Source organism: Danio rerio, chromosome 5 (assembly GCF_049306965.1).
Source record: "Danio rerio strain Tuebingen ecotype United States chromosome 5, GRCz12tu, whole genome shotgun sequence".
Classification (NCBI taxonomy): domain Eukaryota; kingdom Metazoa; phylum Chordata; class Actinopteri; order Cypriniformes; family Danionidae; genus Danio; species Danio rerio.
Window position 1 is genome coordinate 71,951,756 of NC_133180.1, and position 144,179 is coordinate 72,095,934.

The 144,179-nt window shown below is 36.1% G+C and overlaps 4 protein-coding genes across 13 annotated transcripts in view; 3 read left to right on the plus strand and 1 right to left on the minus strand.

Annotated features, from left to right (window-relative positions):
• Positions 1 to 5,393: 5,393 nt before the first annotated feature.
• jak2b (Janus kinase 2b) lies at positions 5,394 to 83,424 on the plus strand. 3 transcript variants are annotated; one of them, XR_012405736.1, is made up of 24 exons: positions 5,394 to 6,072; positions 24,222 to 24,465; positions 31,220 to 31,343; positions 31,995 to 32,112; positions 43,387 to 43,532; positions 43,760 to 44,054; positions 46,491 to 46,613; positions 48,901 to 49,058; positions 49,995 to 50,106; positions 52,400 to 52,586; positions 52,726 to 52,850; positions 56,084 to 56,218; positions 57,294 to 57,381; positions 58,050 to 58,183; positions 58,267 to 58,405; positions 64,005 to 64,156; positions 65,352 to 65,502; positions 65,589 to 65,725; positions 68,224 to 68,413; positions 72,038 to 72,162; positions 74,943 to 75,115; positions 76,903 to 77,882; positions 78,495 to 79,215; positions 82,836 to 83,424. XR_012405736.1 is itself a non-coding variant. In NM_131087.1 (24 exon segments), coding segments are annotated over 23 exon segments (3,381 nt in total). In that variant the 5' UTR covers positions 5,432 to 6,072; positions 24,222 to 24,263; the 3' UTR covers positions 82,971 to 83,414.
• A 13,398-nt stretch (positions 83,425 to 96,822) lies between these two features.
• Positions 96,823 to 112,951, plus strand: zgc:114041. The gene is given in 5 exon segments (NM_001029972.2): positions 96,823 to 96,925; positions 105,670 to 105,878; positions 106,660 to 106,803; positions 107,253 to 108,023; positions 112,645 to 112,951. Coding segments are annotated over 4 exon segments (1,302 nt in total). The 5' UTR covers positions 96,823 to 96,925; positions 105,670 to 105,676; the 3' UTR covers positions 112,830 to 112,951.
• A 9,282-nt stretch (positions 112,952 to 122,233) lies between these two features.
• Positions 122,234 to 131,411, minus strand: mboat4 (membrane bound O-acyltransferase domain containing 4). 7 transcript variants are annotated; one of them, XM_073951107.1, is made up of 5 exons: positions 130,768 to 131,200; positions 129,713 to 129,760; positions 126,027 to 126,053; positions 125,720 to 125,944; positions 122,234 to 123,750 (listed from the first exon to the last, which is right to left on the minus strand). In XM_073951107.1, exons 4-5 carry the CDS (start codon positions 125,926 to 125,928, stop codon positions 122,853 to 122,855), a joined length of 1,107 nt encoding a protein of 368 aa, XP_073807208.1. In that variant the 5' UTR covers positions 125,929 to 125,944; positions 126,027 to 126,053; positions 129,713 to 129,760; positions 130,768 to 131,200; the 3' UTR covers positions 122,234 to 122,852.
• Positions 131,041 to 144,179, plus strand: part of gldc (glycine dehydrogenase (decarboxylating)) — a 32,442-nt gene continuing 19,303 nt past the window's right edge. For both annotated transcript variants that reach the window (NM_199554.1, XM_073949809.1), the window contains 10 exon segments: positions 131,041 to 131,398; positions 131,596 to 131,674; positions 135,947 to 136,082; positions 138,042 to 138,206; positions 138,349 to 138,426; positions 139,914 to 140,061; positions 140,580 to 140,776; positions 142,389 to 142,485; positions 142,564 to 142,669; positions 142,750 to 142,889. In NM_199554.1, the coding sequence (NP_955848.1) occupies positions 131,123 to 131,398; positions 131,596 to 131,674; positions 135,947 to 136,082; positions 138,042 to 138,206; positions 138,349 to 138,426; positions 139,914 to 140,061; positions 140,580 to 140,776; positions 142,389 to 142,485; positions 142,564 to 142,669; positions 142,750 to 142,889 (1,422 nt within the window). In that variant the 5' untranslated portion in view covers positions 131,041 to 131,122.

A 144,179-nucleotide genomic window follows, 5' to 3' on the forward strand; every position in this document is an offset into this window, starting at 1 on the left:
TGAACAAAAAAATGAATGAAACAATGAACGAAAGAAAGAACAAATAAACGAAAGAAAGAACTAAGAAAGCAAAAGAGGGAAGGAATGAACGAAAGAATGATCGAAAGAAAAAACTAAAAAAGGAAAGAATAAAAGAAAAAGACTAACAAATTACCTAAAAGGAACAAAAGAAGAAATGAATGAAGAACAAACAAACAAATGAAATGAAGAACAAATAAAAGAAGGAGTTTCCCAGTGATGGGTTGCAGCTGGAAGGGAATCCGCTGGATAAGTTGGCGGTTCATTCCGCTGTGGAGACCCCTTATGAATAAAGGGACTAAGCCAAAGAAAATTAATGAATGAAAGAAAGAATGAATGAAAGAAAGAAAGAACAAAAGAAAGAATAAATTAATTTTAATGGTTTCCTCCAATATATTCCAATATTAATGTTACTTATTAAATATTAAAGTTACTTTCTCTGCAATATCAGCATACCAAATTATATAGACAGACAGACAAACAGACAGACAGACAGACAGACAGACAGACAGACAGACATACAGACAGACAGACAGACAGACAGACAGACAGACAGATAGATAGATAGATAGATAGATAGATAGATAGATAGATAGATAGATAGATAGATAGATAGATAGATAGATTTCACAAGTTCAGACTATGCAAATTCAAGTGAAATCATAATATTAGCACCCAATGACCATCAAAGTACAGCAGTGTTCACTTCAATTACTGTAAACAGTACTAATGTTGTTTTGAAGACAAACTTGCATGTGATTTCAGACCGAATATTCAAAGTACCAAGGTAAACAATAGGGAGTATGTCACAAGTTGATAAGTGAGGTAAAGTTGTTTTTTATTCACACATTCAGACGTTGCAAAATCAAAATAGTGAAATCATATTAGCAGCAATGACTATCAAAGTAGAACATTGTTCATATGCAATTAAATAGTGCTAATGTTACCATACACAATATAGGGAGCATGTCTCAAGCATGCTGGAATGTTTAGCTAACCAACTACCTCAGTCTAAAATCTCACCTCCTCCTCCTCCGAGTGAATGTTTTCCTGTTCCCGCCGTGTTTGTGACGGATTTCCCCAGGAAAAGGCAACACTGATCATGATGTCAGACGCTGCACTACAGTAACCCTGAAGACAGCAATATAATAGAGTCCTGTCTGAGGAATAAATCAAGAAGAAAGTTTCTCCTCAGGACCTCATATGTTAACTGTTTCTTTTTTTCCTGGCATTTCTACACACAACTCCACAGCACTTGGATATCAGGCTGTCTGTTGATTTGGTTTTAATATGAGTCATTATTTACGAATGTAGACGTACAAATTTACGTAGTTTATATACATTAAATCTATATATTATATCTATTTCCAAAGACTTGATGCGTTTTTGGGGCGTTACAGAGGAAACTGTCTCCCTCTAGTGACTGAAAGTGAACTCATCGTGCTGCGTTAAGTCATTCAAGTACACCCACAAGTACGGTGGCTTTCTCAATGGTTAGCATTGTCGCCTCAGAGCAAGAACGTCGCTGGTTCGAGTCCCAGCTGAGCTGGGTCAGTTGACATTTCTGTGTGGACTTTGTGTTCGCGTGGGTTTCCTCCTCGGGGTGCTTTGGTTTTCCCCACAGTCCAAAGACATGTGATATGGGTGAGTTGAATGAACTAGATTGGCAGTAGTATGTGTGTGAATGAGTGCGTGTGGATGTTTCCCAGTACTGGGTTGCAAGTGGAAGGGCATCCGCTGCTGCTTAAAACATATGCTGGATAAAATGGCGGCGCATTCTGCTGTGGCGACCCTTGATAAATAAGGGACTAAACCGAAGGAGAATGAATGAATGATTTTGAAGATCATTTGTTTTGTTTGTCACACTTTACTATAAGTTAAAGTCAGTTAAAACACACATGAAAACAATATTACAGTAATGAATGTAAATAGTACTCTAATATACTGCTGAATTCTAGTAAAGCACTGTGTGTATTTACAACACCACTCAAAAAATTACATTGCTGTTTGTTCAAACTGCTTATTTAAAATGAGCTCAAACACAATTCTCAAGGTTTTTGGGGCCAGCTTAATTGTTTTATGTTCAATCCACTTAAATTTGGTTAAAACTAATAAGTTAACTTAATTTCGTCATGTTGTTACAACACAAATCGATTGTGTGGAACCCAGCATTTTTACAGCTATACATTTATATATACACAGTTCTGCTTTTTCAAACTACTTATTTAAAATGAGCTGAAACAACACAATTCTTGGGATGTTTTTTTGAACCGCCAACTTAATTGATTTGATTAATTAATTTGTCAACTTAATTGTTTTATATTTAACCCACTTAAATTTGTCGAACCAATTACCTAAATAATATTGATTTGTGTTGAGACAACATGAATGAATTGTGTGGAAGTCTGCATTTTTACGGTGTTTGTTAATTAATGCTACTTAAGTAAGTTCATTCATTCATTAATTTTCCTTTGGCTTTGTCCCTTATTAATCAGGGGCCGCCACAGCGAAATTAACCACCAGTTAAGTAAGTATTCATTCATTCATTCATTCATTTTCTTGTCGGCTTAGTCCCTTTATTAATCAGGGGTCGCCACAGTGAAATTAACCACCAGTTAAGTAAGTATTCATTCATTCATTTTCTTGTCGGCTTAGTCCCTTTATTTATCCTGGGTCGCCACAGCGGAATGAACCGCCAACTCATCCAGCAAGTTTTTTACGCAGCGGATGCCCTTCCAGCCGCAACCCATCTCTGGGAAACAGTTAAGTAGCTAGTATTATTACAAAAAACTGTGATGTACTGTGGTTGTATATTTACCATAATTGTAGAGAACTACAGTATTGGGTCATTTGTTTATGTGTTGGAACTGAACCAGATTTTGATAAAACCCAAATAATTAAATCAGTCATTCTTTTTTTTCCGCTTAATCCCTTTATTAATCTGGGGTCGCCACAGTGGAATGAACCGCCAACTTATTCAGCACGTATTTACGCAGCGGATGCCCTTCCAGCTGCAACCCATCTCTGGGAAACATCCACACACACACACTACGGACAATTTAGCCTACCCAATTCACCTGTACCTCATGTCTTTGGACTGTGGGGGAAACCGGAGCACCCGGAGAAAACCCACACGAACGCAGGGAGAACACGCAAACTCCACACAGAAACGGCAACTGAGGCGAGGTTCGAACCAGCGACCCAGCAACCTTCTTGCTGTGAGGCGACAGCACTACCTACTGCGCCACTGTGTCGCTTTTTCCGGTCATATATTAGCAAATATTATACAGTGCTTGCATGTCCCCATATAATTAATTAAAATATAAGTAAACTACCATTTATTACATAGTTGATTTAAAAAAAGCACCTAAATATTTTTGTATTATGTGATTTTTTTAGTTAAATAAAAGACTATTTTCCATTTAAATCATTGAAGATTTCTTAAAAATAGTATAAAAATTTGTCTCGTCTCGTTCTCATGAACCCAATCTTGTGTCTCACCTCGTCTCGTGGAGTAGGCATCTCGTCGCACACCTACTGTTGATGTATTCAACAGATTGTTTGGTGTTTAGGTATGGACTCTGACATTTTGACGAATTGAAAAAAGGAAAAATAAAGGACCTAGAAGCGCAGCATGAGTTTGAATATGCAGTGAAGCGTGTGTATAGCAAACACGCTTTGCTTTCACCTAAAACCAAACCGAGAGGTCAAACAGAGAGCGTCGATTTGAAGGTCAAGTCCACCATCCTTACTTTCACTTCCTTGCTATTATTTAACTAAGTCACTCAGCCACAAAAACATTTCCAAATGGCCAAATACAAAATGCACGAACAATCTAAAAAGGATCAGTGCTGCGAGGGTCTGGAGTTAATCATTGATTGCATTCTGATGAAGGTTATATAGCACAGGGTCACTACTGTTACTCTCACTTAAGAATAAAGGCTCTTTATTGGCATCTTTGAAGAATCCTTCAGTGAAAAAATGTTCTGGAGATCAGTTAAATGTTCTTCACACTAAATGACAAGTCCTTTCACCCTTGTTAAAATTCCTAATTAAAACACACATTCTAATCTGCATTTCTATTCAAATATATATTATAATGTAATATCTATTATTTATTTATATTTAAAATTAATTAAAACACACTTTTTTGTATTGTGTTTAAGTTTTAAGTAAAGTTACAATTACAATCTCAATGCAAAACAACATGATGCATACTTTCACATCACTTTCCTTTAAAAGCAAATATGTAACATTTAGTATATTTAGTTACTTTAAAAATGACTCAATATTGTAATCTATGACTCTTAATAACTTTACCCAACAGTGTATTTGAATCATATGTTTGTAAATATTTTTTTGCACCAATTTGTTGTATATTTTCTAATACACGCAGTGCTCAGCATAATTGAGTGCTCCCCATTTTTAAAAATGAATATTTGTATCCATTTCTCAGTGAATATAGGCAATGTATTTTGGTGCATTTAAACAAAACAGATTTATTAAACAGATATATTTATTAAAATAATATTTTTAAATCACCAAAAATATTTAGAAATGGAAAGATAATACAATTAAATTCAAGAAAAATATTGCAAAAATAAATTACAACCTACAAAATATCAACTAAAATTTTCTTTTTTTTTTTTTTTTTGAACGCAAGCAAAATATTGAGCTTATTGAATCTATGCCACAAAGTATTAAGGCAGTTCAGAGGGCAAAAGAAGGTCCAACCCAGTACTAGTAACGTGTACCTAATAAAGCGGCCAGTGAGTGTATTTAGTATAGGAAATTTACAGAAAATCCTCATAGAACATGATGTTTACTTAATATTCCAATTTTTTTTTTTCGCATAAAAGAGATCATTTTAACCAATACAATGTACTTTTGGCTATATACTGTACCTGTCAGACATAACATAAGACATAAGTTTTGAGGTCCAGGGTCACATAGACATTCTGATTGCGGTAAAGTTGGTTTTATATTGGCACATTCCGACTTTATTAATAATTAATAATAATATAATCTCAGTAAAGTATTAATTGCAAATTCTGAATAGGCGAATCATATCAGCAGCCAACAAGCATCGAAGTACAACATTGTTCACAGTCAATTAAATAGTGCTAATGTTGTTTTAAAGTCATATTTACATGTGATTTCAGGCAGAATAGTCAAAGTACCATGGTAAACAATGTGCGAATATAAAACTTTACCTCAATGACATTATGTATGTGTATGGCTAAAACCCAAGGCAAAGGCCTTTATTGGAAACTTAATTATTAAGACTGAACAAACGGAATGTTCAGTTAAATCTGACAGCGATTCTGATTAGTTTTTAAGTGAGGGTTATAAGCTAATTAGCTCAACCTATGCTCGCTGTCTCTGTAGGCAGCACTCCAGGAATTGAGACACCTCCACCGTGGCGTGTCAACTGCAGTAACCACAGGGCGCTACCTCCGTCTGAGACCACAGGAAGACACAGGCTATCTGCGTGGAAGTAAAAGCTGCTCTTCAATAGTCTCTTTTCGGACGGGCAGACAAAACAACCGTCGTTTAAAGACAAACACAGATGTGGTTTGTTAAAGCATGACCTGCTCCTGGCTGTCGCGTCGGGTGAGTTAGCATGCGCGCTAGCTGTCACTCCAGTGCTGATCCCGTCCATAACATATCCAACTGGTGGCTTGATTTAAGGAAGTATATCGTCGACTGTGTGGTCGTTTCGAGTTAACACAGCACGCCTGGTTGCGAAGCTCTTTTGGTCATGTTTTGTAAATAAAGAGCAAGTAACTAGCAGCAGCGCTTGCTAACGCGCAGTTAGCCTTCGGTCTAAACTTGACCCCAAACATCTTAGCAAGTCAAATGTTACGACAATTAACGAGATGGACAAACGATCGACCCTCACGTAAGTGAAACAGAGCCTCAAAACATTCGGAGTTAAAGCCTCAGATATGGATTGAATGACTGTTTGGCTCGGATATTTGAAGTTTCAAGTGCGTCGATGATCGAGCGAGTTGGCTAGCAGCGCTCGCTAGCTCAGCAACCCCAAACAAGCAAGTAAGTGTTTGTCTTTCTAGCAGTTAATTTTCATATGCAAATGTCATTTATTTTTTATATTTGGAATACTATGTCATACCTGTTGCACGGTGTCATGTCATGCGCTAATGTTGTAGATTTGATTCAGTCCGTGCTGTCATGTATAATTCATAATTTTTATGTAACTGTACAGCTAGTTTGGCACACGAACAATCTGTCTATTCTGATCGCAGAAAAATTAACCGAGTATTACACTATTCTGTAACCTGAAGGAAATGCCAGCCGTACTCATTTCACCTCTGTCGTAATTCACATTACTGAGGTAAAGTTGGTTTTATATTTACACGTTCAGACTTTCTCCTTATTAATATATTTTCACAGACATATTGCAAATTCTAAATATTAAATTATGTTACTTGTATATTACTTTGTTTACAGTCAATTAAATTGTGCTAATGTTGTTTTAAAGCGATATTTACATGTGATTTCTCACCTAATATTCATTGTACCATGGTAAACCATATATTGAGCGAGTCACAAGTTGTCACTGAACAAATGTGTGAATATAAAGCCAGCTTTACCTCACTCACGTTACTGATGAAAAGTTGGTTTTATATTCAGACTTTCAACTTAGCAATATTTTTGTGAAATTATAGTATTAATTTTAAATAATGAAATTATGTTAGCAGTCAATGACTATCAAAGTACATTGTTTACTGTCGATTAAATAGTGCTAATGTGGTTTTAAAGTCATACTTGCTTGTGATTTCAGTCTGAATATTCCAAGTACCATGGTAAACCATATAGGGAGCAAGTCACAATTAGGCATGGGCTGGTATAAAATTCTGACAGTATGATAACCTTGGATAAAAATATCACGGTTTGACGGTATTGTAATCACTTCTCTAAGATATATTATTTTTAAATGTCTGGGGAAAAAACTAAACTTTTTTTTTCTCCTTTGAACACAATAGATTTTAATTTAAGAAAACTTTAAAACGGCATCTTTGGATATAATTTCTACTGGAGATACGATACTGTTGTCCTAAAAAACGAAAATAAAAAAGTAAATAAAATATCCTGCATATACTGTAGGAACGGTATAGCAGAAAATGCTGGCGGTTTTAAAAACTTGACTCTTCCAAACCGCGAGTTATCGCCTCATGCCTAGTCACAAGTTGTCACTGAACAAATGTGTGAATATTCACCTTATTCTTCGCCGACGAGCGGGCGCTGCCATTTGAATCTTTTTGGCTCGAGACTTCCGGGCTCATTCACTTCCATTCATTTTTTGACGTTAAAAACTGCTCGTTGCAATTTGATATTTTCTTATTACATTATTCTACTTGGTCTGTATAGGCATGCATACATTTGTTTGTAGAGCAAGTAGTTTGACCGTTTTCTGCCGTTTATTATTCCTAGTCATTTCTCCCATAGGCGACTGAATCGGAAGTTCTAAGACAATCGCGAAAAGAGGCGCACTTCCGCATTTTAGAATAACGTCAATAAAACCAGCTTTACCTCACTCACGTTACTGAAGTAAAGTTGGTTATATATTCACACATTCAGACTTTCTCCTTAATAATATAATTTCACAAACATATTGCAAATTCTAAATATTAAATTATATTAGCAGTCAATGACTATCAAAGTACATTGTTTACTGTCGATTAAATAGTGGTAATGTTGTTTTCAAGTCATACTTTCATGTGATATCTCACTGAATATTTAAAGTACCATGGTAAACCATAGGAAGCAAGCCACATTTTGTCACTGAACGATTGTGTGACTATAAAGCCAGCTTTACCTCACTCACATTACTGAGGTAAAGTTGGTTTTATATTCACACTTTTAGACTTTCTCCTTAATAATAAAGTTTTACAAAAATTTTATTTGGAAATTCTCAATAGTCAAACCATATTAGTCAATTGAGTAGTTTTTTCCCTGGAATTGTAATTTACTAAGTAGTTTTAAACACTTTTACTTTACCTTGAGTAAATTATTAGTGCAGTATCTGTACTTTTACTCCCCTACTTTCCTTCAACCTGCAGCCACTTCTTTATATTTATTTTTTTCAGTCTATGGGGATTAGAAAAATTGTGCAATTCCTGTCCAATCAAAACCACACATAGAAAGTAAACTAACTACCTTAAAACATGCAGCAAACTGTTGGGAAGCATTAAAAGTATCCATGGAAATACTTTACACGCATTGACCCAGGGACTATTAAGACCAGGGGTGTCCAAACTAGGTTCTGGAGGGCCAGTGTCCTGTAGAGTTTAGCTCTAACTTGCCTCAACACAGCTGCCAGGAAGTTTCTTGCATATCTAGTAAGAGCTTAATTAGCTAGCTCAGGTGTGTCTAATTGGGGTTGGAACTAAACTATGCAGTACACCAGCCCTCCAGGAGCGAGTTTGGGCAGCCCTGATTTAGACTGGATGTCACTAATGAGATGGTGACGAATGTTTACTGTATGATGACAGCAATGGCCTTAAACAATAACTAAATGCACTTCAGAATGTTACGTTTACACACACATGCACAAATTACATGTAAACGCATCTATCTTTCCCTGTGTACTACTCACTACTCTTGATTACTTTTAAAAGGGTTGCTTTTTACTCAGTCTTTTAGTAATGTTAACAGATGCTTTAACATTTCTTGCACTATATTTTATGTAGTAATGGTACTTCTACTCGAGTATGCATTTCAGTACTCTTTCCACCACTGCTTACAAGTGATTCCTCACCGAATATTCAACGTCCTATGGTAAATATAAGGAGCAAGTCACAAGTTGTCACTCAATGAATTTGGGAATATAAAACGAACTTTACCTCAATATTCACATTCAGGTTCACATTCACATTTCTTCAACTAATGGCGCGTCTGGAAAATAAGTCAGTTAAACTCAATTTTCCCAGTCTTACTGTAAATGAAATTTGTCACACTTTGTTGTGTTTAGCATCCTATTTTTGGAATGATCTTTTGATCCTTTTTTTAATGAAATGTTGTTTCTTTGACAGGTAGGTACAGTATCATTTTAGGTATACCATCTTGAATATGGGTTATTTATAGAGCTGGGCCGATAAATGATATTGTATCGAATCGCGATAATTTTGTCAATAACAATGATAAGCTCTGGGACGTTTTTTTTTTTTTTACTCTATATTGATCAATGAGCCAATCACACAGCAAAAATGTGCAACAATGGGAATCTAGGTGTGTTCATAATAGAGATGTACTGAATTTTTGGCTACCGAAAATTTATCGGCCTAAAATCAAAATATGTTATGCTATTTAATTGGCCCGTTTATTTTTGTGGCTTCAGTCATTGTTGGGGCACTTTTTTAAATCTGGAAAGCATTAACAAATTATATCGAAATATACATCGTAATCGTTAAATATGGAAAATAATTATCAAGATTGCATTTTTGCCACATTGCCCAGCCCTAGTTATTTAATTCTATTGTAAATTCTTAATTTGTAAATTTTAACGTTGGCCAATTCAAAACTCGTCAGCTGTTTTGTGGACCTGAGCTAACATAAATGTTTTAAATAACTTTAATAAAAACTGTAATGTAAATATGTCTCATAACTAGGGCCAGACAGAATCTGCAGACATTTTTGGCTATTTCTGCGGAAAATTTTTGTAAAAAATCTGTGAATTTATGCGGAACCATTTTAGAAGTATCATAACTAAAAACTTAATATATAAATACAATTAAAAATAATAAATTTGTAACTTTTATTTAATGTTTACAATGCAAATCCAATTAGATCCAAAGCAAGTCTCTCATATAATATATCAACTGAAAGACAGAAAATATTACTTTACAAACTCTATTGTAATTAAATCATATGAACATATTACTTTTACTATTATTATTATATCACAATAATATTAGTAAAATTAATTTAAAACTGAATAAATATAAATTTACACACATTAATCCAAGTAAATACATAAACTCAATAATAGTCTGGAATTCTGTGTGGGCGGATTCTGTGTGGGCCCACTCATAACTAATTTGTGTGTTAACTTATGGTAAAGAATATCTCGATATATTTCTGTACTTCTTTTTAATGATTTAATTCAAATCTGTTGTTTAAAACTGATGTTGTCTCCTTAAACAATTTTATCCAGTCATATTTTATTTGAGGCCTAAATAAGTATTCTTTGTTTAGTGTATTATGTTTATAAGGCAAGACACCTCAGTTAAATAGGGTGAAAACAATAGGGTAAACTCTGTTTTACCATACTTTCCCCATTTGATAATCACAGTACATCGTCAAATGTTTTGTATACCCTAGTTTTTTAAATGCATAAATTATCCATCATTAAAATACACACTCATTAGCATAAATTATCTTAAATATCATAACTTTATTTGACATCTCAAGAGTTATTATTTCCAAAAGAAATAATAAAGTAAATCATGTTTTAGAAATGAATTATTAAAAAGAATATTTTATATAAACAATGCCTCTGGTAAAATCTTAGTATAGATAATTTAGTTTTGTAAAAATTGATACAGTTTACATGCGTTAACCTTGTAAATCACTCACATACTGTATGCAATCAAATGTTACACAGAGGCGATTAAATAATGTCTAGTTTTAGCAAACTGTTAGATTTTGCTTGCTAGTGATTGAGTTTGAGGCTTAAAATAAGTTATATATAAGATATATTTTCACTCATCTGTTTTTAAACAGGCTGACTCGGCATTTGAGAGGTTTTTTTATCCGTGTCATGACAGTACAGTATTTAGGAATGTCGAAAGTGCCGACTTCAGTACCAATGGAGACTAAAAATCCAAATAAAAAATAGAAAATAAAAAAATCTCTCAGTTAATTACAATATAAAACCGTATGAACCGTTTTACATTTTTAGATACAGCAACAGAAGTCATCTTTGCTTCTTTACTCAATTTCTTTTCTCTACATCTTTATTTACCATTAGAGTTGATGGTGAGATTTGTGAATGTGAAAAAGCTTTTTAGTCTGACCGACTTGTTTTGAGGCTCTAAAGCTACTGTTGACCGTGTCGGTCAATGCTAAAAATCCCTCATGTGGTGATAATGGTCAAAAATTGCATGTCTTTCAATAAGTTTTAGGCTATCAGGTACAAGCAGAACTGTTGCATAAAAAGTCAAAGTTTCTTTTAAAGTTTGCATTCATCTGAAAGAAAACCTTATCTCAAAATTGGCCAGTGCATTAAAAAAAGAAATGGTGTAACTGTAATGTCTTGCTTAATATTTTGCCATTTTTAAAAATACAGTAAGTCTGAATCTAAAATGTAGTAAAATGCAACAAAACAAAGACCATACTAATGTGGCAGTTTGTTTTACTGAAAGTTTGTATATGTGTTTTGCAAAAAAGATAATGTTTTACTTAAGATTTCTAGAATAATGCAAAATGGGTTTTTCATGTAGCAAAAAAAGATAGGGATACCAGCTTTGCCTTATTTTAAGCCAGGAAAGCCTTTATACATCTATTTAGTGCTCAGCATAAATAAGTGCACCCCCTTCGGAATATGAATATTTTTATTAATTTCTTTGTGAATCTAGCCAATACTATTAGCTGAATTGAAACAAAATGCCTTTATTACACATGCATTCATTCATTTTTATTGAATTTTTATTGAAAATTAAATTTTCAATTTCCATTGAATTTTCATTCCAATATGGCCGGCGGCCGCAGCGTGACTCTAGCTCAGTGTTCACCAAACTTGTTCCTGGAGGGCTGGTGTCCTGCATATTTTAGATCCAACCCTAATCAAACACACCTTAACTAGCTTGTCAAGGTCTTACTAGGTATACTTGAAACATCCAGACAGATGTGTTAAAGCAAGTTGGAGCTAAACCCTGCAGGGACACCGGCCCTCCAGGACAGAGATTGGTGACCCCTGCTCTAGCAGCATCTTTCCCAAATCGCAATAGAGTGTTGCCTCTTGGTGGGTCTATGCTCTTTTCTTTGTTTCTAGTCTAAATTTCAAAAACAAAATACTTTAACCAAGTAAAAATTCTGTTTAGTTTTCACCGTCAGAAGAAAAAGTGAAAATTAAGAGATTTAGCTTGTTTTGTGAAATAATCTTTTCGCAATGAAATGTAAATATTTGGACTAGAAACAAGACATAAATTCTAAGTATGAAATGTTTTTTTTCCCTAAATTATATAAAGTCCATTAAAATACAGTGGTTAAATACAAATCTGTAGCTCTTGGTTAAATATAATTCAGACTGGACATTGCATATCTTTGCAATGTGACTTTAGCGGATGCGCAGATTGCATTATCGATGTTGAAACGATATATTGTGCAGTTCTAATATACTGTTAATGATTTTTTTCAATATCAAGGTGAATTTGCTTTTTTAACAGCTGATTTTGCAGAATGTTGTGGTAATGATATTTTCTTATGACTTATTTTGGAAATTCTGTTCAAAAAGGTGGTAAATAATACATCAAAGCCTTTAAATTAATTTAGACAAATGCTGACAAATTATTGAAGTATTTCTAAACATAATAGTTTTAATAACTCCTCTCTAATAACTGATTTCTTTTATCTTTGCTAACATTTTACTACATATTTTTCAAAATGCAAGCATTCAGATTCAAAGTGCGATTTTAATTAGAGTAATTAGGCAAGTCATTGTATAACAGTAGTTTCTTCTGCAGACAATCAAAAACATGTTGCTTAAAGGGGCTAATAATATTGACCTTAAATTAGGTTTCAAAATATTTAAGCCTGCTTTTATTCTAGCTAAAATAAAACAAATACCACTTTCTCCGGAAGAAAAAAATATTATAGGATATGCTGTGAAAAAATCCTGAATCTGTCAAACATCATTTGGGATATATTTATTTATTTTAAAAAAAAAAAAATTCTCAGGAGCGCTAATAAATTCATCTTGAACTGATAATCATTTTGAATAATCGTAATTACAATTATGACCAAAATAATCGTGATTATGATTTTTCCCCTAATCAAGCAGCTCTATGAATCCCCCATATGTATGTTTATGTGGAAAAACAAAACATATGCATGCAGTTCCAAAGTAACTCTGTTAAACCTCCGTCAGCTCAAATCAGCCTTTTCATCTTAACCATAAAAGTTAAAAACGGTCATGGTCGGAATAAAGCACGTGTTGTGTGGTTAGCTAGCAGAAAAGGTAATGTTTCATTTAAAAAAAAAAAAAAAAGCAAATCTCCACAGGAAGTCAAGCACACTCACTTCTGTTTTCTGCTGCATTTAATCACCATGGTCTTTGCTTCTTCGCAGTTTCTGTTCTCTACATCTTTTTGTGCACTTCTAGAGTCAAAGTTCTTGAGTTTTGTAAAAGTGCAAGTGTTTTTCAGGCTTTCGGTCGATTTGAAGTTCTAACACGGTGCCAGAAAACTGAAAAAAGCTTCCTCTGAAACAGCACGTCCGAATCCAAATATCGCTTCACATCCTGTCTACAGAGATGCCTTCATTTGATCAGTTTCTAATAGCAGTGATGATGGATAGTTCACTGCCCATGATATTTCAAAATCTTGTGTGTTAGATCAGTTCAGTAAGTTTGTCATATCTAGAGAGAAGTTAGTAATGTATTGTACTCTACGCAATCAGTTTTGTAAGGTGTCTGCGTGCGCAAATGCCTGCAAAGTCGTTGCCTGATGGAGCAACAAGTCTGCTGATTGCGCTTTCAGACATGGCCATTGACTTGTGCTGTTTGTACATGAGATGTCTGTATATTGATCAAGTTCAGAAGATAGAGAAAAGACCACAGAGCGCATCATTTGAAGCCAAGCTCTTGTGATATTTGTTTGTAACATTTACAACACAAACGATCAAAACTACTTGTTTAAAATGAGCTGAATTATGTGAAGTAAATTGATTTGTGTTGGGACGACTAGAAGGAATTGTGCAGAACCCAGCATTTCTTTTTTACAGTGTACACTACCTGACAAAAGTCTTGTCGATCCCAGTTGTAAGAGCAACAAAAATTACTTGACTTAGTTGATTATTTGGTTGATTTTAATAATGAATCCTCAGTTGAAGACCTATAGAAACCTGCATAGACCTAACAGGGTTCAACGCAAAGGATTTTTTCTACTGGTCCGATCGGGCAAGTGGTTTAGATTTTTACCTGCCCTGCCAAAATTTTCACTGGCCCCACCTAAAAAAGGGAAGTTAATAGCTTTTTTTAAAACCACATATTTTAAATAATGTGTCAAAAATAAAGTCTGTAAATCTAGAATTTCAATACTTAAAAAACAATTGTAAATATAAGTGTTATGCACACTGTTACGTGTTTATGATGTTAAATAATTAAAGAGATGATGCGTAACAATCAGCGAGTCTATTGATGCTGGGTGAATGAGGAGAAGACGCATATGCTTGATAAGTGAAACAAAAAAGTATTTATTAATGGATAATTTCAAACAATGAATGTAAGATGGAAGATAAATGTAATTTTTAAATAATTGAATTAACTAAAGAAAAATAGGAGTGTTGCCAAAACAAAGAAATAAATATAACAAAACGAACTAACTAAACCCCAACCCACTAAACTGACTGAACAAAGAAAATTGTAGAAACAAAACCGTAATCTTCAGCACGTAGCTTAACTAAACTTCTTAACTTCCAAACACAAGTACACATGTGGCAACGCCTCCAAAAACTAACTAATACAAAATTTTACTAAGCTGCTCGAAATGCTAGAATTCTCGTAAAGTACACACTGTTAGCCATTAGCAAAACAAGATCTCAGGTAATCCAATTCTCATAAAGATCGTTCAAAATCTCACTAAACATTAACAAGAGCAGCACAAGTTTAACTGATAAATCAGGAAAAACAGGGAGAAAACTAGAAAATAGCACTCGCAAACAAATCAAGCGGATCAATCAAACAAACAGTCCGGCCGACACAAGTGAGGAGATTGGCAGGCCAAGCGCTCCTCCTGAACAGCATAAGCGCACCGGTTTTATACTGCGCAGACCCGATCCTTATTGGCGCGCCGATTTAGTGACGAAGGTGAATGACAGCTCACCCGACCAATGGTAGCACACCTGAAACAGGATAGGACCACAACAAGAGAGAGAAAGAGAGAGAGAGAGAGAAGAGCGCACAAGCAGAAAACAACAAAAAATACTACAAAACATACGTGAAACGTAACAACACAAAAAGAGCAGTATGGAAAATGTGGAGGCATTTTATTGCAGTTTGAAATTATTTAACAAAAGGTGGCTGACTTGTCAAACTGACGGCAAACTATGCATAACACCACTTTACTTTTATTTTGGCGTGTTGTTTCCACGTAAATGTCTACTTCCAACACGTTAGAGATAGACATTTTCGTTTAGCCTTTTAATTTGATGTTGCCGCCATGTTGCTGTTTCTACGCTGTACCGGTTGTTACCAGGTTGCAAAGAAAAAATAGCATGGTCAAATCAATCAGATAAGACGAATCGGAAAGCAATATGTTGTTTACTACATTACAGAGAAGGTAGCATTTAAAGATTTAAAAGCACAAACTTAAAATGCACGCAAGACAAATTAAATGTTAGTGACAAGGCAGCACTGTCCCAATCGGGCCAGTAATGATCCAGTCTACTGTCCCAAGTGTCTCTCACGCTGGCCCTGGGCCACCGGACAGTCCTTATTGTTGAGCCCTGCCTAAGATTTTCAGAGAAATCAGTCAAGTTTGATGAAGGAAAAATCATGGTTTGAGGTTACATTCAGGATGGGGGTGTGCAAGAGATGTGCAGAATGGATGGCAACATCAACATCCTGTGGTATCAAGACATGTGTGCTGCCCATTGCATTACAAACCACAGGAGAGGGCAAATTCTTCAGCAGGATAGCTCTCCTTCTCCTACTTCAGCCTCCACATCAGTTCCTGAAAGCAAAGAAGGTCAAGGTGCTCTAGAATTGGCAAGTTCAGTCACCAGATATGAACCTTATTGAGAAGGTCTGGGGTAAGATGGAGGCATTGAAGATGAATCCAAAGAGTCTTGATGAGCTCTGGGAGTCCTGCAAGAACACTTTCTTTGACACTCCAGATGACTTTATTAATAAGTTATTTGAGTCATTGCAGAGATGTATGGTTGCAGTTGTCATGGGAGTCATACACAATATTCATTATTGATTGCCATGACTTTATATTCTACTGTACATTATTTCTGTTAAATGACAAGACTTTTGTCTGGGCAAAGTCAGACTTTACTGTCCTAATTATAAATTATTCAAAATCAAGGCATGATCATATTTTGTTTTGGTCTAATAAGCATCATCTAGAGGCCTTTACCTCTTATATAAGCCACTTCTGATACCAAATAATCTATTAGAAGTCAAATTATTATTTTTTGTTCCTAAAACTTGGTTAGGCGTACTTTGTCAAGTAGTGTGCAAATTAGCGACTGATATTCACTCCATAAAGTCTTCCTGCTTGTTCAAACTATACTTATTTAAAATGAGCTGAAATGTATGACTTTATTAATAATACATTTTTCTAAAATGTAAATTTGTTTTGTCCTTGCTAAAATTGTTTTTCCTATGTAATTGTGTCTGATGATAGGTAAAAATATTTTTCAAAATGTACATTTGTCTCGAGCTTTGTAAAAGTGTTTTACACTTTGTAATGTTGTTTTGGTCACCATAAACTTTGTTGACGCCACGTACTCCACAGCACAAATTTACCGCTGTCATCAAGAACAACAACTTTCCCCCGCGTCACTCCCGGTGCGTGGTACATTCCCTTTCCGTAAGGAATCTGTAATTGTAAATTTGTTTCGGGATTTGTAAAAGTGTTTTGCGTCTCGTTAATTTTTTTCTAAAATGTCAATTTGTTTCGTCCTTGGTACAATAGTTTTTCCTATGTAATTGTGTCTGATGGTAGGTAAAAATGTTTTTCAAAATGTAAATTTGTCTCAAGCTTTGTAAAAGTGTTTTACACTTTGTAATGTTGTTTTGCACTTCCCGGCCACTGTACAAATGACACAATTGTAGAGTTGTTTTTTTTTCAAACCACTTAATTGTTTTATGTTCAATCCACCTAAATTTGTTAAATTAACTTAATTGATTTGATTTGGGTCAACATGAATGACTGGTGTGGATTTTTTACAGTGATTTATTTATTTATTTATTTATTTTTTAGACAGATTAGTAGCTTTAATGTAAAATATGCTGGGTTTCACAGATCCTTCATGTCGTCCCAACACAAATAGATTAACTTGGTTGTTTTTACAAATTGAAGTTGATTGAACTGAAAACAATTAAGCGGTCCCATAATAACTCAAGAATTGTGTTGATCCAGCTCATTTTAAATGAGTAGTTTAAATGGATATTTTAAAGTGTTGTTTGAGAGGATTTCGGTCTGACAGGCTTTGAGTATACGGTAACACTTTACAGTAAGGTTCATTAGTTAATGCATTTACTAACATGAACTCATCATGAACAACACATGTACAGCATTTATTAATCATAATTGAACATTTACTAATGCATTATTAACATTCAAGTCCATGCTTGTTAACATTAGTTAATGCACCATGAGTTAACATGAACTAACAATGAACAACTGTATTTTCATTAACTAACGTTAACTAGCATGAACAAATACAGTAGTAAATGTATTGTTTATTGTTTGTTCATGTTAGTAAATGCATTAATTAACATTAACTAATCAACCATGTTGTAAAGTGTGACCGGGTTTACTGTTGTTTCAGTCACAACAAGTGTTATCGAAGGGTTCGCTATGCCTGGTTTCGCTGACACCATGAAGCCCTTTTATTATTATTTTTTCTACCTTCCATGTACGAATGTGTTGTTGCGGTGCCTTCATCCCACAGAGGATTCCTAAATATAGAAAGGGCACGAGGGGAATCTGAATGCATGCGACTGTGCAAACAGTATGACTCCGTTTATTATAATAAATAAACACAATCAAGGTTCATGTGCAGTGCAATAGCACAATTCTGCAGTCACATTGAGCGCGGTTTAGGTTAAAGTCAACGTCTGTTTGTGTGATGTCAATCAGAATCTTGTAAAATATGATCAATTGGTCAAGGCCTTGTTGTATTGCGAGGTAAAATAAAGAACTCTAGGGCCAGTTTAGTTGAAAGAATGACATTTCGTTTTCTTGGAGAACATTTCATAATCTTCTGTTGGCCTTTGTGTACTTTTTTATGTTGCCATAGCAGACTGCAGCAGTGATGACAGCCCCTGTGTCTTACTATAATGCAGTTCCTCATGTTCTGTTTGATATGGGATTGCAATGTTCACAAAGCCTTTTAGATTTGTTTTTGGTCCTTTTGTTAAAACCATCAACCCCATAAAAACTTGAGGAATTTTGATTTTATAGGGACACTTCACTTTTTCCTTGCCCAGGTCACCCACATGTTGAAGAGGTTTTTCAATCCATTCAGCTAATCTGCAGGTCTAGCGGGAGCAATTTTAGCTTAGCTTGGCATAAATAATTGAATCGGATTAGACCATTAGCATAATTTTCCTATTTAAAGTTAGACTCTTTTTATAGTTACATCATGTATTAAGACTGATGTAAAATGAAAAGTTGCTATTTTTTTCTAGATTGTTATGGCTAGGAACTATTCTTCTTTTCTGCCATAATAATGAAGGAACTTTGCCGCTGTACCATGGCTGCAGTAGGTGCAATGAAATCACGCAGTTCTGTTACCTAGCACAATATATCGCTTTAGCATCGATTTAACTGTGTGCGCATCTGCAATAATCACATGGCAAGATTTTCAATGTTAAGTCTGAATTATAGTAGATCAAAAACCTACAGAACACACATGGTTTGTAGAGTCAATGCTAAACTAGTGTTATCAAAAAGTATCGAATTCGGTAACAGTAGGTACTGACATTTTAAAAACGTCCATTTCTCGCTAACAATTAAGCACATTCTTAAACACCACTGATTGGGTATTGTTCTCACATGCTCAACAGATGTGACTGTGATTGGCCGTTAAGGTAATCAGTCCACCGCTGTTCATAGAGTGTATCTTTCTGTATTCCACATCAACGCTATCTTTCTATATTCCAGTATTGTGGCAATACTATGATAGAGTGAGTTTCTCATTTGCGTGTGTTTTTAGGCCAGTATTTCCAGAGAGTTGAAAATATTTGGGCACAAAAAAGTATGATGTTTGGAGGTGTAATAGAGATTAATTTTATTTAATTACCTTAAAGCTGGATTTATACTTTTACGCGGCGCCACATCGCGCACCTGTGTTGACTGCCGCACGCACCTCACAAAGTGGATAAGGCTTTTATACTAGCCACGTTCGCCGTTGTGATATTCATTAAAACGACAGGGGGGCGGTCAAAAGAAACTGACCATAAAGTCAGACGGATAAACCGAGAAGTAGAACATTTCCGGAACTACATCACATTAATATCGTTCCAGATTTTTTAGCACATTTTTTTTTAAATAAATTATTTTAATGATTATAAGGATTTTTAAAACCATTCCAGACTTTTTGAATCAAACTTTGAAGTTTCACTTGCTTTTATTCATATCTCGGACAGTTTTACCTATTAAAATTTATTAAAATATTAATCACAACAGAACATGGGTTGCTCTACAAATAGATATTTTTTATTATGGCAAGAATAAAAGCAAAAAAAGTACACTTACTAAAAATACAGATGTTTTTTTTTTTTTAGATTTAGCCCGTTCCACAATTGACACATTACTGTCTGGCTAGTTTCTGTTCTATACGTATGCTAAAAAGGCAGCAATGGTCCAACATTCCTGACCATTATCACCATTAAAGCCTTAAAAAACAGGGCATCAGTATATTGTAAGGTTCAAAGATTCCTTTCCAGTCATCAAAGAAATAATGTGTTCCTTCATTATAGTTTTGTAACTATTACATTATTTTAAATTCAAAATCGTAATACAAACATCAGTGAAAAGCCTATGAATGGTGGAAGAACATATTTCTGTAATTGTATACATGGGTCTCCACCTTTGCCACTGTCTCTTTTAGCTTTAACAATCTTATGCCTCAGGTTTTTCCTAACTTTTTATCAAAAACATTCCTCTGCTGTTATAATTTCTAGCCAAGAATCATTAATCATCTGGTTATCTCTATGATCACGGATCATAAAGATGTCTGCACAGTCGTACTGTTTCAGACAAAATCTTTTCAAAGTGTTTCATATTCAACTGGTATCAAACACGGCGCCGGGCGAACTGTTTGCTCGAGTCTCAAAAAAAAATCATGTGTTCCGCCAGCTGTAGTCATGTCGCGTGCACCCAAAGCGAACCTCGCAAACACCATAATGACGTCAAATTCGCTGCGTGTACTCAAGCGAACTAGCGGATGCGTCGGGTATAAACCATGCTTAATAACAAAAAAAGTTTTCCTTAGAATTTTTGTCTCGTTTCTAGTCCAAATATCTACATTTCAAAGCCAAAACAAGATTATTTTCCTTTCGACATTGGCAGATAATTTAGCTTGTTTTAAAGAAAAACTTTTAATTTTGTATTTATTTCCTGTGAAGTTCAAAATAAAACAGCATTTGTACTTGATCTAAGACATTTTTTAGATGCATCAACTAGAAACAGGACAAAGCAAAAGTCAATTTTAGTACCTGAAAAGTGTTAGACAACACAGAAAATTGTCAAATAGATGAAATAAATATATAACTATTGAAAAAAAAAACTTTGTGAAAAAAACTTTCTTGTGAAACTGTATTCGAATCGCAATATTTGTTGCAGAAAAATAAGACATCAGAAAAAAATCTGATTCTTCCAATGTGGTGCAGCCCTACTAGTAACCTAGCAAGGGACACGGTGCCTGCTGCAAACATGGCATGGCAGCAAATTCCCTTGATTATTCTAAACCCCAGAGACTTTCGTTCATCTTCAGTACACAAGTTGAGATATATTTGATGTGCCCACGCTTTATTTCAAACAGGATGTCACACATGGGCATCCGGGCTGTACATTAGCAGAGCAACAGAAAGCTGTTAGATTTCATCTGAAATATCATAATTTGACCTATGAAGATGAACGAAGGAAGTCTGGGTTAATTATCAACTAAATTTCACACAGAAAAAAAAATTGCTATTATCTTAATCTTAATTATCTTAATATTATTACACTCGCCTCAGGCCATTCATGATTTCATCTTGCGCCTCATGAAATGCAATGAACATGTCATGGCTTTTTGCAGTCTCTCAAGACAGTTCTGGAAGGTATAATACTGAAACACTGATGGACTTTGGCTAGAAGATTTCAGAAGAACTAAAACAACATTTGAGATATTTAGCAATGTTGTTGGTCAACTGGTTTGTCCATTATTGCCGTATCATTGTACCTATAATCCAAATCACATGGCTTTTGTTTTGATGTACATACTGGGATTTATTCGGTAAATGTGTTTCCATGGCATACCCAATTGAATATCCGTTGTTGTTTGACATTTACAACCTTAATTGCATTATTATATGTTTGGGAATGTACAGAACAGTAGTTTATTTGATCTCTTATCCTCTCTGTGAGCGATACCTGTAATCAGAGTGAAAGTTCCTAGTCGTTAAATCGAGGCGTTGTATTGGATGTTATTAGATTGGTATTTCTGGAATGATGATGGCTCTCCTGCTAATACTTTTGCTTTTGATATTCTTAACATATCACAAAACCATTTAATGAACTGAAAATGGATTCTTTTTAGGGATGGGATGGTTCACATAGGGCTGGGAAAATATGGGCAAAAAATCATATCTCTGTATTTTTAGGAGGACCAGCGCAGTCATCCCTCCCTAGTCAAAAGTGACATTTTGTGTCTGCCGGTGTGTTTACTTGCGGGAGTTCCATTGGCATTTTTTTCCGCACGTCAATTTTGACCAATCAAAAAGCAGTTTAGGAAATGCGTTCAATAACATCTGGCCAATGAGTGATGTGGGTTTTGTCACATGACTGTATTTTGGTTCTTTTCAACTAATTCAGACCAAAGCAATCAGTGTGGTTTGGAAGGGACCCAAAACCGGCAGAAAATGCTGAAAATTTGTCATCCTTGGTCCGGACCAACTGAACCGAACCACAGATGTGAAAGCACCCTTAGTCTTTTTGTCATTTTGGAAATTGTTTGTTTTTATTGAGATATTGTTTAAAATGTTACTTTTCGAAGGGGGTGTACTCATTTATGCTGAGAGCACTATATTTATTTTTTATACATTTATAGTATAATATTTTAACTCATTTAAATTAATATTTTGATTTATTTAACGTTAGTATCTCGTACACTACATGGTTGAGTGTGTAAGGGCTAAGTTTATAGTATGTCATTTGGGATGCAACTTTTGTCTCTCAGTTTTTGGTAAACCCCCAAAAACTGAAAATATCATCTGTTTGTATTAGTAGATCATCTTGGCCACATCTTCCTTTCTAAATGCATTGAGTTGCCGCTATGTTGTCGGCTTGTTCAATAATTGTCCTAATAAGATTTTCTGTTTACCGTTTGTAGCTGCCCTTTGGTTTCCATGAACGAGACAGAGAGTTTCTGACGGGTGCTTGATTCTTTATTATGCTCAAGACGAGAGCCATTAAACTTTCGTTGCGTAGCACCGTGAAACTACACAAAGAAACAACAAAAATCAATAAAAACAACTCGTATACAGAATAATATGACAAATAAAGATATAATGTACAGAGCGACATATGAAAGTGAAACAATGAAGTATATGAAGACAGTTTGAGCTCACGATTAACATATACATACAAATGAACTCATGTGGCTTAAATATTAACTTCACATACCTCGCTCCGCTTTCCCAAAGGGTTCTATTAAATAAATTGTGCAGGATTAAGCCTCCTTTTTCCATAAAACGCACAGCAACGTGTCTTCTCTTCGCTCACGCTAGCATGATTAACCTATTAGGCCCCGTTTACACTAGTGCGTTTTAGTTTTAAAACGGCGTTTTAGAATGAAAACGATGCGCGTCCACACTCGCGTTTTACCCAGCATTTCTGAACTGCCCTCCGTCCACACCAAAACGCTAAAAACGCACATCACGTGACCACACAAGCACACTTTGGCAAGCGCTGCAGCCCATCTACCCAGATGAGAGCTGTGCTAGTCGGACTTCTCATCAAGCATCTCCCGTTGGATCTAATCTCACTATATTTATTAAACGTGATATTTCATTCATCTTGTTGTCTTTATCTTACGACATATTCCCTGACTTTGGGCATTGGAATCTATTACTTGTTCTCAGGTAACGTGTTTTGGCTGAGCGCAAAGATAAGTTAATGATTAATGTAAGCACGTAGCCTACATTCTGTATATTGACTGATCGCTTGCCTTTATTTCCTATAATGTGTAAACTTATTGTATGTTATACTTTTATAATGGCCATTATCGATTATTAAAACTGATATTTAGCAAAAGAAAGGGTATGTTTCGTATTTTCACTGAAATTGAAAGGAGACAGTTGTTATCGGCTCCGTTTTGTTATAAATATCCACACTGTGAAGATGATGCTCATTATGCAGCACGACGCCTCAACATTTCTGCATTAAAATGAAAATAGGCAGTTCCTTAAATCATGTTGACATTTTATTGTTGAGAAAGTGAAACAACTTAGCCAGGGTGATGTAAATGAAGTTATAAAGTACACTGTTCCCTTTGAAGATTGACGCGTGTCCTCGGTATAGTCTGTTTTCCATATCAAACTGAGAAGAGACTGCAGCCTTGATCAAACTTGCGAAGTCTGAACTTACACGGAGAAGATGCAGGACTGAACTGTGTGTGTTAGGCTACTTAATATTGAGGAGCAGCCCCAATCAGAGAGGCGAATGTCTGCAGCCCCGCCTCCGTTTTCAGATGTCTCCGTTTTCCATCATCCACACTGAGACGGAGCAGCAGCGTTTCAGAATGAAAACGGCCTCTCCTGCGGTTTCGAAACGCTCCGTTTTCGACGCTAGAGGACTCCGGTGTAGTGTGGACGGATGGCGTAACTGTAGCAAAACTTATGCGTTTTCAAACTAAAACGCATTAGTGTAAACGGGGCCTTAGTCACCTAGGCTACCGAAACACGTGACATGCTCTGATGCTCTAAAATTATTTAAAGGGATTTAATGATTTAGTGGTCACTTACACCGTTGGATTAATAATCTGTCATCCATTGATTTACTGGTATTCTCTTCCTCTATCAGGTGAATGTTGCTGCTCTATTTCTCATCTCTTGAGTCTCTGTGATGGACATGGAGACAGCTGTCTGTGAGCCTCATTACCAGAATGGTGACGTCCACCACGAGGATCCTTGTCCAAAGCAGCCCACCGTTCTCAAGATCCACCTGTACCATAGCAGCCGGAGCGACGCCGACTGCAGCCCGATCTGTTACCCGCCTGGAGAGTACATCACAGAGCAGCTCATCATCCACGCTGCCAAGGAGAGCGGTCAGTCACGCATGATAGAAAATGCAGAATTCGTAGACAAGAATTACAGTCAAGCCAAATATTATTCTGGCTACTTCATTTCTGTTTATTCGCTAGAGTGGTTATAAAATATAACAATGGCTGTATCCGAAATTGCTCCCTATACCCTTAAAAAGTGCATATACAGGGGTTGGACAATGAAACTGAAAGGCTATGAAGGTTTAATTAGCAGAGTAATAGCACAGTTTTGCTTAAAATATTGCAATGCACACAACGTTATGGGTGAAATATAGGATGAGCAATACACACAGCAATACTGGTAAAAGAGTGGCTTGATGAACCTAAAAGTGAACATTTCGCATGGCCTGCACAGTCACCTGAACCTAACATTATTGAGCCACTAAGGCCCCGTTTACACTGCCAGTTAAATGTGACCCAATTCTGATTTTTTGCTGATATGTGACACAGATCGGATCTGTTCTATGACCGTGTAAGCAGGAAAAAAACGCATGCATTGGGATATTCAGAGATCGGTTTCAGGCCTCCTTCATATGTGGAAATAAATCAGATATAGATCGGATATGTGATAATGCGACTGTCATGTAAACAGGCAGATCAGATCTATTGAGGCATTCCGTTCTTTACATCATTAAACTTGCAGCAATGTGGTGCTTCTCCACAGTTTAATGACAGTAAGAAGAGCGTGTGTTGAGATGCCGATGCGGTAAACAACATCAGAGGAAACACCGAGGAGGAAAGTGGTCAGTCGCCACAATTTGCTCCCACCAGACCTGAGATCTCTCTCCTACCCACAAATTCCTCTGAATGGTGGAGGACATCATAAAGCATATAAACCATAAGCGCAAGCTGCGATGACGGCCCTTTTCCACCTCCGCCTAAAAATCATTTTAAAGTTGGGCGAACTTCATGTTGTAATGTTTGCTTTTTGTCGCTATTAATACACGCACTGCGGGCTACACATAGAATAACTTTATTCTCTCCAACACCAGTCCGCACACACAGGCAAAGCTTCACACACACACACACACACATCAGGGCCATACCATTACATAAACTGCGTGGGGGTAAATCTGGACTAAACCATTCACTGCTTATACTACACTTTGCATATTTCGCAGAGCTAAAAACAAGACCATTTCTTCCATCGTGGCTAGTGTGGCACAGATGCTAGAACTGGCCTTTATGCATGCGCGACATCGTAAATTGTCTGGAAAGTGTAAACGCATGAATTGGATATGGGTCAAAATTAAAACAATGTGTAAACAGACAGGCAAACAAATCAGATATAGGTAACAAATCGGAATTGGGCATCAAGACCTGACAGTGTAAATGGGGCCTTAGGTGTTTTGGAGGAGCGAGTCAGGAAAGGTTTTTCTCCACCAGCAACATGTAGTGACTGGGCCACTAATTGATGGTGTATTAGCCGTGAAAGGAGGCCCTAAACTATACTGAGGGCCTACTCGCACTATGCCATCCGTACCGTGCCCTGGCCCGTTTCCCAAATCGTTTGAGAAGTGCGAGTGCGCTGAATCGGGCTCAAGCACGGTTCACTTGGCCGACCCTGGCCCGGTTGGATGAGGTGTGCCTGAGCGCGGTTCACTTGGGCTTTGGCACGGTACTCTTGTGTGTGAGTGCAAAACGCGACAAAGCCCGAAACTGAAAGCGAGACGTGACTTTTAAGGGGCTGTTTCATATACATTTATTAATCATTCTTACTGTTCAGTGAACGCAAACTGCCGTCGTTTATTAAAGACGAGAACTCACAGCACGACAGCTGCGCGGCTTCAGCAGACCTCCTCATTCCTGCAGCACGAGAGCTTTATGATTGTTTATGAGCGCCAAAAGTGGCGGATCTGTTCGGCGAAATATCTGACTGCGTGTCACCGCATCCCTAAGGACTGTTTGGCGAAATATTTGACTGCATGAAATAACTAGAGAAATAACTAGAGAAATCTCCACTGTGCTGCTGAGTGAGAGAGCGCTTCTCACTGAACAGCGCAGCAGCGACGACGTAAGCGTGCCGAGGCCCATTTGTGGTGTGAGTGCGGGCCGTCGAGGGAGACAGGAGGGGGGACAAGCGTGCTTTGGCCCGGTTCGAGGCAACTGTACCTAGTGTGAGTACGGCCTAATAAACTATTGTGGTCTAAAACCAGGCGTTTCATTGTGCAATCCATATATATAACATTTTGCATGGCCTGCACAGTCACCAGATCCGAATATTATTGAGCCACTTAGGTGTTTTGGAGGAGTGAGTCAGGAAAGGTTTTCCTCCACCAGTAACATGTAATGACCTGGCCACTATTCTGCAAAAAGAATGGCTTTAAATCCCTCCGGCCACTGTGCAGGACTTGTAACTGACATTCCCAATAATAATTAATGCTGTATTGGCCCTAAAAGGGGGTCCTAAACTATACTAATGAACTATTGTGTGGTGGTCTAAAACCAGGCGTTTCATTGTGCAATCCATATAATTCTTTTATTTTTTTTTTTAAGGGATTAGCCATTTATAGGTGGCTGTTCTTAAGTGCAAATAATCAATCCCACAATGCACCATAAAAATGAGTGTACTCGTAACCCATAAATATGCTGCATTCCAGTCCAATTTTCTATGCTCTTCATAATTCATCCGAGGAATGGATTAACCAGCACAAACAAAACTGCATCTCTTCCAGTGTAGTCTGCGCTCTAATTCACTTGTTTTCATTCACTTTTTCAAGTGGACTAATGTAGGGAACAGTGAATGAGGGGAATAGGAAAAGTGCTTTCGGATCAAGCGATTTCTGTTTAAGCATCACCCAGGTTCTTTTCTATAAATTCCTTCTATGGCATTTATAGCAAAGGAGACGTGACTATCTAAAGGAGACGTGACTGTGAAAAACGTTCCGCGTCGAGACTATTTATCAGTCGCTTGGTGTCTGCTTTGGTTTTTGTGCACCGAGTGCCCTGTCCACTGTGAAATGTCATTTCATTCATATTGTGACGCTCACTGCTGTATATTAAACACAAATTGTGTCGGCACACATTTTTCCATTTAAGTTTGACCGGAAATAGGGCTTGTTACTGAAAACATGTCACTCTCTGCATGGTTAGAGCACAGCACTAAAATATATTTTCCCCCAAATAAGGTTGGTATATTTTTAGGGCTAGATTTTAATTACATAAATAAAAAAAAATCTTACAAAGCCCAAACTTATAAATTAGAATATGTATTTGATGTTTGTTTGTTTGTTTGTTTGAATAGCTTTTTTTTTTCAATATTTTAACTATATTCTTCATATCTTAAGTTTGAAATCTTTTATATTTGGTCTTTTTTTTTCTTTATAGCTGTAACTTATATTTCTATATCTAAAATTGTCTGTTTTTTACGTATTATACTCTATAATTTAGATTCTTATTGATAATATTTATTTTAAGGTAACGTGGTTTAATAAGCATATTGGACTGTGTATGTGACATAAAATTTGAATTTAATATTTATAGGTTAAAGATGAGTTTTATTTTCAAATATCAAGACAATAAAAGTGTAAAACAGCTTTTTTTATCTGCACAAAAACATAATTACTATTATACATTTTTGAGTGTAACATTACTTGTATACCAAATCTTGTCAGGCATATTTAGAATAACAAATCATTTATTTACATATTGAAATATTTTTTTCATCAAGTACCACCTCAGAAAAAAAATTGTCTCTGAAAGTACCACCATAATGACAAGGCAAATTAATTCCTATATTTATGAATATTTATTATTGTTGGCCACTTTAAACATTATAAATAATTTAAACATTAACACTGTACTGTGCTTATAGGTAAATAAAATAAAATAAAAAAAATCATTTAATATGTGCTTTTAAAAGTTAATTAAAAATGGTAGATTACTGTTCTCAAAGTAAAAAGAAAACTGCTGTACTTAAATGTAAAGTATTAACAAATAGTAACCTATTCATCAAAACCTGCAAATGTTGCTTGGACCTCATAAATATAGGCTACATGTCATCATATTTAAACCATTTTTAGATAAATTTTGAAATATGTTGCATGACATTTTGTCATATATCTTTGAAATCTAAACATTAACTTTATATTTTAAAATAAATTATTTGGAATAACTTTAATTAGATCAGCTTACCGCTCGTCCTTTACAGTACGTGTGTCAAAAGTGAGTGATCATATGCATAAACGTGCAGAATTTCCATCATTTGAGATCTCATCTTAAGTGGAGTTTGTGTTAGCCACACACAAACTTACTTTTAATTAGGCTATATTCTAGCTCTAAGCTTCGAGTAGGGGCAAAGTTGCTTGAGTCTATGTTCTGTGTCATGCGACATTTGAATCACATCCTGATCAATTAGCCTAAATCTGAGGTAACAAATTAATCGAAAGCCACGCTGCTTTACAAAACAAATAACGAAAACACGCATTATTTTACATGACAAAGAACAGACATTTAACCGATGATGCAGCATGGGGAGATTCCTGAGTTTGCAGTAACTAAGATGCCAGCACAACAGCACTGGTGTGCAAAAGCGCTTCTGTAGCGTGTATCTGCTCCGCAAGTGCCATGCGCCTCTTTTTCTGGCTCTGCACCAAAGCGGTTTGATTTTTAGCATCTGATGATGTGATGAAGCAAAGTCAACATTCTAAGCACACAGATGTGATTGTATGCTTCAGGGAACAGCCGTTGCTGATCAAACCCGTGTAATCGTTCGCCTTAAAGGGTTAAAAGTGTTTTTTTTTTTTTTCCATTATTCAGTATTTCTCCATGTACCACAGTTTGAGAACCACTGTTATTGACTACTTAATCACAGTGCACACTATATATTTTATCACACGATCCTTCAAACCACTAGGTTTAACCCAAGTTTATAATTAATTAAAATGTCATCAAAATCAGTATGAAAACATTTGAATGAGTATTTGGAATTTTATTCCATATTCTAACAATTATTTAAAACATTAAATCAGACACTCTACTTGGAATAACCATGCTCTATGTATATAAAATCCCTTATTTAGTTTGATGGGGACAGCAAATATGGACATCTTGTTTTTAAACCATATGCAAACATTCCCACGATAATCGTATTTCTTTGTGCCGGAAATATATGCCAAGTGTGAACAGTCAAATCAATATAACTGCCATCTTTAAGCCTGGTTTATACTTCTGCGTCAAGTGACCGGCGTAACCCAGGGCGCATGCAACGCGTGTAGCTTTGCATTTATACTTCTGGGTGCTGTCTCTGTTGGTCTGCATTAACACTTTCAAAACGCTTGTTGGCAGTGAGGTGTTAATGTGTCTCTGTGTCGAGTTTCTTCGCTGGTGTTTTGTTCTTTCTGAACGCTTCCTGCATGTACAAGTGGCTCAAACTTTTCATTTTGAGGCAGGAACCGGCGGACTCCACACTTGTTAACAATCGCTCCATCGGGTTTGCACCACTCGCGTGGCTCACGGTTCCGCCCAGACTCGTCAGCGATACCAAGCCGACCAATCACAAAGTTTGCGCTACGCCATAGCATATGCGTGCGCTTGCGTGCGCAGCTGTTAAAAAGCTTTGAAGGAAGTCTGAAGAAAAAAAAAACTGACATCTTGAAATGCCATCATACATCTGTCACCAATACCTATCTGGAGACGAGCTGATGGCTCCTGGGCTGATGTTTATCTTCATTCAACAGTAAACACAGGTGGACTGACAGGATCTTACATTATATAAGGCATCAATACTGAACTTGATTGATGTGAGAATCTCCAACCTGCCCCCAATAACGAACTGTTTACACAATACTCTCAGCAAGTATGATGACAAAAGAAAATACAACTTTTCCTCATAAGTACAAAACAATGATGACAATAGGTATATAGGGGTGACAATAAATAGCTAGGCGACTTATCAAAATGAAAGAGAAAACTTATTTTCCCTATAACGGTTAACTTGATTTTTTTTTTAGTTCCTGTTAATACTTCCCTTTTAAAAACATATGTGGCAATAAAAATATATATAATCTAGTTCCAAATGAGGAACAATATATATAGAACTGAAAAGTTACATTCTTTGGTTTAAAAAAGAACAACCAACACATTCTCTATAAAGAATTCTATAGGAAACGAGTCTCCTGGTTTTTTGTTGTGAAATTAACAATTTGGTGCCGTGATCCGGATAGAGACTGAAATTACAAATTTCCAACAATTTGGTGCCATGACCCGGATAGAGACTGAAATTACAAATGTCCAACAATTTGGTGCCATGACCCGGATAGAGACTGAAATTACAAATGTCCAACAATTTGGTGCCGTGACCCGGACAGAGACTGAAATTACAAATTTCCAACAATTTGGTGCTGTGACCCGGATAGAGACTGAAATTACACATTTCCAACAATTTGGTGCTGTGACCCGAATGGAGATTAAATTACAAATTTCCAACAATTTGATGCCATGACCCAGGTAGAGACTGAAATCACACATTTCCAACAGTTTGGTGCCATGACCCGGAGAAAGAGTGAAATTACAAATTTCCAACAATTTGGTGCCATGACCCGGATAAACTGAAACCACAAATTTCCAACAATGTGGTGCCATGACCCGGATAGAGACTGAAATCAAATTTCCAACAATTTGGTGCCGTGACCTGTATAGAGACTGAAATCACAATTTTCCAACACATACAAACTACTGCGTGTGGACAGATGTCATATGTATATATGTGTATGTATTTAAAATAGTTGGCATGAATTGTTGCTTTTTGTGTTTGCAGGAGTGTCACCAGTATACTGCAGCCTCTTTGGGCTCTACAAAGAAGATGAAGCCGTCTGGTTATCACCCAATCACGTCCTCCATTTAGATGAAACCGCCAATGAGAGTTTGCTATTTAGAATAAGGTAATGCACTTTCACTTAAAGCAATAGGAATAGTGTACACATTTTGCATTTACTCGCCTTGAAGAGTTTCTTTGTTTTTTTTAAAGGGACAGTTTACCCAACAAATAGTTTTTTCTCACCCTTGTGGTTTTAAAACTATATGAGTTTTTTTATCCTGTTCAACACAAAAGAAGTATTTTGAAGAATGCTGAAAACCCGTAATCATTGACTTGCATAGTTGGAAAAACACATAATATGGAGGTCAATAGTTACAGGTTTCCAGCTTTACTCGAGGTATCTTCTTGTGTTTAACGTAAAAAAAAAAAAAGTCAAATAGGTTTTAAACAGTGAAGGGTAAGTCGGTGATGACAAAAGTAAAATTTTGAATCTCTTTAACACAAAAGAAGATATTTTGAAGAATGTTGGAAACATAACCATCGACTTTCATAGTAGAGCAAGTCAGTAGCTGTGTGTCCATCCATCTGTTTTTATCCCAATATTCATTCATTTTCCTTCGGCTTAGTCCCTTTATTTATCAGGGGTCGCCACAGCGGAATGAACTGCCAACTATTCCAGCGTATTTTTTATAATTTACGTTGGTAATCAATTTGTGTTGGCACAACCTGAAGGCATTATGAAGAACACAGCCACTAATTTTGTATTTCCTGTCAGGTACTATTTTCCTGGCTGGTACAGTTGCGGGACGTCCCGGGCGTACCGCTATGGAGTGACTAAGGGATCCGAGAGCCCGGTCCTAGACGACTATGTAATGTCTTACCTCTTTGCTCAGGTGAGAAATGATTTTTAATCTGTGCTGTCTGTGCTGTCAGTGGATACAGAATCACCATAGCAACTGTGCATTACAGTTACGCCTCACTTGGCCTGAAATGTGAGCATATCTTGCGTAATTGACCACATCCATATATAATTGAATTGCAGTTTGGCCTATATTATCTTCTTCAGAGAACACATAGTGTTGGTTTTTGTGTTTTCCAGTGTGGAAATGGGAATTATAGCACTGGATATCTACATGGATAAAAGCCCCTATTTACTAAATCAGTGATAAATAAAGGAAACTCATGCTAGCCGCTGTCTGACTCTACTGAGTGGGTTTGTTTTTGTGGCGCCGGTTTGTCTTCCAACGACAGCGTGGTATGCGATGACTGTCACAGAGGTGTTGTTTTTTTTTTCTATTTGTAACTTCCATAGTGTATTTTGATTAAAATTGTAGTCCGTTTTGTTTAAATGAAATAAAAATAAAATGCTTAACAGCACTCTGATAAATCACTGGCATGTGTGATTACTAGGGGTGTAACGGATAACGGTTGATCTGTGATTTGTACGGATCAAAACCATCGATTCGGAACACGCGTGACCCATGGATTTAATACATATTTTCACTTATAGATTAATTCTAAATTTGTAACTATCACATTGATAGCATTTAGGTGTTTCAGTAAATATGATGATGATGATAATAGAAGAAGTGCTGGGTTTCATTAAAGGTGTTTTCTGTCGCTACTTATTTAGCCTGTATTAATGCATTCAATGTAAGCTGCACGATCAATAATTAAAAGATCAGGCTCTCAACACCCACGCAACATAAATTATAAATGATGGGGATTTGCATATGTTTATTAATCTACGAATCGCTACATTCAAATATGAAAACGCAAAAATCAAGAATGATATTGAGTCTTTTTAGTTATGAAGTTACAAAGTCATATAACTCCGAAGTACTGGGATAAGTTTACAGTTTAGATAAAACCGCTCATGTTTATGGTGAAGATTAAAATCACAGTCATATGCATTTAACGACGCTCAAACATAAAAGTTGTAGGCAGCAATTACATAATTTAACCAATCGGCGGAGACAAACAGCCATAAAAATGTCACTGAATTATTCTTCAATAATGATCATCTAGCAATAAAACAAGAAGATTTATTAGTGAGTAACTAAATAAATTTAGCGTTATCAGCAGCGGTAGTAACTGAATTTTTTTTACAGTACTGAATGTTTTACGATTTAGTTTTATTGAGCTGATTATTTCTTTATTTTATTTTTAGTAGGTTCTCAGTTGTTTGTTGAAACCAAAAGTTTCTCAGAGTACTGTTTTTGTAATTAATGGAAAGTAAATTACATTTGTCTCCTCCCCTTTTTGGCTGATCCGAAAAATAATCTGATCTGTAACCAAAAAAACATAATGTGATCCGAATTGAGCGATTTGTGATCCATTACACCACTAGCCATTAGTGGTTATAAACTGAGTTAGCAATTGCTAATAAACTGTTCAATTTCAGATTAAAAATATGTATAGTACTTTTTAGAAAAGGACCAGAAGTTCTGTATTTTTGGAGAGGGGTGCATGAATACCTTTTAAAGATACTGCATACTTTCGCCCAAAGCTTAAACATACTTGGTGACACCTGTTCCTTAAGTAGGCCGATTACACTGAACATGCTTTTACTTTCAAAAACGCAAGGTGAAACACACTTTCTTTTTTGTTGACAAGAAAAGAAAGAAGCGCGGTGCGCTTTAAGTCCCTAGGCAATAGAGATGCAGCTAAAATGACACCCGAATTCGCGGCTTCAAAATAATCATACAATTGTCATATAGTTTTAATCTGATATATGTATCTGCACCCGATTGTCACTTTAATAATTTAATTCTTTGTTTTGGGCATGATGATAGGTCACCGTGGATATTAAAAGCAGATTCAATGAGCTATAGTCTGTTCATCTCTGATAGTGAAACAATACGTTATTTGTAAACGTTTTTAAATGAACATTTATTTATAAAAACAAAAGTTTGTTTTTAGACAACATTTTCTTCATTTTCAAATAGATACAGAAAGTAAAAATAAGACATTTAGCTTTTACAGATACAGGAACAAGATAACAAAAAGGTGGCACTTCAGCCTAAATGACAGCTCTGTTATGTTTACTTGGCCTTTTTCTTCGCACTGTGCAAAAACAGAACAGCATCTACTGTGCCTGGATTTGGGTGATTCTGCCTCGTCTCCTAAATGCGGCCAGCTGCACTGAATGAGCATTTGCTCGCACCGCTTGTTGTAGGAATGAACAAGATTCTCCTCGCAAGGTGCTGTAGACGTGGAAATAAGTGATCTCGTTTCTCCCAGAACGATAGCAGATTTTCCTCTGATGACTCCTCTCAAACTGTTGGAACTTTGAACCGTAGGCTACTCTTGCACTTCATCCATTATTTTGGCCATCTCATCTTCCCATTCTGCAAAGCCCACTCTCTGCTTTTTGGCTGGTCCACTGCCATGTCCCGCTACATCCACCCACAACCCACACGCAATTAATCATTTTGTATTTTTTTTATTACCTGGCCCGACCGACCTGCGGATTATCTGCAGCGCCCGCGGATATAACCGCCATCCGCGCAATACTAGGCAACAAATGAATCAGCTGTGTATTGTGCGTGAGTGTTGCTGTTGATTATTGTTATAAGTATAATATTTAATAATCTTGTGATATTAATGATGTTTAAATTTGTTAAGTCAAACAGCGGATGACTTGAAACAGTGGCCGCTAGCAAAGACTATAAAATACACAAGACATGTCACTCGTATAGTTTTGAATGGGGTAAAAGTGTAACGATTAATAGGGTGAATGAAGCCCCGCCTACTAGTATAGGAGCCAATTATCGATTGCTATAAGGCAGGGATCACCAAACTTGTTCCTGGAGATTCGGTGTCCTGCAGATTTGAGCTCCAACTCTAATCAAACACACCTGAACAAGCTAATCAAGGTCTTACTAGGTATACTTGAAACACCTAAGCAGGTGTGTTCAGAGAAGTTGGAGCTAAACCCTGCAGGGCACTGGACCTCCAGGAACGAGTGTGGTGACCCCTGCTATAGAGCAGTGGTTCTCAAAGTGGGGGTCGGGACCCCCCGAGGGGTCGCGGGGCAATGAAGGGGGGGTCACCTGGTGATTTCCAAAAATCGATTTATTTTTATTAAACCATAAGAATTAACATATTTTATCCATAACTATACTGAAAATAAAAAAGTCGTTTATAGTTACTATATACTATATAGTTACTATAGTAGCTTATAGATACTAGTTCTATTGGATTGCGACCCCTGGGGTAATTACATTATATTAAAGGCAGCAATAGCGTCACATGCATTTTGATTTTATAACATCAGGTTATACTTTCTGGCACATTTAAAGCACTGACACAAATTTAATTGGTGTGTCTGCGTCATTGCATGCAAGGTTTCTGTATTTATAACCACCTCAGAGGATATTGGGGGTCGCGAGTCACTGGCGTTGTAATTTTGGGGGTCGCGGGCTGAAAAGTTTGGGAACCCCTGCTATAGAGTGACGTTTCTCCAGGGGGAAGCTCGGTGGATCAGTTGGTACCGGGCCACAGAAAAAGTAATGACTTTTTTGCAGTTATTTTTTTATCGGGAGTCCGAACAATCTTTTATTTGGAAAAATTACCGTATTTTCTCCGTTACATCTTGATGACTTGAGCATTTTCCACACGTAAGGTTGTTATTTCCAATGGAGGCATGTGCCTTGTGCGCGCATATTGGAAGCGACTTCCAGGCGCACCCACTAGGCATGGGTGTTAAGTCAAGGTGTTAAAACTGGAAAAATGTTTTGTTATACCGTTTCTAAGGTATATCTGGAAGTTTTATATTACATGTTTTTTAATGTTTGTGGTGTTTTTGAAGCTAATAAAGATAGTAGAAGTCAATTTTAATTATGTAGCCTGACATGTTTACTGTTTCAAAATATTTTAAGTGTTTCCTAAAATGTCATTTACTGTGTCAAATGGGGGAAAAAGTTGGTGTTTACTAACACATTTAAAAAGAAACTGTTTTACATGAAGTTAATTATGAAATGAATTATGAAATCATAATATGTTTATCCTAGGTTATTAAGCCGTCAGAATCATATACCGGCCCATATGTAGCACCCAACGTCTAAACGTCTTCAGAATGCTGCGAGCGCACCACGAGCCACGTGACAAGAACTGACTGATCAGCTTCATATTTTGTATGGAAAATACACATTTCGGTAGACTAATTACCTCAGACAAACACAGAACACCTAAACACTGCAGTGCTTATTCATTTTCTCCATGAATAAACCTTGTATCAGAGCTGCAGCAATGTTTTGTCAGCTTGTCTCTGAGAAAAGGGATGTACATCACTTAGCAACCCTCCCCCCAGGCCACGGTAAAATTGTCAAACATTGACCAGTCCGCAGTGGTAAAAAGGTTGGGGACCATTGCCTTAAGTCACATGAATAAAGCTGAATCACAGTAGATACAGAGCTGAGAGGAGTGTCACGCTAGGCAGGTTGTTGATCGTCAAAAACTGCATATCTTCCAGTAGACCTCCGATCTTTAAATGGATCCCAGAGTTGGGATGAGTGACAGCTTTTGAAAAACGTTCGTATAGCTTACATGAAGGGATTGAAATTTATTTGAATAAATCGGGAAGATTTCTGAATTTCGGTGATCGATTTTTTTAATGTGTGTTTTGGTTTGGTTTATTTATTCAATTTATATACAGTTTTATTTGGCATTGCTCTGCTTTTACGTTAATGATCTGTGTTTGATATTCGTCTGCTTTATTTGCAAATAACAAAATCAATAAAAAGTTCAATCATAAACAAAATAAATTAAAAGATAAGTATAGAACAGTTCATTTCACTTGCCTGTGCCTGAACACTCTTAGTTACTGCTAATGAGTTTAGTTTTAGTCTTTGCAGCGCAGTGTTTCATTTATACTGATGGATGCGCAGTGTGTTCTGATCGACCTTGAAATGGAAGTGTGTAGGCGCGTGGCTGAGAGAGTTCTGTATTTTCACACAGGCAAATAAAAAAAAGGAAAGTCTTAAAAACCTGCTTTCTAAATGTGACTGGGTTCATTTGGAACTCTTCGACCTTTTAAGAACAAGCAGAATATGTTTCTTTAGTAGCAGGCGGAACAAATGTGCAAGCTGCAATCTTATTGGCAAGCAGATATGTCTTATGCTTGTTTTGATTTCAGCTAAAGTAGGAAAACATGATGAATATTTATTACTATTTATCAGATCCTAGCATGCTTTATATTATTAGCAGTAGTTGGATTGTCATTCTATGCATATGAAGTACTGCAATACTCAAAAATGCAATACTCAGTGAAATAACGCAATACTCACTGCATATGAAACGCATATGAAAATTTAGTTTTGCATTCAGATGTAAAACATTCATAGACACTAACAGGCCACTTTATTAGGTACACCTGCACATTTTTAATCAGCCAATCACATGGCAGCAACTCAATGCATTTAGGCATGTAGACATGGTCAAGACGATCTGCTGCAGTTCAAACTGTGCATCAGAATGGGGAAGAAAGGTAATTTAAGGGCCTACTCACACTATGCTATCCGAACAATGCCTAGGCCTTTTTCACGGATCGTTTTAAAGTGTGAGTGTGCTGAATTGAGCCCGGTTCACTTGGGCTTTGGCACGGTACGCTTGTGTGTGAGTGAAAAATGCGCCTAAACCTGAAACTGAAAGCAAGATGTGACTTTTTTTACGGGACTGTTTCATATAGATTTATTAATCATTCCTACCGTTCAATTAACGCAAACTTCCGTAGTTTATTAAAGTCGCAAACTCCTCACTGCACCAACGCTGCGCCTTCAGCAAACCTTCTAATTCCTGCAGCACGAGGACTGTTTATGAGCGTCAAAAGTGGCGGATCTGTTTGGCGAAATATTTGACTGTGCCACCTAGAGGTGTGAACCTACACTAGTCTCAAGGTTCGGTTCGGTTATGATTATCATGCCATCGATTCGGTTCAATTCGATATTTCGGTGCATCACGGTGCATTGACGGTGCTTTCCATACACAGTTTTATATTTTCTTCACAGCAGCAGTTCTTGTATTAAAATGTATGAATATATTTATATTTATATACTATTTGTAATACAATTTTGTCATTTAATACAAACAGTCAGATATATAAACTGTAACTTTAAACAACACGAGCATTTAGCAAATAATATAAACAAATATAAATATCCAGCTAAATTTCTGATCCTTGTCTAGTTCTCTTACACCCCTTTGATTAGTCACACCTTCAAAAAAACGGTTGCGATTGGCTCTTGCGCGCTGCGCTCTTCACAGATGAGTGACACTGAGCGGCAGGCGGCAGCGGCGATCTCACAGCTGATGTATGATACACAGTGGAGAAAACTCTGCAGACATGCGCTCGTTTCTGGATGCAAAAGTAATGATGTAAAAGAGCCGAGAAGAGAAGAAAAGCCACACCAGCAGGTCAAATGGGCCACTGTGTGTGTGTGTGTGTGAGAAAGAGAGAGAGAGATGGAGTAGGCTACTTTCATTCTCTCGATCTCAGTGAGATAGGGGCTATTGTTGTATATGTCAGTGAAAGACTGATCCAGCAAACACACACAGTGAAATTGTGCACAGTTTATGAGTCATAAGTAGTTAAAGCTCTGTAAATACTCGCGATCGCCTCCCTCGCGACAGAGCGCATATGAGGTAAATGACATAAGTAATAACCGTTTATGATTATTACTGAACCGATACCGAATTGTCCCGAAAAAACGATTATTTTTGACACCCCTAGTGCCACCGCATCCTAAACGACTAAAACAATATAACTAGAGAAATGTCCACTGTGCTCAACAGTGCATCATCGATGATGTAAGCGTGCTCAGGCCGGAATGTAATGTGAGAGCGGGCCGTCTGGGGAGACAAGAGGGGGGACAAGCATGCTTTGGCCCGGTTCAAGGCAACTGTACATAGTGTGAGTACGCTCTAAAGGCTGATTTATACTTTTGCGTCAAACGCCGGCGTATGCTACGGCATTGACGCATAGCCCTTCACCGTGGCCGTCAGCGTCACTGACGTGCACCTCTCAAAAAATTTAACTACACGTCACAACAACGTGTAGCGCAAGCTCTGTGATTGGTCGGCTTGGTAGCGTTGACGAGTCTGGGCGGGACCGAGAGCCGCGCGAATGGCGCGAGCAATTGTTTACAAGTGTGGAGTCCCGTGAAGGAGCTCCGGATGGAAAGTTTTGTTTAGTGTTTACCTCATAGTTAAAGTTGTTGCACGTCCGCCGGTTCCTGCCTCGAAATGAGCGAGTTTGAGCCACTTGTACATCCAGGAAGTGTTCAGGAACAGCAAAACAGCAGCGAAGAAACTCGACACAGAGGAACATAAACACCTCACTGCCAACTAGCGTTTCGGAAGTGTTAATGCAGACCAACAGAGACAGCGCGCAGAAGTGTAAATGCACAGCTACGGGCGTTGCATGCGCCGTGGGTTACGCCGGTCACTTGACGCAGAAGTATAAACCAGGCTTTAGTGACTTTCAATGTGGCGTTGTTGGTGCCACATGGGCTGGTCTGAGTAGTTTAGAAACTGCTGATCTACTGGGATTTTCACGTACAATTATCTCTAGGGTTTACAGAGAATAATCCGACAAAGAGGAAATATCCAGTGAGTGGCAGTTCTTTACCGGGTGCCTCTCCTGTCAGCTAAAAACTTAAAACTGAGGCTACAATTCGCACAGGTTCACTGAAATTGCACAATACAATTTTGTAAAAATGATCAGTCTCATTTTTTGCTGCGACATTCGGATGGTTGGGTCAGAATTTGGCCTCAACAACATGAAAGCATGAATCCATCCTGCCTTGTAATAATGGTTCAGGTTAGTGTTGGTGGTTCAATGGTGTGGAGGATATTTTCTTGGCACACTTTGGGCCCATTAGCAGCAATTGAGCATTGTGTCAATGCCACAGCCTACCTTAGTATTGTTGCTGACCATGTCCAGACTTTTTGTCCTTTTGTCCTGCCCCTCTTATTGAATAATCTAATGTAATGTAAAATGTAAACACAAGTTTAATCAATCAACCCATACTCATAAATTAAAACAAAAAATGATGCATAACCAATAGAAAACTCTTCTAGGACACTCGAGATTTCAAATCTCAAGACGTTTTCCTGGTAAAATAAAGGTCTAAATAATTAGAAAGCTATTAAATCTCTGTTTTGTTCAAGTGTTTTACAGTCATAGCCTGGAGTTACGTTCTTATTATATCAGTCGAAAAATGACAAATATTCTTCAGTGTGTTTGTTCAAGAGTTGAAGGGTTTTTGTATAGTCATAGCCTGAAGTTATATTCTTACCGTATCGCTTGAGAAATGAACACATATTCTTGAATTTAGGTTACTGTCACTGTGGCCTGATTTGTTCGCTGATCCAAAAATATCCTGTTTTAGCTGAAGCGTGGAGTCAGACGACCATCATGTTGAGTTCAGCTGGGGAGAGCCGAGGCTTATGGGGGTTTAAAATTAAGCTGTGATGTGGTTGGAGGTGACCTCTTTCTGACCTCATTGGATTATATGGGTTTATGTCCTGTAAAAGTGCAAGTCTGACAGAGACGGGAGTCGTTTTTAAGTGCGTTGCTGAGGCAGCAGTGCACTGTCATCATGTGTGCACGTGTCTTTTAATCTACAGCTGCTTTGTTTGTGGTTCTTGGTTTCAATATGTATGCTTGTTTTTAGATTTTCTGTGGTTTTTTCCACTCAAAACAGTATTGTTATTGGTAATTTACAACGAAATGTTTTTGGCTGTAAGTCATCAACTGCTAGTGTATTGTATGTTGATACACATCAAACTGAAATATGAAAAATTGTTAACGGAAATAAGTGAAAATAGCCCTCTTAAAATCAAAATGAACCAAGCAACTAGCAAGTACTACTTTTATTGTGATTTTTGTAGTTTTGAAATACATTTTTATAGAAGCGGTAGTGGATATGATGGGAATTATGTTAACCAATTACAACAGTGGACATTTATTTTGTTTCTATCAGAGGCAACGTTCATCCTAAGTGTGCAATTTTTAGAAAAAGTAAAAATTAAATTAAGATGGAAAATTATGATTTTTAAGTGTATTATTCCTGAATATATATATATATATATATATATATATATATATATATATATATATATATATATATATATATATATATATATATATATATATAGTTGGTGTTTCTGTGTGGAGTTTGCATGTTCTCCCTGCCTTCGCGTGGGTTTCCTCCGGGTGCTTCGGTTTCCCCCACAGTCCAAAGACATGCGGTACAGGTTAATTGGGTAGGCTAAATTGTCTGTAGTGTATGAGTGTGTGTGGATGTTTCCTAGAGATGGGTTGCGGCTGGAAGGGCATCCGCTGCGTAAAAACTTGCTGGATAAGTTGGCTGGATAAGTTCATTCCGCTGTGGCGACCCCAGATTAATAAAGGGACTAAGCCGACAAGAAAATGAATAAATATATACATATACACACACACACACACACACACACACACACACACACACACACACACACATATATATATATATATATACACTGCCTTGAAGATGAATCCAAAGACTCTTGATGAACTCTGGAAGTCCTGCAAGAATGCTTTCTTTGCCATTCCAGATGACTTTATCAATAAAGTTATTTGAGTCATTGCAGAGATGTATGGATGCAGTCCTCCAAGCTCATGGGAGTCATACATGCACCATGACTTTATATTCTGTGTTGTACATAATTTCTCTTAAGTGACAAGAATTATGTCTTAGCAAAGTCAGACCTTGCTGTCCTAATTAAATAAATAAAATCAAGGCATGATCATATTTTATTTTGGTAAAATAAGCATAATCTAGAGGCCTTTGCCTTTCATATGAGCCACCTCTGATACCAAATGATCAACTAGAAATCAAGTTATTCTTTCTGGTTCCTTACACACACACACACACACACACACATTTCTATATATATATATATATATATATATATATATATATATATATATATATATATATATATATATATATATATATTAGGGTTGTCTCGATGCCATAAATTCGTTATGATACTATACTACCTGAAGTATTGTGATACCAAGTAGTATTGCGATACTGTAATTCATAACATAAATCTATAAAATGAAGAAAATTATCAGAAATGCTATATTTTATATGGTATAATAGGCCTACTTGAATTGAACATCATTCCTTATTATAATATGGTAACTAAAATGTATTCTTTTGTTTATTTTGTAGATAAGTGACCAACAAAAAATTCATTAAAACAGAGATAGTAGTTATACCAAAAATAAATTGTTATAAAACGAGCATTTTTCCAACAAAAATTGGCTGTATAAAGTGGTCAAAAATTGTTTCAATGTTTCCTGTTGCTCTGTTTTTCCGTTTTTCATCTATTGGTTGTTTTTGTTGTTGTTGTTGTTGTTGTTGTTGTTGTTGTTGGTTTAAGTATTTGCCAGTAATAATCCAAAGTAACTCAATTTCACATTGTGAGTCGTTCTTTTTAAGAGATTGTTGTGGTTTTTGTAGCTACTAAGTCATATTGGCAGAACAGAAATGAACTGATTCAGATGTGCGTTCGGACTAAAGCATTAGAAAACGTGCAATAGGCTACCATAAAAGTTGTGAGTTCTACACAGTTCCGCAAACTTAAAGGGCTCCACAGCCACAGACTATTCAGATAAAAAGTTATATTGTTGCACAGATGTGTGAGCATTTTAGTGACTTTCCACATACAACATTATGTATTGTTGATAGACAGTATTGTAGATACTGACGATGCTACCGTTTACAAAGTACAGTGGCACTGCCAGCATTTTGGAGTCATAGTACCATGATACAACTACCATAGTACCGGTAAACCGTGCAACCCTAATAAATATACTTTTTTTTTTTGTTCAAATCTTTTTATTAACATTTTGGTCAATAAAACATCAATTTCAAAAGTATTTGAAAAACAGAAACAAATGATCTTTGCTCCAACAGAGCCCCCCCACCCCACAGCACCATTTATAAAGAATATGTTATGCCTATTTTTAATCTGTTTTACATTCTGTCGCAATATATAATACATACAATACAAATAGACAAAAGTTCCATTATATGTTCTAATAAATATACTTTATATACTTTTAAACCCTATTAAACATCTGAAATAATGTCTTTGTTTTATGCTTGCAGTGGAGGAGTGACTTTGTCAATGGCTGGGTGAAGTTGTCGGGAAGCCACGAGAATCAGGAGGAGTGCCTTGGAATGGCTGTGTTGGACATGATGAGGACTGCCAAAGAGAAAGATTGCTCGCCGCTGGACATCTATAATGACATTAGGTACTACTACTTGAAATTGCTTTTGATGTGGAGGGTCTTTTTCTGCCTGAGATACTGGTGCCCTAAAAAACTAAATAAAATTGTCGTAAAACGCACATAAACAAATACAATAGGAACGATATAACAGAATTTTAGCAGTTATAAAATCTTGACTTTTCCAAACTAGTTACGAAACTGGTCATCATCACATGCCTTATAGTGACTGTCATCATCTGCTTTATTCATAGTTATAAATCATTCCTCCCGAAAGACATGAGGGAGCGAATCCAGGACTATCATTTTGTCACAAGAAAGCGCATCCGCTATCGCTTCCGAAAAGTGGTGCAGCAGCTGAGCCAGTGCCGGGCCACAGCGCGAGACCTAAAGCTCAAATACCTGATCAGCCTGGAGTCTCTGGACAATGGTTTCTACACCGAACGCTTCCAGGTCAAAGAGCCTTCGACCGAGCAGGTCACTATCGTCGTCTCTGCAGATCGAGGCATTCAGTGGTGCCACGAGCGACATAAAGACACACAGTCTGAGGTAACGCCAGCCTTTCCTTTTAAATACTTCTCCAAAATCACATTTGCGTTCCACAGATACACTAAATAAATATGATTGATGCTGATCAGTGCAAACATATATACAGTTGTTGACAAATTTATTAGCACTCTTGTGTAAATTTGTATTTTTTTATCCCTGATGTACTGTTGGGGATGTTTTCATCCACTCTGGGGTGATTTCGAGGCTTAATTTGGCCATAACTTTTTCTTTGTTTCAGCTAGGAGAATGATTTTTGCTGAAAAATCTTACCTGCCACTTTATTGGGTACACCTGGCCAACTGCTTGTTAACGCAAATTTTTATTCAGCCAATCACATGGCAGCAACTCAATGCATTTAAGCATGTAGGCATGTTTAAGACAATCTGCTGCAGTTCAAACCGAGCTTCAGAATGGGGGAGAAAGCTGATTTAAGTGGCTTTGAACATGGCATGGTTGTTGGTGCCAGACGGGCTGGTCTGAGTATTTCAGAAACTGCTGATCTACTAGGATTTTCACGCACAACCATCTCTAGGGTTTACAGAGAATGGTCTGAAAAAGAGGAAATATACAGTGAGTGCCAGTTCTGTGGGCACAAATGCCTTGTTGATGCCAGAGGTTAGAGGAGAATGGCCAGACTGGTTCCAGCTGATAGAAAGGCAACAGTAACTCAAATAACCACTCATTACAACAGAGGTCTGCAGAAGAGCATCTCTGAACACACAACACATCCAACCTTGAAATAGATGGGCTACAGCAGCAGAAGACCTCACCGGGTGCCACTCCTGTCAGCTAATAACAGGAAACTGAGGCTACAATTTACACAGGCTCACCAAAAATTGAACAATAGAAGATTGGAGAAATGTTGCCTGGTCTGATGAGTCTCAATTTCTGCTGCAACATTACCCTAGTAGCAAAGAATTCTGGCCCAGATTTGGCATAAAGCTGGCACAGCCGGCATTCATCCGGCACTGGCATATAGCATGTGGGCCAAACATGGCCCGGGTTTGGCAGAGGTGGCACCGTCTTTAAGGCGGCACACAAGATTTGGGCCAGATGAAAAACGTAGTATTTGGCCCAGATTTAAAAACTTGATAAGTGGGCCATGTGAGTTTGGCCAGTCTTGACCCACATTTAAAATACACTAAAATCATTTTTGAGTAAAGAAAAAAAATTCTACCAATCAGGTCACTTTGAGAAAAACCGTGCCCATAGTGTGCCTAAAGCGCATCACTCCATGGGTTCATCAATTTCATTGCAATCGTGACACACCAACCTATCTGGCCCAGTTCAGGCCCAGTTATGAGTTTTTAACTTGGCTGAGACTTGGCCCAGATATGGTCTGTGTTTGGCCCTTGTCTGGAAGCCAGATTTGGTCCAGTCATGTACCGTAATTCACTGCGGCATGTGGGCCAAGCAAAACCTGATTGTGTGGGCCAGAGCTGGGCCAGAGAAATTTTGCTATGTGGGTATAGGATAATCGGGTCAGAATTTGTTATCAACAACATGAAAGCATGAATCCATCATGCCTTGTATCAACAATTCAGGCTGGTGGTGGTGGTGTAATGGTTTGGGGGATATTTTCTTTGCACACGTTGGGCCCGTTACCAATTGAGCATCGTGTCAACACCACAGCCTACCTGAGTATTGTTGCTAACAGTGTCCTTCCCTTTATGATCACAGTGTACTCATCTTCTGATGGCTACTTCCAGCAGGATAACGCACCATGTCATAAAGCGTGAATCATCTCAGATTAATTTCTTGACCATGACAATGAGTTCACTGTAGTCAAATGGCCTCCACAGTCACCAGATTTCAATCCAATAGAGCATCTTTGGGATGTGGTAGAACAGGAGATTCGCATCATGTATGTGCAGCTGACAAATCTGCAGCAACTGCGTGATGCTATCATGTCAATATGGGCCAAAATCTCTTAGGAATATTTCCAGTAGCTTGTTGAATCTACGCCACAAAGGATTAAGGCAGTTCTGAAGGCAAAAGGGGGACCAACCCGGTACTAGTAAGGTGTGCCTTATGAAGTGGCTGTATAACATTTATAATATCAAGACAAAAGGACATTAAAACTACTTATTTAATTATTATCTTATTGTAATTTAATTTTTTGTGGTAAAAATTTCTTATGAGCAAAGTTAATCTGAGACCATGCACGTTTCAATTCTTGTTCAGAAAATCGTGTCATAACTATATCAAAGCAGTTGTGATTGAGCCATTAGGCTGTACTATATCCTGAAACCCAAACCTGCCTGTAACTTCAAAACAATTCCTTTGCTGCCTCCTATGCATTGGCAAATCCTGAAGGAAATGCCAGCCATGTCATGTTTACAGATATTACTGTACTGATGCCAAAATTAAATGGGGGAGGGGGGGGGTCTTTTTCTGCTTGTGAAGTCTCTCAACATTATTTTACTTACTTACTAGGACCTGCTGCAGACGTATTGTGATTTCGCGGAAGTTGTCGATATCAGTATCAGGCAAGCCAGCAAAGACGGTACCAACATGAACCGCATTGTCTCCATCAACAGACAGGATGGAACACCTCTAGTAAGTCTGCTGTAAAAGCGAAACCCTGCTGCATTGTTCACTGGGATATCCTTTCATTGTTGCGCCATGTTAAAGGTGCTCGCGGCGCCTTTGAACTTCACAATTTCTTCCTGCTATTATCTGAGAATATTTATAAATCATGTACTGAAATTGGATTTTTTTCCCCCTCATTTTTTGTTCTAAGTAGGAGTTGGTGTTTTATACAGTTAAAGTCAAAATTATTCGCCCTCCTGGGATTTTTCTTTTGCAAATATTTCTAAAATGATGTTTAACAGAGCAAGGAATTTTTCACAGTATTTGCTATAATATTTTTGCTTCTGGAGAAAGTCGGATTTGTTTTATTTCGGCTAGAATAAGTTTTTGATTTTTTTAAAAAAACATTTTAAGGTCAATATTATTAGCCCCCTTAAGCAATATTTGTTGGCCACCACCAGCTTTGGGCAGGGCTTCAGCGTCAATGCTTGACTGAAGGCGTGTCTGAAGTTGGGGCTGAAACAATTGTGAAAGCAGTGTCAGCCAATGAAATTCAGTCAGCAATAGGCCACTGTCTAGCTGGTGTATTTGTATACAGCGATCTGATTGGCTGACGCTTCCGTTGGCGCTTAAAGTTGAGCTAGTCCCAACTTCTGCAGCGAGCTATGCCTCTGAAGGGGCGCCGACAAATCTATAGTTCGGCAATGCCTGAAGTCACCCATTCAAACTGAATGGGAAGCGTTGACGCCGACGCCCCGTGTGAATGGGGCGCAAGACTTTTGCACAGATCTCAAATGTGTGGTGCAAGTGCAGGGTCATTACTTTTTTGGGTGAACTGTACCTTTAATATGCAAACAGAAAACGTTTGACCACAATATTCAGAACATCAAACTTGAATCAAACGTCTTTGTTTAATGTGACCTCTTTAGCACCAATCAAAAGCTTTTTTTTTTTTTTTCTCAGTCTTTTCTGAAATTGTGCTATTAAATATCAAGCATCTCTCAACCTTCTTTCTTTCACAGATTTAGCAAGTTCTATCTTTTTCTTTCCAGGCGAATCTCATACTGCCCATACGTGCTGTATACTGTATAATATTCAGGTCTGGAATTTTGGAGGCCATTTCATGACTTTGTTTCATCAGCTGGTTTTTACTCTCCAAATGTTATTTCATTGCATTAGCAGTGTGTTTGAGATTATTATCATGCTGAAAAATAAAACTTACAAATTAGGTACTTTCTAGTAGGAATTAGAAGACGATATTAAAAAAAATTCTGTACTATTTATCATTCATAATCCCATCAATTCAGGCAATATTGACAATAGCTTTGGCAGAAAGGCAGATCAAAGACGGAAACTCCAGTATTTTTCGTTCATTCTTCTTCCATCTCTCTTTCAGAGAAATAATACATTATTTCCTCCTATTATCTGAAACAGAAACACCAGTATTTTTCATAAATTTTTCCATCTTTCTCAAACTCTTTCATATCAGTTGTAAAAATGATTATTGGTATATTATATAATTTATTTACTTGTTGTGTAAGGTTATTTTTGTAAAACTGCACAGCCAATGCAGTAAAATTTCGTACACTAGTACGTGTGAATGACAGTAAAGTCAAATCATTTGTCTTAAACAATTAGTCTAAAAAAGCCAACTAAAACCTGTATTTTCTGGTTGTATTTTAATAAAGAAAATAAGAAGTTAATATTAGGGCCAGACGGAATCTGCGGACGTTTTTTGCTATTTCTGCGGAGAATTTTGGTAAAAGTCTGCGGATTCCTGCGGAATTATTTTGGGAACATCATAACTAAAACCGTAATATATGAAATAAAAAAATAATATGTTTTTAACTTTTATTTAATGTTTAAAATGCAAATCCAATTAGATTCACTTTATTTGGTAAATAAAGTTTGTCATATAATATATCTAGTAAAAGACAGAAAATAATACTGTACAAACTGCATTGTACATAAATCAGATGAACATTTTCATATTAGTCAATGATATTACTGTAATTAATAAAAAAATGTATAAAAATAGATTTACATACATTTACTCAAGTAAATAAACAGAATTAATGATGGGCTAAAAATCTGTGGAAAATCCGAGGAATTCTGTGCGTGCAGATTCCGGGTGGGCTGTTGTTATTATATATAATGATCTAAAGTTGTCATGAGCCAATTTAATCTGAAACCCTGCATGTGTCTAGTTCGGACAATAGAGAAATTACACATTATTTCTTCCTGCTATTATCTGAAAATATTTACAGATCATGTACTAAAATAAGATTCTTCCCCTCGTTTTGTTTCTAAACAGGAGTTGGTGTTTTCCACCTCAATGCAGGCCTTGTCTTTTGTATCTCTAATTGATGGTTACTACAGACTGACCACAGATGCCCATCACTACCTCTGTAAGGATGTCGCCCCGCCGTATCTGCTGGAAGCCATCGAGAGCTACTGCCACGGCCCGATATCGTGAGCTCCAAACAAAATACTTGCAATAAACCTCTGGCTCTCATATTGCTCCTGTCTCCATCCATCTGTTTTTATACTGTAAATTAGCCAGATTTTAATAAACTAATAAACCTAAAAGTGCATCTAAGGGTGCTTTCACACCTGCCATATTTAGTTCGATTGAATCGCACTAGAGTTTGTTTCCCCTTTTGGTATGGTTCGTTTGGGCAGGTGAGAATGCAGCAATCGTACTCGAGTGCGCACCAAAAGCGGACCAAATAAGCGTACCGAGACCTGCTCGAAGAGGTGGTCTCGGTACACTTTCAAACGAACCCTGGAGCGGTTCGTTCATGGTGAGAATATGATCCGTACTAAAACTACGGCCGCACTTCATTTTCGTAATGTATAGTTTGTCTAAAGCAGGGATACAATCAGCCAGCGCAGTCGTCCCTCCAGACTAAAAGGTTTTGTTTACCTGCGGGAGTTCACTGGCATTTTCCCGCACGTGAATTCTGACCAATCAGTGAGCAGTTTAGGAAATATGTTCGACAACATCTGGCCAATTAGAGATGTGGATTTTGTCAGATGACTGCGTTTTGGTTTGTTTCAACTGGTTCGGACCAAAGCCAGCAGTGTGGTGTGAAAACGACCCAAAGACGGCAGAAGATGCAACAATGTATCATTTATTACCCTTGGTCCGGACCAAATGAAGCGAACTACAGATGTGAAAGCACCCTAACACTAGGAAAGTGCACTAATCAAATTTGGACTTTGGAATTGAGACTTAATTGACTCTGATAACATGCACAAAAAACTTGATCTGGACATCCCTACTTTTAAGTATTTTTTGTAATAAACTCATTTTGGACCCTGATTTATGTTTACTTTTTCAGATTGCAATGAAACGATTAATCAAGTTGCAGTCGTCATCATTCTTTTTATCGTCTGTGTTGACAGAATGGATTTTGCGATCAGTAAACTACGCAAGTCAGGGAACCAGAAAGGCCTCTTTGTGCTCCGATGCAGCCCTAAAGACTACAACAAATACTTTCTGACTCTTGCATTCGGGGTACGTTTTCTGATTATTATTTTTGTATTGAAACTTTCTTCATTGTGGTGTTGACCTTTATACACTGCCGTTCAGAAGAAAAACCAACAAAAATAGGGTGAAAACAGTTAGATGTATGTACAGAAACATATATTTGTGCTGTAAATAATGGGTTTTAGTATTCTAGTACACACATTTTGTATTTATTATTTTTTTTCTACCTGCAAAAATGTTCATATATACAAATACATACATAAATTAGCGTTTTCTTGCTTTAAGAAATAATGTAAAAATTAAGTGAGTTTTTCCTTAAAACAAGCAAAATAATCCGCCAATGTGGTAAGCAAAAATAATAATATGTCAAAACGTAAAACAACATTATTTTGCTTGTTTTAAGGGGAAAATTATTATTTGGTCATATTGTTTCTTAAAACAAGACAATATTTCTTACCTGTTTAAAAAAATGTTTCTTCATTTAAGACCATTTTTAGATATTTGGACTAGAAAGTAGACAAACGGAATCTAAAAGTCTAATTTTTTGCAGTGTAGATTCTCATTTTTAGTCATTTTGTATGTCAAAAGCTCCGTTTACCATACATCTTTAAGTAAATGTGGAACATTTTGCAATAAATATCAAAATAGAATAAATAAATGTGCAATTTACGTACATTCAGTCCAGTTTAATCCACAATATAGAGCATTTTAAGGGGGTGTAAACAAGAACAATGGACCCAATATATTTCCGGTTTTACATTTTTATAGCTTCTGAGAATCTACAAAGAGCCACATATTGATAAGTAATGTTATGATGACTGTTTTAACATTAAATTATGAATTGCCTCTTGTTACAGGGATGAAATAGTTTAATAACAAGCAGGAAATGTTCATGGGCCAATGGCATCACCACATTGAAATAGTCTATATAAGGGTGTACTCACACTAGGCTATTCGAACCGTGCCCGGGCGCATTTGACCCCCATTTCTCAGTTAGTTTGACAAGTCTTAGTGCTCCGGGCGTGGTTCGGTTGTGTGGCCCTGGCCACACAAGGGCGGTCCAGAGTGCGATTTTGTTGGTCTTTGGTGTTTTACGAATGTATTGTAAGTATAAAGCGTGCCTGAGCATAAGACTAAAGACTGGACGTCACTTTTAAGGGACTGTTTCCTATGGATTTATTAATCATTCTTACTTTTTAATGAATGCAAACTGTCATAGTTTATCAAAGATGCAAACCCCTTGCTGCACCTTCAGCAAACCTTCTAATACATGCAGCATGAAGACTTTCATTCAAATTTTCAAGCCTCAAAAGCAGTGGATCTGTTCAGCAAAACATTTAACTGTGTGTCTCTGCACACTAAAGTAGAGGACCTGACCAGATTTCTGCGGCGCGGGAATAAATTTCCGAATAAAGCGCGGGAGCGATCGGTAACTGGTTTAACTTGGGATGGGAGCGGGTTTTCTAGCAATATCGCGCCCGACTCCCGAGCGGCCCGCATATGTATGTGTGTAAATGAAATAGCGCGATGCTGTGTTTAGCTTGTTTGTTGCTGTGTGTATGTGTGCACGCGCGAATGAGGGTGTGTGTGTGTGTGTGTGTGTGTGTGTGTGTGTGTGTGTGTGTGTGTGTGTGTGTGTGTGTGTGTGTGTGTGTGTGTGTGTGTGTGTGTGTGTGTGTGTGTGTGTGTGTGTGTGTGTGTGTGTGTGTGTGTGTGTGTGTGTGTGTGTGTGTTAGTGTGCGCGAATGAAAGAGAGAGAGCTTTGTCTGTGTGTGTGTATACAGACAGCTTGTTATAGGCTGTCTGGACTCTGTATAGCTGGGTGGTTTTCGGTTTTGTTCTCCCCCCGCTCTTTCCAGTGAGATCAGGCACGAAGGGTAGAAAACGGGGCGGGTCAGGCAGCGGGACAACAAATGCTTAATATAAGCAGGAGCGGTCGGGTTCTGGCTAAAACCTGGCGGGTGCGGGCAGGAGCGGGATTCAAAATTTAGTCCCGCGCAGATCTCTATACCAAAGGACTAAAAATAACTCAAAACAAAATAATTAAAGCAGTCTCCACTGTACTGGGCAAGAGCGTTTCTCTTCTGTTAAGCTGAACAGTCGCATCATTGATGACATAAGTGTGCTCAGGCTCTAAAGGTAAAAATGCAGTGTTGGTGAGGGCCGAGGGCAAGATGGGAGGGTGGACAATTGTGCCTAGGCTCGTGCCTAGTGCGAGTACACCCTAAAAATCATAGCTCAAGCTTTTGAACGGTGGTGTATTCTTAGCAAATCATCTCATAAATCATGTCTTGATATGTTTTTTTTTTTAATCCACTAGGGGTATGGAAATGTAGAGTACAAGCACTGTCTCATTACCAGATCTGAAAGCGGCAACTACAATCTTAGTGGAACCAAAAAGAGTTTTAGAAGCTTACAGGATCTGCTGAAGTGTTACCAGAAGGAAACAGTGAAATCTGACGGTATCGTCTTTCAGTTCAGCAAGTGCTGTTCACCAAGGCCCAAAGGTCAGTACAGCACCTGATATTCTCATCATGATTGTATGATTGATATGCAGTTGAAGTCAGAATTATTAGCCCCCCTGTATATTTTTGAATTTTTCATTTTAACGTAACTCTTTTGTGCTTTTGTTTTTGATGTAAACAGAGAAGTCGAGTTTGCTGGTGTGCAGAAGTCATCGGGGTTTGGAGGTTCCTCTGTCCTCCTCACTGCAGAGACACAACATCAGCCAGATGGTCTTTCACAAAATCAAGAAAGAAGACCTCGAGCTTGTAAGCAAATTAATAGATTTATGCAGCTAGAATGCATTCTGTTAAGCATGCTGTGAACTCAAAAGCAAACACCAGGGGCCTCATGTACGAAGACTTGCGTGGAAATCTTACTAAAACATTGCGTACGCACAAAGCTGTAAATGTGCGTACGCAGAAAAAAATTCAGATGTATGAAACACTGCGTACACCGAATCTCACGCATATTCTTTTGTACATCCGAATGAACGTGAAACTGAGCGCAACATGCACGAGCGCAAAACCCCTCCCTGCCTCCTCCCCTGTATGAATATGCTAATGACTATGCTAATGGCAAAACCCAACGAAAAAGCAACGGCAAAAGCAAGCAAAAAGAGAAACTTTGAACAGAATGTGAATTGTAGGTGCTGCTTTCGGAGGTAGACCGGAGAAAAGCGGTGTTATTTGCAAGTTTGTTCTCCGGAATTAACAACAAAAGAAAAAAATAGAGTGGGAGAGTTTAGCTGATACGGTTAACACAGTTGGGTCTGAACATCGCACTGAGTGCATTTAAAAAAGAAATAGTGTGGTTTATATCTGTAAAATGTTGCAGTACCCTTAGCAGTCTCAGTGGCGCACCTCATAAGAGGCATGTGATCATGCACTGACACGTTCGAGCATAAACTCGGCTCGAATCCAGCGTCTGATGAACTCTTTCTTCTTTTTTTCCCCGCTACATATCAGATTTTGCCCACTATTTATCACGAGATAGACAAGTAGGAATCATCAATAAGTTTGTGCATCAATAAGCATCATATTTTATTTGCACATTTATTGAATGGAAATGTTTCTGATTCACGCATGCAAATTCATCTTCAGATAGTGTCTTTATAGCAATGTGCGTGCTGTAGATTGCTCAGATTACATTGGGAAAACAGGCGACCGCTGCAAATTGTGCTTTAATGTTTAGCTGGTCAACTGTATGATATGGAAATCTTACATACCTACTATATGAACCCGTCTCTTACAGCTGCCATTGCAAGGCTCAGACACTTTGTAGAGAGGAATTTAACACAACTGCCTCTAGGAGTCGCCAATGGAAATAAAACAGACACGCACAAAAAATGTGCGTACGCCTGCCAGAAAGCTGCCGTGAACCTGCGCACATTCCCACGTTCAGTTCATTGTTAGTAAATCCAAACGTGAGCGATTCTGAGCGTGAAACCTGGCGTACGCAAAGTTTTTGTGCATACGCAGCGTTGATACATGAGGCCCCAGGAATCTCTCAGGCATTTCTTTCTTTATTGAAAACTCGCCATTGCTGAAGTCTTAAAAAATTCTCGAATGTTTTAGAGAAGTCTCCAAGAAGTCTAAGAGAAGCCTCAAAAGTCTCAGAGAATCCTCAAAAGTCTCAGAGAAGTCTCAAAAGTCTTAGGCCCCGTTTACACTGCCAGTTAAATGTGACCCAATTCCGATTTTTTTGCTGATATGTGACACAGATCGGATCTGTTCTATGACCGTTTAAACATGAAAATAATGCATGCATTCCGATATTCAGAGATCGGTTTCAGGCCTCCTTCATATGTAGAAATAAATCAAATATAGATTGGATATGTGACAATGTGACATGCAATGTGTCATGCAAACAGGCAGATCAGATTTATTGAGGCATTCCGTTCTTTACATCATTAAATTGCGGCAATGTGGTGCTTCTCCGCGGTTTAATGACGGAAAGAAGAGCGTGTGTGGAGATGCCGATGCGGTAAACAACATCAGAGGAAACACAGAGGAGGAAACTGGTCTGTCGGCACAATTGCTCCCACCAGACCTGAGATCTCTCTCGTACCCACAAATTCCTCTTAATGGTGGAGCACATTATAAAGCATATAAACCATAAGCGCAAGCTGCGATGACGGCCCTTTTCCACCTCCGCCTCAAAATCATTTTAAAGTTGGGCGAACTTCGTGTTGTAACGTTTGCTTTTTGTCGCTATTAATACACACACTGCGGGCTACACATAGAATAACTTTATTCTCTTCAACACCATTGCGCACACAGGCAAAGCCTACATCTTCAACTACACACACACACATCAGGGCCTTACCATTACATAAACTGTGTGGGGGTAAATCTGGCCTAAACCATTCACTGCTTTTACTACACTTTGCATATTTCGCAGAGCTAAAAACAAGCCCATTTCTTCCATCGTGGCTAGTGTGGCACAGATGCTAGAACTGGCCTTTATGCATGCGCGACATCGTAAATTGTATGGAACGTGTAAACGCATGAATTGGATATGGGTCAAAATTAAAACAATGTGTAAACAGACAGGCAAACAAATCAGATATAGGCAACAAATCGGAATTGAGCATCAAGACCTGACAGTGTAAAGGGGACCTTAGAGAAGTCTCAAAAGTCTAAGAGAAGTCTCAGAGAAGCCTCAGAAGTCTAAGAGAAGTCTCAGAGAAGCCTCAAAAGTGTCAGAGAAGTCTCAAAGGTCTAAGAGATGTATCAAAACTCTTAGAGAAGTCTCAAAACTCTCAGAAAAGTCTCAGAAAAGTTCTATAGAAGCCTCAAAAGTCTTAGAGAAGTCTCAAAAGTTTCAAATGTCTAAAAGAAGTCCTAAGTCTTAGAGAAGTCTTAGAAAAATATAAAAGAAGTCTCAGAGAAGTCTCAGAGAAAGCTCAAAAGTCTAAGAGAAGTCTGAAAAGTCTCAGCTCACACTGTGTGATTTTTTTTTTTTTTTAATATATATTTTTATAATCCTGAATGATTGTAGCATGTCTGACTGCATGAACATGACTCCCATGTCACACTTTGAGATCTAAGCTGTCATTTAGTCAGACTGATCGATAACGAAGACGCGCCAAACACGAAAGAAAACGCCCCTGGAGTTTGATGTCATCCACCCTTGACACTTTCACTATCGTATATTCTGAAATGATTGCTCACAGCAAACATAAACAAGCCGTGGTGGCAATTGTGCACACAGCGAGTCTCAATAATAACTACATTAACAACTTATTTATAGGCTGTATTACCAAATAGATAATATTTTTAGGGTAATGGTGTCATAAAATATGATGACAGACATTCAATGCTTAATTGTAATATCTCAATTGAAGCTTTGAATGTGAATATGTGACAATTACTATTTTTATATGTACTATTGAATTAGAATTATTAGCCCTCCTGAATTATTATGATCATAATTTTGACTTCAGCTGTATATCTTACCAGCCGTACAGTTTTGAATGGTGTTGTAAATGTGTTTCCAGGGTGAAAGTCAAGGTCAGGGAACTTTTACAAAGATCTTCAAAGGGATTCGGAAAGAGCAGGGAGACTATGGAGAAACCCATAAAACTGAAGTCATTGTCAAAGTCTTGGACAAAGCACACAGAAATTATTCTGAGGTAAGAAATTTATGAAATGTCTTTTTTGGGGGGTGAAAATGTAACGTGGGCTATCTAAATAATTTGTTCTGTGAATTGCTAATTACGACAGAAAAGTAGCTCCTCCTATTAACAGTTTTAGAGTAATTTTTATTACTAATCTAGCCTTGCTGTTTCACCATGTTCCAGAAAGGATCTCATCTACACTACATGACTAGAAATGCATAATAAAAAATAAAATAAAATAAAATGGTAAAAAATGAATGAATAAAATTATAAATAAGAATGAATGAATAAAATGGTAAAAATAAAAATTATTAAATTGTTAAAAATAATATATAAAAATGTGTAACAAAAAAAATTGAAATTAATATGATAAAATAATTTAATAAAATAAAGTAGAATCAAATAAAATAAAAAATTACAAATTAAATGGTAAAAAATAACAAATAAATCAATAAAATAGGAAAAAATTAAATGTAGAAAAATTAAATTATATAAAATAAAGTGGTTTAAAAAATGAATCGAATAGTAGAGAAACTATAAAATGGAAAAAAATAAAATAAAAAAATTATATGTTATAAAATGTACAAAATAAAATAAATAAATAATTCGTGAAATCAAATAATTATGGTAAAAGAATTTGAATTAGTCAATACAATTTGGAGAAAATTAATGTAGAAAATAAAATGCAAGTAAAAATAAATAATAATAGTTAAAAAATTATGATAAAATTAAGTAAATTCAAATAAAAAAGTTAAAAATTGAATGGCGAAAAATAATAAATAAATCAATAAAATGGGGGGAAATAAAACGTTGAAAAATAAAATATAAATAAAAATAAATAAAATTAAAAACAACATTATAATTTATCAATTTTAAAAAGTAAAATCAAATCAAATGGTAAAAACAATTGCGTAAAAAAGTGCTAAAAGTAAAATGTACAAAAAAAAAGTAAATAAAAATAAGCACAATTATAAAATTAAAACTTATAATATGAAACGTATTGTAGTAGAATTCATTTTAAAATGCAAAGAAAGTCTGATGTACTGTGTATAAGTGTTTTTACTTTAGTTCTTTTTTGTCCCTCTCTAAGTCTTTCTTCGAGGCGGCCAGCATGATGAGTCAGCTCACTCACAAGCATCTGGTGTTGACCTACGGCATCTGTGTGTGCGGAGACGAGAGTAAGTGCTCACACATAAACACAATTATTTCCTGACACATACATTTTACTTTAAAAAATACCTTAAAAATACTTAGTCTCACGCCAAAAGGTCCAATGAAGTGATTTTTATTTGCTTTTAGACGTAATCTCAACCGATTCATGAAGAGAACGTGGGACATAGTGTAGCTCCTCCCCTTTTTTATGAAACGACCAATAGCATTTATCACAGCTTTGCCAGTGATCGTGGTTGAGCTAAACCGCATCAAATGTGAAGTGTCTTGAAGGGGGCGGGGCATGTCAGATACTAGAGAGCATTTGATTGGTCAAGATTTGATGAGATATTGAAGTGCTAGGTGACATCAGTAAAACCACTGATCCATTTAGGTGGAAGTGACAAAACTACACACTTTATAGTTTTATATCAGATTTATTTCTTCTATACACAAATTTCGACACTGTTTTAGTGCACACTAGCTTCTAGATATCCTAAAAACTAACAATACTGATACTGACATCTAAAAAAAACTTTATTTTCATTTTATTAGACCTTTAAAACACACAAAATCGATATACTTTCACTGTTATATAGTTAAACTGACTGACTGTTGCAGACTTATACATTGATATCAGTGCTGAAGCAGTATATTGAGCAGGCCTAGTACTTTAGCTTCTGTTTCTCCACCTCAGACATCATGGTGCAGGAATATGTCAAGTTTGGCTCCTTGGACACATATCTGAAGAAAAACAAGAGCTCGGTATCAGTCAATATCCTGTGGAAGCTGGAAGTGGCCAAGCAGCTCGCCTGGGCTATGCTCTATTTGGTAAGAAAAAAAAGTGACAGTCCTGGAATAACCAGCTATTTGTGAAGCAAGTAGATGAATGTTTTTGGTTCTTTCACACACAGGAGGAGAAGAGTCTGGCTCATGGGAACGTGTGCGCAAAAAACATCCTTTTGATCAGGGAGGAGGACAGGGCGCTGGGAAACACGCCGTTCATTAAACTGAGTGACCCTGGCATCAGCATCACTGTGCTGCCCAGAGAGAGTGAGTCAGTGTCACTGAATATTGCATATGATTGGCACATTACACCCACTCACACACAACTCTTACATTGTTTTGCTTTGCACCTCTTATTTTTGACATTTTAACAATAAATCATGAATGAATTTATACATTTATTTGACATATTTTGTTTACAAAAGGTTTTTTTTTGGTTTTATGTTTTTTATGAGCACAAAACAAAAACATTTGTACAATTTGCAATCATTTTTATACAAATTATTACACAAAAACATTGAAACGAATGAGTAAAATAATTACAAAGATATAAAATAATAATAATAAACACCACAGTCCATTCAAACATGCACTTTATACAGTTAAGGCATTTCTGCATTATGTATTTTATTATTTATTAGTTATTTTTAACATTAAAATGTGAATAAATTTATACATTTATTTTAAATATTTTATTTACAGCAGTTTTTTATATAAGTACAAAACAAAACAAAAACATTTATAGTCTAATAATTTTATACAAATGATAACCAAAACAACAAGTTAAATAATTAGGCAAAATAATAAAAAAATATATAAAATAATTATTATAGTAAAAACACCACAGTCTATCCAAACATGCACCATATACGATTAAATCATTTATGTATTATGTATTTTATTTTTATTATTTATTAGTTATTTTGACATTTTAACATTTGAAATGTGAATAAAGTTGTTTTATTTTAAAAATTGTATTTACAGCAGTTTTTTTATATAAGCACAAAACAAACAAAAAAACATTTAAAGTCTAATAATTTTATACAAATGATAACCAAAACAACAATTTAAATAAATAGGCAAAATAATAAAAAATTATATAAAATAACAATAATAAATATAGCTGCAAGCAGCAATTAACGGGGGTCAAGCAGTTTAGCAGGGTAAGGTCATATAGCAGTTAGGACGCCTAAAGAAAAGCAATTTCAGTTTTTACATATTGACAAATTTTTAATGAACATTTCGAGTGACCGCTTTTATGTCAAAGTGACCATTATAAGCAGCCCTATGATATAATGTTTAGATCGAGTCATGGCACCTTAGACAAAGACACGACATGTCAAATTTTAAGTTAATCAGATAAATGGTTACTCAGATACAGTGATTTTACAATGTAAAGCGCCATCATGTGGCCATTGTCTACGAGTTTTATGCTATGCCCTTAGACTGACCTCTTGTATATGTGTAACAAGTTTGGTGAAGATATTTTAATTCCTTCATGAGTTATGGCTATTTTAGCTCTTCTTAATAAAAATGACAAAAGAGCAGTGAATAAGCTATTAGTGATCTCCTACTGCCATCTAGTGGCCACAGTGTAATTTATTTATGTGATTACAGGCATTTAGGTGTGCATAAACATATCCCTTTTATAATTGAGCATGTTCTAACTGCATAAAATGAAAAATTTGTATTTTATTAAAATAATTAAAAATCTACAGAGTAAAAAGTGTGAAAAGCTTTAAGTAAATTTGATCTTAAATGGATTAACTGTGTTCATGCCGTGTCAGTTTGGGATTCAGAATGCATTACATAACATTACATCACATTCTTTGCTATAGAGCAGTAAAATAAACAATAAGTGGTCTGTTACTGCCATCTAGTTGCCACAGTTGTGATTTTCTTTACATATGTTTTAAAACAAGGTGTTTAATCATAGAACCAGTTTTACCTATTAGAATTATTATGAAGAGGTTAACTGGGACCAAATAAGATGTTTAATGCATAGCAGTGTTTACATCAGGTCAAAATATGATTCAGAATGATCCTAAATGCAATTTCCCTGACTTTAAACTCAAAAAATGTAAAACAACAAAGGTATGCAAATGTTTTGAACAATAAATAAGTGGTCTTGTTGTGACATCTAGTGGTTAGAAATGGTAGGTGACAGTTAAAAGTTTGTGTTATAGTGGCTAAAATGATAGAATATTTAAAATGTTTTTTTGAGACCTTTAAACATCCAAGATGGACAAAAAAAAATTATAAATCATTTCAGTGATAAGTGTGTAAATGAAGCACATTTACTTCATTTTTAAGCCATTTTAGCATGTTTTTAGAACCATTTCCACTATTATAGCGCCACCTATTGCCCAATCTCCACAAAATTTTGCATGTTTATTCACATTAATATGCCACATCTGCTCACCAATTTCTGTGCTGTTTTGGGTTTTCCTTATTGGTTTACAGGCATGTAGGTTCGTGTAGACACGCCCCTTTTGTAAATGAGCCAGTTACAGCTATCTAAAATGGAAAGTTCAACTTTTTTTTGATAATTATTGATCTACTCAGTCCAGAGGTTCATACAACACTGGTTTCGTTGCGATTGAGTTAAAAACCAGGGACTAGTTCGCAAAAGTAGGTTTTGTTTATATTGATGGTTTTTTAATAAACAGTTTGAGTAACAGCAGTGGTTTTAGTCTCAAACTGTTCAGTATAAGCAGGCCTATCATATGATATTTAGATTGACTGTTTTTTGTGAAATAGTATGTAAATGAAGCAAATTTACTTTATTTTTAAGCGATTTAGCATTATTTAAAGACTATTTTTGCTATTATAGCGCCACCTATGGTTTGATCTTCACAAAATTTTGCAAGTTTCATCTCGTTAATATGCCACATGTGCTCACCAATTTCTGTGATGTTTTGGCCTTTCCTTATTGGTTTACAGGCATGTAGGTTTGTGTGGACACGCCCCTTTTGTAAATTAGCCTGTTACAGCTAACCAAAGTGAAAAGTTCAACTTTTTTTTGATAATTATTGATCTACACAGTCCAGAGATTCCAACAACACTGGTTTCGTCGCGATTGAGTGAAAAACCAGGGACTAGTTCGCAAAAGTAGGTTTTTCCTATATTGATGAATATTTAACGAACGGTGTAAGTGACAGCAGTGGTTTGAGTGTCAAACTGTTCGGTATGAGCAGGCCTATCATATGATATGTATTTTGTGTGGTTGCGCAAAAAGTTTTGTGATACACAACCCATTACACACTAAAAATACGTAATATCGCCCCCTAGTGGCCGATTTCTTTCAAAATTCTTACAGACCTCTAGGACCATGAGTCGAACATGCCCAGCGAGTTTCGTTTTGATCACTCATCGTTAACCTTGTTAAATGGCTGCTCAATTTTAATTGGCCAATGGCGGCCATGTTTTTTGAGATATGCCAATATCCTTATAGTATGTTATGACAACTTGGTCAAAGACACTGTATGCCAAATTTCAAGCTGATCGGACAAATGGCTGTAAGGTTAGAGTAATTTTTATGTTTTTTTAACTTTATAGCGCCACCATGTGGCCAAAGTCTGCGGGTTTCGCAGTGTTACCTCAAATTGAGCTTATGCATGTGTGTATTAAGTTTGGTGATGATATCTCATTTCATTCAAAAGTTATAGCTCCGATTAGCATTTAGCTTCAATTAGCATTGAACATTGTTGTGTACTGTTTCGAGTGAGAATAAAAATGTCAACTTTTTTTTGATAATTATTGATATTCAGTGTCCAGAGAACATTTGAGAGCTGGTTTGGTTTAGATTGAGTGTAAAACCTAGGACTAGTTCGCAAAAGTAGGTTTCGGATAAATTGCGATGTAGCGGGAAAACGGTGCGTCGTAGAGCAAAAATTTCCGGTATACACTTTTGTTCAGGTTAACCCAAGGATTCAAAAAATGTAAAGTTTTTGAGTCTACGACAAACGGTGAACGAATAGCGGCCAAAAATGTCCAAAAAGTGTTTTTTTGGCGCCATAGCGCCACCTATGGTCTGATTTGGCTGATCTTTGGCCAGAACGTAGTGTACCGGGGTACTACCATCTGGCCAAGTTTCAGCTCTCTCGGCCTTACGGTTTGGTCTGGGCAATAGTGACTTCGGCAGAATAATAATAATAATAATAATAAAAATCCTTACAAATACAATAGGGTTTCAGCGCTTCGCGCTTGACCCCCTAATAAAACATCACAGTTCATCCAAATGAAATGGACCATATACAGTTATGTCAAATGCATTATTTTTATTAGTTATTTTTGACATTTTAACATTGAACTGTGAAAGAATTTATACATTTTATTTTAAATATTTTATTTATAACCGGTCTTATAAGCTTAATATATATATATATATATATATATATATATATATATATATATATATATATATATATATATATATATATATATATATATATATATATATACAGTCTGTTATTTTTTTTTTTTACAAATTATAATTAAAAAAAAACATTTTAGATAAAATAATAATAATAATAAAAACAACAACACAGTCCACCCAAATATACAGGGGAATAATAATTTAGGAAGGCTAATAATTATGACTTTGTTTATAAATATGTATATGTGTATATAAGCCAAGTGGCCATGTGTCAATTATTGGCATGCTTTTGAATTCTCATAAGAATATTTGTCAAAATATTTTTGAAGCACATTGCTGTTGATAGCCAAGAACAGAAAAATGTGCAACCATGACCTCCTGTTTCACATTTCGCCCACATAGTGACAGTCACACGCAACTTCTACTTTAGTTGTGAAGCAGATAATTCAGATGAGCTGAGAGATGGGCCAATCACACTCAGTCATTCAGCACAATGAATAAGAGCAGAGAATACAGCTGTGATTCAAGGTTGTTGAGCTGCACAATGCGAGAAGGGGCCATAAGAAAATAGCAGAAACACTGAAAATGCCCATTTGAACAATCAGTACTAAAATTATAGGGTTCGTTCACCACAAATTAAAATTCTGTTATTAATTTTTCAGCCTCATCTGATTCTAATCGCCTGACACATTTATTCATGCTTTCTGGTTCTATAAAAAAACAGACTTATTATTGACTTATTATACTTGTTGAATATCCACACTGACCAGTAGAGGGCAGATTTTCATCTCATATTTGCAGTGTATTAATGAAGTGGTAGTTCGAGAGGGGTCTGGCTGCAGACTCGGTGCAGTGCAATCTGAGCTGCATCCAATGCTTTTTAATGCGCTCACCTAACCCCACCCCTAACCCTTGCCGTCAGAGTGATGTCACTCACTCCATTGAGTGCATTGTGTCTGACATTGCATCGCTGAGTGATGCAATCTCAGCTTGCATCATAAAGGTTGCATCCAGATACTGTTGGGTAGTTTACCTAAAAATGAACAAATTGTCATCATTTTTTCACCCCATTAGCTTCTAATTCCAAATTATTTATTGTCTTCTATGAAATGCAAATTAATTTATAACTGTGTTTGGCCACACATTAGCAGCATGCAAAGTCCAAAACAATACTGCAGCCTGGCTTAAATTGTACAAAGATTAAAAGAAAATGAAAGAATTTTCCACCACAAAGGAAGTCATATAGGTGTGTTTGTTATGGCATGAATGTGAATAAATGCAGGGTTTTGTCTGCTGATGTTTAATAGACAACTGTGCATAATTTATTGCAAGCATGTTACATGCATAATATTGCTAAATTAAATTTTACAGTATTCAAGGTTTGTAAAATATAAAAAGAAAATAGAATTGTTCAGTTATATGTGAAAATGTTTGATTTTTTTGTTATTTGAATTGTGCTTTTTATGTTCATTGTAAATATTTTTGTAGTTCTCGTAGAGCGAATCCCCTGGGTGCCCCCTGAATGCATATTAGACCCCAAAAACCTGAGTCTAGCCACTGACAAATGGAGCTTTGGGACAACTTTATGGGAGATTTGCAGCGGAGGAGAACAGCCACTTGCCAACATGGACAATTCCAAGGTAAAACAATACTTGGGTCCTTAATATGGTGAATATTAATAGTTAATAAATTGTATATATATATATATATATATATATATATATATATATATATATATATATATATATATATATATATATATTAGTTAAAGAAATAGTTCAGACTTCTTAAAAGACATGATGTCTATTATTCCTCCATTCAGTAAAACTGTTAGTAATAACAAATGCTGTTAAAAGGGTAAAGAACACCATTTTTCTTTTAGAAATAAACTAATTTTACTGCTCTAGTGTTGAATAATTGAGTTTTACCATTTTTTAATCCATTCAGATTCTCTGGGACTGGCTGGAATACTTTTAACTTAGCTTAGCATAAGTCATTGAAACAGATTAGAATATTAGCATCTTGCTCCAAAAAACAACTTTTATTTTTCTTTCTGTATTAGCACACAATGTAAATACAGAAGAGTCAAGCAATAAATAGGAATATGTTCAAAACATTTTTTAGAATCTTTTGAGTAAGTTGCTAACGGTCTAATCTGATTCAATTATCTATGCTAAGCTAAAAGTAGAAAACCTAAGCTAAAAAATCAACTTTTAATTTTCCGTCATTCTTAGCACACAATGTGAATTTAGAATAGTCAAACTTTAAATAGAAAAATGATCAAAACTCTTTTTTTCAATTTTTAGAGTGAGATGCTAACGATCTAATCTGAGTCAATGATCTATGCTAAGCTACGATAAAAATAAATAAAAAAAGTTAAGCTAAAAAACAACTTTTCATTTTTCTCTATGTAAATACAAAATAATAATAATTTATAATAATAATTTAAATAGGAGAATTATCAACTCTTTTTAGAATTTTCGGAGTGAGATGCTAATGGTCTAATCCAATTCAATGGTCTATGCTAGGCTAAGCTAAAAGTAAAATTTCTGACACTCTTAGCTTACAAAGTAAATACAAAAAACAGAACAGTTATGCTTTAGATAGGAAAATTATTAAAACATTTTTTTTTAAATTCTTTTAGCAAGATGCTAATGGTCTAATCTGATTCTATGATCTATGCTAAGCTAAGCTCAAAGTGCTCCCATCAGAACCCAGAGATCAGCTAAATGGATTCCGAAATTAGTCTATTTTCCAAAAACGTGGAGCATTCCTTTTTAAAGCAATAATCCAGACCTCTTGAAGAACAGGATTTCTTGTATTTCTCCATTTCAGAAACACTTATTTTATGAAAACCATCACCAACTACCCGCCCCGAAGTGGACAGAGCTGGCTAACCTGATCAACAGCTGCATGGACTACGAGCCGACGTTCAGGCCATCGTTCAAAGCCATCATTCGAGACCTAAACAGTCTCTTCTGCCCTGGTCAGTTCACTCATTATGACCGTGGTTTAGTGCTTTTTTTTTTTTGTTATCCCCGTCGTGACTTCTGTGATGAATTGCGTTCTCAGATTATGAGATCGTGAAGGAGAGCGACATCATGCCCAGCAGAGCAGCAGCGTCTATATTCAACACTGGAACATTTAAGAATAATGAACCCGTGCAGTTTGAGGAGAGACATCTGATTTTCCTGCAGCAGCTGGGCAAGGTACATGTACTAACACTTTATATTATACAGGGCTCGAAATTGCGACCATTTTGATCGCATATGCGCCCGAAATTTTATCTATGCAACCTTAAAATGTATTTGGGAGCATTTCTCAGAGTGTTTAAAATTGTAGTGTGCGACCAAGTTTTACTGCAAAATGTTCAGCACATGCGCGGATTCGGGAGACATTCACGCAGAATGCATCTCTAAGCTCTTTGTCCGCGAAACGCAGTGCTCAGGAATGGTTTAAAACAGTTGTCATGTCAACTTGCTGCAGTAAACAAAGCCAAGTCCGTAATGCTTGCCCCGCCTTCGCGCTCTTCTTATTGGCCCACCACTGCTCTAGCACTGAACGCGAATGATTGGTTAATATCAGCTGTCAATCACTCAGTGCCTTCTGGCTTGGGATGACAGAGAGAGCTACTACCGCGAAAAATTGTAAAGCGCTGAAGATGAGAATGAAGATAACACAACACTGACAGATTTTGTTTTAGAAACCATGGCATCTACAGTTACAAATAATGACACGTCTTACTAGTAATCATGTGCTGAATGTTAAACCACCATCTACACTTTTCCAAGAGTAGAAGACTTCCATTGGCTTCAAGTCCGCTGTGAAAAGTCTGTGGGATGGAGTTTTCAGGTAACTGTTTGCCACATCTAGCACGAGAGCTTCTCTTTGATCCTTCATATAATGGCCAGATGCTGTCCGCCGTGCAAGGGGCAGCTATATATCAAATTTAACACCACGTACACCACCGGCATCGCAAACGGGCTTACACTGAGTAAACTAATATCGCTACTCATGAAAAGACAGTATTGCTATTAACATGACGTAACGTTATGCATATAATAAGGTACAGTATATGTCAAAAGAATCAGTGCAATATCAGACAGCACTTGTGAGAACAGCAGAGTTATACCGTTAACACGTTAATTCAAGCAGTGCGTGCAGGGCCGGTGAGCGCTCCGTTATGCTTTGGTCACTGAGTTATGTTATTTTTTATTTTTTTCTTGTGATAACGGGATTTCGTTGAGACATATTTTCCTCACGCTTGCATATAACGTTATATATGAATTTTTTTTGCTTGTTAGTTTGATTAGTGTTGATTTCAAATACAACAAATATGTTTGTATAAAACTTGTAGTAACGGTGCTCATAATTGGTGGGTGCGACTAAATTTTGCCTGATGCGCCTAAATTTTTAAAGTTAGGAGCACCGGTGCTACCAAGCAAAAAGGTTAATTTCGAGACCTGTTATACTGAACATACTGTTCTTATGTTTCTCAAAACATGTTTTTAATACAGTTAACTAGTGCTGCACGATTCTAGCAAAAATGTTTTGCTTAAAGTCGAGATCACAATTTTCTCACAATTCTGTAAAAGTAAAATAAAGGTTAATGTGATTAGCCTATTATCATAGTTAATCCTCAAACATATGGTAAAACAACAATAATATTAAGCCTATGTGTCGGTCTACTGTTAATTAAAATGCTAAATTTTGTATAGTCATAAGGTTGGACTTGAACAGACTTTCAATATGTCCTGTTTGATAATTCACAGTAAAATGATGACATCAGAATATAACTATTCATAATTCTAAAGTTGATTTATTATGTTTAAGACATGTGCTTGTCATCTGTTATTGACAACATTATTAGACCATTTGTTTTCACAGGTAAAATTAGACATTTGTCATTATCAGATTTGTAGCGTCCTGGTCAAAAGATGACTAAGTCTTTTACTGATGGTTCACGATTCATTTATTGGTCACACTCCATGGAATTAGTTCGCATTATTTCATTATGAATCACCGTAAGAACTAGAGAGAAAATAAACAAACACAAATTCATCCATTCATTCATTTTCTTGTCGGCTAAGTCCCTTTATTTATCCGGGGTCGCCACAGCGGAATGAACCGCCAACTTATCCAGTAAGTTTTTACACAGCGGATGCCCTTCCAGCCGCAACCCATCTCTGGGAAACATCCACACACACACATTCACACACTCATACACTACAGACAATTTATCCTACCCAATTCACAGCAAGAAGGTCGCTGGTTCGAACCTCGGCTCAGTTGGCGTTTCTGTGTGGAGTTTGCATGTTCTCCCTGCGTTCATGTGGGTTTTCTCCGGGTGCTCAGGTTTCCCCCACAGTCCAAAGACATGTGGTACAGGTGAATTGGGTAGGCTAAATTGTCCGTAGTGTATGAGTGTGTGTGTGGATGTTTCCCAGAGATGGGTTCCAGCTGTGAGGGCATCCACTGCATAGAAATATGCTGGATAAGTTGGCGGTTCATTCCGCTGTGGCGACCCCATATTAATAAAGGGACTAAGCCGACAAGAGAATGAATGCTACAAAATTCCTTGTGTTCCTTCCTTTCAATTTAATTTCATGTCATCCCTAATGCATAATAAGAAACTCTTTGTGCCATCACTGATCACGGATGTTTGTTTGCTAATAAACTAAAGACCGTCATTTTATGTTGTTTCCAGGGTAATTTTGGCAGTGTGGAAATGTGCAGGTACGACCCTCTGCAGGACAACACCGGCGAGGTGGTGGCGGTGAAAAAGCTTCAGCACAGCACCACTGAGCACATCCGGGACTTTGAGCGGGAAATCGAGATCCTTAAATCCCTCCAGCATGAGAACATTGTGAAATATAAAGGCGTGTGCTACGGTGCAGGTATTTGTCTTTTTACGTCTTTTCACTGTGCCGTCATCACACCCACACATTTCCACAGAACTTGAGTGTACATTTTTTAACAGTTTTGTGTGTCATGTTAAGGGCTGTTCTTTTAGTTGGACTGAATCTAAGTTCAATTTCCTGTTGTACACTACCTGACAAAAGTCTTGTCGCCTGTATAACTTTTAGGAACAAGAAATAATAACTTGACTTCTTTGGTATCAGAAGTGGCTTCTATAAGAGGCAAAGGCCTCTAGATTACGCTTATTTGACCAAAACAAAATATGATCATGCCTTGATTTTTAGTTATTTAATCAAGACAGTAAAGTCTGAACACTTTGCTTATACAAAAGTCTTGTCACTTAACAGACATAATGTACATTATAGAATATAAAGTCATGCTGCAGTGGAAACAGAATAATAATATTAGGTTTGACTCCCATGAGCTTGGAGGACTGCATCCATACATCTCTGCAATGACTCAAATCACTCATTAATAAAGTCATCTGGAATGGCAAAGAAAGCGTTCCTGCAGGACTCCCAGAGTTCATCAAGATTCTTTATTTTCATCTTCAATGCCTCCTCTTTCATCTTATCCCAGACATGCTCAATAATGTTCATGTCTGGTGACTGAGCTGGCCAGTCCAGGAGCACTTTGACCTTCTTTGCTTTCAGGAACTTTGATGTGGAGGCTGAAATATGAGAAGGAGCACTATCCTGCTGAAGAATTTGCCCTCTCCTGTGGTTTGTAATGTAATGGGCAGCACAAATGTCTTGATACCTCAGACTGTTGATCCTGTCATCCACTCTGCAGATCTCTCGCACGCCCCCATACTGAATGTAACCCCAAACCATGATTTTTCCTTCACCGAACTTGACTGATATCTGTGAAAATCTTGGGTCCATGCGGGTTCCAAAAGGTCTTCTGCAGTATTTATGATGATTGGTATGCAGTCCTGAGGATTACAAGCATATATTTTGATTGAATTGAAAAAATCTTCGCCTTATTCAGATTAATTTCAGGTAATTTGTCAGCCCATTCACTTTTTTGGGATATCCATATCTTCTACAGTATATTGGACTGTAGAATCCCCACTATCTCCATCGCTTTGCTTACTTGGGAACACCTCAGAAACTGACAATCTTCCTAGCAAGTATAAAACTCTTAATTTCCCTCACTATCGCCAAGGAGAGCATTTTAGTAGATGGGGAAACGAAATATTGCATTCATATTATAACCCCTGCACCCCTGCATTATAACCCCTGCACCAATCTCCTTTCTCCAATCTCCTAAAATTTAAAATTACATTCTTCTGACCATCTTCACCAACAACTATAATGCGTTTTTTCAATATCTTATAACTATATATATATATATATATATATATATATATATATATATATATATATATATATATATATATTTTTTTTTTTTTATATATATATATATATATATATATATATATATATATATATATATATTTTAACTGCCATGAACTTAACCCACACACAACATTTCTTTCTGTCATTATTAAAGTGTGTGTGTGTGTATGTGTTTGTGTGTACGCGTGAACTTTGTAACGATATTTTGTGTGACTCATCAATGCAACTGCACAACAAATACTCATTGGTAAAGTTCTTACTGTTGTATATCTCATAAATGCTACGTGAGATCTTGTTCCTTTAAGTCTTTCCGTTGTCTGATGCAACCAAGGGAAGTGATTAAGGAACGCAGAAAGGCTCGTAGAAACGGTAGGCGGGGAGGACTCGCCTTAAAGGCGCAGTACGACCAAACAGCCCCCTGGTGGAAAAATGTATAAAATATGATCTTGTAAAAGGTATAATGAAAAATCTGAAGGGTGTTTTGAGCTGAAACTTTAAATACACATTCAAGAAACGCAAAACATTTATATTAAATCTAAAAAAGGGGTAACCTAGATGCCCTTTAATGTTTTTTCTTATAATTTAATTTCCTCCTGTCTTTACTTCTCCTTTCCAAATTCAAAACTCGTAGACGATTTAGAGATGTACATTCAATGCCCATAACACTCACACACTAACACCTCACATAATTACATACATATATCTATTGTTTATTGTTAAACCTGCTTTGTGTACTTTGTTTTACTTTGAAAAGTAAGTAATAAAATGCAAAAACAGATGAATTTAGGTGTTTGGAGACCCTGGTGATCAGGTTCTTCTTGGACCGCTTTTTTCTAATCATATTCGGATCTTCCTCCATTCAATCAGCAACTTATCGCATTTAGTCAAGTCCCTATTCTACTTTTTATCCTATTTTTCTGCAATCCATTTCTTTTGAGAGTACATCATAAATGAAAGAACATTTCTGTCACTGAATACATTGTGAAATTTGACCTCAAAATGTCTTGAATCTGTCTAGACGCGCTTGAAATATTTCAATGTCAGACAGGTTTTATGATGATTCTCAGTTCAGTTTTGGAGAGTGAAAAACAGCCCAGTGTTAAAGCCTGGTGATTACCTTGGTAATTGTTAGAGCACATGACGGATGAATGGTGTTTTACAAATTGCACCAAATAAACCTCATAAAACATTGTCTCAAACAAACTCGAGTCCTTGCCAAGTTTTAGTATGAAAGTGCTCAAAATAATCAGCCGTCCATGAAAACTTTTTGTTCTTTTTTTAAATATTTGATGTTTATAAGTTATTGATGTTTAACAGAGCAATGATTTTATTCACAGTATTTCCCATAATATTTTTTCTTCTGAAGAAAGTCTTATTGGTTTTATTTCGGCTAGAATAAAAGCAGTTTTTAATTTTTTAAACACCATTTAAGGTCAAAATTATTAGCCCCCTTAAGCAATATTTTTTTTAGATTGTCTACAGAACAAATCATCGTTATACACTGATCTACTAATTACCATAACTTGCCTAATTAACCTATTTAAGCCTTTAAATGTCACTTTAAGCTGAATACTAGTATCTTCAAAAATTCCTAGTCAAATATTACGTACTGTCATCATGGCAAAGATAAAAGAGTCAGTTATTATGGTGGCTTGAGAAAGCCAACATACTGTAATACTACATAAACTTATTATTCTTCTTCCATCTTCTTGTTCTTCTTCTTCTTAGACTATTTTAAGAACGCATCTCCTCCTAGACAGTTTATACTACGACCACCAAACTAACCTCAAACCTCCAAACTACACTGAATTAAGTTACTATATCTTTTCCAACTGATCAGACTTACAGTTTACCGAAAATTGACCCGGAAAATCCGAAAAAGCCCCATTGACTTAACATTGGACCAAAGTTTGTGACCTCATAACTTTGCGTCAGACTGTCATACAGACTCAAAGTTGGGCTCATTTAATTCAGACCTTCAAACTGACAATCACCTATCATCTTACTAGCCACACCCTAGCAACCACTTATGGCACCCTAGCAACTGCCCCATAGACCATTGTATTCAGGAGAACTAATAGTTCTGAATTCAACTGTACAATAACCAATGGTTTACCTCTGACCTTCTAGTATATAGTCAGTAAGGACTCTTTTGCTCCTCACTGAGTTATAGCTCAGATGAATTGCAGTGTTTGCCTGATGTCTTTATTGTAAGCTTTGCATCATTTCTTGTTTTCTCAGGGAGGAGAAACCTACGGCTGGTTATGGAGTACCTGCCTTACGGAAGTCTACGGGACTATCTCAACAAAAACAGAGATCGTATTGACCACCAGAAACTTGTCCATTATGCATCTCAGATATGCAAGGTATTGAAGACCTTTCCCCTAAAGGAACAATCCACTTTTAAAAATATATATTTTAGTGCTAAAACATGTCAGAAATTCAGGAGTATTGAGATAATATCCATCATTTATATAATTTGAATCCTGACCCCCACATGAAAAATTAAATATTAATACAATTAAATTGTAATTAAATAAAATTTTAGAAGTAGTCTCATTTAAAAAAACTCCCCTAGAGTTAAATGGTAGAGTTTAACCATATATCAGTCCATTCAGCCTTTCTCGAGGTCTGGCGGGAACACTTTTAGCTTAGCTTAGCATAAATCATTGAATCGGATTAGACCATTAGCATCTTGCTTAAATTCAAATAAAGAGTTTCCATAATTTTCCTATTTAAAGCTGATGGTAGGTTGCTATGTTTTGAGTTTAGGATCTAGGTAGCCATGGTATTGCCCCTTAATTATTATCCCATAATGAGAGCATAGTTTCTAGCCATATTGACATAGAAAATAGCAACCTTTCATTATTCCGTCAGTCTTAATACACAATATACAGGGTTCATACGGTCATGGAAAACCTGGAAAAGTCATGGAATTTTGACATGGCATTTTCCAGGTTTGGAAAAGCTTAGGAAAAACGGAAAAACTCACAAAGTTTTGGAAAAGTCATGTAAAACAGATATCTGTGTACTTGAATTTAGGTTTTTTACTTTTTTGTCTTTGGCCATTTACATGCTCACACATTATTAGTGTAAGCATTATCTGACTCAATTTTACATGAAAATAAATATAAATTAAAACTAAATAGATTGTTGCGTGTTTTACAATATGCTGTAGTAAATTTAACCATGCTTTGTTTTTCTTTTACCACGCATATGTAGACATTGCATTAAACGTTAGGTCATGAAAATTTACTTGAAAGTCTTGGAAAAATCATGGAAAAGCGATGGAATTTTTGTAGTAAAAATGTGTATGAACCCTGAATATGAATAAAAAAATAGTCATGTTTTAAATAAGAAAATTATCGAAAAGAAAACGAAAATTTTTTTTTTTTTATTGTTATTTTTTTTACTTTTTTGGAAAAAATGCTAATGGTCTAATCTGATTCTATGATCTATGCTAAGCTACGCTAAATGTTTCCTCAACTCATCTGTTTAGCTCTGTGGGAATTGTAAAGTAAGCCTATTTACAAAAGTGTTTCTCCTCAAGCTCAAGATGACTTGAATATTTAATATAATATATATAATTATTATAAGACAAAACAAAATTAAACAGTAACAATCTTCTGTCTTAGCGCACTTACAACCCATTTCTTTATTTAACAGAATCTTTTTGTTTCTTTGTTTGTTTATTTCACAAAAAGAAACAGTTTAAAGTAATCAATGTTCCCCCATGTACGTACCCAGATTAGCCCAAAAGTTTTCATTGGTGGTCCCCTAGCTAGATGTTAAAGGCTATAGCAATAAAAATACACATTCAAACTATAAACAATACTCAAATGACCAACAAAAAACAATAACAACAATATCAAAAAGCCTAGTGTTCGCAATGTTGATTATTAAGAAGCCACATATAATGAAAATCATCTTTTGCAAGCATCTTTTGGACAGAACTGTGGGTAGGAATAGTGCATCCACTGTCATATTGGAGTGATATAAGTCACTTTTTCTGTTTCATGATGTTTAAATAGGATCCAAATCCCTACTAATTTGAGGCCCACTGCAATGTGAAGTAGGAGTACGGTTTTCCCGCACATCGAATTGATTGACATCCGCGTATATGTCTCCGTAGTAATGCATATAATCTTATCCACAAGACAGGACGTGTACAAAGCAACCAGGATTAAAAGATTTGTTCAGCGCTCTGTGATTATCAATCATCATGAAATGTGATCAAGAATGAGTTTAACAAGTTTAAAACTTTTTTAAAACAGTGCATGTTTGTAATAAATAACAGCGATTTTACCATCTTTATAACCACAGCCGCATGTCAGTACAATTATAAATGAAGATGCTTCAATCCCACTTTGTGGACGTTAAATCAGTTTTATTTAGTACAATAACATAACGGATATCCACAGCTGTGAATATTAACATGTATCCTGTCACATTTGCTGTGCAAAAACAATGCAAAGTTAATTGCGCATGCTGTGTGTTCAAGTGTGAAGTTTGTAACAGCATTATGCCGAAAGGCTTAAATTAATTCTTTAACAAATACATCAAATAATCATTGGGGAAGTTCTTACTGTAGTATTTCTCACAAATGTTATGCGAGATCTCCTTCCTTCATGTCTGTCACTGTGCTGTTTATCTCACCCAGCCGAGGCAAAGACTGAGGCACACTATGACAGGCACGTGGGAACGGTGGGCAGGGGGAACAAGCATTAAAGGCACAGGCAACAAAAACAGCTTCATGATGTTCAAAACAAAAAAATCCAATATTCTGAAAGCTATAATAAATAATCTGATGGGTGTTTTAAGCTGAAACTTTGCAGACACATTCTGGACACAACTTAAATCTTGAAAAGGGAGTAAAATAGGTGCCCTGTAACTAAAGACACATGTTCTTTAACAAATTGTGGCATAAAATTTCACTGATGTGATGCTCTAACAGAAAAACAAGAACTAGCTGCACCCCTAGTTTCTCTATGCAATTTAAATCTGTAGGAAGTCAGCCAGAGGGAGAGGAACTAAACAATGCATACTCTTGTAAACTGCACAACCGTTTCCGAGTCTTTCCATATTTTTTAAATTGTCTTTTTCCGAGTACAGGTTTGACTCTTCTGAAATGCTCTTGTGTCTACAGGGCATGGAATACCTTGCGACGAAACGGTACATTCACCGAGACCTGGCCACACGAAACATCCTGGTGGAGAGCGAGTGCAGGGTGAAGATTGGAGACTTTGGCTTGACCAAGGTTTTACCTCAGGACAAAGAGTACTACAAGGTTAAGGAGCCTGGAGAGAGTCCCATCTTCTGGTGCGTTTTGCTTGTTTATCATTCAGCAGCAAGATTTGCATAGGAATGTCAGTCATTTAGGTTTAGAATGTGACCGAATGAGTACATTTCCAGAGTGCGGTGTTAAAACTCCCCAATCCTGCAGGTTTGCTTTATATACAGTGGGGGAAAACATATTTCTAAAGATGCTGTTGACTTGAAATTTTCCCCAGATGTTGAGAACAGACAAAACTAATTAGTTTACAAATTATGTTGTGTAAAAAAAATAAAACAACGCAGGAAAAAAGGTGTTGAACACATGAAGAAAGGAAGGTGTAGAAAGGCAGTGAAAGTCCAGACAGCAGCTGAAATCTCTCAGTAGTTCTTCAGCAACCCTCTGCCCTTCATCATTGTAAATGAATATCAGCTGCTTCAGTCCAACATCTACATTAGCTGGAGGATGAAGATGAAACCAGGATGGAGATTTCAGCATGACAGTAATCCAAAACCAAGGAAGCTCTCAAATGCTTTCAGAGAAAGAAAATGAAGCTGTAAAGTGGCCCAGCCAATCACCTGACTTAAATCCATAGCCAGCCCTCCCTATATACACGCTAAGCTGTTGCTTAGCGCCCTGCCACCACTAGGGGCCCCCTACAACCCACTTGTCCTTTTGGAATTTATTTTAAAAAAATATACCCCAACCTATAGTCTTTTATAGAATCTTCAATCTGTTTGCTTCACTGTAACACACATTTCTTTCTAATTTTTTTTATTTTATAAATTTTTTCAAGTAATTTGAGAATTTGTTTTTCTCTGTAGACCTTCCCAACACACAAACTGTACACCTTCTTTTGATATTGTTGGTTAATTTTGACTTCATAACTTGACACAATAGTCACCGGTGAGACCTCGTAGTCAGAATTGCATTGCAATTTAGTTGTTTCGAAATTGTTAACCATTTTTATTACTTCCAGTCACAATTGTGTTAACAAATGTCCACCTCTTACATCTTCTAGATGTGCAAGCAGGAAGTAAACAGATCTTCTCATGTGACATTTTTCTTGCACAAAGTCAGCAACAACACTTTGAGCTTCCAGAAATAAGACAAAACACACTTTTACAACTGAGATCAGTGGGATTAAATGTCTCCATATTCTTTCCTGGTGCAATAACGCAGGGCATCTGAATCTTTGACCATTTTTAAAGTGATAGTTCCGTCAGAAATAAAAACTCTGTCATCATTTACTCAACTTTCACTTGTCACAAACCAGTTTTCCTACTGTAGAAGTCAGCGTTTAGTGGTTTCAAATAGGTTTTCATAATACTGGAATTCACTACCAATCGCTAATAATTTTTAAAATGTTCATTTCCCACTAACATTTGATTGCTGTTCAGAAAATGACTGTGAAGGTCATCTGTTCACCGAATTCAACACTTTTAACTGAGTTTAACCACAGATACAGGGACACTGAAGCATTTCAATGTCTCGTCGATCAGCAGGTTTGCCTATAAGCTGATATATGAGCGATCCGCTGATCGAACTCATCCTAACCCTTTCTCTTAACCACTAAAGTCAGTAAACAATATGTACATTTTTGGATGAACTGTCACTTTAAGAAATGTCTTGGGTTTAAATCTATCAGTTGTTTGTTCTTCATCCGTTCTTGTTTGTTTAAAACCAATTTAAAATGCTGACCCTCTAACATACTGTTGCTTTCCCGGTCATTTGACATGCTCCCTTTCTCCTCTTTTGTAATTCATGTCGGATGAAAGCGTCTGCTAAATGAATAGCTGTGGATGTAAATGAATGAACCATTGTGTTGTGGCAGGTATGCTCCTGAGTCTCTGACTGAGAGCAAGTTCTCGGTAGCGTCCGACGTCTGGAGTTTCGGAGTGGTTCTGTATGAACTCTTTACATACAGCGACAAGCTCTGTAGCCCACCGACGGTAAGAAATACTTTGTGTGTTTTTCATAGACTCCAGTTTGAAATGCTGAGAGTATTACCCCGAGATAGGTTAGTTTTCCCAAAGATGAAAAATGATAGTTAATTTAATCACTCACAGCTCATGCAAAGTGTTCAGTAGGACATATTTAGAAGAATTTTTGAGCTGAATCCATGGTCCTTGGTGGTTCATATAATGGCAGTGAATGGTTACCCATTTTTCAGATTAAAGATAAACCCATACAGATGAGTCCAAATCAATTCCTGTGGATCCTGATGATAGATTGAGGTCTTATGAAGTTAAATAAGTAGAACAAATGCATAAAGTAGAATATTTAAGAAGATTTTTAACCTGAATCTGTGGTTCTTGGTGGTTCATATAATAATAATGAATGGTTACCCATTTTTTAGTGAGAATATAAACACATGGACGAGTCCAAATCAATCGCAGTGGATCCTGATGATAGACTGAGTTCTTATGAAGTCAAATGAGTAGAAAATGAACAGAACAAATGAATAAAGTAAAACATTTAAGAAGATTTGAGCTGGATCTATGGTGTATATATAATGGCAGTTACTGGTTACCCAATTTTCAGATTAAAAATAAACGCTTACAGACAAGTTCAAGTCAATCCACCATGAATCTTGATGATAGACTAAGGTCTTATGAAGTTAAATAAGTAGAACAAATGCAAAAGTAGAACATTTAAGAAGATTTTTAAGCTGAACCTGTGGTTCTTGGTGGTTCATATATGGGGCAGTGAATGGTTACCCGTTTTTCAGAATGAAAATAGACACATACAGATGAGTCCAAATCAGTTTCTGTGGATCCTGATGATAGACTAAGGTTTTTTGAAGATAAATGAGTAGAACAAATGAGAAAAATAGATAATTTAAGAAGATTTTGAGCTGAATACGTTGTTCTTATAATGGCAGTGAATGGTTACCCGTTTTTCAGATTGAAAATAAACACATACAGATGAGTCCAAGTCACTTCCTGAGGATCCAGATGATAGACTAAGGTCTTATAAAGATAAATGAGTAGAACAAATGAGAAAAATAGATAATTTAAGAAGATTTTGAGCTGAATATGTGGTTCATATAATGGCAGTGAATGGTTACCCGTTTTTCAGATTGAAAATAAACACCTACAAATGAGTCCAAATCAATCCCTGTGGATCCTGATGATAGACTGATCATTTAACTCAATGAGAGCTCAGACTGTTTAAGAGTTTTAACATTATTTACAATGTTATTAGCTTTAATCCACAGCATTACCACACCTACAGTTTAAGCAGGCTTTGGATTAAAGCTAATGTTATTGTAAATATCTTTCAATTTCTTGCACATGAAAGTCATTTCACTTCATAAGATTCACTTCAAGGATTTATTTGTATCATTTGTAGGTTTCTTTTTTATCTGAAAAACGGGTAACCATTCACTGCCATTATGTGAACCATCAGGGAGCATGAATTCAGCTCAAAATCTTTTTTTAATGTGCTACTGAATAAAGCCACCTATGTCTTCAATGGTCTGAGGGCAAAATTAACTGTAAATTTAAAATGTTTAGGTGAACTATACCTTTAAATTTGACTAGGTTGACACTATTATCTCATGCACTATGACAATAAATCCAAAAACGTCACGTCTGTTATAATTTAAGATGTAAAAACAGGCTTAAAAGTACGTTTATTTAACCAACTTGTTTATTTTTCAGTGTGGATGCAATCCTGCAAGCATAGCGGCTAAAAATGGGATATAAAAACGTCTACGGCTACATGTATTGACTTACAACATTTACAATCGCATGACATAAATTAAATATCAAAGTTTCAGCATCAGCTACATTTATCACGTAGATCTAATGTTGTTATACACAGGTAAATGTCAATGTTAAATCTTATTTAGGAAGATGAAATTAATGTTGTCTACTCAGCCAACATACTCAGTTGAGTTTTCATTTAACCTCCTTTCTGAAATAGGCCTTTTTCTTGCTACATGTTTATTCTTTAAGTAGCTCAGAATGATTGGACTAGCACAATCACGGCAACTGTTGAATGAGAACTGCTGTGTTTGTGTATTCAGGTGTTTTTGAGTATGGTCGGAGGCGACAAGCAGGGACAAACGATAGTCTATCATCTCATCGAGCTGTTGAAAAGAGGAAACCGTTTACCACAACCCATGGGCTGTCCTACAGAGGTAACAGATCTCAGCAACACCACTTCAGCTTATCACCACCGCACAGAAGTAGTCAAGATCAGCTTTCTTCAGCGTTGAACATTTGTTTACCTATTCAAACAAAATTCAGCAAGTTTTGTCAAAAGTAATCCAGAAGTAGTAATTAGTAACTAGTAAATAATTTATATAATTACTAATTAATTGATGTAATTTATAAGTATACTGCTGACTACATTATTTTACGTAATACATTGATTTGTTTGTTTATTTTTCTGTATATGAGCACCAAAATATATGTTATGCAGTGATAACTGTTCAGCAAGGACATAGTAAATCAATCAGAAGTTGTTTTGGGAATTTTTTTTTTTTGACTTTCAGTAAGTTTTTAGAAAAAAAGGCAGAAAAAAAGTTTTGTAATTGATAGCTTTCTTCTTTTTATTAGGCTTAGTCAGATTATAGAAAACAGAAAAGTATAGCCGGTAGCTAACTCCCTGCAACTCTCACATGGTCGCTCACTGAAGCTCAGCTGGGCTGCGCCTGGTCAGTACCTGGATGGGAGACCACATGGGAAAAGCTAGGTTGCTGCCAGAAGTGGTGTTAGTGAGGCCAGCAGAGGGCGCCCAACCTGTTTTCTGTGTGGCTCCTAATGCCCCAGTATAGTGAAGAGGACCCTATACTGCTCAGTGAGCACTGTCTTTCAGATGAGACGTTAAACCGAGGTCGTTAAAAATCCCAGGATGTCCTTTGAAAAAAAGAGTAGGGGTTTAAACCCAGCATCCTGGCCAAATTTGCCCCCTGGCCTCTGTCCATCATGGCCTCCTAACCCTTCCCATATCATAATTGGCTTCATGACTCTGTCTCCACCAATCAGCTAGTGTGTGGTGTGCGGTCTGGTGCAAAATGGCTGCCATTGCGTTATCCAGGTGGATGCTGCACACTGGTAGTGGATGAGGAGATCCCCCCCAATGTGTAAAGTGCTTTGAGAGCCCAGAAAATATATAATGTAAGGAATTAATATTATTATATCATATATAAAAATAGGGGCGAGGCAGTGGCGCAGTAGGTAGTGCTGTCGCCTCACAGCAAGAAGGTCGCTGGGTCACTGGTTCGAACCTCTGCTCTGCTCGGTTGTTTCTGTGTGGAGTTTGCATGTTCTCCCTGCCTTCGCATGGGTTTCCTCCGGGTGCTCCGTTTTCCCCCACAGTTCAAAGACATGCGGTACAGGTGATTATGGTAGGCTAAATTGTCCATAGTGTATGAGTGTGTGTGTGTGAATGTGTGTGTGAATGTGTGTGTGTGTGTGTGTTTCCCAGAGATGGGTTGCGGCTGGAAGGGCATCCGCTGCGTAAAAACTTGCTGGATAAGTTGGCGGTTCATTCCGCTGTGGCGACCCCAGATTAATAAAGGGACTAAGCCGACAAGAAAATAAATGAATGATATATAAAAATTAGGGATGGGAAGATTAACCGATATGTATCGATACGCGGTCATGCGCGTGCACGATGCGAGTGCATCGGTTGAGCAGCAGAGGATGAATGAAATTTTGGAAGCAAATCGAGATGCATCGGTTTTTGCGAGATGCATCGATTTTTCCGAGATACAGCTTATATTTTTAATATAGAATGTATTTTTTATGTATTAACAAGTGTTGTCAACCTGTTTTTGGTGCATAATTTAATCGACCTACATAAAGTAAGCCTTAGCAACGGATTTGCGGATGTGCACACACTACAACTCAGTGTATCAGGTGTGCGGATGAAGCTAGTGGAGCGCCCTCAGAAAGCACGAGAAGCAAAACAAACATTTATTCCCCACTGAGTTTTAAATCTAAAGTATGGCAAGCAACATTATGGATTTAAGGATGGACGACATGACAGGACAGATGCAATTTGCAAAATGTGCCGCGCATCTGTAAAATACGCGGGCAGTACGACTAATCTGATATCTCACTTGAAGCGGCGCCACGGTGTTGTTGTGAAAGCATCTTCCAGTGTTTCTGCATCCCCGGTTTTCGCACTGCTTCAACTGTAGCTACCAGCTCCAAAAGTGGTGAGAAAAGCATTGCAAGTTTTTTTTCCATGCGCAACAGTTCTGCTCGCTCTACGCCAATAACGAATGCTATTGCATTGTTCATCTGCAAAGATATTCAGCCTAGTGTCACGGAGAACGAAGGTTTTAAACACCTCCTCCTGTTAATTTTTATTTAATAATAATAATAATAATAATAATATTAATAATAATAATGATAAAAATAATGGGTGTCACGGTGGCACAGTGGGTAGTTTGACCACCTCACAGCAAGAAGATTGCTGGTTTGTTATATTTTTATTAGCCTGTTGTTTACAGTGACAGTGATGTTTCAAAGCAGCATAACACTGCTAGTTCACCACCTTAAGTTTTGAATATTCAGTGGCAAAATATATCTTTGTAAAACTTGTTTTCATAGTTGAAAAGTTAAATCACAATTCTTGTTGTGCAATGCTAAACCTTTATGTTGAAAGAGTGCAAATATTATACATATTTTTTTAATATATATTGCACTTATACATTCTGTTTATCTTGAAAATACTTAAATAATATGTGCTATATGTTCTAAAATGGCCCTCTACTGTAAACTGACACTCTGGCTCTGAGAGAAAAGCCAGTTTGTAAAAAAAGTCTTGGTTTTGCTTGGTTAATAAATAATCAAACTCATTCAATGGCACAGCATCCTCTTTCACATCATCTCATAAACTTGATCTAATTAGTTAGTGCTGAAATATCGCATCGTATCGTGATATGGGTGTGAATCGTATCGTGTTGCATCGCAATATGTCACAAATGTATCGCTAATATATCGGATCGTATTCTTTGTATCGAGATGCGTATCGGATCGGCATTATAGCTTAGATGCCCAACCCTAATAAAAATATATAATTAAAAAATATGCTAATTAAAAAATGCAATAAAATGTTTATATATATATATATGGAAAGATTTTATTAATTTAAAGTTAAATCAACTGAGGTGATAAAGTTTTTTTCTATGCAGTGCATCTGAATGAAATATATTCAATTACAAGCATAGATATATAGATGAGAAATATCACACTTGTAGCAGTGCGATATGGCTGTATATCGGGACTGGTGGGAGCCGTACGTTGGCACGAGGCCACAGTTTGAGTGCCTTACGCCCGATTCACATGTGTCTTCAGCATCAACGCTTGACAGAGTGCATTGCGTGTCTGAAGTTGGGGCTGATACAATCGTCATAGCAGTCTCAGCCAATGAAATTAGTCTGCAACTACTGTCTGATCTGGTGTATTTGCATAAAGCATTCTGATTGGCTGAAGCTACCGTTGGCATTCGAAAAGATGAGAAATTCTCAACTTCTGCAGCAAGCAAAAATCCTTTGTATCAGGAACTACTTTCTTCCGCATTTACAGCTTTAAATGATCAGCTTTACATCTTCATATTAGTTTTATAGCTCCTAAACGCAAAATTTGTCAATGTTTTAGTGCACACTATCTTATAGATATCCTAAAAATGAACAATACTGATAGTAACATTTTAAACATTTTAGTTTAATTTCATCGGACCTTTAATAGCAGGTCAATTTTTGGTATTTAATTGTTTAAAAACTCTATTTTTGACTTCCTCTAGATGTTCGAGATCATGCAGGAATGCTGGGACAACGATCCTAGTCTTCGGCCAAATTTCAAAGAGCTTGCTCTCCGCGTAGACCTGATCCGGGACAGCAGCGATGCAGACCGATATACCCAAGTGCCTGAGTTTTGAAGAAAGTCTGTCCGCTGTCTTCACATGTCTCTCTGACCCCCAGGATGCAATCGCTGCTTCTTCTGTCAGGACAATGAAGGTCATTTTTTATCAAGAACGGGTTTCTGTTATGCTAGCAGTGCTGGCGCGCAGCCCTCTATCAGCGATGGTATGAATGAAACTGTCTTTTCTTGAGGAATGCAATTGCAAGAGCTGTGCATTTTTACATCCACGTGTTTTGTATGTACATATATATAAAAGATGATTTTATAATTTTATAAAAAGCCGAAATGAGCCGCTGTTTGGCGGCAGTGTCGTGTAAATTAAGATTGAAAAGAATATATGTAATTGTTTGTAAGTTGTTTGTCGCGACGCAAGTGGTGTCTGATTGATAAAGATCTTGCTGTTGTAAGTCGGTTTTCTTTGAATAAAATATGCTGATGCGTTTCAGTCATCATAAAAAAACAAAAAGAAACTATTTTGATGGTAATTTTCTGCATTTATCTCTTTGTTGCGTGTAATGTTCTCCCTTAAGATGAATGTTCACTTTTAAAGAGCACCAATTTTACCACTTTTACAAGGTGTAATGCTGTGTTCACACCAGACGCGGAATGTGCGGATAAATTGTGCTATTCGCGTGTAAATAGCCGCGTGAACATTTGAGTTTACTCGATTCATTCGCGCATCAAACCCCGCTTCATTCGCGCGTCAAATTCACTTCATTCGCGTGTCAAATTTAATTCAGAACATACGCGGATTCGCGTGATGGGCAGGGCTTCTGTTCCCGGTGACTGTAGCTTCGTTGCTAAATGGCTAACATTTAGATTGGTTAACGCGGCGCGAATGTCCACTGAAGTTCAGATTTTCGAATTCGAGAGATTCGCGCGAAACGCTCGTTAAGCACGTCAAACGCGCAAAACGCTCAATTCGCCTCGCACGTATCGCGCTATTCGCACCGCGCCATTCGCATCATTCCAGCCGTGCCATTCGCACGTATCGCACCGCAGGATGTCTATTCGCGCGTTTGCATTGACTTGACATGTAAATCACGCGCGTGCCGCGTCTGGTGTGAACGCAGCATAATACTTTGGTGTTTTCAGAATGTGTCTGTAACACCCCATTCACACGGGGCTTCAGCGTCAAAGCTTGACTGAAGGCGTGTCTGAAGTTGGGGCTGACGCGATCGTCATAGCAGTGTCAGCCAATGAAATTCAGTCAGCAATAGGCCACTGTCTAGCTGGTGTATTTGCATACAGCGATCTGATTGGCTGACGCTTCCATCCCAAGTTCTGCAGCGAGCAATGCCTCTAAAGCGGCACCAACGGATCCACAATGCAGTTTGGCAACGCTTGACGTCACGCTTTCTAAGTGAATGGGAATCATTGACACTTTAATACTATTCTACCATAGATTATACATTAGATGTCGCCTACCCTGTTGTTGTCTATTGGATGGAATGCATCAATTGAGCCGCCATTTTGCTATAGGGTAGCGCTCCTTTGAAATGAATGCGGGACCAATGTAGAGTGGAGGACTGTGGCCATCCAAAGCCAGAAATATACACATATATCTATGATCGGGAGTTTTCCTGGATGTTAGTATGCCATTTTTTAATTACGAAATTTATAATTTTACATCACTTTTCTGCATGGATGGATACTGTACGTGATCGCACGGGCATTCAAGACAAAAAGCTTGTGTTTGTGTGTACAGAAATGTACTATCCACCCTCCCTGTTAAATTTGATCTAATCATGTCCTGAAACACAGCTCCTCTCCTGCTTTCACTTCTCATACTGACGGAGGGAGCGATTCGTTTGTGAATGAATCTCCGTTATGAACGACTCCTTCACTAGCTGACAACAATACAAGTTTCTGGCAGCGCAGCATCTCGTTGTCATATTTCTTTTGCATTGTTTGCTGATTTTATTCAACAAAACTAGCATAAGCCGAGTGTTTAGTGCGAGTTGGTGCTACTTTCCCTTATGGCGAATCATAAGAGACTATCATCATCAATAACGTTGCCTGTTAAGCACAAAGGTTCATAACATACAAAAACGTGAAAAACTAAACTTTACCTATGAAATGTTCTGCCTTTGTGCTTTGTTTTCTTTGTTTGCTCATTACTACTACCGTAGACAGCGCTAAAGTCGCATCTTCACGTAATATCACTGTCTTGACTAGTGCAGTTGAATGACATTTGTCCTGGGAGCACTGTACCAATGTGGTGGCGCTATTGACGCATGCTCAGGGTCCCTATGCGATATCTAGTGTATATATCTATGCTATTCTACAGTTGTGCCCCCAGTTAACTCAAGTGTGGTCAATTAGCCAATCAGAAACTTCCAAAATCTTGACACCATCATCTGAGCTTCTTCAGAGGCATAATAATCTTACTGTATGTAATCTTGACTTTCAAGAAAAGTTCAAAAATCTCTCGTTATTGTGCTATTAAGCATAACAGAAACAAATTTGATAATCCAAACTTACCTAAAAGAGAAAAAGTTTAGTCACATTAACATCTGACTTTCTTTTTAAATGGTTATGCGCCTTTTTATACAGTGTATGTAAACTTCTGGTTTCAACTGTATAGCATATACACTCTAGTAGGGTTCAAAAACACTAGTATTTAAATAATTCATATTTTGACACGTGAGCTGAGCTCTCTGAAATGGTAAGCACAGGATTGTTGGATATCGAAAGCAGCTAATGCAACATCTCTGCTGCCTTCAAAATTGACCATAATGAATTGTGGGTGACTGAAAGAAAATATAGTACACCTGATACATTCTTCAAACCGGGCTGAATGAGTGATTGAAAATGAAGACTGTCTCCCAGGGACCCTTCAGATCAGGGATGTCCAAACTCGGTCCTGGAGGGTCAGTGACCTGCATATTTTAGTTCCAACCCAAATGAAAAACACGTCAACCAGCTAGTCAAGCTTTTTCTAGGTATACTAAAAACGTCCAGGTAGATGTGTTGAAGGAAGTTGGAGCTGAACTGTGCAGGACACCAAAACTGTCCAAAACCGAGTTGGACACCCCTGCCTCAGAGTGAGGCAGTAGTTCCCTAAATCTTTACTGCTTGAGCTTTAATTCACGGTTTACAGGCAGAACACGAATTATTTTGTCATCACGGCGCTATCATGTGGTGTGATTGATGTACGCACTTAAGTCAGGACATTTCAACTTGGATATTAAACACTCTCTCGGGCACAATCACATATAAACGATGGTTTCTGTGTTGGTTAATATAAGTACGCTTTAAATCTACATAGTATGTCATACAGAAGTATTTTTGAGTATGGGATAAATAGCCTACTTGGCTCACAACTTTCCTTCCTTAAAAAGTGGTATGAGGAACGAGGAAGACCACGTGTGGTGAACTGTGCGTCAATCAAATACATAAATAGGGATTTGATGATTTTCCTTTTTAAAACGTATGTAGTTACATACCAAGACCGACGAAAATAAAAAAGGTGCTATATTCTGTAATATATGGCTAACTTTACTTTCATTCTGACCGCTGTGGTAGCCTAATTAAAGGAACTAAATTCACAATGATATTACTCCCGGTGAACTTAACTTTTACTGTACACCACACTGCTTTAATGCCAACCGCAGACATCTTTGGCTAAAAGGGAGCTGAATGGAGTGAGGAACTAGTTAAAAATGCTTGACTCTGCAGTGTTCGTGTTATATCAGGTAAGTTCACGCTATGCTGAATCATACACATTACTCATTTTTGATTGCAGCAATGATTTCCACAAAAACAGTTAAATATGATGAATGCTGGATGCTTGGCCATTTCGTCTTATCCAATATCCATTGGTAGGGTGCTATCAGACGAACGCCGCTCACTTGAACGTTAATTTTGCCGAATCACTGAGCTTATCACTGGGTGACAAGCGGTTATAATATCTGAAAGCATTATGTAAATAATATATATTTATAATATATAATCAATATAACTTATTTCTAAGACAACAACAAACTCTGTACCCCATCGGATCTCATTCCCTTACTGTAAATGCCAATGCTTGCTGTGCGCATAAGGTAAGAGATGACAGCTGTCTGTGCTATCTGGGGCTGCTTAGTGATCATAAATGTATTGTTTTCACTTCTGCACTATGGAAACACTGTGATTCATTCGGCAACTGTTTGATATGTGAATATAATTAAGTAAAAAGAACGCTAGAACTGTATGAGCACCGGCAAGAGCTTTCATTTGAGCTATAACTTGTACATCTGTCATCAATGAACCATATGAATACGAACCAATGTAAAATACCCAGCTCGGGTATGCCAAATACTGTGTATTTAAGTGTAAATAACTTTTGTACAGTAGAATAAAAAACAAAGTGATGCATATGTGCATAAAATATAGATTCTACACTTTTAAACGAAACCAATTACGGGGGTCTGGAGCAATGCTAGCCCTTTAAATCTTAAAGCGAAAGTGGATGACGTCACGGACCCTGTACCGGGTCCGCGGAGTTTAACCGGTTAGAAGATTCAGAATTTTATATGTTGTGTTGAAAGGACACACGGAGCTGTGGAATGGTGACTGTGGGTGTCAAACATAGACTTGACATTATCCTCTTACCACTGGCTGCTACTGGTTTCCATCACACCAACTTGCCCTCCAAACTGGAAGCTTCTGAAATAATTCTGACCTTTGTACAGAGCTTTATTTTATGACAATTAAAGCGGTCCCACTTTATATTAAGTGTCCTTAACTACTATGTACTTACATCAAAAAATAAATACAATGTACATACTGTGTTTATAATGTATTTGAGAACACTTGTGGTGCTTTTGAGTTGGGATAGAGGTTGGGTTATGGATAGATTTTGTTGGCATGGGTAGGTTTAAGGGTGGGTTACGGTGTAAGGGGAAGTCAACAGTGTATTTACAAATGTAATTACAAAAAGTAATTACAGATGTTATTACATACATGTATTTAATCAAGCATAAGTACACAGTAAATACATGTATTTACACAATAAGTACATTGTAACAAACTTCATTAATTCCTGTGTAAGTACATATTAGTTAAGGACACTTAATATAAAGTGAGACCACATAATGTTTAGTGGAAACATTGTTTCTTATTTTGAGTAGCTTGAGAACAGGTACACATAAATCAGGTGATTCCTTATTATGTATTTCGATTCACTTTGCTTGTAAAATCTTGCGCTGTGTTGTTGTGCTGCTGTTTACATCTGCGCATTCAGATTGTGAGCCTGAATTAAAACCAGCTCAGTTTGCTGATTTCACATTTTGTACGTAATATTACTTATTACATCGTGTTGTTAATTCCATCCCATATTAATATATTATCTTCCACAATGTTGAGTTTTGCATTTAGCATCACAGTCCTGTTGGCCACAGTTTTATGCTGACTACTGACCATGTTTTATAGTCTAGTGCATCATGTACTCCAAATGAAGTGTAATTACAGTTACAATTACAGTATATGACATCTCACCACTCACCACCTGACAAAAGTCTTGTCGCCTATCCAAGTTTTAGAAACAACAAATAAAAACTTGACTTCTAGTTGATCATTTGGTATCTGAAGTGGCTCATATGAAAGGCAAAGGCCTCTAGATGACGCTTATTTTACCAAAATAAAATATGATCATGCCTTGATTTTTAATTATTAAATTAGGACAGTAAAGTCTGACTTTGCTTAGACAAGACTTGTCACTTAACAGGAATAATGTACAGTATAGAATATAAAGTCATCCTGCAGTGGAAAAACAATGAACATTGCTCACTAAAAAATGTTGAGTTAAACATATTTGGTTCATTGTTGGGTTATTTTTAACCTTTATTAGGTTATTTATTAATAACTCAACCAGTTGGGTTAAATATTTGGTGCTTTGTTGGGTGATTTATAACCTTTAGTTATTTATATTATAACTCAAACAGTTGGGTTAAAATTTCAACAGTCAGCTGATTTAACTGACACAGAACAGCTCTACACTCTAAAAAATGTTGAGTTAAAAATATTTGGTGCATTGTTGGGTTATTTTTAACTGGTTATTTATTAATAACTCAACCAGTTGGGTTAAATATTTGGTGCATTGTTGGGTTATTTTTAACCGGTTATTTATTAACAACTCAATCAGTTGAGTTAAATATTTGGTGCTTTGTTGTTGTTTTTTTTTATAACTCTTATTCGGTTATTTATTTCATAACTCAACCAGTTGGGTTAAAATTTGAATTTCAACAGTCAGCTGATTTAACTGACACAAAACAGCTGCATTAATATGCTATATTAACATTAGGATGTGGTTAAAATGTGTACATTGTGGACACTGAGTGAAGCCTGCTGCAGCTGCTGGACAGCCTCTACAGCACACAGAGCTTCATATTCTGCTCCATCAACACAGGATATTCTGCTTTTCACAGTTTATAACTGTGTACTTTCTTCTGTTTCTTCATTGTTTGTTTTTCTTGTTTTGTTTTAACAGAAGTATAATTATAAAATTAATTGTATACTAATAGAAGCAATAGTGATACAGAAATGAAAAAAATAACATTTCATCAAATTAACCCAATGCATTGGGTTAAAATTTTATAACCCAATGCATTGGGTTAAAATATAACCCATAGTTGGGTTATATGTTGGGGTATTTTTAATCCAACTATTTTAACAGTGTATTATTATGCGTGCATAATTTTGTTTTTCTATTTTAAAATTTAAGCTCTAGCACAATAATATATATATATATATATATATATATATATATATATATATATATATATATATATATATATATTTTTTTTTTTTTTTTTTTTTTTAAATCTAATTACCTCTCCGTGTTGTGCTTTTTTTTATATCCGTTTCACCAGCACTCTTATATTGATGATACAAACGCGCACTTCATAGACCATCTATAATGGATAAAACACTTTCTCTACCTCACGTGTTCATCTCTACAGTTTGTTTTCTTTGAAGAAATGATACACATATTTGGGATATCCGGCCATCATTCTCACCTTTAGGACACAGCGGAGACATTTATTTATTTACACAGCCATAAGTATCAAATTAATAGTAGAAATAGTAATACCAGAGTGGAAAAATAACATTTAATCAAAATAACCCAATGCATTGGGATAAATTATTTAACTCAATGCATTGGGTTAAAATATCCCATAGTTGGGAAGGTGCTATAATAACCTATAGTTGGGTTATATGTTGGGGTGTTTTTAACACAACTGTTTTAACAGAGCGTGTCTGACTCCCATGAGCCTGGAGGACTGCATCCATTCATCTCTGCAATGACTCAAATCACTTTTTAATAAAGTCATCTGGAATGTCAAAGAAAGCGTTCCTGCAGGACTCCCAGAGTTCATCAAGATTCTTTGGATTCATCTTCAATGCCTCCTCCTTCATCTCACCCCAGACATGCTCAATAATGTTCATTTCTGGTGACTGGGCTGGCCAATCCTGGAGCACCTTGACCTTCTTTGCTTTCAGGAGCTTTGATTTGGAGGCTGAAGTATGAGAAGGAGCAATATCCTGCTAAAGAACTTACCCTCTCCTGTGGTTTGTAATGTTGAAGGCTGTTGATGTTGCCATCCACTCTGCAGATCTCTTGCACGCCCCCATACTGAATGTAACCCCAAACCATGAGTTTTCCTTCACCAAACTTGACTGATTTCTGTGAGAATCTTGGGTTCATGTGGGTTCCAGTAGGTCTTCTGCAGTATTTGCGATGATTGGGATGCAGTTCAACAGATGATTCATCAGAAAAAAATCGACCTTCTGCCACTTCGAAATGATCAACTAAAAGTCAAGATATTATTTGTTGGTCTTAAAACTGGGATTGATGACAAGACATTAGTCATGTAGTGTTTAGAAATGCTTAGAGATTGAAACAAGTTAAACATGTTTTTATAAATATAAAAAAATCTGGCAGGAAGTTACTCAGTCTGTCTTGTAATTGACTCACATTTTAGAGGTTAAAAGGGTGTGCTATAACATTCTTTTAGAGCAGGTTAAGACAGTTTATGAACACTTACCTTTTGTGTGATTTACCCAGGTTAGTTTTGTAAATGTAAAACTAAAATGAGAAAAAAAAGACTAAAACTAGGAATGAGAAAAGATGCTGTTAATACGAGATATTATATGACATTATAACAAAATATGTCCTTATTATGAGAAAATATGTTGTTATTACGCAAAAAAAAAAAGTTTTCATAATTGCGAAATAACAAGAAAAACGATGTCGTTACAGCAACAAAGGTTGTTTGAGAAATGAGAAAAGATCTTGTTATTGTGAGAAACTATGTCGTAATAACGAGAAAAGATGACGTTAAAACAAGATAATTGTCATTATTACAAGAAAAGATGTCATTATTATAAGATATTATGACCTCATAACAAGAAAAAAATTAATAATTATGTCATTATCATGAGACAATATGTCATTATACAGAGATGATTATTGTTATTGTGAGAAAAGTTGTCATTATTATGAGAAAAAATGTTGTTATGATGAGAAATTGTGTCATTATAATGAGATAATTGTTATTATGAGAAAAAAATCTTGTTATTACAAGAAACAAATGTCATTATGACAAGTTAATTATGACAATGATGAAAATGATGACGTATGACAAAAGATGTCATTATTACGAGAAAATATGTCGTTATAACAAGAAAAGATGTCTTTATAACGAGATAATTATGTCGTAATTACAAGAAAAGATGTATTATTACGAGAAAATATGTCATTATAACGAGAAAAGATGTCGTTATAACGAGAAAATATGTCATTATAACGAGAAAAGATGTCGTTATAACGAGAAAATATGTCATAATTACAAGAAAAGATGTCGTTATAACGAGAAAATATGTCATTATTACAAGAAAAGATGTCGTTATAACGAGAAAATATGTCATTATTACAAGAAAAGATGTCGTTATAACGAGAAAATATGTCATTATTACAAGAAAAGATGTCGTTATAACAAGAAAATGTGTCATAATTAAAAGAAAAGATGTCATTATTACGAGAAAATATGTCATTATAACAAGAAAAGATGTCGTTATAACGAGATAATTATGTCGTAATTACAAGATTTAATTATTACGAGAAAATATGTCGTTATAACAAGAAAAGATGTCGTAATAACGAGATAATTATGTCGTAATTACAAGAAAAGATGTGAATATTACGAGAAAATATGTCGTTATAACAAGATGTCATTATAATGAGATAATTAAGTCGTAATCACAAGAAAAGATGTCATTATTACGAGACAATGTGTCGTTATAACGAGAAAAGATGTTATAACGAGATAATTATGTCTTAATTACATGAAAAGATGTCGTTATTATGAGAAAAGACGTTTTTATAATAAGATAATTATGTTTTTTACAAGAAAGTATGTCATTATTAAGAGAAAAGATCTTGCTATTATGAGAAAATTTGCTATTGTAATGAGAAAAGATATTGATATAATGAGATAATTATGTTGTTATTACCAAGAAAAGATCTCATTATTACAACATAATTGGAAGGAAAAAATTATGTGTGCATGCCAGCAATGCGTCACCATAAAAACATTTTCGTTAACTGAAATAAAACAAATAATTTACAAGAAACAAAAAACTAACTTAGCAATAAAAACCTGTGAATGGTTTATTGAGTACCTGTAGATGTGTTACAGACAAGCATCAGTCAAGTGCAAGGTTATATAGAAACACTGTATAACATAAAACATGTTAGAACTTTCTTGATCTGCTAAAAAATGTAAGCTAGTCATATTTAACTGCATGATTTAATTGTGAATATGTCTTAATTCTTCATCATTTGTACAGTTATTCATTGATGTTGCATTTGACTGGTGTCTGTAAGTCATTGTATTTACTTGGATTTACAGTTTTTACACTTGTGTGTGTGCACAAGAGCTTATCTAAGCTGTGCAAATATTAAACTTTGCTTTGGTCGACCCTGGATGCATTCAGGTAACTCAAACAAGAATTACTAGAAGTCAATCTGATCATATAAAAGCTAAACATGTTCACAAAATAAAAACTAAGCCAAAAATAAACATTAATGAAACGATCTGAAACAAAGAAATTTACAGAAAATACAAAAATTAAAACGTATTAAGATATTTCAGAGGCAGCACTGTGGCTCAGTGGGTAGCACTGTCGCCTCACAGCAAGAAGGTCACTGGTTCGAGTCCTGGCTGGGTCAGTTGGCATTTCTGTGTGGAGTTTGCATGCTCTCCCCTTGTTGGTTTGGGTTTCCTCCGGGTGCTCTGGTTTCCCCCACAGTCCAAACACATGCGCTATGGGTGAATTGGGTAAGCTAAAATAGCATGTGAGTGTGTATGGATGTTTCCCAGTACTGGGTTGTGGCTGGAAAGGCGTCTGCTGCGTAAAACATATGCTGGATAAGTTGGTGGTTCATTCCACTGTGGCACCCCTTGATGAATAAAGGGACTAAGCCGAAGGGAAATGAAAGAGTGAATATATTTCATCATATAAATAAATCTGCTATAAGGGTATTTCAGTCTTGCCTTGTCCTTCAATAGATCTATTAGCTTTATTGTTATTCCACTATTATTTTATATGCTTTAATTTAATGTGTATTTTGGGCGAAATATGGCAACCCTGATACTCTAGGCAAGGCAAGTTTATTTATATAGCACATTTCATACACAAGGGTAATCCAAAGTGCTTTTCATATATACAAGAATACAAGAAACAAAAAAAAATAAAATGATTAAAAGAATTAAAAATGATCAAAAACAGATTAAAATGCATTAAAACAGGTTATGAAAGAATGAAACAGAAAAGAAGGATATAATAGTGCGATCTGTGGGGCGTAGCACAGTGCTTATTCAGTAAAGGCACAGCTAAACAGACAGGGGTGAACTGGAACAGCATTTTTAACCGGGAAAAGTTGTTGAAGGTCAGGCCAAAGTGAATGGGGGGTGGGGGGACGATGTTTATGAAAAGTGGGAGGGGGGGGAGATGGCAGGCCAGATAAATCGTCAGGTCACCGGGAAATGTCTCAGTGCTCTCTGTTGCCAGTCCTCCCCTGTAAACAGATTTGTTTTCAGTCTTGTTTTGAATGTGCCTAATGTTGGAGCACATCTGATCATTTCTGGAAGCTGATTCCAGCAGCGTGGGGAGTACTGGCTGAAAGCCGATTCACCCTGCTTTGACTGAACTCTTGGAATTTCTAGTTTACTTGATCTTAAAGATCTGAGTGATCTTTTAGGCTTGTATTCAATGAGCATATCTGTAATGTATTGAGGTTCTTGGCCATTTAGTGATTTAAAGGCAAGTAATAATACTTCACAATCTATTCTGAATGTAACTGGGAGCCAGTGTAAAGACCTGAGGACAGGTGTGATGTGCTCTAATTTTCTGGTTCTGGTCAGAATCCTGCCCGCAGCGTTCTGGATGAGCTGCAACTGTCTGACTGTCTTTTTGGGAAGGCCAGTGTGGAGTCCGTTACAGTAATCCACCCTGCTGCTGATAAAAGCATGAACAAGCTTCTCTAAGTCCTCACTGGAAACAAAGCATCTAACTCTTGCCATGTTTTTGAGATGATAGGATGCTGATTTAGATACTGCTTTGACATGACTACTGAAACTCAGATCTGACTCCAGAATCACACCTAGATTCTTGACCTTTTTTGTTGTTTGTCCCCCAACTTTCACCTTTAGAACCTCATCTCTGCTCTCAAATTCAATGATCAAATATAATAGTTAGTTATAATAGTTATAAAAGTTAGTCGGGTGACCCCCCCCCCCCCCCCCTCGACCTGGCTGACCAAATTAGTGAATACAAAAAATGGCATATAACATTGGTTTTAGACTACATACAGTTGAAGTCAGAAATATTAGCCCCCATTTGAATTTTTTTTCTTTGTCAAATATTACCTAAATGATGTTTATCAGAGCAAGGACATTTTCACAGTATTTCCTATAATATTTTTTCTTCTGGAGAAAGTCTTATTTGTTTTATTTCGGCTAGAATAAAGGCAGATTTAAGTTTTTTAAACATCATTTTAAGGTCAAAATTATTAGCCCCTTTAACTTTTTTTGTTTCCGATAGTCTACAGAACAAACCATCACTATTTAATGACTTGCCTAGTTACAATAACCCACCTAGTTAACCTAATTAACCCAGCTAAGCCTTTAAATGTCTTCTTAAGCTGTACAGAAGTGTCTCGAAAAATATCTAGTAAAATATTATGTACTGTCATCATGGCAAAGATAAAAGAAACCAGTTATTAGAAATGAGTTATTAAACTTATTATGTTTACAAATATGTTGGAAAAATCTTCTCTCCGTTAAACAGAAATTAGGGAAAAAATAAACAGGGGGGTTAATAATTCTGACTTTAACTGTATGTTTTAGGACCAAAATTTGGGATTAGCAACATAAATTTGGATTCAAGTTCTGCATCTGAACAGGATTTCAGACCTGGAAAGCAGTGCTTAATCCACTGTGAAACGTAATCAATAGACCTCAATGGTTAATCAATGATTGACAATAGCAGTATCTGCCAGCTTTTTATCCTCAAACAACCTTTTATGTGTGTGTATGTTTGCCTGACTAGTTAATTTATTATTACAAATCTCATCCAAAGACTTTTGTTTGATTTGATTACATAATTATTGTACTGTGTTTGGGTAGTCTAGAAGGGATACAGCTGTGGATACTCACTTCTTTTAATATAGTTTTAATTTTTGGGACACTGTACAACAATTATAATAGTTTTACAGTGCTGTGAGGGGTAGGTTTAGGGTTGGGGTGTGGGTAGGTGTAATAAAATACAATTAAATTGGTAATTTAATAAATAATATGATTAATACTCTGCATAATTACTGTTTTTACACACTGAAACACAACAATTATTATTTTTTACAATGCAGTGACGGTTGGGTTTAAGATTGTGGTAGGGTTAGACGTCAATAAAATACAATTCAATTGGTAATGTAATAAATAATACGATTAATACTCTGTATAATTACTGTTTTTACACACTGAACCACAACAATTATTATTTTTACAATGCAGTGACGGTTGGGTTTAAGATTGTGGTAGGGGTAGACATTAATAAAATACAATTTAATGAGTAATTTAATAAATAATATGATTAATACTCTGTATAATTACTGTTTTTACACACTCTACAACAATAATTATTAGTTTTACATTGCTGTAAGGGGTAGGATAAGGGTTGGTTGTGGGTGGGTGTTAATAAAATACAATTTAATGCGAAATTTAATTAATAATACGAATACTATGAGGTATAATTACTGTTTTTACAAACTGCACAACAATAACTATTATTTTTCACATTGCTGTGAGGGGTAGGTTTAGGGTTGGGTGTGGGTGGGTGTTAATAAAATACAATTTAATGAGTAATTTAATAAATTATATGATTAATACTTAGTATTTTTACTGTTTTTAAACACTGTATAACATTAATTATTATGTTTACATTGCTGTGGTGGTTGGGTTTATGTTTGCGGTAGAGGTAGACGTTAATAAAATACAGTTAATAGATAATTTTATAAATATATCTCGTAAACTTCCGGCTGTATCTCTTCTAGCAACAACCCTGTATTTGTGAAATCAGTTGGCGTAGTGATATGAAACTGTAGCTAATTCTGTCTAAATTTGTCTGGAACTACTTTTTCCGTTTTTCCTAAAATATTAATAATATAATCCATCAGTATTCCATTAAATAATCTTTGATATCGAATGAAATTGATTATGACTTTAATGTTCATTCGGCTTGCCATAGGAGGAGGCGTGGTCAGCCTCGGTGAGTTTATAAATAGCTCTCTGCTTTATCAGTGGCTGGGGCTGCATCATCACAGTTTGCGGCCGGCTGCTATTGTGCTAGGACCATAAACATGAGGAGGACCTGAAGCAGCAGTAGACAGAAGAAGACAGCAGTCTGCCCGCACTCACATCTCAGGTAAGTCTTTATATATATATATAGATGCAGGACTTTATTTTTAAACAACGAAAAAACGTACGTACTCACCGGCGGAAGATTTCAAAACAGCAACAACGGTTATCATTCAGCTGACACTGCCAAAAATGTATAATATAGTTAGTATAATGGTGAATAAAAGCAGATATATGAAGGAGACCGTGGTTCTTCACACTTTACTTCAATTCCAAATTTTTGACTGTCAATTTCGGTATACTGGAGTAGTAAAAACGACCTTGATATTTGTATTCTCTGGTCCTGAGGACTAGAATAACAACAGTCAGGGTAACATAAATAACGTATTTGAGCTTACTGCCATGGAAACATTTTTATTAATTATTAATGGTTTTAAGTTCACACATTTCAACTTTTTAGTTAATAATATAATCTAGGAAAAGATATATTTTTTTCAAAATCTAAACAGTGAAATCATATTAGACTATCAAAGTACATTACAGTCAATTAAATAGCTCTAATGTTGTTTTAAAGATACTTGCAATCTATTTCAGACCCAATATTCAAAGTAGCTTTGCTAAACAAAATAAAGAAGTCATAGTTAAAAAATAAACGAAAATGCGAATATAAAACCAGCTTTACCTCAATTTATTAATTTAGTCTACTTTAACTTGATAAACTTAAACCACAACTAAAATTAAAGATATGAATAATTAAAGACCATACCAACCAAATACATGTTTTTTTAATAATATATTTATAAAATTTTCAGGCAATACAGATACAAAAAACAAGTGAACAGAACAATGGGGTAGAAAAAGAAACTGTAATAATAATAATAATAATAATAATAATAGTTAAATAAAATAAAATTTTAATTAAACTAAATTTAAAAAATAAAATAAGGGGTGTCAATAAAATTAGAGATATTGCATATTCATACACCATATATAGTGCAGGACTTTATTTTAAAACAATGAATGGACGTACATATTTAATCACAGTCGAAAGATTCCCTTTCTAAACAGCAACAACGGTTAACATTAAACTAACACTGACATTAAATGTATAATATAGTTTGTATGATGTTGAATAAAAGCAGATATATGAAGGAGACCGTAGTTCTTCATACTTTTTACTTCAATTCCAAATTTTGGACTGTCAATTTCGCTATACTGTAGGTAAGTAGAGTAGTAAAAACGACCTTGATGTTTGTAGCTATAGTGTGGTCGTGAGGACAAGAATATGTAAATAACATTACTGTATTTGAGCTTACTGCCATGGAAACATTTTTCTTAATTATTGAGGTAACGTTGATTTTAAATTCACACATTCCAACTTTTTAGTTAATAATATAAACTCAAAAAAGTATTTTTTTTCTAAAATCTATACAGTGAAATCATATTAGCAGCCAATGCCCATCAAAGTACATTGTTTACAGTCAACTGAATAGTGCTAATGTTGTTTTGAAGTCATACTTGTATCTAAATTCAGACCTAATATTCAAAGTAGCTTGGTAAACAATATAATGAAGTCATCACAGTTAAAAAAAATGAATGAATATGCGGATATAAAACAGCTTTACCTCAATATATTAATTTAGTCTACTTTAACTTGATACTTAGCTTGATACTTGATACCACAACTAAAATTAAAGATATAAATAAATAAAGACCATACCAACCAAATACAGGTTTTTTTAAATAATGTATTGTTTTAAATAATGTATTTATTTAGAATATGGGGGGGGGGGGGTTTAATAATCATAATAATAGTTAAATAAAACAACATTTAATTATTATTATTATTATTATTAAAAAACGGGGGAGGGGGTCAATAAAGTTAAGGATATTGCATATTTATACACCACAAACCTTCACAAGATCTGACCTCATTAAATCAACCCGCTGATAATGTAGGACCAGACAGAATCTATGAACATTTTTTTCTATTTCTATTTCTGTATTCTATTTTTTATTTTTCTATAACATTTATTTAAAAATCTGTAGATTTATGTGGAATGATTCTGGGAATATCATAACTAAAAACAAAGTATATGAAATAAAAAATAACTTTTTACTTTTGTTTGACGTTTACAATGCAAATTCTATTAGATCTATTTATTTGGTAAACAAAGCAGGTATAATATATTGTATAATATATCCACTAGAAGGCAGAAAATATTACTTTACAAACTGTATTGTACATTAATTAATATAAACATTTTTATATTAGTCAAACATATTACTGACATTCTATTTTTTTAAAACAATGAAATAAATATAAATTTACATATATTTACACAAATAAATAAATAGATTCAGTGATGGACTCAGTGGCTAAAAATCTGTGCATTTCTGTGCGCTCAGCTTCCGTGTGGCCCTACCGATGAGTATCGAGGTTATGTTTAAACCCATATACAACAAAAATAGACCCCACCTCTCATGAAAAAAAAAAACATTTTTGCCATGTAAAACACAAGTTAAGCAGTCCAGACATATTCAAGTATTTCCCAAGACTTTGTAGGGGTTTTGTCTGTGTTCCAGTTCAGGCGAATATTTTCTTGCCCAACAAGTCAAGAATGTGCAAAGAGTTTTTTATGTTGCCAAATACATGTTAAAATGTACCCTAAATTTAATATTAGCTTGTTTTTTTAATGATTCTAATTTTAACACGTTATTTTCAGTGTATTTGTGTTTACCCAACATTGATTTGAGGTAAAGCTGGTTTTATATTCGCACATTCATTCATTTTTAAACAGTGACAACTTGTGACATGCTCTCTAAAAAAGCAAAAAAGCACGCAAGTATGACTCCAATTAAAAATAAATTTTTTATTACAGTGTTTCCTCTAGGATTTTTTTCCAGCTGTGGTTGCAGGCCTTTTTTTTTACACAGATCTACCAACTACCTGTGGCGTTATTTCAATGATAAATGTGGTGAGCGCAGTAATACAATTCGAGATTGCATTTATCTCTGTGCTTGCGCGCCGATTTCCAATAAATACTGCTGAAGTGCAATTTAGTGCGTTTATGTAACAAGTATGTCCCTAACATTTATTAGATTTGCTATGAATATTTGTGAATGTCTCCAATAGACCTACAGAGCGACGTTAATGCGTCCTGAAGTAAAGTAAAACGGCTACACATCGTGTTTGCTGGCCTCACGCATCACGCACCTGTCAGTCAGTCAGTCGGCACGTAACCTTAAAGAGTTAAACAAACAGCGCACAGTACTACTATGGTTACAGAAAAGTTTGTTCTGTTATATTTCACTTTCCTTTTAATACGTTTTGGTGCGATTATCACCCGCTATTAAAAAAAACACGACAATGTTTTTGAATAAGAAGCTGTTATGTAGCCGTGGCAGGATAAATTTTGGCATGGTGCAACGCCATAGAAGAATGAAAGTACCGGAAACCATCTAATATTATTCCAAACACATGCTTAAATTTACACAGATTTAAAAGTTATTCAGCTATTTGTGTTTAACCAACAATGATAGTTCATCTGAAATATCAGAAGTTACTCGGTTTTCAGTGTTGTTAAATTCTTGAGCACTTGTAAATCTTATGTTTATTGCCTGATTGAACTACTGTAATAAACATTAAACTACAACTTGACCAAAGTTCTCTATTGTGCTCATATTTGATATTTCAGATATCAAATCATATTTTATGTGTCTTTAACTTGTCAAAATAACATTTAAAAAAAATATATTGTTCAAAATTCAGCCTGATTTGTTTAGTGAGTTTAATATAATAAGTAAATGAAATGACTTGTACCATTCATTTGGTTTCATTTTTAATGCCTCTACTCATTTAAACAATTTACAGTTCTGCCAGTTTTTTTTTAAAGTGTTTATACATGCAACAATTAGATGCTGGTACAGAATGTACACCATAATAAACCAGAGGCTTGATGATGATTTTGCCTTATAAACCTTAGGAGAGCCTGTATTTACTTTTCATAAGCAGTTTTTCGTTCTTTATTCAGTTTGATGGTTTCTTTTCATGTATTACATGTGAGGAAACAAGTCTAGGATTAAAGTAAGTGTTCAGCAAATAAACTTTTTGTATGCAATTATATACAATTTTTACCAGGACATTCACCAAACAGACAATTGCTGGTTGACTTAAAAGTTGATTTGAATTGAACTTATGAGTCATTTTAAATTACATGAAAGTGATTTAAAGCTGCTTTAAAATAAGCTTAAGCATGATTAACCAATAATTTAAAACATGTTATCATGATCTATTACTTCACAATAAAGCCGGAAGATTTTATTGCTATATGTCATCTGATGTATTTTTTGAATGTTCTGGATTGGATTATGGGTTTAATAAGACTTTAAATTACAGTTATATTGTATTTAAAACTATTATATTTGCTATAATATGATATTGCAATTAAATCTTAAATTAATTTATTTATTATCTTTATTGTAATATTATTTTCTTACATTTCTGTATATTATATAATAAATAAATGCAGTAAAAAAGATTTTTTTAAACTTATTTAAAAATAAATAAGTAAATGAATAAATATATTTAAAAAATGAATGCATAAATAAATTAATAAATACATATTTATTTATTATCTTTATTCTAGTAATATTAATTCCTTATTAATAAATTTTTTATATTATATAGTAAATAAATGCAGTAACAAATAAATAAATAAATGAATAAATATATTTAAAAAATAAATGCATAAATAAATTAATATATACATATTTATTTATTATCTTTATTCTAATAATATTAATTCCTTATTAATAAAGTTTTTATATTATATAGTAAATAAATGCAGTAACAAATAAATAAATAAATGAATAAATATATTTAAAAAATAAATGCATAAATAAATTAATATATACATATTTATTTATTTATTATCTTTATTCTAATAATATTAATTCCTTATTAATATTTTTTATATTATATAGTAAATAAATGCAGTAACAAATAAATAAAATAACTAAACTTATTAAAAAATAAATAAATGCTTTAGTACAATATTTGTAAAATAAATAAATAAATGCATACATAAATTAAGTTGTGTATTTTTTATCTTTATTATAATAATGTAATTTTTTTATATTTATTTTTCTTTATATTATATAATAAAAATAAATGCAGTAATAAACAATAAAAATAAAATAAAACATTAAAAATAAATAAATGCTTAAATATCATATTTTAAATAAATGCATAAATAAATAAATGTGTTAATTCATCGTTTTTATTGTAATAATGTAAATTTCTTACATTTAATTTTCTTTGTTATTCAATAAATAAATGCTGCGATAAACAAATAAAATAACTCATTTAAAAAATAAATAAATGCTTAAATATAATGTTTTTAAAAATAAATAAATGCACAAATAAATAAATGCATAAATGAATACATACACAAATAAATAAATGCAAAAATAAATAAATATAAATATAAAAACAAATAATTTAATTTAAGTTTAAAATAATAAAATATAAATATGTTAAGAAAAAATATACAGAAAAAAATACATGCAGAAATATAATAAGAGGAGTGAGTCATATGTTTTGAGGTCATAGGGGTTTAATGGTTGTTTTATTACATCACACTGAGAAAACAAGTGTAGGACACAGGGCTGTAATGAACTGTGCTGTAATATGAGTATGTTGGTCTGCTGTTGACTCAATGGGAATGAAGGCCTGGCTCGGGCACTGATCGCAGCAGTGGATCAGGCATTGTGGGTCATGTGTTGACGCACAAGATCGCATGATTTCTGGCACTTGCTTAATATTTCCATTGTGACCCATCCATAGTTCCTTTATTATTTGTTTTGTTTTTGATTCTTAATGCGGTCACTAGCTTTTTTTTATTTATCTACTAGATTAAATTGGGTGTTTAGCAGCTGGAGTTTATATAAAATATTATTGCATACGAAAAGAATGGGATCATCGATGAAATAATAAACGGTAATAAGAAATACAGACGTACAGTGGGTACAGAAAGTATTCAGACCCCTTTATAAACATTTTTTTAAAAAATGGTTCCCATGCCAGACTTTTAGTTTGCCAACTTTTCTTTTGCTTTTAACACAACTCAACCACACATTTTTTTAGTAGACTTCTTGAACAGTTTGACCTTAGTAATAACCTGGTGGGCTGGATGCTTAACTTTTAAACTAATCGAACGCAAAGTGTTAGGGAATGGATGCTTATCTGATAAAGTTGTTTCACCTCTGATATACATCCTTTACACAAATATGTGCCAGAGTAGGTGGGGAAATAGAACCACTATCATGCAGATGACACTGCCATTGTCAGCCAACTTTATGATAATGAAACCGGTCATGGTCCAGTACTTACTGATTTTGTCAGATGGTATGAGGAGTCATATCTTCAGTTAAATGTATTAAAGACAAAAGATATGATAATCGGGTGGCACAGTGGGTAGCATGATCGCCTCACAGCAAGAAGGTCACTGGTTCGAGCATCGGCTGGGTCAGTTGACATTTCAGTGTGGAGTTTGGATGATCTCCCAGTGCTGGTGTAAAGATTGCCGACGTCACTGACCGGAGTGAGAGGTGCTAGTAAGACACCAAAAATGTGTTTTTCAACCATCATAAAACACGAAGAAGAGGAATTCTCCATTCTTGCTGTTGGATTTACTTTAATCAGCCAGACACAGGCTTCACAGCTCCATGAATGGCAGTGGCGTCACTTAATGATCTGGGATCAGTAAATGTAGCTTGTGTGGACGCTTCTGCGCTACTTGCTTAAAATAATAGCTTTGCTACTGAAAAACTATTTGATTTATAAAGTAGGGACGCTACCGACATGCTGCTGAGAAATGTAGTTAAGCTAGTAGCATCTCTACTTGTAGCGACGCTACTGCCAAACACTGCATATAACCATAGACGCTGGAAAGAAAGATGCATTTTGGGTGAACTATCCCACTAGTTAAACTCTGTACCGGGTCCGTGACGTCATCAACTTTCGCTTTAAGATTTAAAGGGCTAGCATTGCTCCAGACCCCCTTAAGTGGTGTCGTTTGAAAGTGTAGAATCTATATTTTATGCATATATGCATCACTTTGGTTTTATTCTACTGTACAAAAGTTATTTACACTTAAATACACAGTATTTTGCATACCCGAGCTGGGTATTTTACATTGGTTCGTTTTCATATTTTTCATATGACACATGTACAAGTTATAGCTCAAATGAAAGCTCTTGCCGGTGCTCATACGCTTCTAGCATTCTTTTTACTGAATTATATTCACATATCAAACAGTTGCCGAATGAATCGGGGTGTTTCCATGGTGCAGAAGTGAAAACAATACATTCATGATCAATAAGCAGCCCCAGATAGCACAGACAGCTGTCATCTCTTGCCTTATGCTGTGTGCTTCAGAGCCATTTCTCCTCTGTTTTTGAGGTGATGTGCATAAGTAATCCTTTTATATGTCTGATGTGGTCCAAACACAGTGAATTATGTTTGATCAAACAAAAGAATAGTGAAATATGTAAACAATGATCGGTCCCTGTGGCTTGTACAGCACCTCTCATCAGTTGGAATACGATAACTTTTGCATAGATTATGGTAGAGACATTTTTCTTTTTTCCTATGATTACAGACATGTGCAGGAACCATCAAAATTAATTACAGCACGCTAGACCACACAGAACCTAAAAGGTACACTTTCAAATTTGAGTTTATAAAAAAAAATACAAAAAGCGCCTCTTTTTTTAGGTGTTTATTATAACATAGACAACATATACAGTTATTTTAAACACTTTCAATAGTGTTTTATGAAAAATCAAAGAGTTTTCTTTAGAATGTTTTTGCAAATTTTTGCATTTACACCTCTGCATGTGGATTTGGGAAGCTTTTAAATTTGGGTATACAAAATCCAGGCGGAAATCCTAAAATAACAGCAGAGTTTAACTGGTTTAAGGTCACATGAAATGAAAATAAAAAAAGATGTTTTCATATGTGAGTTTATCTATTAGCTAATGGAACACCTGCAATCTGCATGTAGAAAATAAAAAACCCAATATAAACACCCAAAGCTTGCAGTTTAACACTTCTGGCTAAATGGATCAGCTTCTTTTTTTTTATTTTTTTTTAAAACATCACCTCATGCTTCAGTTTTTCGTCAAATCTTGACCAATTAAATGCTCTCTAGTATCTGAAATCATCTGCTCCCTTCAAGGTTCCTTTCATTTCATTTGAGCTGCCAGAGCTGTGATAAAAACGAAACGCTATTGGCTGTTTTTAAAAAGGACAGGAGCTACTCTGTCATAGTGGCATGGTGGCTCAGTGCTTAGCACTGTCGCCTTACAGCAAGAAGGTCACTAGTTCAAGTCCCAGATGGGTCAATTTCTGAGTGGAGTTTGCTTGTTCTCCCTGTGACGTGTTTGCGTGGGTTTTTTCTAGGTGCTCCGGTTTCCCCCATAGTCCAAAGACATGCGCAATAGGTGAATTGGATGAACTAAATTGGTCGTAGTGAATGAGTGTATGTGAATGTTTGTGTATGGATGTTTCCTAGTACTGGGTTGCAGCTGGAAGGGCATCAGCTGCTTAAAACGTATGTCAGAATAGTTGGTGGTTCATTCCGCTGTGGAGACCCCTGATAAATAAGGGACTAAGCTGAAGGAAAATGAATAAATGAATCAAAACACTTCATGGACCTTAAAACATTTAATTTAATTTAAGTTGCATGTTAGTTTGTATTATAGAACTACAGAAGTATTCTGAATCTGAATGCTGTTATTTTGCAGATTGAGAATGTTGAGGTACTTGAGAGACCCACCGGATGGTGGTTATGGCTGGGTTGTGGTTGCATCGGCTTTCTTCATCATGGGACTAACCGCTGCGGTGCTGAAAAACTTTGGCTTGTTTTTCCTAGAACTCCAAAACTACTACAGTGTCCTCACCAGCACTACCTCATTGATGACCTCCACCACCATTGCAGTGTTTCATCTGGGATGTAAGGAGTGTCTTTTTTTCTGCATGGATTATTTATTTGATTTTTACAACAATTAAACAAACAAGAATAAAAGAGAAAAATCTGAAAGGAAAAAAATAAAATAACAGTAGAAGGTCATAAAATTCATAGACATTATAGCAACACTTCACAATAAGATTGTATTAGTTAATTACTAATTACTATATATATATATATATATATATATATATATATATACACACACACACACACACACACATCCATACATATATACATACATGCATACATATATATATACACATATACACACACACACACACACACACACACACATATATATATATATATATATATATATAATTTATATATATGTGTGTGTGTGTGTGTATATATGTATGAATATGTGTGTGTGTGTGTGTGTGTGTGTGTGTGTATATGTATGTATGTATGTATGTATATATGTATGAATGTGTGTGTGTATATATATATATATATATATATGTATGTATGTATAATATATATATATATATATATATATATATATATATATATATATATATATATATAATGTATGTATGTATCCATATACAAATTTTATATTCATTTTAATTTCTATGTAACAAAGTAGTTTTGTGTTGTTTAGTTTTTATGTATGTACAGTTGAAGTCAGAGTTATTAGCCAACATGTCCACATTGAAATGTAAACTAAATATATAGTTAAATAAATAGTATATGCGTGTATAAATAGTGTTGTTGTTCCACAATTATTGTTAATTATTAAGATTATTTTGGGACTCTTCAGCTCCTCTGGCCAGTGCTCTCAGCATGCATCTGTCTCAACGGCCTGTTATTATGGTCGGAGGACTTCTGGCTGCCTCAGGAATGATCATCGCCTCTTTGGGCCTCAGTCTGCCTTGGATGTATCTGTCTGTGGGTGTAATTCAAGGTAAGCTTAAGCTTTTAAGATTTTAACCCGCTATTTAAAAAACTGCTGTATTTAAAAAAAGCTGTAATAGCCGTGGCGGGTTGAATTTTGGTGTGGCGCCCCGCCACGGAAGAATGAATGTAGCGGAAACCATGGAATAGCCCTAGACTATTGTGATCGATGATTGGCTCCTGTGCTAGAAGGCGGGGCTTTATTTGCCATACTTATTGTTACAGATTTCCCCATTCAAAACAATACAAGTGACATGTTTTGTGTATTCTATGATCTTTGGGAGAAGTAACAGTTATAACTGGCCCTTTGAGGGCTGCCATTATGCTGAGGTGGCCACAGTGAAAATGAGTTTGACAGCCCTGCTCTAAACAATCAGTATTAGGTGAAATATTCATATATAAACATTTAACCAAACAGCTTCTTCATTTGATTTATTTCTCTTTTTTTGTCTAACCTAGGACTGGGGGTCTCATTTACTTGGGTTCCAGCAAACAGCATGGTCAACCACTATTTCAAGCGCTGGCGTCCCATCGCCTGCGCCATCTCTAGTTCAGGAGAGTGTGTCTTTGGCATGGCCTTCAGCCCGTTTTTCCAGTGGCTCATTGAAAGCTACTCCTGGCGGGGCGCTCTTCTGGTCATCGGCGGTCTCCAGCTCAATCTGATTGTTTGTGGCGCTCTGATGAAGCCCCTTCAACCTGTACAAACCTGCAGGAAAGCTGTGCTGGACTCAAAAGAGGAAACCAGGACATCCAAAAAAGTCACTTTCCAATGTTCTCTCATTCAGAGGCCTGAGCTGCTGATTTATATTGTGTTCGCCATCTTTGCTGCCGCGGGTTTTTTCATCCCGCCGTTGTTCCTGGTGCCGTATGTCAACAATTTAGGCATGGATCAATACTGGGCTGCCTCTCTTTTGTCAGTGCTGTCATTGGCAGATCTGTTGGGCAGGCTGGGATGTGGCTGGCTGGCTAATCTGTGCCTTTTGCGAAACCTCCAGCTGTTGACTATGGTTGCGACGGCTATGGGAGTGGTGTTGCTCCTGCTGCCCATCGCGTACGGCTACTGGAGCGTACTGGTATTTACATCGCTCTATGGTTTTTTGTTTGGCTGTGTGGTGGCCATTCATGTGACCAGTATTGTGGATATCGTTGGACTGGAGGGTTTTGACAGCGCTCTAGGACTCTTCATGCTGTTACGGAGCATTGGAGGATTTCTGGGTCCACCTGCTGCAGGTCAGTGCTTGCGTTTTGCCAGAAAGTTTTAATTCTGTCATTAATTGTTTGCCTTCATCATGTTAGGGCTGCACAATGTATCATTTCAGCATTGATATCGCAATGTGCATATTCGCAATAGTCACATTTCAAGATATGCAATGTTGAGTCGGAGTTATAGTTGAACAGGAGATAGAGAATTGTTTTTAATTGCTGTAAAAAAATATATGGCTCTATATTAGTGCTGGTGGGAGGCATGCGTTGGCTCAAGGCCACAGGCCAAGTGACTTCATGCTCCAGCAGTGCTGATATACAGCCATAACGCACTGCTACGAGTGTGATATTGTGTTTATACAACAGTTCGACGGCATAATCGTATATATAAAAAAGAAAATCAAACATGGAGAGTCTGAAAACCCTTTTGTAAGAGGAACTACTTTATTCCGCCATTCATTCACATCTGCAGCTGACGTAAGAACAGCAGAAACCATTGCCACTTCACCAACGTCACTGTAGAGCTAGTATTTGAATGATTCTCCAGCGTAATATCTAGATTGCTGAAGAGCGTGTGTTTGTGTGCATGGAAATGTATTATCCTCCCTCCCTGTTAAATCTGATCTAATCCATTTTTTTTGTTCGATTCACCTTTATTTTTATTGCACTTATACAATGTAGACTGTGTCAAAGCAGCTTCACATAGAAGATCATAGTAAATTGAAACCGTGTCGGTCCAGTTTTCAGAGTTTAAGTTCAGTTGAGCTCAGTTCAGTGTGGTTTAATAATCACTACTGAGAGTCCAAACACTGAAGAGCAAATCCATCGATGCGCAGCTCCACAAGTCCTAAAACATGAAAGTTAGTGGCGTCAGCGCCAAGTTTATATTGTTAACGAAAACTAACAAAAAACTAAAATGTAAAATAATTGTCGTTAACTGAAATAAAAGTAAAAACGAGAGTTTTTTTTAAAAACTAGAAATAACTGAAACTTTATTGTGTACATATACAAAACTAACTGAAACTAACTAAAATGATAGCAAAAACCTCCTTCGTTTTTGTATTTGCAAATGTATTTAATACATCTTACTGTAAGCCTTTTAGAAGTAAATATAATCCGCGCTGCAGGTGTTTGTGTTTGACCCTTTCGCACCTCAGAGTCTCCTGCCGCCATTGGCCAGATCGAGCCGACTACTAAAACAATTAGTGGACATGACAGCAGCACAGCGACAGCATTAAATAAAGACACTTAAAAGTATTACTTTAACACGTTTGTGCCCAATAATGGGTTTTATTTCTGTATCGCGATCACGAACGAATTTTTTTAACCGGATCTTCTAAGTGAACCGGTTGAACTAGTTCACCAAATCGAACGGAATAATTTGTAACGATTTGCGTCTCCATTAAGCACTTATTCACCAACTACTTACTTTATAACAAGGAAAAAGAAAAAAACTTCACCAATTGGCGAAAGTGAGGAATTAAAAAACCTTAAGAGAAACCAGGCTCAGTTGGGCACGACCATTTCTCCTATGGCCAAACGTCTTGTGCAGAGCTGCAGTCTAGGCGCTGGAGAAACTGGATGTTAGCGAGACTCATTAGTCCCCAGAGCGTCACAGGAATCAGTCTCATGCGCTACACTCCTCCATGACCACCACAGCAACTGCTAAGGATACGGCCTGGTCCAGGATTATGGAAACCTTGGGATCATTTCGTCGCTGGTCTTGGATCAAATCAGTGGCACTGCATAGTCTCTGAGGGCCTCGGGATGAGTATCCTCAGGTGGAAATAGGGCATAAAGAGAATAATTAGTGTAGCTGCTGTTCATTAGTGTAGCTGCTGTCCAGGAGGGCTGATGTCCCTGCAGGGTTTAGCTCCAACTTGCCTCAACACACCTGGCTGGGTGTTTCGAGTATACCTAGTAAGACCTTGATTAGCTTGTTCAGGTGTGTTTAATTAGAGTTGGAGCTAAAATCTGCAGGACACCGGCCCTCCAGGAACAAGTTTGGTGACCATAGACAATAATGGATAAGCAGCATAGACTGTAAAATATATGGACGTAGTGTCCGTGACGTCACCCGTAGGTTTCTAAAGAGCGCAAAAGAAGCCACAAGTAGGCGCGGCCAACCGTCGCCTTTTTGTTTGCGCGTCATCACACCCACGGCAGGATACCAAACAAGGGCAAAGAGGCGCAGAGTGAGCGGAGCTACAGACACCTGCTGGCATTTAGCTTGGACCTGGTTCAGACACACTTTACTTTGGGAAAATACTTTATCACCTGTGACTCGTTTGTGTTCTGACCACTTGTGCTTGGTTGTATACTATATCAATAAAGTGTTTAGACTTTTAAAAACACTGCTGTAATACATTGAGCCACTAAACATTGTTCTTATGACGTTTTTCAACAGGAGGAAAACGCGAATTACTTCCAAACACTTCAGATATAGTCTGTGTTAGTTAATGTAAGACTATTGATGAAATCCAGCATAACACTGTATGACAATGCTTCAGATGACTGTTCTAGAGCCTACAGCTAATCAATCTGACAGATTCTGGAGTGCATTACAGCTCTAAATATAAATATAAATGCTCTTAAATAAAACAAATACATGTATAGAGATAGTATATAAGTATATAACTTTACTCACATGGGAAACGGAGGCCACGTGAATGGTTTGTGAGCACAATTAAGTGCACTCAGCATGACATTCTATCTAATAATTGTAGGAAACCAGTCCAAAAGGCAGTTGAGTGTGTAAAGCCACATAAAACAACACAGAAATACGATAAATATGCCGAGTTCAGTGGCTAATCTGCAGGATTCAGCTGAGGTGACGTGACGGCGACCAACGAGACCTAGCTGTCACTCAAGTGGCCACGCCCTTAATTATGCACACTTAATATAACTTAATATAAAGGAAATGGATGAGTTATAAAAAAAATTCACCCCCCTCACAGTTGTCATGAAGGGTAATATTAGCTGTATTAACCAAAATCTTTTTTTGTACCAGGCTGTAAACACCTTTTCTTCTGCTGTAAAGTTGGCCATTCTAACAGTGGGCTCAATTGAAATTTGCTCTGTTTTGGAGCCAGGAGCGGCCAGGACTAGTGGAATTTCGGATGAATTGCAGTTTTAGTTACTTCCGTATTGGCTTCCTCAGGGAGAGCGGGAGGTTGCCGCTTGATAAGCAGGAAAGCACGGGGTAAAAGAGATTAAGTGCTTCCATGTTTGGAGCACCTAAATAATGGCTTTTATTGTTTGTTCAGACAACTGTAGGGGTAATTTACAGTTTTAACCCAAAGAATGACCAGTCTGTCGGGTGAAGAAGGTCAGAGACAGAGATTCAAATAAATAAATCAAGTTTACTGAAGATAGTTTGCAGTTTCATCAGCCGAAACCAGCTTTAACACTCGCAATGAGTTCCCAGGCCGCTTTGCTTACAATCACAAATCAATAACAATTATACTCTCACATAACGTCATTAACTGCGTCACCACTTTAAACATTTTAGATCAGTGGTTCTCAAACTGTGGTACGTGTACCACTAGTGGTACGCAGGCTTCCTTCTAGTGGTACGCGGAGGAATAAAATATGTCATGTATATGCTACATATTTCAAAATTTAGCAAAAAATATGTATATAATATTCCATATATGACTTTTAGCCTATATTTCTGAGGTAATCTGCCACGTTTTTTTAACTGTGCAGAGTTGTAGCTGCTTTACTGGGCCTACTACGCTACTTTATTTCAATACTGCTCATTTTGGTGGTACTTGGGGAGACAATTTTTTTCTGAGGTGGTACTTCATGAAAAAAATTCGAGAACCACTGTTTTAGATAGTATTAACTCATAGAAATAACAATAGAAACGGTAGTTTTCCAGTCTTCAGCCCTTCAGTAGAAAATAGTTGCAAATAGCCTGAAAATAGTTACAAAGAGACAGGCAAATTTCACTGAACATACTTATATTAAGCAATGTGTTAACTTATTCATTATTCAATAATCATCTTCATAAAAATAATGAGAAACGGGATGATGAGAAAAGGATAAACGTTGATCCATGTTGAGACGGATTGGAAGGTATAAATCCGAATCCCTCAGTACTTATTTATAATGAGGTAAAACAACACCTTTCTGACGTTTTCTAAAGTCTTTTTGTGACAACTTAATTGCTTTAAGTTCCATCCATTTAAATCTTTTAAAAATCAAGTTAACCTAATTGATTTGTGTTAGGACAGCATGAAGGAATTGTGTGGAAGCCTGCATATTTTCTGTGTTGACGTCAGTTTGATGCTTCAGCCACAATATTCTAAGCCACGCCTCTCTAACCATTAGTTTGCTATGAGGGTATGATGCTCAAAAAGAAAGCCCCGCCCCCTACTCAATATTCCATTTCAGTTGTAAGTACATTAACACACTGAAATAAAAGTCTCAGTAACTTCTGGTTCACGCAGGTCAACTCCAGTCACCACAAACACAGTTAGTGCGCTATATGTCAGCGCTCTGAGGCTACAGTAACTGAAAAAGTTTATTCAGTGTGTGTTTTAGGCAGGATGATATGGAGACCTGGCTAACAGCAGGTGTTTTCAGTGTTCCCGCTGGCTCTCTGTTTACCGTCTCATGTTTCTCTTGTGTATCTGTGCGTCAGGCTGGCTGGTGGACTGGACTCACAACTTCGGTGCTGCTTTCTACTTGTCTGGCATCTGTCTGCTCCTGTCTGGGTGTTTCGTGGTGCTCGTGGACTGGCTGGTGGAGAAGAAAAAGAAGAAGAAGCTCCAGGAAACACTTCAAGATCCATGCACTGAGACTACAGATCTCAAAGCAGATGTTTAAAAGCCAGGGAGGATTTTTTACCAGTGTTTTATTATTTCATTATATGAATTTTTTGTCTATTTAAAGCCATATTTTATGAAAGCCATTGTTTTTATCTTTTAATAAAAGCAACAAGGATATAAGTACCTCAATTCTCCGCACATAACTTCACTGGATTTATTTTAAGATTGATCATATACAGTGAGACGTGCCTGATTTCACTCAAGAAGCTGTTCATTATTTCATTATCAAGATATTACAGAACAAGAATCAACCCAGGCTTATTGGAAATACATGCTTCAGCCTATATATTTGTGAAGTGTGAAATACATTGCTCCGGGTCTGTTTTGTTGCACATTTAAGATGACAAATCCACTAGAGGGCACTGTTTACTTTTTTGCCAATCTGAAATGCATTACTTGGCATACGTTTTGTTGTAGCTGTGTCTCGTTTCAGAGGTTGCATCCTCCGAAGGATGCAGACTTCCAAGCAGAGGCGTTGCTAGACATAAAGCTGTACTGGGGCAACCCCCCTTTATAAAAAATTAATTAATTAATTAAAATAAAACCAATAAATAATCATATATATATGCACAAAATTATTTATTATAAATTTATAAAATAAATAAAAAGTATTATCGTTATACAATTATTATTCTAAATAATTAATCGTAAATGTAACTGGAAAAAAATAATTGAAGAAATCTTATGAATATTAATTTAATTTGAATTAAATTCTATAGACAATTCTATAGAATACACGCATTTAACAGAATTATCTGTTGTCTTGGACTTGACACATGGCAGAGAATTAGGTTTATTAAGTTTTACCTGCCGATGTAACCCCGCCAGTCCTACACCACCCAACCCACTCCGAGCTGGTATCAAACCAGCAACCCTCCGCATGGGAGTCGGTTGCTCTACCAAAGAGGACAAAGACCATAGCCTCTAGTGTCTGTCGCAAGAGCACCTTTAGAGGTCAAAGGAGTGAGGGTTACCTGCACAGCAATGACTAGCTGGCCTTTGTTACACCGACACCTCCGCATAAAGGCTGTTAATGCCGGTCTCACAACACATCAGCAGTGGGTATTTTTTGCGGCGTGCATGTTAACAACAGGGACTTGTACCAGGAGAGAAGCAGCACATCAGAGTCCAGCAGGAATGGTGTGTGAGGCGCAGTGGCGTAGCGGACGGGCCCGCAGGGCACGCACCGCGGGGGGGCCCCGCGTAATTAGGGGGCCCCGCGTCGTCGCGATTTTCAAAAAAACTGTTGGGAACAACTGTGGTCGGAACCAAAGTTCACACGTCTGTGTTCTCTGAACACCTCTCAAGCGGTGGACTACTTCATTCTGATTGCTTGCCGCCAATGTTGCCAACTTAGCGACTTTGTCACTAGATTTAGCGACTTTTCAGACCCCCCTAGCGACAAATCTAGCGACTTTTTTGTGTGTTATTGGAGATTTTTTTAGACTGTCATTTGTCCATACTGTACCGTCCCTACTCTTCTCAACGAGCTGCGTGTGATGCCGCCGGCCCCTCCCCCGCCTCACAGCACTGACAGTCGGCCCAGTCAGTCCTCGTACAGCAGCCTCTCCCACCTGCAGCCCGAGAGCAGATCACCCCTCTGCGTACCGACGACAAATGATTTAGCACAGGCAGTGTGAAGGTATTTCCCTTGTACAGTCAAACCGATCTACTTCTACTTTCTTTTAACAATTTAATTGGACCGTTTATTCTTTTCTTGTTCACAATCACAGATATTTTAGTGACAGTTTCTGAACTTGTCTGAGTTTATTTCATATGAGAGATTACTGCACATTTACTAACGTTACACATCTATAATGATATACTGTATTCAAACAGCAATAAATTTATTTAAATAAACATGCTTATATGTAGTGCAATTATAAATACCCCTTTATTAACCATAGGCTGTTAAACAGAAACGGTAGAACGTGATGACGTCAGTGATATGCAAATTGACGTATGACGTATCCAACCCCCCCCCCCCCCTCCCCTTCATCAGGGGGCCCCGTCAGCGATCCCTGCAGGGGGGCCTCCGCATTTTGCGCTACGCCACTGGTGAGGCGCGGGTATGTTTTTTTCTGCACGCATTCTGAGATGCATCAGTTTGCTTTTATATTAAACTACATTGCTTTCACTAGCGTTGGTTTGGTTGAACATAGAGAATAACGTCTTTATTCCGGGATTACCACTCTTAATAAATACATTTGAATATGAAGTAAATCATATCTAAGAGCATTTACTGGGGCACTAGCGATTTTTACTGGGGCATGTGTCCTAGTAAATTGAGTCTAGTGACGCCCCTGCTTCCACATGAGTCCTTTAAAGTCCAGACAGGCCGAACCGAGCGTTTTGAAATGAAACAATCTAACCAACAGAGGACAGATCTCGTCACATAGCAATCATCACAGCTGCTGTTAATAAGCAGTAATAAAATTTGTAATATTTTTTTCACAAAGTGATTTTAAAAGTTTAACTATCTAAAGGCAAAACCAGGTTTACAAAAGCTTGACCCACACATGTACACTTAAAAATGTAAACTGTCTATAAAATAACATTAGTAAGACATGTCATACTTTTGGGCCTCACAATGGCGCAGTGGGTAGCACGATCGCCTCACAGCAAGAAGTTCCCTTGGAATCTTGGACGTCCGAGGTAGCGAAGAATCCAACAGTTGTATCCTTCAGTACCTGAGAAACGAAAGACTCCTTTTGAGGCTGCATTTGAAGGAGCCTATGATTTTATTTATTTATTTATTTTAAATGAGACTGCCTTCATCATGGTGTGATGACGCAGCGCTCTTCGAATGCATCTTTCGGAGGATGCAAAATGCGGAAGTGCGCCTGTTTTCGCGATTGTCTTAGAACTTCCGATTCAGTCGCCTATAGGAGAAATGACTAGGAATAATAAACGGCAGAAAATGGTCAAACTACTTGCTCTACAAACAAATGTTTGCATGACTATACAGACCAAGTAGAATAATAAAATAAGAAAATATCAAATTGCAACATCAAGCACCGTAACGAGCAGTTTTTAACGTCAAAAAAAGAATGGAAGTGAATGAGACCGGAAGTTGCGAGTCAAATGGCAGTGCCCGCTCGTCGGCGGAGAATAAGGTGAATAGTTATATAAAGTACAAGGTGAGCTAAAGAGCAAACTGACCAAGCCAAAAAATGAGTCTATATGGAGATCGATTAGGCAAACATTCATTCATTCTTTTTCTTTTTGGCTTAGTCCCTTTATTATTCAGCGGAATGAACCGCCAACTTATCTAGCATATGTTTTTTTATGCAGCGGATGCCCTTCCAGCCACAACCCAACACCGGGGAACACCCATACACTCTTTTATTCACACACATACACTACAGCCAATTTAGCTTTTTCAATTCACCTATACCGCATGTCTTTGGACTGTGGGGGAAACCCACCCTAACGTGGGGAGAGCATGCAAACTTCACACAGAAATGCCAACTGGCACAGCTGGGGCTCGAACCAGAGACTTTCTTGATGTGAGGCGATTGTGCTACCCACTTTGTCACCATGCATATATTATAACATACATATTCCATCACAAATCAGAGACATCATAAAGTTGTTTTGTGGTATTTATTTGATGTTGTGCAAAGAACTGCATGAAACTAATCCTTCATTTGTTGATAACACGTCCCTGTGAATATCATTAATGTAAAAATGAACAAAAGTTGTCATACTGCCCTCTAGTGTTCACTTTACATGTTAACTACAGTCAAACATAGGTAAGTTTTTGCAATTTCACTAAACTGTTGGCTCAAGCACATATTTCCACAGATCCTGTGTTGACTAAGATTGTATTACAGAACAATTATTCAGTGATTTTATTTTACAGTATCTACAAGGATATATCATTTATTTAGAAACAGAATTTGTCTTTTAGATTGTATAAAAGCTACGTGCAGTGGCTCCAAATAGTGCCATCTGTAAACCTCATCACTTCTGCTGTCAGACCTCGGGGTGACTTAAATGTTTTTTTTTTTTTTTCAAATGAAATAATTGTATTTTTATCAAATATTTTTGTGAAAAAGTGCACTTTTAGTTAAATTAAATATCACATATAGTTTTTTATATATTGTTTACAGTGTTATTTTAATGTTATTGATATAGTCATCATTTGTTTTCATCCACTTTTTCGGGACTGAGTCACGGGGGCAGCAGAATTCGCTCTCCCAAGACACTTCCTTCATCTCCTCCGGGAGGATCCTGAGGTGTTCCCAGGCCAGCCGAGAGACATAGTCCCTCCAGCGTGTCCTGGGTCTTCCCATAGGCCTCCTTCCGGTGGGACATGCCTGGAACACCTCCCTAGGTAGGCGTCCAGATGCCCGAGCCACCTCAGCTGACTTCTCTCGATGTGGAGGAGCAGCGGCTCTACTCTGAGCTCCTCCCAGGTGACAGAGTTCCACACCCAATCTATAAGAGTGCGCCCTGCCACCCTGCGAAGGAAACTCGTTTCGGCCACTTGTATCTAAGATCTTGTCCTTTCGGTCATGACCCAAAGTTCATGACCATCGGTGAGAGTAGGATTGACCGGTAAATCGAGAGCATTGCTTTTTGGCTCAGCTCCTTCTTTACCACAACAGGCCCCGATCCACCTGTCCATCTCACGTTCCATCCTTCCCTCACTCGTGAACCCCAAGATACTTGAACTCCTCCACCTGGGGTAAGGACTTTAAGTCCTGGAGGGCCAGGTTATTGATATAAATGATGTTTTATTTTGACACTTTATGTTTTCATTTTAGTATTTGATTTGATCATTTTAAGTTTTAATTAATTTGTTGAATATACCTGATTTATTCCAGTTATGCAGTGTTTCTCAACCACGTTCCTGGAGGACCACCAACACTGCGTGTTTTGGATGTCTCCTATGTCTGTCACACCCATTTCAGCTCTTTCAGTCTCGCTAATGAGCTGATGATCTGAATCAGGTGTGTTTGGCTTTGGAGACACGGAAAATGGGCAGAGCTGGTGGTCCTCCAGGAACGTGGTTGAGAAACACTGCAGTTATGAAATCCAATTTGAAGTAATTTATTGAACTACAATTAATGATGAGTAGCTAAAATATATAGATATTTTTAGCTGTTAAAATTATTTCTTTTATTTTAACGCTAATTACTAACTGATGGAAATGTCCGAATGTTTTTGGGGCCACGCAATATGCAACAAAATCGTTAGATTAGCTCACAGATTTGAGTAGTGTTTAGTCTAAAAGTGAGTTTATTATATAAATACATTACTTTTGTAATGACAGAGCTGCCTTACAAATGTTAAAATCCATTTACAGTTGAAGTCAGGATTATTAGCCCCCCTGAATTATTCGCCTGCCTGTTTATTTTTTCACCAATTTCAACAGAGAGAAGATTTCTACAGCACATTTCTAATCATAATAGTTTTAATAACTCATCTCTAATAACTGATTTATTTTATCTTTGCCATGATGACAGTAAATAATATTTGACTACATATTTTTTAAGACACTTCTATACAGCTTAAAGTGACGAGGTTTAATTAGGTTAACTAGGCAGGTTATTATAATTAGGCAAGTCATTTTATAATGATGGTCTAAAAACATCCTGTGAACATTTCCTAAACATCATTTGGGAAATATAAAAAAATTATAATAATTTAAAGGGGGGCTAATAATTCTGACTTCAACTGTATATGCCAGCAAATAGGTTTTTACGAAAAATGTGCTATACTTTACCTCAAAATTGCATTATATTCTGCTAAATCATTCTGTGAGCTGAACTAATAGGGAGCAAAATATATTTTAGGTTTATGAAAAGCCTAATATCATGTCTGATTTCATTATAAAATTGTGTTTCCTAAATATGTAGACACTTGCATAACATTTGTATTACAAATTACACCTAATATGTGTATTTTGGTCTTTTATTGTTTCTCCAAACACATGCTATTTCCAAAGACATTGTGAGCAGGACTGTCGTGCATTATTTTGCAGAGATCATTTGTTTCTTATATGTTTGATTTTTGTCAGATCTTGCAGTTTAATTGCTGTTGACAATCAGGAATGATTCATTTAGATTTTCTCTTTGAACAGTATTAACAGTAGAACTTGCTGTATAGCAGGGGTTTAATAGGAACTGTGAGTGAAATAAAGGTCAATTGTTCACCTTCAAGTTTCAGTCCAGTTTGTGCCCTGCCACCTGTCACTTTTAACCTTGGCAAAAACATTTCTTTACAGCGGTTTAGCGTAGACAATAGTTGCAGTTTTTCTCAGTGGCTTTGTTGCATTTCTCACAACACTATTTACATTTGCACAACAGTTCATGCATTTCTCAAAACAATAATTTGTGCACATCACAGTAGCAGTTTCTCATTCCTCCTAAAAAATTGCAAATGCTTTTGGACATGCATCAATTGCTTTCAACTCTTTGCTGTTTTATAACATTACCATTTGCTTTGTCATGTCAGACAAAATGAACTAAACTTGTGAATGCTAAATAGTCACTCAGTGGCTCAGTGGTTAGCACAGTCGCCTCACAGTAAGAAGGTCACTGATTCGAATCCCAGCTGGGTCATTTGGCTTTTCTGTGTGGAGTTTGCATGTTCTCCCCGTGTTGGTGTGGGTGCTCGCTAGTCGCCAACAATTATCTCTGAATTGCACTTGCGTAATTTAAAAATTAAAAAGACTTTTTTTGCTGACTGGCTAACAATTGTTTATCTATCCCATTATTTAATGTGTTTTGATCTACACGCATGTTGTTGTTTTAAATTAATATTATATTAATGGTTAGCTACCCATTCAAGTAGGCAGTCTAAAATAGTAAGTTGTTTGCCTTAAATGATTTGTAATAACATGTCAGAAATGTTGTAGTTATTTGGAACCGAGACCAGTATTTTCGTCTCGCTGTCTCGCCACTAGGTGGCAGCATGGCTACAGAAAGAGAAAATTTTGTGCCATGCCATATGTTTACATTTTCACTGGTACACACAGGGGCGGATTTAGTGATTTGGGGCCAGCCAAAGGGCCCAAAAGTTCTAACATGCACCTTTTGTACTTTCGTTTGTTTTAATTTATTTAGCTGTTTTTTACTCACTATCACTTAGTCCAGGGGCGCAACTACACATATACTGAGAGGTATGCGGGTTCAAGTTTTGTAACTAAAATAAAATAGTTTTGAACAAAAAAAGTTACCAAAAGGCCTGATGTATCAATATGACACATAATAAATTTATAAAAACATGTATATTGTATAAAATGGATCTTGATAGAAGGATTAAAAACATTTCAGTTCCAAAAAATTTGAATATTCGGACAATTTGTTCATGTGTCAACTTTAACAGGGTTAAGAATCATTATAATCAAGTATATAATATTTATATAGGTGAATTTTTAATCCAAATATTTTATCTGAAATATCGGTTTATGTGAAATAGGTCTGTACTTACATAAACATACATTTTGTGCGATCCCTCTTATTTAGGCAAAATAATTAAATAATTAATAATAAATAATAATAAAGAAAGAAAAAATTCAGATTAATCTTATAACTTCTGACCTCAACTGTACTGTATGTATGATTTGACAGCTTTATTTTGATAAAAATTGTAAAAAAAAATCTAAAGTTACATTTACATGAACACTTTACACTTGGCTCTGCGACTGCATGTTATTGTGTTGATTTTGAATTAAAATGTGTGTGCCAACGTATGCAACTCATGGTATAATTTTTTATTTATTAAAATACAATATTATACTCATACAAAATGCAAAAAAAAAACATTTTTAACAAAACATATTTATTTATTTATTTGAAACTTTTAGTAAGGATAATTTCAAAAATAGTTTTGGCACAATGGCGCCCCCCCCATGTGTGGCGCCCCTATGCGCCGCATATACTGCATACCCCCTTTTTGCGCCACTGACTTGGTCTCCTTTTCTACATTTTATCTTCATTCATTATTTGCTTTTCCTTTGGCTTAGTACCCTTATTTATCACACCAACTTATCCAGCATATCTTTTACACAGCGATTGCCCTTCCAGCCGCAACCCAGTAATGGGAAACATCCATACACACTCATTTACACTAATATACTACGGCCAATTTCAGGTTATTCAATTCACCTATAGCGGGGGAAACAAACCGAAGCAGCATCCAGAGGAAACCCACACCAAAACAAGGAGAACATGCAAACTCCACCCAGAAATGCCAACTGACCCAGCCGGGACTTAAACCAGCGACCTACTTGCTGTGAGGTGACTACGCTAACCACTGAGCCACCATGTTGCCACATTTTATCTTAATGCAAAATAATAATAACATGTAAAGCATCTTGTAAAACATTTGAAAATATTTTTTAGTGGGGGCCGCAGTGGGCAGTATGACTGCCTCACAGCAAGAAGGTCGCTGATTCGATCCTCGGCTGGGTCAGTTGGCATTTCTGTGTGGAGTTTGCATGTTCTCCCTGTGTTGGTGTGGGTTTCCTCTGAGTGCTCCGGTTTCCCCCACAAGGTGAATTGGGTGAGCTAAAATTGGCCGTAGTGTATGTATGTGGTTGAGTGTGTGTGGGTGTTTCCCAGTGATGGGTTGCAGCTGGAAGAGCAACACACTCACATACACTTCAGCCAATTTAGCTTATTCAATTCACCTATAGCGTATGTCTTTGGACTGTGGGGGAGCACCCGGAGGAAACCCACGCGAACATGGGGAGAGCATGCAAATTCCACACAGAAACGCCAACTGATCCAGCCGGGACTGAAACGAAAAACGGCGAACGTGCTACCCACTGCATCACCGTGCAGCCTATAGCAAACAATGTTATATATCATAGGTATAATTCTCTGTATTTATTTGGGAGCCCTCAGAATTCCTGGGGCCCTAAGCGGCTGCTTACCTTACTTACTGATTAAATTCACCACTGGTTACACATGACTGAGCTTGATCTCTCTCGAGGTTGAGCCTGGTTTCTCAGTGTTTTTTTTCCTTCACTTTCGTCAATTGGTGAATTTTGTTCCTCGCTGCTGTCGCCACTATATCATTGGAAATGAAAGGGCCTGTTTTTATTTCTGTACACTCACGATAACGACAAAAATAATTTGCTTTTATAAAATAAAGAAAGGCTAGCTTACATACCTGCAGATGCTTCCTCAGGTTCGACATTGAAGCCTTTGATGTAGAAAGTGTTTTAACAGCTGGCAAACAAAGTTTGCACTGAACTGTTATATTTGTGCCCGTCTCTGAATTCAGGGAGAAATTATTTTTAAACTTCCAGCTATTAAATGCGTTTTTATCGGTCGCCATGGTAACAGCTCTCGGACTGATGATTTTAGCGCCAAAGAGCATTAACGTAACTGGTAGGTGTGGTGTGCTGCCTGCAAATTCAAACAGGTAAACCAATCAAAAGCATCAGAATAGCACGGCTTTAATAAATGGTCTTAACAGTAGGCATCGTGCATATCAAAAACAGACAAAGCAACAGATTATTAATCAACATATTCCAGATTTTTAAAGAATATTTTTTAGATGTAACCCCATTTGTAATTTTTAACATTTACAAAAGTAACTGTAATTTAATTATATATTTTTTTCCAGTAACTGTAACTAATTACTGTTACTTTTATTTTGTAGTTAAATTACGTAACGCCGTTACATGTAACTAGTCACTGGCCACTGGCTTGCTTGCTTGGTTTGGGACTTGAGCTGCACATTAATAGATTTACTCTTCAGTGTTTGGACTTCCAGCAGTGAAAATAAAACCACACTGAACTAAACTAAACAGAACTTCAACTCTGAAAACTGGACTGACACCGTTTCAGTTAACTAGAACATCTGTGTTGAGCTGCTTTGACACAATCTACATTGTAAAAGCACTATAGAAATAAAGATAAACTAAAAAAGAAATCGGTTTGTGTTGGGACAACATGAAGGAATTGGGTGGAACCCAGCATTTTTAACACTGTAATAAACCCTTTAAGTTTAATGAAACTGTTTGACATGAACATATTCAATACTATAATTCAGTTTCTCAGAGGATTATTAAGATCAGAGCACTCAGCAGTGGAAACACAGCAATACACGAAGACCAGAGCAGCTTAACTGATGCCAAACTCTGAAGCTCCACACAGACCACAACACACGCGACGGTCAGCTGAGTAAAGGCCCAGTTTACACACACATACAGCCGTTTCCTCCACAGGGAGTTAAGCTTCGGGTGCAAGAAGCGATGCAGTTTGTAGTCCGCCTGCACAGTGACGGCCCAAATGAGGAAACCTAGAATCTGCCCAGGGTGAAGACCGTGCCACAGTGCAGAAAACCCAAAAGTCATGAACAGTGGAGATCTGCTGGTCCTGTTGAAGACTATTTTTCGAAGCCAATCCACCGTGGTTTGGTTCCACTTTCGCGCAAAAACCGAAGGACGACTGGATGCTTCAGTCACCAGTACACTCCCATCAGAAAGACCGTCCCATGATGTTTGTCCACTGTGTTTGTGTAAATAGACACCAAATCCTGCAGCATTATTAACACACTCGCTCATCTTCCAGTGTGCATAGTAATTCAGCCTGAGTGTCAGCGAAAAGATCCAAATCCACAATACATCAAGACAAACACTGTCGATGTTAAACGTGGCAGATTTCAAAAGCTCACTGAAAAGCTGTTTAATCCACACCAAAACTATAACTTGTGATATCTTTGAAGTGAGATTTCCTAAATATGAAGACATGCTGGTGTGTTGACGCTCGACAGACTGAACAAAAGCATTGAAACTGCAAAGTGGACCTCCAAGAAGGGCAGGGAAATAAAGCGAGTAGGTTAGGAATGGAATAAGGATTGACTGATTGGAGATCGTCCCCTCTTGGAAATCGAGTGATAGAGAGGAAATCCTCTGGGTCATCAACATGAGTGCAGATATGGCCAGTATAAGCCTGTTTGGAATAAAACGAGAGCTCAGGGTGGAATACAATTGGATGTTTTCATTTAGGGATGCAAACAGACTGCAGAAACACTTTGATTGACATTCTCCCTTTGTTCGTGTCATCAGAGGAAGAAAGCTCCGCCCATTAGTGACCATTTCAACCTCATTAGTATAGGACGTTAGTCTCACTTTTGAATCTGCCATTATGCTGACACATAGGCATTGTAGCTCCGCCCTTATCTCACAATCTCATTTGAATTTAAAGCTACAGTCACCAAAGTGGCACAATTAGGATCAAAGCCTAAGAGGGGCAGTGTCAAAGAGGTATGAAACATTATTTGTGTGGTATTTTGAGCTGAAACTTCACATTCATACTCTAGGGACACCAGAGACTTGCTAAAATGGGCATAACAGGTCCCCTTTACAGAACATCCGAAAAGTATTCATAGTGCTTCACTTTTTCCACATTTGTTTATGTTACAGCCATAATGACACTGTGAAATAATTGCAAATTTATTCAAAATAAAAAACCTAAAAAATCACATGTACATCAGTATTCACAGCCTTTGCTCAATACTTTGTTGATGCGTCTTTGGCAGCAATTACAGCCTCAAGTCTTTTTGAATTTGATGCCACAAGCTTGGCACACCTGCCTTTGGGAATTTTTACCCATTCCTCTTTGCAGCACCTCTCAAGCTTCATCAGGTTGGATTGGAAGCGACAGTGTACAGCCGTTTGTGTACAGCCGTTTTCAGATCTCTCCAGAGATGTTCAATAGGATTAAGTTCTGGGCTCTGGCTGGGCCACTCAAGGACATTCACCAAGTTGTTGTGAATATTTTAGCGGTGTGCTATTGGTCATTGTCCTGCTGGAAGATGAGCCGTTGCCCCAGTCTGAGGTCAAGAGCACTCTGAAGCAGGTTTTCATTCAGGATGTCTCTGTACATTGCTGCATTCATCTTTCCCTCTATCCTGACTAGTCTTCCAGTTTCTGCTGCTGAAAACATCCCCACAGCATGATGCTGCCACCACCATGCTTCACTGTAGGATGGGTATTAACCTGGTTATGAGCGGTGCCTGGATTTCTCCAAACACAACGCCTGACATTCACTCTTAAGAGTTCAATTTTTATTGAATTTAGTTTCTTATGGTCTGAGAGTCCTTCACATATCTTTTGGCAAATTCCAGACAGGGAGTGGCTTCCGTCTGGCCACTTAACCATACAGGCCTGATTGGTGGACTGCTGCACAGATGGTTGTCCTTCTGAAAAGGTTCTCCTCTCTTCACAGAAGAACACTGTAGCTCAGACAGAGTGGTTATTGGTCATCGGGTTATTGATAACATACCTGACTAAGCCTCTTTTTCCCAGCTTAGATGGCCGGCCAGCTCTAGGAAGAGTCCTGGTGGTTCCAAACATCTTCCACAAATGGATGATGGAGGCCGCTGTGCTCATTGGAACGTTCAGAGCAGCAGAATTTTTCTGTAATCTTCCCCAGCCTTGTGCCTCGAGACAATCCTGTCTCTGAGGTCAACAGACAATTCCTTTGTCTTCATGCTTGGTTTGTGCTTTGGCATGCACTGTCAACCCTGGGACCTTATATAGACAGGTGTATGCCTTTTCAAATCATGTCCAATCAACTGAATTAACCACAGGTGAACTCTAATTAAGCTGCTGAAACATCTCAAGAATGATCAGTGGAAACAGAACGTACCTGAGCTCAATTTAGAGCTTCACAGCAAAGGCTGTCAATAATTCTGTACATGTGATTTTTCAGCTTTTTTATTTTTAATAAATTTGCAACAATTTCAAAAACTCTTTTTTTCACATTGTCAATATGGGGTATTGTGTGTGCAGTTTTGGGGAAATAAATGAATTGAATAAATTTTGGAATAAAGCTGCAACATTAAAAAATGTGGAAAAAGCGAAGCGCTATTGGATACTTTCCGGATGCACTGTAATGGACCTAACACGGTTCATACCTTGAGTCTGGTGCCTCTTGAAGCCAGTATATCTGGTACTGGACGTACAAATGCCAGCAGGTTTGCCAAAACATCTGCAGTCCCAGAATCCACCGATGAAGATGCATTGGATGTATATAGTGGATCAGTAACAGCAGTTTAATAGCACTCAGGAACAGCAGTGAGCTATATGGACCCATTGTTGCAATAGCCAGCATGAATCCTCCCATCGCCAAATAGACATACCTTACAAGAGATGAATTAATTTTTTTCAGTAGGTGACCTAAATATGTTCTGACAAAGAACAATGGATTTATCATTACTGTACCTGTTGATTATCGAGAGATGTCCTTGACTGGATAAGCAATGAAACAGAAATGCAAATGGTATGTTGACAAACTGGTAAAACAGCTGAGGGTGTCCATCAGAAGAAATCCAAAGGAGATCTATCATTGTGTTAAAGCCTTCACAATCATGTGTGAGAGGAAAATGTGAGATGTGACAAATATATAGACTTTTTTTGTTTGATCTGCAGAGAGATTTATCCTTCTGGATTCCAGACGTGTGTAGAGAGACAGACATTTAGTCAGTGATTATGTGCTAAATGGAGTCTATTAGAGTGCCAACCGGGTTATAGGTAAACAGATCTTAAGAATCTTAAGAAAACACCTACAACGCATGGATGGAAAAATATTTGCATTTGATTCCTTTCTGTGACCAGAGCTGCGCTGTAAATAATTATTTGGCAACAAGTCTCACACTCAGAAATAAATGTACAAAAGCTCTCATTAGGGTAGTACCTTTTACACTTTTGTAGCTTACACACTGCAAAAAAAATGTGTTTCTTACTTAGATTTTTTGTCCTGTTTCTAGTCCAATTATCTAAAAATTCCTAAATCAAAAAGCATTTTCTAGATAGGAAAAACAAATAGGGCCCTATCATACACCCGGCGCAATGCGGCACAAGGCGCAACACAACTGTTGTTTGCTAGTTTCAGCTCGTCGCAAGAGTAGTTTTGACGTTTTGCAGCACGCTGTTTAAATAGCAAATGCATTTGCACTCAAATATGCGCCCGTGGGTGTTCTGGTCTAAAAAGGAAGGCGTCTTGAGGTGTATTGCTGGCACTGTGCTATTTTAAGAATCTATAATAGACTGTTCTATAGACCAGAACAAAGCCGATCTATTGTCCAGCGCAGAGCGTGTTGTGCGCCTCGCTTGAACATTGCTTAATACAGACAGGATGTAGAGCAATATGCAAATATCTTTACATATGGAAAAATAATTTAAATATTAAGGATATATATAGGATGTAATGAGGATATATATAGGATATAAATATAGAAGATTAAAATATTACAAAACATTTTCTAGCCCACGTAAATATAAAAACCATACATGCCTTCTTCATCTGTGTCTTTTTCAGTTTATTCATAACAATTTGCTTTTGTATAATGTTATTATTATTATTAGCAGTATTATTTATTACATGCATATTTATATTTGTTTTATTAAAAACAAGCTTAGATTTGCCCACTTGTCAGGTTTTAGACCATGGGGCACAGCATGTGTATTTGGAAATAACTCAGTTTTTAGACCACACTACGTTATTATTGTTCATTTATTCGTTTGCTGGAAATTAGAACTGAATTTAGTAATAGTTTTGAAACAAATCTTTGCGCTTAACAAACGAAATTAATTATTTATAGGGTAATGGATGTCTGTGCCTACAAGAAGTATGTGAAGGTGAAGGTGAGGCCCCCCTGCAGGGATCACTGACGGGGCCCCCTGATGAAGGAGGGGGGAGACAACGCGGGGAATCGATCACAAATTGAGGAGCGGGGAAGGGAGGCGGGGTGGAGCGACAACGCGTGAAGCCTTCACAAACTGAGGAGCTATCACAAACCGAAAGCGGCGAGAGCGTCAAAGTAGCCAGAAGTCATTCATTTTCAATGAGAACCGGCGGCGAGTAACAGCGCGGCGCGTCTTCTCTGGTGTGAGCGCCGAGGACAGTTGAAATCAAGTCAACTTTATGGTATGAGCTATGACCCGGTTCGGCGGCAAGCAATCAGAATGAAGTAGTCCACCGCTTGAGAGGAGTTCAGAGAACAAAGACCTGTGAACTTTGGTTCCGACCACAGTTGTTCCCAAGAGTTTAATTATTGCGGTTGCCGGATTTTCAATTATTGAAAATCGCGACGACGCAGGGCTCCCTAATCACGCGGGGCCAACCCCGCGGTGCGTGCCCTGCGGGCCCATCCACTACGCCACTGGTAAATAGCAAATGCGCTATGGGGCAACGCAACTGACTCTTAAAGCAAATGGGAGATGAGACTCTGATTGGTTTATTCTCAAAACACACCTATAACTCATTAAGAAAATAAGCTCAACTCTGTTAGACCATGCGCCATGGCGCGAAGCAGATTTTTCGTCCTTAAAATGGTAAAAAATGGATTCTGACACCCCCTAATGCTTTTGCGCCCTGCACTTTGCACATGGATCGTCAAAATAGAGCCCATAGTCTCGTTTTAAGAAATAATATGCCAAAATAAAGTGTTTTTCCTGAAAACAAGCAAAATAATCAGCCAATGGAGTAAGAAAAGTAAGAAAATCTTTTTTGCCTTACAGGAACATTGTTGTGCCTTTTTGTACCTTTACTGTACTATGACGTACACATTTATTTATCAGTATACTACCTCCCAATATGTCACTGTCACTTTATCACAATTATCATGTTTACAAGTTCTTTGTGCACTATACAGTTTTTTATCTGCACAACTCTGGTTTACTTTGCACTCATTGCTATATGCCCTTAATGTCACTGTATTGTTTACAATTTTTATTACATATGTATATTTTTTAGACCACATTTATGTGCAATGTATATACTGTAAATTTTCTTTTTTTCTTAAACTCTACTATTTTTTATATATATATTTTTTATTAATGTTAAGCACCTTGGGTCTGAGAGTAACGCAATTTCGATTCTCTGTATGTCTTGTACATGTGGCTGAATTGACAATAAAGCTGACTTTGACTTTGACTTTATACTTTTTAGGTATAAATATGTACCTTTATGATACAAATGTGGACTTGATGGGTATAAAAGTGTATCTTTTAAAAAGGTACTACCCCAATGACAACACTTATGACTGGTTTCTTTGTGTAGTATTGCATTTATTTCAATCTGAATATACTACAGCCCAGTGTTTCTCAACCACGTTCCTGCAGGACCACCACCACAGCATGTATTAGATGTCCCCTTTGTCTGTCACATCCATTACAGGTCTTTCAGTCTCTGCTAATGAGCTGATGGTCTGAATAAGGTGTGTTTGGTTAAGGAGACAAGGAATATGTGCAGAGCTGGTGGTCCTTCAGGAACGTGCTGAGAAACACTGCTATAGGCTATAACTTTACCTGATTCAGCTCCATTCAGAAATGTGATTGCTCTACAATTAACGTCATTGAGCGCTGAAAAATATCTATGAAACATGTCTAAACATATGGAGGAAATAACAACTTTAAAGATTTTCTTAATATTTGGATTTTTCTCAGATATTTTCAATCAGTTTTATCTCAGCCAAATATTGTCCAACAAACCCTACATCAATAGAAAGCTTATTTATTCAGCTTTCTGATGTATACATCTCAACCAAAAATGTCCCTCAGGGGTCATGACTGGGTTTTTTGTTTGTTAAGGTAATGTTGGTTTAAAATTCACACAATGCAACTTTCTCATTGATAATCTTTTCTCAGAAGAGTATTCTTTGCAAAATCTAAATAGGGAAACCATAATAGCAGCCAATGACTATCAAAGTACATGGTTTCCAGTCAATTAAATAGTGCTAACGCTGTTTTAAAGTCATACTTACATGCTATTTCAGACCCAATATTCAAAGTAGCTTTGTAAACAAGTTAAAGAAGTCACAGTTCAAAAAGGAACAAATATGCGAATATAAAACCAACTTTACCCCAATGTTTACTGTAATTTCACTCTGACTAGGCTATAACTCTACCGGATTCATCTCCATTCAGAAATCTGGTTGCATCACAATTAACGTCACCTGATAAAACAAAATCTATATAACATGTACAGACCAAAGGAGGATATAACAACTTTAAAGAAGATTTTCTCAATATTTAGATGTTTCTCTGACATTTTCAATCAGTTTTATCTCAGCCAAATATTGTCCAAAAACCCCTACATCAGTAGAAAGCTTATTTATTCAGGTTTTTGATGTATGAATCTCAGCTAAATTTCTCTCATGACTGGGTTCTTTGTTTGTTGAGGTAAAGTTGGTTTTAAAATCACACATTTTGACTTTATCATCAATTATATAATCTCAGAAAAGCATTCTTTGCGAAATCTAAACAGTGAAATCACATTAGCAGCCAATGACAATCAAAGTACATTGTTTACAGTCTATTAAATAGTGCTAATGTTATTTTTAAATTATTACATGCTATTTCAGACCCAATACTCAAAGTAGCTAAGTAAACAATACAAAAATAGTTGTCACAGTTCAAAAATGAACTAATATACGAATATATAACCAACTTTACCTCATGTTTACTGTAATTTCACTCTAACTTACTTGGCTAACTTTACCTGATTAAAGGTAAAGGTAGCTCATCTCAGCCAAATATTATCCAACAACCCCTACATCAGTAGAAATCTTATTTATTCAGGTTTTTCATGTATGAATCTCAGCTAAATTTCTCTCATGACTGGGTTCTGTTTGTTGAGGTAAAGTTGGTTTTAAAATCACACATTTTGACTTTGTCATCAATTATATAATCTCATAAAAGCATTCTTTGCGAAATCTAAACAGTGAAATCACATTAGCAGCCAATGACTATCAAAGTACATTGTTTACAGTCTATTAAATAGTGCTAGTGTTATTTTTAAATTATTACATGCTATTTCAGACCCAATACTTAAAGTAGCTAAGTAAACAATACAAAAAATAGTTGTCACAGTTCAAAAATGAACTAATATACGAATATATAACCAACTTTACCTCATGTTTACTGTAATTTCACTCTGACTAACTTACTTGGCTAACTTTACCTGATTAATCTCCATTCGGAAATGTGGTTGCTCCACAATTAGCGTCAGTCACCTGATAAAAAAATCTATATAACATGTACAGACATATGGAGGATATAACGAGCAGATACCAACTATGTTGAGTAATAAAGAAAGTGAACGAGTCGTTATATTTTCTGTGGAAGCGGAGCGCGCGCGCGGGGCTTGTCTCTGCGTCAGAGAGAGTTCCCTTATCGATTGGCTGCTCCTTGTGCAACGAGGAGGCGTATAAAGTAGGCTTTTGAGGAATTTCACAGACATTTAGCGGGTTTCACGGCGTGGAGGCTGGCTGAAACACTCTCCCCGTACATTTCTAGTCAATTTCTAAGTCAAGAACATGCAGAGCTGCGCTAAATCCTGGCGTGTTGTCATCAGCAGGTCGGTGTCCGCCCGCGTGCCGTACAGCAATATCAGCAGAAAAGGGGACGTTTTTAACAAACTTAAAGCCACAACTGGAGATGTGTCTGCAAATGTGCGCTGTTTGGCCACCTCGCAAGTTTTGTGGTCCAGGAAGATTGAACGAATTCTGCCCAGGCACGATGAGTTTTCCGAGAGACATATTGGACCGGGCGACAAAGAGAAAAGAGAGATGCTCAACACTCTCGGAGTTGAGGTAAGAGCTGTTTGTTTACTTGATGTTAATACACAATATTTATTTAAAATGCTTAAAAAGTCAGTGTTTTAAACTTTAAAAACGTGCAAACAATTGATTGTGTGCTGCTGCTGTTGTTGATATTGCTGATAATAATAATTATGGTAAAATAAATAAGCTAAAGTATGATTATATATGTTTTTTTCTGGTTATTTCAGTCAGTCTCTCAGCTTATAGAAAACACAATTCCCGCATCCATCCGCCTGGGAAGAAGTTTGAAAATGGACGATCCAGTGTGTAAGTTTCTCCTCTCGGAAGCGGCAGAATGAGGAAACACGTGTCGTTTGTTGTTGTGTGAATTCATCATTTATTTGCATTGACTGTGTGAAGGAAAGACGCAGGATTAAATCTCCCACATTTTTATATATTTAAAAAAAAGCATCCCTCGTGTTAAATTATAACCTAACGCAAACATCCATCCCATCGCGCTTTTTCCATCAAATTTACATATTTTTATTACTAAATATTTCGTATTCGGATTTTCTGATGAACCAGACTCCAACAAAGGAGTCCATCTGAGCGAGGAATGTAGGTTACACGCTCTTTGTGTGCCAATAGACCTTACTGGAGTGTTTTCCACCGTTAAGTCTTCCTTTGAACATATTAGGAGTTGTTTTTGCGGAGCCCGGCGAGCAGCACCAATCTCCTGCCGCCCTCAGCCGATGCCAATAGGATGACAATTAGAGTGTAAAGTTCAGCGTCACACGGCCAGTTTGATCTGGTTAGCAGTAGCATTACATCACGCGAGAGCCTCTAACATACAAGTTTTGTTTAATAATTGACATTAAATAGGCATTAAAGAACATTATACATGAGTTGCACTTGCATATATAACGTCTAATAATGATTTCATATGAATTTACGATAAAAATCATGACATATTGTGTGAATAAACACGTTTTAATGTGAATTTACATTCATATAATTTAAATCACCAGTTTGTTTGTGGGTTAGCACATTTATGCATGTGAAAAAAAGTCATTTTGAAAAACTATATCCATTTGAATGTGTTTTTTATGTATTTTGTCTTAAATTGCATACGTCATCAACTCTGAGGTTGTGGCAGGAGTCAGAGTTTTTGCATTCTAATTTTAATTTCTGAACATGCAAAAATAAAACAGACTCGTAAATGGATGGACAATTTGATATTTGAATAGAATTTTCAAGTTGTTTTTATTTATTATTATCTTACTGTATTAAAATGTATATTCTAGTTACAGAGGTTTGACAAATAGCAAGACTCAGTGAGTTTAACACATTTATGGATGTGCAAAAAGTCATTTAGAAAACCTATATGCTAATCAAATACATTAGATTTTTAAAATTACTTAATTTACTCTGAGATTTATGCATGTGCACAGAAGTAATTTAGAAAACCATTACTAACCATATACAAACCAAATGCATATATATATATATATATATATATATATATATATATATATATATATATATATATATATATATATATATATATATATATATATATATATATATATATATATATATATATATATAAATTATTATTTTATTGTATTAAAATGCAAAGTCTAGTTACTGAGATTTGCTGAATGGAAACCATATGCTTACTATATGCATTAGATTTTTTTATATTATAATCTTACTGTATTAAGATGCATATTCTAGTTACTCTGAGGTTAATGGCAGGAGTCAGTGAGCTTAACACATTTATATATGTGCAAAAAAAAAATAAAAAAAAAACTATATGCTAACTAAATGCATTTGAGTTTATTATTATTGTTATTATCTTACTGTATTAAAATGCATAGTCTACTTACTCTGAGGTTCTAGTTACTGATGGTTGTTAAATGGCAGGAGTCAGTGAGTTTAACACATTCATATACAAGTAAATAGTCATTTAAAAAACTTATATTAATTTGAATGTTTTTATTTATTTATTTATTTATTATTAGCTTACTGTAAAATGCACAATATAGTTACTGGTTTGGCCATATGGCTGGAGTCAGTGAGTTTACCACATTTATACACATGCCAATAGTCATCTAGAAAACCTTTAAGCATTTGAATGCTTTTTTTAAATAGATAAATGTTATCTAACTGTATTAAAATGCATTTTTAGTTATTCTGAGCTTTGGCAAATGGCAGGAGTCAGTGACTAAGACAATTATACACATTCATTTAGAAAGCCTATATGCATTTGAATGTTTTTATTTATTTTTTTATCACCTTAATGTATTCAAATGCGTATTGTAGTTACTCTGAGGTTTGCCACATGGCCGGAGACATTGAGTTTATCACATTTATGCATGTGCAAAAATTAATTGAGAAATTTGCTAACTTTGCTAACTATATACATTTGAATGTTGTTTTTTATTTCTTTATTGTTATCTTACAGTATTAAAATGCATATTATAGTTACTGAGGTTGGCCTTATGGCCAGAGTCAGTGAGTTTAACACATTTATGCATGTGCAAAAATTAATTTAGAAAACCTACATACTAACTGTATACATTTGAATGTTTTTTTAAAGTAATTTATTAAACTCTTCCAGTATTAAAATGCACATTCTAGCTACTGAGGTTTGCAATATGGCCAGAGTCAGTAAGTTTAACAGCTTTATACTCATGCAAACAGTCATTTAGAAAACCTATATGCTAACCATATGCATTTGAATGGTTTTTTTATTTCCCTATTATACTCTTACTGTATTAAAATACATCTTCTAGTTACTGAGGTTTGCCATATGGCTGGAGTCAGTGAGTTTTCTCCTGTGCTTGTGTGTGTGTCTTTAATGAAGCGAGCCGTGCTGAAGCTGATGGGGGGGCTGGACTGGATTCTGCTGGTTCAGCTGCACAGAGCTTGATCTGCAAATCCTGCGAAAAAAATTCACTGCTCAACTATAATGGGCCGCTTTGCCTCTCTAAACTTTCCCGTTTGTAGTTTTTATTAATCTTTATTCCTTAAAATAGTGGTTTGAAAAATGAAACCAGCTATCTGCCTCACCTTCGCGCAAATATTAAGTGTAGAACTTGACAAAAAGAACACCCTACTGATGTCTGCATCAGCAATTATGTGCATTTCTTTCCTCTCTGCTTGCTTTTCCTTTCATCTTTGCCCTGTTCAGTTGCAGTGTTGCTAAGCTGCAGCACAATGCCTCGGGAATTTTTGAGTTTCGGTATGAACCGGCTTTAGTGCCTGCTTCAAGCTGCAACCATTAAACGAGTTACCTAGCCATCAGGAAATGTCCCACATGTGCCCTTTATTTGCCTTTCCGCTAGTAAATTATAAATTGCAAAAAATATTAATCAGCAAGATCATGTGCTCTTCTATTATTCAGCAGCTCAATGTAGGTCACACTGTTCCCTCTTGTCTTTGTTTTGATGTTTTTGTAGGTGTGTGCAAATACCAGGTATATTTACTATGATGCATTTAGTATAGGTCATGTGAGATTTCCTAGTATTGAATCAGTTTCAGTTTGGCGTTAAGTTAAATAATGTTTATTTGTTGTCCATCAAAGCAGCTAAGAAATAAATCCTAGTTTTAAAGACGTCCACAGGGTCTTAAAGTATTCAAAGTTAATAAATCAGAGAAATTTAAGGCCCTTGAAAAGTTTTTAAAAGTCTTAAAAGCTATTTTGCAAGGTATTAAAGTTCATATCATTTTTGATTATGCAATGTATGCTAAAGTTTGGCTGAATTAAATCTGCGACTATAAGCATGCCGTGTAGTTTACGAAATCAATGAAATCCTTCTAGATGACATCATGCTGCTTCGTTTACTGCATTAACCAAGGCCACACGATTATTTCTGCAGTCCTATAGGTGCCAACCTACTAAATTAGCTAGATTTAATAGATTTTTATTCAGTATATGAATAATGTTTGAGTTTTGGATGAATTTCTTACATTAATATTTGGTAAATATACTGCAAGTAAAAATCTCGCCAGTGTTTCCAGTTGAAAAGTGATTATAAGGTTTTAAAATGAATGTAACACAGTCTTAAAAAGGTCTTAAAAGGTATTAAATTTCACTCTCTGATTCCTGTATAAACTCTTAAAGGGGTAGTTCACCCAAAAATGACGTTTACACACATTTAAGTGGTTTTAGATCACAATAGAAGATATTTTGAAGAATGCTGGTTGCTTGAACCCATTGACTTTAGTAGTAGGAAACAAAAATACTATAAAAGTCAATGGGTCTTAGCAACCAGCGTTCTTCAAAATATCTTCACTTGTGTTTAACAGAAGGAAGAAACTCAAATAGGTTTTGAACAAGAGAAGGGTGAGAAAATAATGGCAGAATGTCCGTGTTTGGGTGAACTATCTCTTTAAAACCATTGTTTTCTGTTAGCCTGAAATCATGAGTATTGGAAAATGTGTCTGACGATGTCAAATCATTTGTTTGCTATCCCATCAAACCAAACCAAAAGCAAAACCTTTATGTAGCGGAGCACATTTATCCTTAATCTAGAGTGTTTTACATGTTGATTGTGTTTTTACGGTTCTTATCTCTGCGTTTAATCACTGCAGGTGAAAATGAAATCCTTGATTCGCTTCAAAAGATTGCGTCAAAGAACAAGATGTGGAGGTCCTACATCGGAATGGGCTATTATAACTGCTCTGTCCCACCAGTCATACAAAGAAACCTGCTTGAGAATTCAGGATGGTATGTGTGACTTTTTGCTGAAGTGTTTCACCTTCTAATAGAGCAAAATAAAAAAAAATAAAAAGGGTAATTTTATTGGGCTAAAGTTGGTCAAATGATTAGCCCTCTGTTGTAATTTTTATTCTTTTTAAAATATTTCCTGAGTGCTGTTTAGCGGAGCAAGGAAATTTTTATATCATTTTTTTCCTTATGAAGAAAGTCTTATTTCCTTATTGCGTTGGCTGTTATAAAATCAGCTTTTTTATTTTATTTTTAATAAATATTTTGGCTACATATAAGGGCTGCGCATCATATCGTTTGAGCATCTATCACAATGTGTGCGTCCGCAATAGTCACATCGCAAGTTATGCAATGTTAAATTGGCTTTACAGTTGACCAGAATCCACAGGACTAAACATTCGAGATTTGTGGAGACACTACAGAATTGAACCATTACAGGCTTTTACGGTCTATGTAAGCATTTTAAGAGATCATAAAGACGCATTTCATTTAATAATTTATATAACTAAAAACTATACAATGGTATTTTCATTCTTCATTCATTTTCTTTTCAACTTAGTCCCTTTATTATTCTGAGGTCACCACAGCAGAATGAACCGCCAACTTATCCAGCATATGTTTTACACAGCTGATGCCCTTCCAGCTGCAACCCATCACTGAGAAACATGCACACCCATTCACACACATACACTACGGACAATTTAGCCTACCCAATTCACCTGTACCGCATGTTTTTGAACTTGTGGGGGAAACCGGAGCACCCGGAGGAAACCCACGCAAACACGGGGAGAACATGCAAACTCCACACAGAAACGCTAACTGACCCAGCACCATTGTGTTTAGGCTTGAACCAGCGACCTTCTTGCTGTGAGGCGAACATGCTACCCCATTGCTCCGCCACTGTGGTATTTTACATTTGATTATTTAATTTCTGTACCTGAATACTGTAAGACTCACTTCTGTTCACTTTAACTTTTGCACCATTGTGTTAATGATATACATATAATAAACAAACTACAGTCATAAATAAAGTACATAAAATATATTATTAAATTTTACTCCCATACAAAATCAAACAAATCAATCTAAAGTAATGACTTTCCAAAGAGTTATTTAAGTAATCTCGTGAAATTGTATTTAGATCACAGGGAAAAAAAAATCAGTGTCAAATTTTACCAAGATAGTGCAGCTCTACTACATATCAAACCACTGTTACCCAATAATTCCCTTATTAACTTAACTTGCCATCCCTAATTAAATTAACTAGTTAAGCCTTTAAGTTGCACTTTTTAAAGGGATAGTTCACCCAAAAACGAAATTTATTTTACCTCATTTACTTATCTTTTACTTGTTGCAAACCTGTTTGAGATTTTTGTTGTTCTGTTGAAAACCTGTAACCATTGACTTCCATAGTAGGTAAACAAGTATTATGGAAGTCAATAGTTAAGTTAAATTGTAAAATTTTGGTTTGTGTCTTGATTTTTTCCTGTTTATTAATTTTATTTAAAATTTCCCCCCGACATATTAATTTGGGGGTACTTAATACCATAATTTTTAATAAGTTGTTTTTCCTACTATGGAAGTCGGTGGTTACATGATTTCAACATTCTTAAAAATATCTTCATTTGTGTTTAACAGAATAAAGAAACTCAGAGATAAATAGTGAGTAAATGTATTATTTTTGTGTGAACTGTCCCTTTAAACTCAATACTAGTGTCTCGCAAAATACCGGAAGAAATCCACGCCAACGCAGGGAGAACATGCAAAAGCCACACAGAAATGCCAACTGACCAAAACCAGTGACCTTCTTGCTGTGAGGCGACAGTGCTAACCACTGAGCCACTGTGTCGCCAGAATTGCATTTAATTTTTATTATTATTATTTTTATTATTACATATAGGAGTAGCATGGCTTAATGTCTTAAATTAGTGCTTCAGCGAGTATTTGTGTTCTCTACAGGGTGACCCAATACACACCGTACCAGCCCGAGGTGTCCCAGGGCCGCCTGGAGAGCTTACTCAACTATCAGACCATGGTGTGTGACATCACAGGGATGGCAGTGGCCAATGCGTCGTTACTAGATGAAGGAACCGCCGCTGCAGAGGCCATGCAGCTCTGCAACAGGTTACTGCAGGAACATTTATATTGCTTTGTGTTTATTCTGTTAGCCAACACCTGAACCAGCCCATCCAGGTCTTCAGTGTTCAGGATGTTCCCTCCTCGAGGCTAGGAGGGATAATTGACACTTGTCTGTTCCTTTTTAAAGGCAAAACAAAAGAAGAATGTTCTACATCGACCCACGCTGCCATCCTCAAACGATTGCAGTTGTGCAAACTAGAGCCAAGTACGGAAATGATGCAGTCTCTCTCTATCTTTCTCTTTATCTCTATTCCTAGAATAGTTTGGCTTTCCATCCATCTATCTATCTATCTATCTATCTATCTATCTATCTATCTATCTATCTATCTATCTATCTATCTCTGTTTTTTCTGTTAGTTTCTATCTTTCTGTTTCTTTCTGTCTGTTCGTCTGTCTGTTTTCAGTCTGTCTGTCTGTTTGTTTCTATATCTCTCTCTTTTTCTGTCTGTCTTTCCTTGTTTTTTCTGCCTGTTCTGTCTTTTTCTATGTCTCTCAATCTGTCTGTTTTTCTATACGTCTCTATCTACCTGCTTTTCAATCTATCTTTATATCTGTCTGTCTGTTTGTCTATCTATCCGTCTGTTTCTATCTATCTGTATGTTATATCTATCTGTTTTTTATCTGTCTGTCTTTCTCTGTCTGTTTATCTATCTGTCTGTTTTGTCTGTTTCGATCTATCTGTTTGTAATAAATCTGTTTTTCTATGCGTCTATCTGTTTCTATCTGTCTGTTGTTCTTTTTGTCTGTTTTTTCGTCTGTCTGTCTCTTATTTATCTTTATCTGTCTCTCTCTCTCTCTCTCTCTCTCTCTCTCTCTCTCTCTCTCTCTCTCTATATATATATATATATATATATATATATATATATATATATATATATATATATATATATATATATATATATCTTTCTCTCTATAAATCCGTCTGTTTTTCTGTCTATATTTATATTTGTTTGTCTGTCACTGTCTGTCTTTTATCTGTCTGTTTCTATCTATTCAATTCAATAGTTGCTTTATTGGCATGACAAATGTTACAAATGTATTGCCAAAGCCGTTATAAAGTTTACATAAAAAAAAACATGCATATATAATTAAAAAAACACAGTAAACAGTAGTAGTAGTAAAAAACATATGTAATAATTTAATAAAAATATAAATAATATATCATATTATTCAATATATCAAATTATTATTAAATATATCACATTGTTATTCAATATATCATATTCAATATTCATTTATAACAATAAAAATAATAAATCAGAATGAACTGTACTTTTAATAATCAAAATTTTGTGTCTGTCTGTCTGTCTATCTCAGTTTTGTCTGTTTCTACCTGTCTGTTTTTGTCTGTGCCTTTCTATTTTTTTCTATCTGTCTGTCTGTCTATCTCAGTTTTGTCTGTTTTTGTCTGTGCCTTTCTATTTCTTTCTATCTGTCTGCTTTTCTGTCTGTCTATATTTCAGTTTTGTCTGTTTCTATCTGTCTGTTCTTTGTCTTGTCTCTCTTTGTCCGCTTTTCTGTCTGTCTGATTTTCTATCCATCCTTCTTTTTGTCTGTTTTTCTGTCTGTCTGTTTATCCCATGTCTGGCTGAATCTGTTTCTATATAGCCCTCAGTCTTTTTTATCTGTCTAAATTTCTCTTTCTCTATCTCTCTGCTCATCTAAACTGACTGAATGTGTGGTGTCCTTCAGTTATATCGGTGTGCAGACGGTCCTCAAGCTTCCACATGAGATGGACTTCAGTGGAAAGGATGTGAGCGGTGTGCTCTTCCAGTATCCAGACACCGAGGGCCGGGTGGAGGATTTCACGGCACTCGTCGACCGCGCTCACAAGGGTGGTGTATGTATCTCACATTTATAATTAACAATAACCCCAATTTTCACATCTGTTTTGTGCATTTAAGGCAAGACAGGTGACATATTCAACTATACAGGTGAATGAATAGGTTCAAACAAACTACGTGATAGTAATCACAATACTTCCCCAGCTAATCTATTTACATTTAGGAATGCAATATATACAGTTTCTGGAAACTAACCGAATATGATGATTGATTTGTTTGTATATAGTTTTGTATATGATAACATATTTATGTAGTCTTAACCTATGTGAGGCAACATTTTTATCTGTACACGTTTGATTATTTATTTTTCATGTTAACTTTTATGTCTTTTGCACCATGCAAACACAATGTTGCACAAGTTTGATAAATTGTTGTTTAAATATAAAATTTAGGTATCATTTAATTAAATATGTGCTAGATTTAAATACATTTCTAGCACAAAAACCTGAACATTCTATCAAGTTATTTTAAAGTTCATTATTTAATCTTTATTTATTTTTCCTCTTCTCTAAAGGCTCTGGCCTGCTGTGCCACAGACTTGCTGGCGCTCTGTGTGTTGCGTCCTCCGGCTGAGTTTGGAGTGGACATCGCCCTGGGCAGCTCTCAGCGCTTCGGTGTTCCTCTCTGCTATGGAGGTCCTCACGCTGCCTTCTTTGCGGTCAAAGAAAATCTGGTCCGCATGATGCCAGGGAGGATGGTCGGAGTGACCAGGTGAGGTTTAGTTTAGGATATCACATTCAATTCAATTCGTCTTTATTTCTATAGCGCTTTTACAATGTAGATTTTGTCAAAGCAGCTGAACATAGAAGTTGTAGTAAATTGAAACTGTGTCAGTCCAGATTTCATAGTTGAAGTTCGGTTGAGTGTGGTTTAGTTTTTACGGCTGATCGGTGCGCAGCTTCACAAGATCCAAACCAAGCAAGCCAGTGGCAGTGGTGATATGGTTCAGCATGATAAACACATTTACTGAATATATTTCTTGTTGTGTATCAGAAAAGTCATGTGATTTATTTTATTTATTTATTTTTGAAGATCATCAACAGATGATGTGGTTAACTAGACTAACCAGAATCTCTTATGGTGTTGTGCAGACACATGACAGAAAGTCCATCCCTAAAATGACTTTGTAGTTACCTACAAGTAGTGTTGAATAAGTTGATAATAATTAATTGCCGATTTTAGTTGCATCAATTATTTTAAATTACTTTTCTAATTACTACATCTGAATAGTAATTTAGTTACTCAATGCATAGACAATAGAAATCAACTATTTAATTCCAATTTAAATCAAACTCTGCATTTTAGCTTTATTATTTAATAAAAAATAAAGTTCTTTTATTTAACAAACTTAATCTGTATAAAAAAGTAAAGTAACATTAATAAATGTTACCATATTTCATACCGTATATTAATATATTGTAAAGGGTATTAATTCATTATTTAATAAACTTCGGGCATTAATCTTGGAATTTATATCTATTTAATATTTAGTATTTTATTTTTATGTATTATTTATTCAGTGTTTATTTAATTTAATATGTATTCAAAATGTTTGTTTATAAATATTTTAAATATTTATTTATAAATTTATTTATTCAAGATTTATTTATTAATATATTCATTCAGTATTTGTTTTATCAAGATTTATTTGTTCAGTATTTATTTATTCAGTATTTGTTTATTCAGGTATTCATCTGTTTAAGATTTATTTATTTAGTATTTGTTTATTCAATATTTGTTTTTTCAATGTTTATTTATTTAATTGTTCAATATTTATTTATTAGTTTATTCCATATTTATTTATTCAATATTTATTTATTCAGTAAGTATGTGTTCAATATGTATTTATTAATTTGTTTAATATTTATTTATTTATTCAATATTTATTTATCTTTTCCATATTTATTCAATATTTATTTATTCTATATATATATACAGAACTGCTAAATTTATTTACTTTATTATTTAAGTTAAGTATAATTCCTTACATTTATATAGCACTTTTCTAGACACTCAAAGCACTTTACACATATTACTTTTACACTCTTGAACACACAGTTTGAAAACCTCCTTTTTTTGTTTTAGATAATATTTACATTTTCAATATATATTTATTCAGTATTTGTTTATTCAAGATTTATTTGTTCAATATTTATTTATTTATTCACTTTACACATTAATTTTATACTCTTGAATGCACAGTTTAAAAACTTTTGTTTTGTTTTAAATAATATTTACATTTTGCACATTAATTAAATTTGCAACTCTGCTTGAAAACCAATCTAGTGTGTTGTTCTGAATGGTCAAATGTGTCCCGTTAAAGAGACGCAGCTGGCAAAGAGGTGTATCGTCTGGCTCTTCAGACCCGAGAGCAGCACATCCGCAGAGACAAAGCCACCAGCAACATCTGCACAGCTCAGGTACAGCAGAAACACACCTGATACAACAAACACTGAACTTACCAAGGCTGAACGCAACTGCAATGTGTTGAATCTCAGGCTCTTCTTGCCAACATGGCTGCCATGTACGCACTCTATCATGGTTCGCAAGGACTGAGGCACATCGCAGAGAGAACCCACAATGCAACACTGATTCTCGCTGAAGGCAAGATGGAGAACTCCTGTTTATGCTCGTGTTTAGAGAGAATTGTGGTGATTCTGATTTGATTGTTGTGGTTGTAATAGGGCTGAAAAGAGCTGGGCACAAGCTGCAGCATGAGAACTTCTTTGACACACTCAAGATCAACTGTGGTGTTGCTGGAAAAGACATTTTGGAGAAAGCCACGCAGCGGGAGATCAACCTACGGGTGTACAGTGATGGGCTGGTGAGGAATTTACTGTATGAGCCCTATAATGTTGATATAAACACTATGCATACATCTTATGCAGGCTGTTTTTTTTTCGTTTTGTGTTTTTTTTTGTTTTTTTTTTGTGTTTATTTATTTATTTATTTATTTATTTATTTATTTGTTTAGTTTCATTTATGTTTACTTTTTCCGTTTGGGTATATATTTGGTTTTCATTTTTTTTAATAAAAATTATTTTTATATAATTATCTTGTTTATTTATGTTTATTTTGTGACTTTAACTTATATTTTATTTATTAATTTATATTATTTTGTATGTATTTAATGTATTTAGATTTTTGTGTGTTCATTATTATTTATTTTTCTTAGTATTTTTCAAAAACTAATTAAAACAACTTCAGAAAATAAATATATAAGTAAAAAATATATATTTATTTTGTTATTGTTTTGCTATTAATTTAGTTATCTATTTTCTTTTGATTTTGTAATTTGTCTTTATTCTGTTTATTTGCTTCCATTTTTGATTGCTTGCTTGTTTATTTTATATCTTTTAATTTGTTTAAAACATTTTAGTTTTGTTTGTCTTAGTCTTGTCTTGTCATTTTTTTCCCTATATATTTGTTTTCTGAAGTTTTTTCATTTGTTTTTGAAAATTTTGTGTATTTGTTCTGTGTTATTTTGCTATTAAAATTGTCTAATCTTTATTTATTTATTTTTGTTTATTTTTTTATTATCTTCTGTTTATTTGCTTCCATTTTTAATTCTATGGTTGTTTTTTGTTTATTTTATATCTTAACTTTTATTTAATATATATATATATATATATTATGCTTTAATTTATTGATTCATTTATTTGTTGTTTTCTTATTTTGTCTAACAATTTTCTTATTTATATATGTGTTGTTTTTATTTGTTTTTGAAAATTTTGTGTTATTATTTTGCTATTAATTTAGTTCTGTCTATTTATTTTTATTTTGTTATTTGTCTTGTTTATTTGTTTCCATTTTTGATTGGTTTGTTTGTTTTTGTTTGTTTATTTTATCTTATTTATTATAGATTTTAGTTATTTTTAAATGTATTTAGATGTATTTGTGTTAAATCATTGTTGTTATTCGTTTATTTGTTTGTTTTTCTTAATTTTGTCTTTATATAGAAAAAATATAATAATATATTAAATTATTATATATAATTTTGTCTATATATTTGTTTTCTGAAGTTGTTTTTGAAAATATTTTATTTATTGTCTTTTAATATTTTGCTATAATTTAGTTTGATCTATTTATTATTAAATAATGTTATTTGTCTTCT

What these genes read in the sequence shown, in the direction of transcription:
- jak2b (XM_073949776.1), top strand. Translation starts at nt 24,264, where the DNA reads ATGGACATGGAGACAGCTGTCTGTGAGCCTCATTACCAGAATGGTGAC. An exon ending in CTGTGTGTGCGGAGACGAGA is followed by an intron (nt 57,382 to 58,049) that starts GTAAGTGCTCAC and finishes TCTCCACCTCAG; the next exon opens with ACATCATGGTGCAGGAATAT. An exon ending in AGGCGTGTGCTACGGTGCAG is followed by an intron (nt 68,414 to 72,037) that starts GTATTTGTCTTT and finishes TTGTTTTCTCAG; the next exon opens with GGAGGAGAAACCTACGGCTG.
- mboat4 (XM_073951108.1), bottom strand. Translation starts at nt 126,151, where the DNA reads ATGATAGATCTCCTTTGGATTTCTTCTGATGGACACCCTCAGCTGTTT. An exon ending in CATCTCTCGATAATCAACAG is followed by an intron (nt 125,945 to 126,026) that starts GTACAGTAATGA and finishes ATCTCTTGTAAG; the next exon opens with GTATGTCTATTTGGCGATGG. An exon ending in CAAGAGGCACCAGACTCAAG is followed by an intron (nt 123,751 to 125,719) that starts GTATGAACCGTG and finishes TATTCCAAACAG; the next exon opens with GCTTATACTGGCCATATCTG.